Source organism: Neoarius graeffei, chromosome 4, assembly GCF_027579695.1.
Source record: "Neoarius graeffei isolate fNeoGra1 chromosome 4, fNeoGra1.pri, whole genome shotgun sequence".
NCBI classification, from domain to species: Eukaryota; Metazoa; Chordata; class Actinopteri; order Siluriformes; family Ariidae; genus Neoarius; species Neoarius graeffei.
This window is the reverse complement of record NC_083572.1, coordinates 109,894,393-110,012,971: the sequence shown is the minus strand read 5'-3', so window position 1 is coordinate 110,012,971 and position 118,579 is coordinate 109,894,393. Positions and strand designations below refer to the sequence as shown.

The window sequence follows — 118,579 nt, the reverse complement described above, 5'->3', positions numbered from 1 at the left end:
CCCCACAGTCCAAAGACATGCAGGTTAGGTTAACTGGTGACTCTAAATTGAGCGTAGGTGTGAATGTGAGTGTGAATGGTTGTCTGTGTCTATGTGTCAGCCCTGTGATGACCTGGCGACTTGTCCAGGGTGTACCCCGCTTTTCGCCCGTAGTCAGCTGGGATAGGCTCCAGCTTGCCTGCGACCCTGTAGAACAGGATAAAGCGGCTAGAGATAATGAGATGAGATGAGATGGTGCGATTTGTTGTAACACATGACCTCATTTCTGATTGGCTAGAACCATAACAAGAGCCAATGGAAAGGCGAGATACAATTTCAATCCATCATCATTATCCTTATCGTTATCATTATCATGCCGTTCCACTGGCTTCACTTAATGTGCCGAAAATAGCTTAAGTGAGGTCAGAGGAGCAAATCCAAGAGTGTTCACTGATTGTTTTGTATTAGTATAAATACGGAGGTGATTATAGGAAATCGTGCGTGCTGATTGGTTAAGAAATTTAGACTTTTATTCCACAAAGGTGAAGTGAATATCGGTGAATAATAAGTGAGATGAAGTCGAGGTCGCGGTTATTATTCACTGATATTCACTGAGCCTGAGGTGGATAATTGTTTTATAGTCTGAATTTCTAGACCAATCAGCGCATGCGATTTCCTATAATCACCTTCATATTTGTATTAATTCTCGATAATCACCTCGAGCAACTCAGCAAAATGACGGCCAATCGCTTCGTCATCGTAAGTGAGGAGGAATTACAAATGATGAAAGAAAATGTTGTTCCGAAAAGCACTAAAGGTGTCAAAGAAGTTTGGTCTAAAACTATTCAAAGGGAAGGTGGAATTGGGGTTTATTTTATAAATTTCAAAACAAAGGATTTTATGTGACTCGGTGTAGATAAGTGACACAAGTCTGCGCCGCAAAGTTATTACATTTACAGATTTACATTTACAGCAGAAAACTTTCTCATTGGGGGCGGCACGGTGGTGTAGTGGTTAGCGCTGTCGCCTCACAGCAAGAAGGTCCTGGGTTCGAGCCCCTTGGCCAGCGAGGGCCTTTCTGTGCGGAGTTTGCATGTTCTCCCCGTGTCCATGTGGGTTTCCTCCGGGTGCTCCGGTTTCCCCCACAGTCCAAAGACATGCAGGTTAGGTTAACTGGTGACTCTAAATTGAGCGTAGGTGTGAATGTGAGTGTGAATGGTTGTCTGTGTCTATGTGTCAGCCCTGTGATGACCTGGCGACTTGTCCAGGGTGTACCCCGCCTTTCACCCGTAGTCAGCTGGGATAGGCTCCAGCTTGCCTGCGACCCTGTAGAACAGGATAAAGCGGCTACAGATGATGAGATGAGATGAACTTTCTCATTGGATATTCGCATCAGCTCTGATGTGTGACGTCATGTTGTCTTGACAACCATGAAATATCGCAAACCATATTCAACGCTCAATCTTCATTGGGTAGAGTGACGTAATACATGTAGGATAAGCGATATGCTAACAATATTGCATGCTATCAAACCAAATGAATGAAATCCACTCAAAGGGAATAGAAAACGTTTCACGTTTCATGTTCCATCGAAAAAGTGTCCTGTATGTATAATAATTAACAGTTATTCCATGAAATCGAGTCGTACATGAGCTGATAGCTGATGAGGCGCTTAGCACCGAGTTATCTGTAATCCATGTACGACAAGATTGAGTGAAATAACTGTTTTATTCTATCCACATTCACAGAGCATTTTTATTTTTATTTTTCACAAATTTGATCAGTAAAAACTTTCTACAAAATGTCCGACAAAATAATTTTTGCTTAGAATGTAAACAAACCGGCGAAATGACAGGAGCAATTTGTGAAACATGCGATAATAATAATAATAATAATAATTCTAGCCCTATGATGACCTGGCGACTTGTCCAGGGTGTACCCCGCCTTTCGCCCGTAGTCAACTGGGATAGGCTCCAGCTTGCCTGCGACCCTGTAGAACAGGATAAAGCGGCTACAGATAATGAGATAATAAATCACAGGGCTGACACATAGACACAGACAACTATTCACACTCACATTCACACCTACGCTCAATTTAGAGTCACCAGTTAACCTAACCTGCATGTCTTTGGACTGTGGGGGAAACCGGAGCACCCGGAAGAAACCCACGTGGACAACATGCAAACTCCACACAGAAAGGCCCTCGCCGGCCACAGGGCTCGAACCCGGACCTTCTTGCTGTGAGGCGACAGCGCTAACCACTACACCACCGTGCCGCCCCCATCAAATACTTTTATTCCATATTTTGTTGCTTTTTTTGTATTTTTTGGAGTTTTATTTTAGAGTAGAGTTTTTATTTCATCTTCGGTTGGTTCAGCAACACGCTCCATTTTGTTTTTCTCTACTTACGTTCTATGAGCTGATACCCTAGTTGTAGAGTAGCCAATCAGAGCGTGCGATTGCGCATATCCAGTGAATGTGGCGAGAATAACCACTGATATTCACTTCACCTTCAGAGAATAATTGTTAAACGCGGTAGTGGAAAATGGAAATGCTTATTCTCAGATATTCCAATACTCACGTGTCAATAAACAAACAAACAAACAAACAAACAAACAAACAAACAAACAAACCTAATTCCTTGTCTTGCTGTTTTGTGTGTTTTTTTTTTTTTTTTTGTATGTACGATAAAGGGCGGCACAGTGGTATAGTGGTTAGCGCTGTCGCCTCACAGCAAGAAGGTCCGGGTTCGAGCCCCGGGGCCGGCGAGGGCCTTTCTGTGCGGAGTTTGCATGTTCTCCCCGTGTCCGCGTGGGTTTCCTCCGGGTGCTCCGGTTTCCCCCACAGTCCAAAGACATGCAGGTTAGGTTAACTGGTGACTCTAAATTGAGCGTAGGTGTGAATGTGAGTGTGAATGGTTGTCTGTGTCTATGTGTCAGCCCTGTGATGACCTGGCGACTTGTCCAGGGTGTACCCCGCCTTTCGCCCGTAGTCAGCTGGGATAGGCTCCAGCTTGCCTGCAACCCTGTAGAACAGGATAAAGCGGCTAGAGATGATGAGATGAGATGAGATGTACGATAAAAATATTCTGTAGCCTGTATGGAATCGATGACATTCCCTTTCCAAGATGGCGCTGCGTTTGACGCGTCCCGGCTTTCAGAGCCATACTTCCGGTATGAGTCTTATCGCGCTGCATGCTGGGACGCGCTCGGCGTTTCGCTTCTCGCTAATCAAGATGGCGGAGAATATTTTGTTGAGGGACTGGAGTTGAAGCGCAGAAGCAGAATTTGGATTTGTGGGAGATTGTGATGTTGAGCGGCAGGATTTATTCACCCCGAACAGAACATCTGCAGAAGTAAGATGTCAAAATGAGACCTTTTGTGGTTGAGTGTAAAAATCTGACGCCGTGTAAAAGCGTGCGGGCTGTTTTTTCCTCTCTCCTGCGGGTTAGCTAAGTTGGCTAATCAGCGAGGTTTTGCTAGGAATGCCAAGGATGGCGTTTATGTAAAAAAAATATATATATGTATGTAAACTTATCGGAAGGGGGGTTTGTTTTGTATTTGGTAAAGATCGCAAGGAAAAAGATGGCGAGAAAATTGTAGCTAGTTCCTTGGCTTGAAAGCAGAGGTTGCTAACACCTGATATGCTAGTTAGCTAGCTAGCTAGCTAGCTAGTTGTTTGCTAACTAGCCGCTTGGGCGCTTGTTATTTTCCCGTGTAAAGGCGCTGACAGCCGCGGCCCGGGGTCCCTCTGTCTCTGCGACTCAGCCCTGCTTTCTGGGAACCGAATTGAGGATTCATATTCAATCTTCCAGCTGCTTCTGTGGAGGTTTTGTGTGTGTGCGCGGCTGTTGAAGTGTTTATGCACAGTCATACCCCCGTGTCCTCCACGGGAATCAGCTTACAGCCCACACACACACACACACACGGTGTCGCAATGAAGGGGTGTGTGTGTGTGGTGGGTTTCTGCACACACTGTTGTTGCATTTTTATTTATTTATTTAAATCCGATCCTGTCAGTGGAGTGTCTCACATGTTTCCAATTCTCATACCTTATGACGTCACAATTCTAATTTGCATATCCATGAAATAGTTTTTCATCATTTGCGCGGAAAGATTTCCTTTCTACGGAAGCCGAGAGAGGCCCTTCATATAATCCTTTTTTTATTCACCTTATTATCCCGAGATAATGACATAATTAATTCGAGATCTCGAGAAGACAAAACCGTTATTTCGAGATCTCGAGAAGACAAAACCGTTATTTCGAGATCTCGAGAAGACAAAACCGTTATTTCGAGATCTCGAGAAGACAAAACCGTTATTTCGAGATCTCGAGAAGACAAAACCGTTATTTCGAGATCTCGAGAAGACAAAACCGTTATTTCGAGATCTCGAGAAGACAAAACCGTTATTTCGAGATCTCGAGAAGACAAAACCGTTATTTCGAGATCTCGAGAAGACAAAACCGTTATTTCGAGATCTCGAGAAGACAAAACCGTTATTTCGAGATCTCGAGAAGACAAAACCGTTATTTCGAGATCTCGAGAAGACAGCTGAGAAATGGTTCATTCAGGTGCGCCAAGAGACTTGTGATATGCTGACTTTGGGGCTATTTCTCATTCTGTATAGACGCAACTTTGGTCATTAGAATATGTCTCTCTCAAGGCGTCGTGCTCTGTTACATGTCCGCCAATTTCTAAGTCTTCGTTGTCTGACCCACAGGGGTCGCAGCTCTGCTAGAAATCTCAGCTGTTTTCTCGAGATCATGAAATAATTTTGTTTTTTCGAGATCACGGAATAATTGTTTTGTTTTCTCGAGATCTCGAATTAGTTGTGGTGTTTTCTCGAGATCCTGAATTAATTATGTCGTTATCTCGGGATAACAAGGTGAATAATAAAAATTATATGAAGGGCCTCTCGCGGCTTCCGTACCTTTCTGTTAACATGCCGAAGTTTATTATTTTCCTACATCGGCACGCTCACGTATGGTGAGTTCAGACCGAAAGTGGCGTGACATGAGAATGTCAAAGCAACCACGAGTTATTGTTTGTTTTCTGTGTCAGAATAAAGTTGAAATTTGGGCAGTGAGCTATGACGCGGCTTGAGAGAACAGTCTTGTAAACTTTGCTTCTGTTCCCAAAGTACAATGAAGAAGTTGCTGTTAATTGCATTGGCGAGTTTCCGAGTTATTCATGACGTGTCCCTGTTTGTTTTTGTTTGTAAACGATATTATGGAAAAACAGCCGGATCGATCTTCATGAAACTTTCAGGATAGATGGGCATTGGTCTCAAATAGAACCTCCAACATTTTGAGGGTCATCTGGTCAAGGTCACCAAAAAGGTCAAAATCATTTTTGTTGTGGCTCCTGCCTCATATAGCGGCGCTAGCCACTACGTCATCGTGCTGTAAGGATGTAAGTGTAACGATCACGCACTGCGCATGCACATACACATGTTCTGATTAAAATGGCCGTTGCGTGTATCCAATTCGGTTCACCATTTGAAATAAATGGACTAGACTAAAGAAATCGCTTTCAGACATGTTTATGCTTATTACACAGGGAAAGTGCGTTCCTCTGAGCTCTAGCACCGGGCCATTTCCGGGAAATAAGAGTTTGGGTCATGGTGACAGCGTGTGTATGTCAGCCTCGGTTCGGAGGTTTCAGTTTCAAAAACTGCAAGAGTAGAATAATATAAAGCACAGACACTTGGTATATTTTACTTCTGTTATTTACTTATTTAAATTGTTCATTTTTGGATTGTGCTTCATTTTTATGGCTCCTGGCTCATAGACTAAATATATATGCTGTATTTACTGTATGAACATGAGATCAGAAAACTTTTATTTATAAGCAGCGGCTACATGGACCCACGGGACTGATTTTTTTTTTTTAAGTCAACATTCATAATAAGTGTCCTATTCCTTCGATTGCTTGCGTTCTGATATAAGCGAGAGCGGGGGGGATGCGTAAGTGAGCAGTAGCTCACAGTTGATCTTGTTTTTGTTTTGTTTGTTTAATGAGGAATGCATACATTTCATTGGCTCAAAACACCAACATCAGAATCAGAATCAGAATCCTGTTGATTAGCCAAGTATGTTCACACGCGCAAGGAGTTGGTTCCAGGAGTTGGTGTCTCTCTAGTGATGGTGTGTGTGGTTTCTGCACACACGCACAATTACATTTGATTATTTGATCAGTTACATTCATGAGCCACTAAACTTCAACCACGACCACGGATGCTTTAACGTCGGCTAAATGCAAAGTAACATTAAGAGCAAGGTGAGTGAGTGAGTAAATGTGTCCTATAGTACAAACTGCATGCTGAAATTTGACGTGGCGCTTAGGATCAAGACCAAAGTTACACGACACCTAACTTTTAATTCATTTATTTTCCTTCATTTTTTTTTTCCTTTCGCATTTGAAACATTTCACTAATCGGTTGGAACAAAGATACGACCACCAGTTGACACGTCTGCTTACCTCACGGCTCTTTTTAAGTAAAGTTTGCGAGATGAAGCATTCCGTTCCAAGCGATCTTGTATCTACATATTTCATCTATGAACTTTGACAAGACAACCAGAGTGAATTTTGACACTTTTGCCATATTTGGTCTGAACGTACGATCACACCACGTCAATTTCACCTGCCGTTAGATTTTTTTTTTTTACTGATTAAAGTACTACATGGCATACTTTTTTTAAAAAATCCGTTTGTAGCTACATGTATTGCTCTGCGAAACTAGTTCCTGTTCTCACTTACGTGCCGGCAGCTAACAGTCGTTCCCTCACCAGCCTCTCGTTTTTCTCTCTCGCTAGTAATGATATTGATAAGATGACAAAACAAAAATGCAGTGTATCATGTTACCAAGAAAACACAAAAATTGCCAACTCGTCTGTCCTGAAGGTGTCAGAGAGCTTGGTTACAGTTTTTTTTTTTTTTTTTTACTGTCACTAGCTGCTTGTTCCTTAAAGCTCATAGGCAACGGTTTTAATTTTATGCACATTTGAAACTTTATATGTTAAAAAACCCTCTGTAATTTTCTTCTGGTCCCAATAAGTATTGTTAATAAGTAATAATTAAAACAAGTTAGTGCGGATCGCGGCGAATTTCTGTTCGGCAATTTTTGTGACCACTCGGCGCGTGACGTCATTCAAGACAAACCAACCGCTTGAGTTGAGTCCACTTCTGTTTACTTACATTGCCATTTGGCTTGAGTGCAGACGTGCGTTCGGGAATTTCCAAAGAAAAACCCCCATGCCTTATTGCTGTGCAGTGAACTGTAACAACGGGACCGGTTCAGGAAGAAGCTTTTACCTTTTTCTGAGAGAGGAGAAGAGGCGGAGCAAGAGGATTGGCTTTTTCCGGAAGAGGAGAAGAGGCGGAGCGAGAGGATTGGCTTTTTCCGAAAAAGGAACAGAGGCAAAGTGAGTGGGTTGGCTTTTTCCGAAAAAGGAGAAGAGGGTTGGCTTTTTCCAAAAGAGGAGACGAGGCGGAGAGAGTGGATTGTGCGCGTGAAACAAAATCAAGCAGTCAGAGAAGAAAAGGAGCAGCAACGCTCAAGCAAAAAGGAGAAGTTTGGAGGTAAACATTTTTACTTTTGCTTGCAATTGAGGAGTCAAGAATCCTGAGGGATCCTGTACAATCATTGTGGAAATGAGACAAAGGGATATTTCCTCGCTTAGAGTCGGCTATAAATAGTATAATGCCACGGATGGCAGGCTAATGTGGCCTACCGGCGCACTGTCCAGTAATCGTTCCCTATATCCACTAGGGAGGGCGGTTTAATTATTCTTCAAAAGGGCTCTTATTTAGTATTACAACGAAAGTAGGAATTTATCATAACTACCAGGATAAATTGTTTGGGCGCGAGTCTTGTTGAGGTCCGGGGTCACCGCGATCAGAGTCGGCCGAGTCGCTGTCTGATTCCGAGGCCGCACGGTCAAACCAGTGAGCCACATTCACCGATTGCTTCGCAACGGCCAGAGGTTCATACATATACGGTTTCATCTCTCGATATTCAATTTGGAGAGTTCCTACTTCAAAATCACTATCGCTTTCAGACATTTTACACAACCTCTCACGACCAAAGTCCGTACACGTGTGCTCGGTTCGCAAGTAAACACAGAGCTGCTCCCAGTCTGTTTGGCTTGAATGACGTCACGACGACGGTCCCCTGGCGGTGAAAGTGCGTAAACAATGTAAACAAACCTTCGGAAATTGGGCAAAACAGTGTATTTTAACCTTTTTATTCAATTTTAGGGTGCAAATTAGACACCAGGAAGATTGAATTCGCTTTTTGGGTCGTTCTTCTAGACCAGACCTGGGCATTTTACGGCCCGCATCCGGCCCTTTGGTTCATTCTGACCGGCCCGCGTAAGGTTAATTAGAAATTACAAAATAAACGTATTTTCTGATTTTACCTCATGCATGGACTGAATGTGCATTGCTTTTATTTTGAAGTTGTGTTCAACAAAAATGCAATGTGCGCGACATGAACATGACATGAAATCCCACGAAACCTAATCCCGCGATAACTACTTCCGTAATTTGTCCAGACCAACCACAAACTTGTACGTCATCCTTCAAACGGTCCAGCCAATCACATCGTGTGACGTCACCAGCAGGCGCCGGAGCCCGAGCCGATCTGTAGATCTGATACCTACACGAGCAGGTCACAAAAAGACTTTAGCCCCCAAAATGTCCGCAAAAAGAAGAAAGGTAGATGCTGAATGCAGGGCTTTCAACAAAACATGGACTGCTAAGTATTTATTTACTGAAGTCAGAGATGAAGCCGTGTGTTTAGTTTGCGGAGAGCAGATCGCCGTGTTCAAAGACTACAATTTGAGTCGGCATTACCAGACGAAGCACGCTGAGAAATACCGAAACTTGACTGATGCTGAAATAGCACGGACATCGTAAGCTTTGCTGGCTAAGCTAGAAAAGCAGCAAGGCTTTTTTACCAAGCGTCACACATCCAGGGATGCAGCAACCAAGACCAGCTTTGTGCTTTTCCACAAACTCGCTAAAAACAGTAAGCCATTCTCGGAGGGGGAATTTGTGAAAGAGTGCTTGGTGGACTTGGTGCTTGATATTTGGAGTAGAAAGACAATATTGTGATGTCTTTATTGTGTTTTGGGGTGAATGTGACTGAAAAAAAATGGTACAAACGTTCACATTTTGTTAACCATTGTTTTGGGAAATTTGATTGAATAAATGACTTTTTTTGTAAGGCAGCCTCGTTTTTTCCATACTCTTACCAGTCTTAGCAGCTTGTAAAAACAATGTTATTTACTGCTTTAGATAAAGAAATACAATTAATATTATGCAGAATTTAGTTCAGCCTTTTGGTCCGGCCCTCCACAAAATTTTCTGTTTCTCATGTGGCCCCATGGAAAAAATAATTGTCCATCCCTGTTCTAGACAATAAAGTTGATATTCTACATTTCACCTCCAACCATTGCCTATGACCTTGAAGTGTTAAATAAAATCTACTTAGTTACAGAAAAAGGAAACATCACCATTTAAACAGTATGTTTATAAAACGCAAGTCCCTGTTACTGTAGAAACTAAAATTAAAATGAGCGCATTAATATAAACCTGCACTGCTGTCAGAGCTGCTGTTAAAGAGAATTAATCAGCATCTTCTGACCAATCAGAACGGTGTGTCTCAGTTGTCTTTTTTTTAGTTGATTCAGTGTTATAAAAGTTAAAATGATGCAGCGTTTGCATGAACTGTTCAGACTCTGAGGAACATATAGCAGAATATAAATGAAATAGAGACTGTGACTAAAGTCGCAGTAATTTGTGCTAGCTGTTCCAAAACCGGGACGTCTGGTCACCGTACCCTATAGATCCGGAACAGTAAGAGAGATTGACGCTTAGTGAGGAAAAGTTGTGCCCTGCCGCCCTGAACAAAATGAAACAAACTGATTGATTGAAAAAATCATGAAAATTGACAGTTATAAGTGACTGGAAAAAAAAATCTCGTTTTTCATGGATCATTCCGGATCAGTGATCCAGATCAGCACCAAAAGTCAGAGCAACGTACTTCAGCCTAGAGGTATTCTTCATGTGAAGTTTGGTGAAGATTGGTTGAAAATTAAGGGAGAAATAGCATTCTAAGTAACATTAGGATGATGATGATGATTATCAAGTAGAAAGATCCTGAGTGAGAGGAACAATCTGTGCCAGCGCTGCTAACACAAATTAACACTACCCCCCCCCCCCCCCCAATTCCATTATTGGCTACGTAGTTCTACTGTCAGTCACGTAGTTCTCTGTCGCCCGAAAATGTTTTCAATCCTACATTCTCCACTACTGAATGTAAACTTCAATCACCATGGTGATTTCTTGAGCCTGGATTGAATCGGAAACGAAGAATTGAATTCACGCATATCGTACTGTACTCTTGTTTGGTGGATTTGACACAGTGAGATGTTTCCGTCCATCAGAAGTCCGTGGTTAAGGCATAGGGAGGGAAAGTAATCTCATCGCCCCTTACTGGATGCGTTCAAACCTCTATGGCAAAATGAATGGGAATATCTTTTCAAAAAAATTACATTTCGGGTTACACTTCAAAGTTAAGGCAATGGCTTCCATATGTTGTGCATGTCGGGCAGCTGTATCGATCCTGGTGATCATACTTTATTTTTTCCACCGATTTGAATCGTTTTGAATGTTTTTTAATAAGCTAATCAAAGACTACACGGACCCGACGTCGCATACCTGACGTCACCAAGTCTAGCGCCTTTCCAAATCTGTGTACACTACCGTTCAAAAGTTTGGGGTCACCGTTCAAAAGTTTGGGGTCACACTTTTATTTACCACCATAAGTTGTAAAAAGAATAGAAAATATAGTCGAGACATTTTTCTGGCCATTTTGAGCATTTAATCGACCCCACAAATGTGATGCTCCAGAAACTCAATCTGCTCAAAGGAAGGTCAGTTTTATAGCTTCTCTAAAGAGCTCAACTGTTTTCAGCTGTGCTAACATGATTGTACAAGGGTTTTCTAATCATCCATTAGCCTTCTGAGGCAATGAGCAAACACATTGTACCATTAGAACACTGGAGTGAGAGTTGCTGGAAATGGGCCTCTATACACCTATGGAGATATTGCACCAAAAACCACACATTAAAGGATATGGGACATGGATTTTTACCTGGGTATAATTATGTATAAAGGACATAAGAAATGCCATCTAAATCACTGCAGGGCGTCAAAAATGTGAAAATCATCACATTATTCAAGTTTTTTTATACATCAGCGTAAAACAAGGATTCGTTAATGAGCTAGGTGGTCACGTGACCCGTGACGCAACAAAAACTTTCCAAGGAGCCAGCGCTTGGGAATCTAATGTAAACAGGTTACCGAAATGGACACCATCGACAGTGACATTCCTGATGTTTCACAGAGATGTGAAGTTAGACCCTATCAATTCGAACCGATAGCTGGGAATTCACATGAACATGGATCTTGTCTTTACTCTGACGGGTCAGATGATTCTGAGAGTGAGAGTTCATTCAGCCCTCATGAAACTGAGGCCAAGTTTACATTAGACCGTATCTGTCTTGTTTTCTTCGCGGATGCACTGTCCGTTTACATTAAACCGCCTGGAAACGGCGGGAAACGGGAATCCGCCAGGGTCCACGTATTCAATCCAGATCGTGTCAGCTCCGGTGCTGTGTAAACATTGGGATACGCTGTGCTGAGCTCTAGCTGGCGTCGTCATTGGACAACGTCACTGTGACATCCACCTTCCTGATTCGCTGGCGTTGGTCATGTGACGCGACTGCTGAAAAACGGCGCGGACTTCTGCCTTGTATCACCTTTCATTAAAGAGTATAAAAGTATGAAAATACTGCAAATACTGATGCAAATACTGCCCATTGTGTAGTTATGATTGTCTTTAGGCTTGCCATCCTTCCACTTGCAAGTGGTAAGTGATATGCGCTGGGATCACACACACAGCGGCTCAGTCCCGAATCACAGCTTGTGCACTTCACTCGTGCGCTCTGTGAGCTGCGCAGGGCCGGAGTGCGCACCCTCCAGAGGGCACTCGCTGTTCAGGGCGGAGTGATTTGAAGCGCAGGATGCCTGCGGAGCCGAGCGTATCCGTGTATTGGCGTTGCTGTGTGCACACTAATCGTTTTAAAAACGTTAATCTGATGATCCACTGATACGGTCTAATGTAAACATGGGCTGAAAGCGGTCGGCTCAATAACACTTCCTGGTAAGTTAAAAACAATTCTGCTCAAAGGCTAATGATCTGTTGAAAGAAGTATTATTTTTGTATCATACATTGAAAATTCATCATAGATCTAGCTAAAGTCCGTTGCAAGCTAGTTTTTTTTTTTTTTTTGCTGATATTTTTCGAGATTGATTGAGATACAATGCTTCCAGAGTCCGAGATGAAAACATTCAAAATGGCGAAATGAGTCAGAATTATGATAATCAATAATTGATACACCCAAAATTATAATACTAATCCTTACCTCGGCTTTCAGTCGCTTAGCGCAGAGGTCTTCAACAGGGGGGTCGCGAAATCGCACCGGATCACTCATATCAACAAAAATATTCCTGCCCTGTCCCCTGGCCTCTGTGGAGGGATGCAAACAGCGCGGCTTTCGGCGGATGCCGCCTTTTTCACGGCTGAATCGCGCAGATCCGATTTAAAAAAAAAAAAAAAATAGCGATATTAATTCATGAAACATGAAGTATAAGGATGAGAAAAAAACAGTTTAAATCGGGAAGCTGCACACATTTGTGCAGCCTGGCGCAAATGTGCGCAGCTTCCCAATTTAAACTTTTTTTTTTTTTTCTCATCCTTATACTTCATGTTTCATGAATTAATATCGCTCAGTACCTGAGTATTAATGTTGAAAGAATCCTCAGTGAAATGGTCCGAACACAGTTTATGGGAAACAGTAGGGGCAAAGTTTTTTCAACAGGTGTTCTGTAAAGTTATCCTACCTCTTGGATTTGTCCTACCAAGCCTACTGCGCATGCGCGAAGCCTACTGCGCATGCGCGAAGCCTACTGCGCATGCGCGAAGCCTACTGCGCATGCGCGAAGCCTACTGCGCATGCGCGAAGCCTACTGCGCATGCGCAGGTGAGCCCACACTTTCCTCAGCTTCGGGTCCTTGGGGAATGCAAAAAAACTTACTCCAGGGCATTTCCCATTGGAATTATTGCAACCATAAGCAGCACAATACACCATGATGTCCAATGTATGATGTCCAATGTACTTTAAAGACTATAAAAACAATTTTCTTGTCATCCACTTCTCCATTCATCTACCCGCTTGTGCTGTGCCCGAAAGTTTTTGTTACGTATGATCACGTGACGGCGGCTCTTCCGGTTGCAAAAAATGCATATCGGAAGTCGAGCAGAAATGCCATATAATCATCATGAATATAACGATTTTGATGAATTTAATAGATGATTTTGTATTTGTTGATGCAATTAATTCATATTTTTAATGAAAAGAAACTGATATAGCGTGCATTTATGTTTCATGTCCCATATCCTTTAATGCTGTGTTCACACTTGTACCGGTACGAAAGTGGTATAACTGTATCGATACAAAGTATACCGGTACAGTTTAGCGCATCTGTCCACACTACCGAGAAATGTTTGCGGTTTTCTTTCACGGTAGTTGAAATGCGCGGGCGCGAAATGTTTCCGTGGTTACCAAGTAACTTCCTTCCGAGAATATATGGCAGATGAAACAACGTGTGTGCTTTTTGTTGTCAGTGTACAGTCTGTATTTCTGGTGGTCATTTATTCAGTCGAATCGTATAAAACGCGCGAGGCAGTTGAGAAAGAAACAAACGAATCTCCGTTCTTCACTATTTTATTCAGCGAAGACATCGATTGAGGTGTGTGACTTTGTGCATTATGTTTGTATCGATACAGAGCCGCTTCATCTGTCCACACTACAGCGAAGCGCTACAGTACCGATACTGTACCGGTACAAAACCCATACATTTGTGGGTTTCGTACTGATGCAGTTATACCGCTACAGTACCGGTATAGTTGCTAGTGTGGACAGGTGTTACAGTACGAAAGTAGTTTCCTATCGGTACAAAATCCCTAGTGTGGACAGGGTATTTAGCTAGAATAGTAATTTACCACATTAGCAATGTATAGAGTGTATTTCTGATTAGTTTAAAGTGATCTTCATTGAAAAGAACAGTGCTTTTCTTTCAAAAATAAGGACATTTCAAAGTGACCCCAAACTTTTGAACAGTAGTGTACATGCAACTCACCTGATTCTTTCAATCCAAATCCGACGTTGTTCGGGATCCTTTGGGAAAGTAAAAAATTTGCAACCATTTGTCTCTATACACAGATCTTCCTGGTCGTGGGATAGCTAAGCCTACTGCTGACGTAACATGAGCGACTCTGACTAGACAGTTTGGTTGTAGTACGTTTCTGACAGGTTAGGCGCAATTTCGATCTTTTAAAAGACAGCAGATAATCCCAGCATATTTTTTGGGGGTGTACAAGTTCCACGTCATAACTTCGTGGGATTTTTTTTTTTTTTTAAATTGGGTCTATGGGATTTTCAATAGTATGGCTCTCGGCTTAGGAACGCTACTACTAGGATCGCTGTGTTTCACTTTCCCTCCCTATAGACCCTTTTCAGTCACGTGACCTTCGTAAACGCGACCACCATTTTGGACATGTAGCAGACTTCGGCTTGAATTGGTTTGAATGCGAGGAAGGCGACAAACGGAGAACATACAAGAAAAAGGAGCGAGATGCAGAAAACACCTTCGCTATCCAGCGACGTAGGGCATTTACAGGGCGAGCAGAGGGAGAAATAACAACAGTAACGACACATTAGCAACGTCGTACAGAAATAACGGTTTATGGCACAGACCCTTTCGGTTCTCGCTCATCTAGCTGCTACAATGACTGCTTAGACTGCAACAATAATACCTAACACACATTTAAGTATCCGTCGTAAAGACGTGAAACTCGTCGAGTGACGAGTGTGTTCATTGATAAGCTAACACAATCTAAAAGTAGACATACCATCACACTGCCCTGGCGCTGTGTACAGTTTACCTTCTATGGTTTGTGCACTCACTATTTGCCATTACTTTCTCCAACCGCTGTTAGAGATTACAGGGAACGGCCTGGATTTAAGAGACAAATACATGTTCCTCTTGTTTTGAACACTTAGCCCATGTTTACATTAGACCGTATCAGCGGATCATCAGATTAACGTTTTTAAAAGCGATTAGTGTGCACACAGCAACACCAATACATGATTCGTCTGCACACAGCAACACCAATACACGGATACGCTCGGCTCCGCAGGCATCCTGCGCTCCAAATCACTCCGCCCTGAACAGCGAGTGCCCTCTGGAGGGTGCGCACTCTGGCCCTGCGCAGCTCACACAGCGCGCGAGTGAAGTGCACGAGCCACGATTCGGGACTGAGCCGCTGTGTGTGTGATCCCAGCGCAGATCACTTACCACTCGCAAGTGGAAGGATGGCAAGCCTAAAGACAATCTTTTTTTTTTTGTTACACAGTCAAGAGAGGTGTCGGATCACTGGATCCAGTGTAAATAGCTGCCGGAGCCAACGCGCGAGGTTCCGGAGCGCGCTCCGGCTTGCTCCCCCTCAAATTAAGCGCTGTTTGTAGAACACTGCCTCTGATCTGTCCTACAGTCTACCAACAGCAAAGGAACACAACGCTAGCTAATGTCGTTAGCTAATAGCTACTACAGAAGAACAAAGAGGTTACAATGGGTTATTTTAGCCTATTTGGTTACACACTCGCCGCCACAGAATGTTAACAGCAATGTAATGCCTTTTCTGGCTAATTTTATTCGTCTTACCTCCAACAAAGTGGTCACTACACAAGCGCTGGTATGCCGAGGGCTGCCAATCTGTTAATGGCCGCTATCCATCTTCTCCGTCGGGATCCGATAAAATGATAACCCTTGCCTTGTTTGTTGATGTTACTACATCCAGGTGCACAACAATATAGTGGCATGATGGAAGTCTTGCTGAAAATAAACACTTTCTTTGCTGCCGTTCCTCAATGCTGGCTGTGGTAAACTACTGGTAGTACACGTCCAAAATGGCGGCCGCGTTTGTCGTGACGTCACGTGAAAAGGGTCCATAGAGATCTTGCAGTCACGTGACCGGAAAGTACACAACCCCCATCTTGTCGGTCAAAAACACTGCTGAATACTGCTGCACTCGTGTACAGAATGGATCAATTTCAACTGACGGACTACATGGCTCATTTTTCTAATGAACAGATAACTAGATACATGTCTAAAATAAACGATCTACAGATTTGTGACCCTTATGGCTTACCGGACGGAGTTTTCACGACCGGATTTTGAACTGCCAGCGGAATACCCGGACGTGTATGATTACCTCATTAACTTTCCCTCGCTGTTCAGTGGTGAAGCACTGCGTGCTTATAGATCTCTGGACAGTTTTCTTTACAGAAATTCAGGATTTGTCAGCGACTCATATGTGGCATCTTGTAAACAAGAAAATAATCCTCATTGAACGGGTAAGTCACTTAAGTATTGAGTATAGCACTGACCAGCCGATAATAGAATAAGGAAATTCCAAATCGTCCGTCTTGTTTACATGGATCTGGCGTTGGAGAGGTAGAGGCTTGGCAGTGGAGGTTTGAGTAGCTGTTTTCTGAACTTAGTCAACAGGCCGGCTCTGCCTGTAGCCTCGCTTTTGCTTCCGCTCCCGGCGCCGCCTCCTTCGCTTTGCTTCCAATAACAATCCACGGAGACCCCACTGGTCTCGTTGTCTCGTCCGGAATGTTTTTTTTTTTTTCTCGTCCGGAATGTTGTGCATGCGATGGAAATTGCTACAAACCGTCATTTTCTGCTGGAAACCAATGTCCAGTAAGTCCATACGGTTGTAGTGGATATTGAAGTCCGGTACAGACGAACAACACGCAAAAATACACACAAAAAACGTGCACAGGTAGGGAGAGCTTGTAGCCGCAGCCGTTGGAGTAGAATTGTATATAGTAGGGTTTTCCAGAAGAAAAGGTAGAAGTAAAAGCAGAAGTAGAACCAGAAGTAGAAGTAGAAGGCGGAATATGGCGTTTGACCGACACGATGGTGTCTGTCACAATCTGGATCGGCTGTGACGTCACATGCAAGTGCTCCATTGGAAGGTCGTCAGATCAAATCCCAGCATTGCTCAGCTTCTGCTGCTCAGTTAATGTGATACACTCACCAGCCACTTTAATAGGAACTTGTTCTTGATTCTAAGATTCCTATTCTTGGCTACAGGAACCCAATGTGGTTTTCTGTTGCACATTGAGATGCTTTTTTGCTCACCATGGTTGTAAAGTGTGATTATATGAGTTACTATATCCTTCCTGGCAAAGAAGCTCGAACCAATCTGTCCATTTCCCTCTGACCCTCTCTTATCAACAAGGTGTTTGTTTCCACCCACAGAACTATCACTCACTCACTCGATGTTTTTTGTTTTCCGCACCATTCTGTGTAAACTCTAGAGACTGCTGTGTGTGAAAACCCCAGGAGATCAGCAGCTTCTGAAATACTCAAACCAGTCCATCTGACTCAAACCAACACCCATACCACAGTGAAAGAAAGTCACACTTTGAGATCACAATTTTTCCCGTTCTGATGTTTGAACATTGTGAACATTAACTGAAGCTCTTGATTTGTATCTGCGTGATTTAATGCATTGTACTGCTGTCAAGGGATCGGCTGATGGAGAACTGCAGAAAACCGCAGGCGTAGTATTTTGCTGATCAGTGATTGGTCCTTGCAAACAAGAAAAATGGAGAAATTGTAAAATAGTTGAACCTTTCCATCCAGAAAGCAGGGCAAAGGAATGGTGGGGGTGCTAATTTTTGCACACTGGGTTGTAAATGTGTTAGGAATGCTTTTCAGGCTTGTTAAATATTATTGAATGCTTCACTGATGAATTTATTTTGTGTCTAATTTAACCGTGAGATGAATACCTACCGTCTTTTTATCTGTTGTTGCCATTCATAGGAATCAGAGGAGCGATTGCTTGTAGATCGGAATCGTCAGTTATTGGCGTAAATGTGTGATCGGTGATCGTCTGAGCTGATCAGTGATGCAAAACGTGAGCCAGTTGTATTTGTACCGAAGTACTTACGATTCTACAGTTCATCCTCCAAATGCAACTTCAGAATGAAAAGTTGTGCAGTTTGGCGCAGAGCTAACTCAACCTCTCATCGTCAACAGGATTGTTTCCTGACCACGTTTTGTTCTCTCTAGAGTTCAGAGGAGGAGTCCAGCTTTGGAAATTTTAAGCAAGTCTAATGTAAGTATCTGCTTCTATATTTTCACTTTATTTCTACTGTTTTATTGCCAAAATTGGATATGCGTGGCATGTCGAATGGTGTTTTATCTGTCAGTCAAATACTACGAAGCCAAAAGGCATCATTTCCTGTCTTTCATGGCATCAGGTATAAATAACGCATGCAGCTAGCATGAAAGATTTCCCACCAAAGCCATGCTGCATGCGTGTTGGCACATAAACAGCATCTGTTACAGTAATCATCCTCTTTATAAAACTAGCTTTGGTCGTGAAATCAGTGCTTAAGCTTCTCTGGTCCTCGATTGTCTCCGTCATCCTGGAATGATGTCCAATCTGAACGTTCTGGTTGCATTGTACAGGCTCTCAGTTTCGAACCATACTAATCCAGGGCTGTTCGGTTTGAATGTGTGCTACAGGAAGCGAGCGGCTGCAAAACATCTAATCGAGCGCTACTACCACCAGTTAACCGAGGGCTGTGGAAATGAGGCCTGCACGAATGAGGCTTGTGGCTCCTCCCCAGGTTTCCGGCGCATGGATAACAATGCAGCGGCCATCAAGGCCCTGGAGCTGTATAAGAATAACGCCAAACTGTGTGATCCCCATCCCTCCAAGAAAGGCGCCAGCTCGGCTTTCCCAGAGAACAGTGCCAAAGGAGCTCACAACTTTTCAGCTTGCAGCAACGGAAAGATGAACCACAAGGACCTGCCTCCCGCCAGGGAAGACTTTAGAGGCAAGTCTAGGATCTTGGTTTTGCTTTTTTTTTTGTTTGTTTTGTTTTGTTTTAGTTTTATCATGCTTGTCATGTTTTTTTTTTTTTAAACATTTCAGATTTGAATTACTTGACGGAAGAGAAGGTGTACGACATTTTGGCTGTATGCGGTGAGACGGAGGACTACTCGCCTCTGATCCGTGTTATTGGGAGGGTGTTCTCAAATGCAGAGAGCTTGGTGCAGAGCTTCCGCAAAGCCAAGCAGCACACCAAGGAGGAGCTGAAATCGCTGCAGGCCAAAGATGAAGACAAGGACGAAGATGAGAAGGAGGCTGCCTCAGCATGTGCTGCCGCTGCTATGGAAGTGGACCCGGACGCGGCATCTTCGAGTGAAGGAGCATCCGGAGACAACGTCCGGAAGCCTGTGGAGGTTTCAGTGGACATTGAGGCGGTGCGGAGAGTTTACGACAGGTTGCTGTCCAATGAGAAGGTGGAGGCGGCCTTCCTGAACGCGCTGGTGTACCTGTCGCCCAACGTCGAGTGCGACCTTACCTACCATAACGCCTACGCCGCCGATCCCGACTACCTCAACGTGTTTATCATCGTGATGGAGAACAGCAACCTGCACAGCCCTGAGTACCTGGAGATGGCACTACCGCAGTTCTGCAAGGCCATGAGCAAGCTGCCCCTTCCTGCTCTAGCCAAGCTGGCACGATTGTGGGCGCAGCACGGGGCGGAGCACATCCGGCGCCTGCTAGAGACCTTCCAGCAGCTCATCACGTACACCGTTATCAGCAACGAGTTCAACAGCGACAACCTTGTGAATGAGGATGACGGCGTAGTAGCAGCCACCAAGTGCCTCAAGGTGGTCTACTACGCCAGCATCCTGGGGGGTGACCTGGACATCGGGCACAGTGAAGATGAAGACGATGAACCCATAGCAGAATCGAGTGAGCTCACGCTTCAGGAGCTGTTGGGTGAGGAGCGTCGCGCCAAGAAAGGTCCCCGCGTGGACCCACTCGAAACGGAGCTTGGCGTACGCGCCTCAGACTGCCGCAGCCCCCTCGTCCCTTTCGACGAGTTCATCAACGAGCCTCTCAACGACGTGCTGGAAATGGACAAAGACTACACCTTCTTCAAGGTGGAGACTGAGAGCAAGTTCTCTTTCATGACCTGCCCGTTTATCCTGAACGCTGTCACCAAGAACTTGGGCCTCTACTATGACAACCGCATCCGCATGTACAGCGAGCGCAGGATCACGGCGCTCTACAGCCTGGTGCAGGGACAGCAGCTCAACCCTTACCTGCGACTCAAAGTGCGTAGAGATCACATCATCGACGACGCGCTCGTCAGGGTGAGTCCTCAGCAAGCTAGCTATATTTTACAACACCGAGAGAGAGTGGAGTATTTCTGAATATTTGAGAGACGTGTTCATGTGTGTGATTCCAGCTGGAGATGATCGCCATGGAGAACCCAGCCGATCTGAAGAAACAGCTGTATGTGGAGTTTGAAGGAGAACAGGGTGTTGATGAAGGAGGTGTTTCCAAAGAGTTCTTTCAGCTTGTAGTAGAGGAAATCTTCAATCCAGATATAGGTACTCGTCAACAAAGACCTTTTTTTTTTAATTAACAGCAGAAACGCACATGATGTCGATGCACCAACATTCAGCGAATCAGAGGCCACGGTTTACAAAGTAACCAGTTTCCTCGCTTTTTATACGTCCTTTTTAACAGAGTAATGCTGTTTAGGATGTTGTAGGTTTAGGAGCTGCTTGTAGCACTAAAATCCTTTATGAATTACTCTTGAATTTAAAAAAATAAAGTTTTAAAATTGGTATAAATCACAATAAAAAGGGTTTCTCCTGTTTGGAGCTGCTTTTAGTGTTCAAAGTGTTGAGTTTACTTTTGAACTGGAAAGGATAAGTCTTAAAATATGGTAAAGAACACTTAAAAACAAAAAGAAACAATTTCTACATCTAAAGTTCTAGAATTTGTTAGTTAGGCCAAGAAAAAATAATTTCCTATTACATCTTGAAAAAAAATAGGGTGGGTAGGTAGGTCTTTTTATTTTTTTTTTATCACACAAAATACCGGGTAGGTAGGTTTTTTTTTTTTTTTTTAAATAAATTTTAGGTGTGGGACAAACAGTGGCACATAGTGCGGCCCACAACGAGCAAACTTACCCCGTCTTCTTCACAGAAACAAAAGCTCTGCCGCCCGCCATGAGCACTTGGAATGCATTATTTGTCACCTTTGTTGCCTCTACTTTTGCGTCCTCGTGTACTTTTAGTATTTTTGTTTTGATAGCTAACATTTTTTGAAACTCCGGCTTCCGTTTACATTCAAATGTCAGTGCCCGCAAGCTGGAGTTTCCCGGAAAGAGGTCATGACATCAGATTGAGGCCGTGAGAAATCAATGAGTGTTTCTTGTCCGATATATGCGTTTTAGAATTAGTCACTTGTCAGATCGACAATATTATGCAAATCGTAATGCAGATTTTTTTCAAAATTTATTGTTGGTCGGCGAAAATACATTTTTTTTTAAACATCTAACAAAAAAGTCTAGGGTCGGAGCATTTTTTTAAACGGTCGGTCGGGTAACCGGAAACAAACAATTATTTTTTCTTGGCCTTAGGAGCTACTTGTAGTGCGAAAATACTTTTATGCTCTTAGTCTAATTTCTAAAATTAGAATAAATCTGGCAGATTAGATCTATTTTTATTTTAGTGTTAAATTATTGTTAAAGCTAGACGGCCTATCGATTTCATAAAATCGGTGAAATTTAGTTCGCTCTGAAATGTGATCATTGTGATATATGTTTATTTCTGTAATATCTCAAAATATCAGGCCATTCTGTAGCTGGGAAGTTATTTAATTTGAGGGGATTAAAGCAAATAATGTGCATGAAATCGCTCGCTTCGCGCAGTCGAGCAGACAGAGGAAGTCCGTGTGCGCATGCGCAGGTTTACCTCCTTCTTCTTTTGGGTTTTACAGCAGCTGGCATCCACAGTGTTGCATTACTGCCATCTACAGGTTTCCCTTTGAGCGTGCACTGACAGTTCCATCATTCTGTCGCTAAATGAACAGCTGATCACACCGAGGTGCTCGCTGAGTGCCCATATTTATTAGTTTGGTCCTGCGTTTCCTTTCCTTCGTATAGAACATAACATCTTTTCTTCTCGCTTTCTTTCCGTTACTGTAGTCACTCTCTCATGTTTCATTCGCACACTCACATCCTCCATTTTTCTCTCCTGTTTCAAATTTGTATCCCACAATGCCTTGTGTGAACAGGGAAAGCCCACCACGTGATGCATGACGTAGTATCTTGAATCGGGTCATGGTGAAGCAGGAAAAAATAGCGGAGAATTTAGGGCCACGTGGAGATAAATTCATTAATTGTTCTGTTTAAAAATAATAATAAAATTGGAAGTCTGTGATTTGAATTCAGTAGCTTTCGGTCACTAAACAAAAATAATTGGGTGTCGGGAAAATTATTTTTATGACCTACACTTGAAAAATCGGAAAGGCAGTCTAACTTTAAACTAAATATTTGCGTTAAAAGAATTTAAAAATTCAGGATAAAAGCATAATTTAAGATTTTCTGCATATGTTAGGAGCTACTTTTAGTGCTAAAATACACATGAATTGAGAGTCCTAAAATGGGTGCAAAAAACATTAAAATAAAAAAAGAAAACATTCCTTCTAAATGTACTTGTTAAAATCTATTTTAAGGGCTAAAATATGTATGAATTACTCTTGGAGTGAAAAACTGAGTCCTAAAATTAAGATAAAAACACATTAAAAAAAGTTTCTCCTGAGTTTGCTTCTTAGAATCTACATTCGCACTACAATGCACATGAAATACCCTTAGACTGGGGAAAAAAATCTTACATTTCGAATAAAGACATTAAAAAAGAGAAAAGTTAAAATGCTTGTGAGTAAACCAAAAAGACACGACTGTTTCGACTGCAAGTCTTAAAATTAGAGTTAAAACACAATTTAAAAATGAAGAGTTTCCTAAATTTGCCAGTTAGGAGCAGCAACTTTTCACTTTGAAGGTTTTTAATGAGAACACTGGTTGGTAGTTTGAGTGTGTTTTGGGGTGTGGCTTTGTCGTAATCATCAGTAATCATCTCTGCAGGAGAAGTGAATTTAGAGTTCACCAGGTGAATGTAGAAAGTCTTGTTTACTGATATTGTGCCTTATGTTAAAAAAAAATCCCCCCATAATTAACCATGAGGTAACATTCAGGAATTGAAAGTGGTTAATTGAAGGGCTGGACGATATGATGATATTGATACCCCACTCACAGTACACTTTTCTGAGACATTATAGCAGATGCCCCTTTTCCACCAAAGCAGTTCCAGGGCTGGTTCGGGGCCAGTGCTTAGTTTGGAACCGGGTTTTCTGTTTCCACTGACAAAGAACTGGCTCTGGGGCCAGAAAAACCGGTTCCAGGCTAGCACCAACTCTCTGCTGGGCCAGAGGAAAGAACCGCTTGCGTCAGCGGGGGGGCGGAGTTGTTAAGACCAACAACAATAACAAGACCGCGAAAGATCGCCATTTTTAAGCGACGAGAAGCAGCAGCTGTACAAACGCTAAGTCATCCATTATTATTATTGTTGCTGCTGCTTCTTCCGTGTTGTTTTTGCTTCGATATTCGCGCCGAGGTTTATGCAAACGTAGCGACGTAATGACGTATACAGTGACGTAATGACGTATACAGCGACATAATGACGTGGCTTCTCTTAGCACCGTGAGCTATGGAAAAGCAAACTGGTTCTCAGCTGGCTCGCAAGTTGAACGAGTTGTGAACCAGCACTGGCCCCGGACCAGCCCTGGAACTGATTTGGTGGAAAAGGGGTATGAGTGGAGCTCCATACTTAAGAGAAATGCATCGACCTGATTTTTGATGGCTTTTGAGACTGTATGGTGTCCATACAAACAGTGAAAGTGTCCCACCACAGGGAACCTGATCGTAAGTGCAAGCCAACATATCTCATAAACACTCGACCACCAGACAGCAAAATTTATATCGTTATTTCCATAAGATGGATAGATTTTTATCCAGCACTTATTTTTAATTTGCTGTTTAAAAAATATGATTATTTACTCATACATTTTACAGATAATATTCATGACAGTTTCATATAAAACGAGTTAAAACAGTTTTATTAGTCCACTCGCTTGTTGGACAGGTGACAGTTTGTGTCGTGTAAGGGTGATAGACGGATGTACAGTGCAGGAAGAGTTTTATTGAAAACACGTTCGTAAATGTAGACAAAGGCTGAGTGGAAAACCAGGCAGTGGTGAAGTGAGGCTCAGACAGGATATCAGAGGGATCCAATACTCACAGTCCAAAAACACAAACAGGGTCAAAACCAGAACTGAGACACAAAATACAAGGCTTTCACAAAGTCTGTGTGTTACTCAGAGTCCTTATATAAATGTCTGCGCTGTGATTGAGCTCTAATCAGGAACAGGTGCATGGGGATTAGTCCTAATGGTGCTGTGTGGATGTGAGAGATGAAAGCAGACAGCTGTGTGACGTATGGAGTGTGATATTGGATGGTAACTCTACAGTAGTGGTGTAAAGTGAAGGCGCTGGTTCACTGCTGTCCCCCAGGCACCCAGCAGAGTCGCACCATAATAAATGTGCTGGTGGTGTTTCTGGCGCAAAGAAAGGAATAAATATGTACCGTAACTGCGATGTGAATCTCATTATTGGGCTCACTGTCACAAGGCAATGCAGTGATTTTATTGAGGTGAGAAACATGACACGACACAATTTGATGGTTCGTTCATGGTGCTGTAATATTATTTATTATTATTATTCTATTTGGGGTCCAAAAATGATTGTGTGTGTGTGTAGACCATCTTGATATATTTGTTTAAAATTAAAGTGCTTAATTTTTTTATAATTATGAATGGATAAGAAGTTGCTGCGATGTTGAAGAAAAGTTTACTAAAATTGTAAAATGTTACTATTTTTTTCTTGTGTTCAGTGTTAAATACTTATTTGTTTTTAATTCTGAAAGTTATTAATTTTTGCAGCTAGTTAAAGTGGTCGTATCTCACGCATGTTCTGTCCGTGTTCTCTACAGGCATGTTCACCTACGATGAAAGCACAAAGCTCTTCTGGTTTAACCCCTCGTCATTTGAGAACGAAGGCCAGTTCACGTTGATCGGGATCGTCCTGGGCCTAGCCATCTACAATAACTGTATTCTGGATGTGCACTTCCCCATGGTGGTGTACAGGAAGCTCATGGGGAAGAAAGGAACTTTCCGAGACCTCGCTGATTCTCATCCGGTAACCCTGACTCGGCCGTTTCTCTTCTGTTTACTTCTTTTTTTTTTTTTTTTTTTAAAGGAAACGAGGATCCTGTGTGGCTAAACGTAGCAGACCGGCGTCATTTTTACTAGCTACATCTCAAACAGTTTAAAGTTATACGTCTCCTTAGTTCAAGAAAACGTCACCGCGTCAAAAAAAGTGGAGTATCTATCATGCGTGTCCCTGTGAATGAGCGGTTACTCTCGAAATGACATTAGAACGAGTGCATTAATATAAGCCTGCGCTACTTAAAAAAATAAATCAGCACCTTCTGACCAATCAGAATTCGGCAGCGATAAATGTGGGATAAAAACGAAATAAGGTTGAATAGCTGTACAAATTGTACAGGGTCAGGCTTTCGTCTAAACGGGGGAACAGGGGCACTGCGCCCTCTTACTCTCGGCGTGCGCCCCCTTACCGACTCCGTGAAAACATCCCAGCAACACTACGTGACAATGTGTCTGATCATCAAATACGTTATAATTGCTCCAAAAATATTCCAATCATAGTAGATACACCGCCAGACGGTGCAAAAACAATCCGAATTGGCGTTTTCCAGACTGAGGCGCCATGTTGTTTAGTTGTTTACTTGTCGCGGCTGCTCTCGCGAGATTTGACATGGGTTACATACAAGGTCAGCTGACTTGTAGAGCGAGATTTCTCGAGACTGAATGACCTTTCACCCACCGGCGCGGGAGCTTTTGACAGAAGTAGTTCGCGAGTTGTTTTTGTTGACACTTGGGCATTTAAAGATGTCGTCCCGCGGCACGAAGCGGAAGAAAGCCAAAGACTGTCCGGGGCAGAAGAAGATTACTTCTTTCTTTTTCAGTGTTGACAGACAATTTGTTACAATTTCCCTCTCAGATAGCCTCAGAATGTCCCATTGGAGCATTTTTCAAAGGCTTTGCACGGCGGGGGGGGACAACCGGCACCATCCCCCCCCACCCCCCCCCCTCGCCATGGTGAGCGCCCTCATACTAAATTTTTCTAGAAAAAACCCTGAGGGTTTTAAACCAATTTTAAAAAGGTGCAGTAAAAAGATGTATATTTTTGTAATTTTCAAGAAATTGCTAAAAAATTTACCCTTAAAAACACCAGGCTGTATGAATATGCAGGATATGCTAATTAGAAAATGCCCCCACTTACTCCTGTTATCTTGGCTAGCTAGCTTGCCGTCTCGTCAACTTGCGCAAGTGGTGTTTTTGAGTTTCGGGCTTTTATTGTTCACTAGCTGCAAATTTCCAGGAACTAGATCATTATCCTTTTTTAAAATTTACATGTCAGACATGATTGGTTTATGTATGTCCATTTTGTGACATCACAAGCTGAGCTCATATGAATACTGACAGCTCAAAAAAAAAAAAAGAAGAATTTAGCACCATCAGCATACTCTGGATGAATCCAGGCATCTCAATGTGCTTCTGCTTTGGTCAGGTTCTTCATCAGAGTCTAAAGGAACTGCTCGAGTATGAAGGCAATGTGGAGGAGGACATGATGATCACCTTCCAGATCTCGCAGACGGACTTATTCGGGAACCCGCTCATGTATGACTTGAGGGAAGGCGGAGACAAAATCCCAGTCACTAACGATAACCGGAAGGTTCGTTGTTCACATTTTAAAGGGAGAGAAATGCAGGTTGAAATTGACAGCAGTCCAGTTTTTGTTAACTGTGTCTGTGCAGGAATTTGTAGAACTTTATGCAGAATACATGCTGAACAAAAGTGTGGAGAAACAGTTCAAAGCCTTCAGAAGAGGCTTCCACATGGTCACTAACGAATCTCCGCTGAAGTATCTGTTCCGGCCGGAGGAAATCGAGCTGCTAATATGCGGCAGCAGAGTAAGTGAGCGCCGTACAGGTCATGTGATCTGACTCGACTGCGCCATGTTTGGATAACAAACCCGTGTCTGTTGTTCACTTCCAGAATCTTGACTTTCAAGCACTTGAAGAGACGACGGAATACGATGGCGGTTACAACAAAGAATGTCGCATTATTAAGTAGGTCAAAGACGCATCGTATCACTGTAGGCCATGTTCAGGTTGAGTTGAGGTTTAATACTGACATAGTGTATACACTGTTAGTCATTTGAGGGAATTAAATCGTAATGTGCATCGCAGGGGTTGGTTTAGTTTGTGCACACAACAGGGTATGCTGGATCAAGTGCTATTCTGTTCGCTTATGTATAATGAGTGTTGAAGCCATTTTGTAAATTAAACCAGTGATTAACGTCATTGCATTAATAATTAAGTTATTCCACGAAATCGAGTCGTACATGAGCTGATGGCGACGAGGCGCGTAGCACCGAGTCGTCTATAATCCATGTACGATGGGATTGAGTGGAATAACTGTTTTATTCTCTGGATTTTGAGAAACGGAGCATTTTTTTTTTTTTTTTGCAAAGTCATTCATTAAAAACTTTGTACAAAACGTCTGACAAAATCATTTCCGCTTAGAATGTAAACACACCGGCGAAATGACAGGAGCAATTTGTGAAAAATGCAATAATTATTGAAAGATACGTTCTTACCATCAAATACTTTCATTCCATATTCTGTTGCCTTTTTTGGGGTGGGGTTGTTTTTTGAGTAGAGTTTTTATTTCATCTTCGGTCGCTTCAGCAGCATGCTCCGCCATTTTGTTGTTGTTGAGGGTTATTTGGTGGTTGGCAAACCACCTTAAAGGTGCATTACCGCCACCGACTGGGCTGGAGTGTTGAACAGGAGATGCTGGTGGGGGGGTATATATTCTTTCAGCTATTTCTGTTTCTTTTAAATACTTGATGATAAACCGACGTATCTGACTTGATGCACGCCGCCATTTTGTTTTTCTCTACTTACGGTATATGAGCTAATATCCCAGTAGTAGAGTAGCCAATCAGAGCGCACAATTGCTCGTCCAGTGAATGTAGATAGAATAAACCGACAGTGTCCTTGACTTCTCTTAGAAATGTTTCAGCTCGAATGTATTTGTCATCAATTCGTTTCTGTCCTTGGGTTTTTTTATTTATTTATTTATTTTTATTGTTTATAGGTGTTTGAATTTAAAGGCAGTGGTCTAGATGCAAATGAAAACCCTGTCTTTAATGGTTCTACTCCAAAAATCAGACGACCTCAGAGCTGTGAACTACTGCTAGTGATTTTTAATAATCTAAACTCCACTTACAGCAGCTGTGGAACTCGACTCTGAATGGAATTATTTACAAATCTATTCAACTTAAAGAAAGGTGCATTAGGTATGATTAAATCTGAAACGGTTAAGGAGGTGGCTTTGATGTTGAATTTTTTTTTTTTTTTAAATCATCTTGAGCCCTCCCCTGTTCCCACCCATGTTCACAAAGCTCCACCCCCCCCACCCAGGATGTACACTGGCCTATAGAGTTACTATAAAATGACTAACAGGACTTGGCAGGTTTTCTCAGTCACTTGATGCACCTGTGCTGAAGCCACAGCTTTAACCTTTTATATTTTATCATGTTTTACACATCAACAAAAAGCGACTCTTGCACCTTTAAGTTGCAGACACTGAATACGGGCGTTTGAAATGTAGGTAAATCACAAGATGTCAGAATGCAACAGAGTTAAACTGTATGCCTGCTAAGATATTCCTTCTTCAATAAACGATAGCTTGACTATTAAACTGATTATTGGTTCTAGGTTTCTCTGTTCTACATCGAGATGATGTGGTTGTGTTTGACCGCAGGGACTTCTGGGAGACGGTGCACTCGTTCGGACAGGAGCAGAAGAGGTTGTTTCTGCAGTTCACCACGGGAACGGACAGAGCGCCGGTGGGAGGCCTGGGTAAACTGAAGATGATCATCGCCAAAAACGGGCCCGATTCGGACAGGTAAGGAGAGCATCTAGCACAGCTTCACTCTGCAACACCACCAGCAGCAACGTAACACGAGGAAGCGGCTTTAATTTGGAGGTGGAGTGAGATGACCAGTGGGATGATTACTGATGGGAGTGAGGGACAGTGCTGCACCCCCCCAACCTCACCACCACACTGTGTATACCGAATTCCTTGGGGGGCGGCCAAAAAGTTCGTAGTACTGAAATGGAGCCACTTGTCACACCGAACGCTCACGTTATATGTGAAATTTTACACACGTTCTCCTGATCATGAATTTCTCCTTCCGAGTCACTATCGCAGTTCACCGAGTTAAAGGAGCGCAAACGGAGGCGATGACTGATTTCTTCGTCTGTTATGGAAATGACGGCGGTTACCAGTGTATCGTTCGTTGTCACTGTCCACCCACTGTTTTCTAAATCTCCACCATTCAGTTCATTCATGTGTCACAAATTTCCAATGATGTCATTTATGTCGTGCTGCTGGGCTGGGCGGGGCAGGGGGTATAAAAACACCCTCAGTGCACTTTAACTAGGTGTTTAGTGGTATGAGCAGCCATTTTGTCCTCTTATTAATCCTTTCTCGATAATTGTTAGTGATCGACGCCTAAGTGAGGATCGTATCGTTAAGCCTTTTGTTTTATGGTGTTAATACGTATTGTTAACTCGACTGTGGGCTTGATCACTTATCGTTTGTCTCTGGGGAAGAGGAGCTCATGGCTCGGTGTGTCATGTGAGCAGGCAAATGATGGATGTAATTGCAAGAAGGCCGTTTTTATTTAAAAACGGGTCAAAAACATAAAGAAAGGCAGGGTCATGAAATGGGAAATGGTCACGCAAGGCACGAATGAAAGGCGGAGTCCAAATACACAAAACTAAGTTAAAATCAGAAAGGCAATACACAGATACAAAGGCTTGGTAATGCGAGACACTTGGTACAGTGCGTTTACTTGGCCAAGTCTGTGTGTTTAGGGAGTCCTTATAAGAGCGTGCTGTGATTGCACTCTAATCTGGAACAGGTGTATGGTACTGTAATTAGTCTTAATGGCACTGCACATGCGTTGTAACAATGAGTTGCAGTGAGTTTAGTGACTGTTGAAGTCTTCAAAAAACATCACCGTGTCATGTCCATGCGTTAGTGCTCGGAGCGTTTAGATGCGACAGCGATTTAATTATTTTTATTTATTTTTTAACGACTGTCATTATAGCGTGGTTGCAGTGTATCTGGTTTACTGGACATCTTATTGTTTCTTCTTCCTACTGATGTATGTCATTGATGGATACTAAAAATAATTATTTTAAACAGACCTTGATGTTTAGGCTCCGCCTTTAGCTGAAGCCGATAGAGGCACCTGTCTGTTTGTCTGTGTTTAAGAATGTAATTGGCGCGCCAGCCCCGGGTAGCGATTCCACAGTCACGGTGTGGCGCCACGTTGCATAGCCTCAGTTTGCGATGTAATCCTCCGTGGCCGAGCAGTCTAGAGCGCTGTCCAGGAAAGGAAGATTTTGCAACGTCGTTTCGAATCCTGGCGTCGACATAAAATCCTGAATTCAGACCTCCATAGGTCTCTAGTTTTGTGTAGGAGCTCCACAATTTATCAGAGTACACATCACTCAGAAAACTTTTTTTTTTTTTTTTTTTAATTTCCGAGCCAGTCGATGTGTGCATACAGAATGATTTGCACAAGTTGTCAGTGTTTTGATTTCATCATTAATGTGAAATTAAATCTATGAATGTGTGATCATCTTGTCCAACATTAAACGAGTCTATGGACCCTTTTCACGTGACGTCACGACAAACGCGGCCGCCATTTTGGACATGTGCTACCAGTAGTTTACCACAGCCAACATTGAGGAACGGCAGCAAAGAGTTTATTTTCAGCAAGACTTCCATCATGCCACTATATTGTTGTGCACCTGGATGTACTAACCATCAACAAACAAGGCAAGGGTTATCATTTTATCGGATCCCGGTAGATGCTGACCGACGGAGAAGATGGATAGCGGCATACTAGCGCTTGTGTTTGGAGGTAAGACGAATAAAATTAGCCAGAAAAGGCATTACATTGCTGTTAACATTCCATTCTAGTTTACTGTAATTATGATCTGGCAGCTATTTACACCGGATCCAGTGTAAATAGGTGCCGGAGCCAACGGTCGAGGTTCCGGAGCGCGCTAGCTCGCGGCCGGCCGGACGTTGGCTCCGGCAGCTATTTACACTGGATCCGGTGTAAATAGCTGCCAGATCATAATTACAGTAAACTAGTAAATACAGTTTTCTGCATCTCGCTCCTTTTTCTTTTATGTTTGTCGCCTTCCTCGCATTCAAACCGATTCGAGCCGAAGTCCACTACATGTCCAAAATGGCGGTCGCGTTTACGAAGGTCACGTGACTGAAAAGGGTCTATAGTTAGCATCAGTTTGCGCTATTGATTTTGGTGTAAACCTTAGAAAAGATGACATGATTATAGTGAAATACTAAAACTCGTACGTATTGGGAGTGATGATTGAATGAATGAATTTATTTATTTCGAACATGTATAAAAAAAAAAATGTATGTAACTCTTTGTACATACAAAAGAAAGAAAACGTGAAAGTGACCAAAAAAAAGAATAAATAAAATAACATGAAGAGCTAAGACATTACAAAACACCGCACATTGTTTGAAAAAGGAGTGGGAAGAAGTACAATACTTTTTTTTTTTTTTTTTTTTTTATTTCCCACCCCTTTTTAACTACCCCGAAATCCAAACTACATTAATACACCTATAAAAATATATACCATATATACACTTCATGAATATCTATATAAATATAGGGGAGAGCGGGGTAAGATGAGCCACTTTTTACATTTTTCATCATAACATGTTAAAGCCATTTTTGCTTCCAGTCTACACATCATACCAAATTTCAAAGTGTACTGTTACTATCTGAGCAAAAAATAATTGATAAGCTCTTATGGTTAGAGTGATATTACCTCTTGAAAAAAAAATGTCAAGTGGCTCAACTTACCCCATGCACGGGGTAAGATGAGCCACTGTGTGGGGTAAACTGAGCCAACACAAAACATGTTAGGTTAACAAAGTAAACAACTTTTATTATTAGAAATGCAATCAGTGAATCAAGTCAAGTCAATCAAGTGGGGGATAGGGCCGTTGCATAGAGAAGGGGAGATGAAGAGAGAGGTGATAGAACGAGATGGGATAGGGAGGGATAGATAGATGGATAGAGAGAGAGATATGCGTAGATAGATAGAAAGAGGGATGGTTAGAGAGGGAATGAGAGATGTACTATATTATAGAAATTACTAAAACAGTAGAGCAGTGCCAAAAAATCTTATTTCTTTCAGTAGGTTAAAACATGCAGCAATCATTCCATCCATAATAATTTCATCATTATTCAATGTTCCAAGCGTTCAAATTGCAAGGGAACACCATTTGCCTCTCCCTCCGTGCTGTCCCCCCAACAGTAAAGGGGCGGGGCAATTTTTTCACAATATCCTGTCTTGACAGGACAGCCTCATCTTTCTCTTTGAAGACAAAGGTCGGCTTTCTTGCAGAGCCATGGCATGACCGGCTTCTTTTGAGAAATCTTGCCTCTATTTCGAAGACATCCAATTTGATTATCTGGCCAATGAAGAAATGCACTTTCTTCTTCCCTGTGAATTTTGCCACAACGTAATCCCCCACATCTAACAACTGGTCTTCCTCATCTGATGTCATATATATATGTGTCATATATGACCAGTAAATGTGAAAACTTAAGTGTCATCCATATTGGGTAAGCTCAGCCACCAATGGGGTAAGTTGAGCCAGTGGCTCAACTTGCCCCACATCTAATGGCTCATCTTACCCCGTGGCCACCATTTTGTAGAAAAATGCTAATAAAGGGGATTAGGCTAATCAAAATTATTTTTATTAGCATTCATATCATAGCTTAGAAAGCCACTAACTTAACCCTAATGTGTCTAAATATTATTCTACTTTTGTCTTCTCTAAATCATCTTCACTGTGGACAAACATGGAATTGACTTAGAAAGCACAAAAACACATTTTTATAAATATCTCCCTCACCTAGTTTGACATGTGGTGCTCCTCTCCACAAGTGTAAGTAAATGGTCACGGCCCCCTTTGAATGTGGTTACATGGTCACATTTGTGTACTGTTTCTTAGAAACGGGGTGGCTCATCTTACCCCCTGGCTCATCTTACCCCGCTCTCCCCTATAATTACAAAAATAAATATCTACTACATACCTATCCCTGTAAATATGAAGATATAAACTATCCCCATAAATAAATATATACCATATACTAAGTTAGTTCTAATATAACAATCAACCCTGTTCTATTTATCCCTCATCATCCTCCGTTAACATACTTCCTCTTCTATATACTTGTTTAAAAATATTTTTTGTACCTTTTTTAAACAGATTTATATTTGCGCTTTGTTTTATTTCTGTCTCCAGTCTGTTCCATAAAGTCACCCCACAGTTCGATACGCACATGCTTTTCATATTTGTTCGAGCCTTTGTTTTTTTTTTTTTTAAATTTAGGTCTCCCCTTAGATTATATCCCCCCTCTCTGTCACTAAACATTCCTTGTATATTTTTCGGCAATAGATTATTTCTCGCTTTGTACATTATTTGTGCTGTTCTGAATTTGACCAGATCCATAAATTTCAATTAGATTAGAAATTGATTAAAGATGATCAGTGAGTAAAGGCTGTTATTAATGTAGTGATTGTTTTACTGCTTTGAGAAACCTCTGCGTCGTTGAGGAAACGTGATGCTTGGATGAAAGCATTTCTCCAATGTTGTGTTTGTGTGTTCAGGTTACCAACGTCGCACACCTGCTTTAACGTTCTGCTCCTGCCTGAATACTCCACCAAGGAGAAACTTAGAGAGAGACTCCTCAAAGCCATCACTTACGCCAAAGGCTTTGGCATGCTCTGAGGCACGAGGAAGGGGAGGAGCAGCAGCAAAAGAAAGGAAAAAAACTTTTTTCACCTGTTCGTCAAAGGCGAAATCGACGACACCACCACCAACAATATCAAGTTTTCAGTGTAAGGATGTGAAATGGGCTAAAACGGGAAAGTTGTGGTGACCGAGTGCCTGTGCCTAACTAAAGTAGATAAAACCACACTGGACTCTTGGTTCTTTATCTCTCTCTGTTCCTCTCATGTAAGTGTTAAGTTTCCCTTTGTTTTTATTTTTTTTTTGTATGCACTGAGCTATAGCACTATTTATTTTAAGGGATTAAAAAAAAAAGAAGCCTGTTTTCATTTATCCAGCGCACTTGTTCATGGTTAAAGACCTTCAGGACTCATCATTGCATACGTAGAACCCTAAACAAATCTGAAACCGATCAAAAGGGAGGAGGAGGGGGAGGAGGCGCGATAATCAGCGGTCATCATTGTAACTTAAGGTTGAACTGTGAAAGTGCACTTAATTAATATTCAGAATGTCTGTCCGTGTTTTTGTGTCGTCACGGTTCGTAGGTCTTCCCAGGTCAGTCCCGTGCGCCAGCGATGCTTTTATTTTCATTTTTTTGTAAAGAGGTACAGAGCGAGCTCCGGTTCCCGGCAGGTATTTATTGAGGACGAGCGTGTTGGCGAGGTTGTGCTGCTTGCTTATGACCAGTGTTCTGTATTTAGCTGCAGAGTCTGGGGTCTTGCTTCAGTGTGATTATGATGGATGCGATCACACGACGTAACGACAGAGAAAGCAGAAAGGTTTTCGTTTTAATTTCACGATTGCGTTTTCAGATTTTTAAACTAACAAAATAATCCCACCTCCCGTACCCCCTTTTTTTTTTTTTTTTAAGTTGCTTCATTCTATCTATACAATAATGATGATGCAATGATTTAACAGGTTTGGGCACAAAATGTTCCACCTTCGTGATGTGCCAAACATGTACCCATCAGGTTACAGCTGGAGATCCACTTTAGTGAAGCCCCGGACCTCCCCGAAATAATAATAATAATAATAATAGTTAAAAAGGTTTCTTTGCTGTCATTTTTTTCTGTTTTTTTCCCCCCTTCCATCTTCCTCCAAAAACTATGAAAAAGGTGTCTGTGGTTTGTCCCACTGCTGACGGCGCTCACATTAAAGAACTTGATATTGAGAATGAAAGCATTTAATTGATTGTTTCAAGTTATTCTTAAATAAATAAAAAAAAACTGAATGTCTGTGTGCGTGTGTGAGAAATGGATGATGAAACCATGGCTCTTGTCATTATTTCAGCAAGAACGTGAAGATGACATCATCTCGATTGTGTTCGGGTGTCGACCTACGGGACGAGCAACAACGTGACAGGCGATTGTTCGTTTTCTGCGACAATGTGGTTTTCTCGTCTCAATTCGATGCAAATTAGTTATGACACAGTAAAGTGACAAATCCAAACGGTCTGAATGATTCCTCGGTCCAATCATGTGTTCTGCTATGGTGAGATGATTCTTCAGTGCCTCACCTTCTTTGATTAGTTCCTCTAGCACATGCATGTAGCTAGTACATAACTATAGTGCCTTGCAAAAGTATTCATACCCCTTGAACTTTTCCACCTTACGACCACAAACTTAGTTTTTATTGAGATTTTACGTGATAGACCAACACAGAGTAGCACATAATTGTGAAGTGAAAATGATAAATGGTCTTCAAAATTTTAAACAAATAAAAATCTGAAAAATGTGATGTGCATTAGTATTCAGCCTCCCTGCGTCAATACTTTGTAAAGCCACCTTTTGCTGCAATTACAGCTGCAAGTCTTTTGTGGTATGTCTCTACCAGCTTTGCGCATCTAGACACTGAAATTTTTGCCCATTCTTCTTTGCAAAATAGCTCAAGCTCAGCCAGATCGGATAGAGAGCGTCTGTGAACAGCAATTTTCAAGTCTTGCCACAGATGCTCAATGGGATTTAGGTCTGGACTTTGACTGGGCCATTCTAACACATGAATATTCTTTGATCTAAACCATTCCATTGTAGCTCTGGCTGTATGTTTAGGGTCATTGTCTTGCTGGAAGGTGAATCTCCTTCCCAGTCTCAAGTCTTTTGCAGCCTCCAACAGGTTTTCTTCCAGGATTGCCCTGTATTTAGCGCCATCCATCTTCCCATCAACTCTGACCAGCTTCCCTGTCCCTGCTGAAGAAAAGCATCCCCACAGCATGATGCTGCCACCACCATGTTTCACAGTGGGGATGGTGTGTGCAGGGTGATGAGCAGTGTTAGTTTTCCGCCACACATAGTGCTTTGCATTTAGGCCAAAAAGTTCAACTTTGGTCTCATCTGACCAAAGCACCTTCTTCCACATGTTTGCTGTGATCCCTACATGGCTTCTTATGCCGGTCTTTCAACAATGGCTTTCTTCTTGCCACTCTTCCAAAAAGGCCAGATTTGTGGCGTGTACGACTTACAGTTGTCCTGTGCACAGATTCTCCCACCTGAGCTGTGGATTTCTGCAGCTCTTCCAGAGTGATCATGGGCCTCTTGGCTGCTTCTCTGACCAGTGCTCTCCTTGCTCGCTCGGTCAGTTTAGGTGGACGGCCATGTCTTGGTAGGTTTGCAGTTGTGCCATACTTTTTCCATTTTTGAATGATGGATTGAACAGTGCTTCTTGAGATGTTCAGAGCTTGGGATATTTTTTTATAACCTAACCCTGCAACTTTATCCCTGACCTGTCTGGTGAGTTCTTTGGTCTTCATGATGCTGTTTGTTTGTTCTTCAGTGTTCTCTAACAAACCACTGAGGCCTTCACAGAACAAGTGTATTTATGCTGAGAGTAAATTACACACCGTAGGACTCTATTAACTAATTAGATGACTTCTGAAGGCAATTGATTGCACTGGATTGTATTTAGAGGTATCAGAGTACAGGGGGCTGAATACTAATGCACACCACATTTTTCAGATTTTTGTTTATAAAATTTTGAAGACCATTTATCATTTTTGTTTCACTTCACAATTATGTGCTACTCTGTGTTGGTCTATCAAGTTTATTTTATTGAGATTTTAAGTTCGTGGTTGTAAGGTGGAAAAATGTGAAAGTTCAAGGGGTATGAATACTTTTGCAAGGCACTGTAGCTAGTTTAGTCCATCATAACTGTACAAGAAGCGAATATATTTTTTTAAATATTATTCAACAGTAAATTATACAGAGCCATACGTTTATGCGTAATTAGGGGCGGGGCTGATTTGTGTAAGAGCTGGGTTTGTGTTGTTAGCCACTATCTGGCATTACATCAGAACTTACCTCAGAAAATAAATTTATGGAGCCTTACCTATTTTCATTGAAGAGCTTTTACATGCTATTATTACACCTGTAAGTTAATTTGTTTTATTAAATTGGACTTACCTTTCAATATTTTTGATGTAGTCTCTGCTGATGAAGTTTATCAGGGGCTCGGTTTGATAATTTGACAGCTTGAGCGAGTAAAAGACGACACTCCTTGATCAAATATCGGACGGTTACACAGCCAGTGATTGATTTTTTTTTTTTTGTAAACCAGCCATTGAGGTTATGATCTATCTTATGGAGCGGCTTCTTTTAGTTTAGCCAGTAGTTTGTTGTCTAGCTTGAATAGCTAGCTTGTTAGCTTCAAGGTTAGTAGGCATGTTCCAGCCGTACTATTTGAGAGGCCAGGCTTCACTATCCCCGCCCCTTTCTCCATTGATGGACTACCCGGGAGTTGGGTGGAGTCGGGTGCTGCCAAGATGGTGATGCCTGTAGCCTCCTTATTTGAGCTTCAAACCCACTCTTCAGAAATCCTGTGAGTGACGTCACAGAGGCTTTGTCCGTTATATTTACAGTCTATGATTAATACATAGTGAACGGAACCTCAACTGGGTCAGTTGGGATAATCATCAATCACCAGCGTCACCTCAAGTAATAGATCTACAGCAGTTTACTTTCGGGTGTTTTTGTCTGTCAGTAAGGATCATCAGAGATTATTGAATTTCATCGATGAGTTATAAGGACATCTTGGAATTTTTTCAAACTACGTCATATGACTAATAAATTAAGGGACGGGTTTTTGTGATATCCAGAGAATGACTCGCTCGCATAAAATGTTAAAGCGGTGCGTTGATGTCTGAGAAGGTGCAGAAAGTTTAAAATCCAGAATGACCGGATTAGAACATGAAGAAAACATTCCTGATTTTGTTCTTCCGGACTTTTCTCGAACATCCCAACACTGGATCCATACAGTAAGAAGTAAGCCGGTATCTGTACACCATCAGACCCTCATAAGTGCAGCATTTCTCTTTTGAGCCTTGACTAAAATAAAATATCTGGTGCAAAAGTCAAGAACAAACCTGATGCTCATAAATATCCTTTCTCTCTCTCTCTCTCTCTCCTGTCTTCTTTCTTTACCTTTCCTTCTCTTTCATCACTGCCTCATTTCCTCACCTCATTCTCCTGAAGACAGAAAACAAAAATAATTTAAATCTCAATTTATTTCTTCACAACGGTGTTCCATTACATTCGATTATTATTATTTAATAATATCAAGGCTACGTGTTAAGAATCATATTTACACCACAGTGCGGCTGGATTTCATTTCTGGAAGGAGTCTCCAGTCTTAGTGCTCTGTAACAGTCAGAGGTAAGGGTATTCACCTGGCGTGAATTTGGAGTAACTGGGTAAAGAGATGCAGCGGAGGCTGAAAAACACTGGAGTACGACTTTAAACAAAACTATGACGAGATCTCTTAGGAAAAGTCGTACAACATTCAAACTTTGGACAAATTAATGGACAAATATGCACTATAGTGCTGTACAATTTTGAGAACATACTGTAGTTTACCTTTTAAATATCTACAGTCTGTACATATAAATAAAACAACTTCTTATATACAAAGTTATATATATAACCAAAATTTTGAATAAACTGCCCATGTTCCAGAAATGTGTCGCCTATTTTGTTTTCTTCTCCTCCTTTTTGTCAGCAACCACCTCGGAGAGATCTTCCACCCTCAGCGTTTTCACTTTGTTCTCCATGTTGGTGAGCCTCTGTTTGATCCTGCTCTGGTAGGACGTGTATTCTGCTACCAGTCTGGCGAACTTGGTGGTCATTATGTCAAGGTTGGTCTCCAGTTGTGATATCTTCTCTTCCAGATCTTTAGGGTCAGCCCCGGCGCTGGCAGCTGCCTCGTCCAGGAGGTTATCCTTTCTCAGGATAGCCTTACCCTTCTCCTCCAGCGCCTTCTTGGCTTCGGGGTACTCTGTCAGCGCCTCCATGAGGTCATCTTTGGAGAGGGCGAAGAGGTCAGAGTAGCCTACACTGCGGATGTTAGCGGTTCTCCTGTTCCCAGCTTTGCTGCCTTTGATCCCGAGGATGCTGATTTCTCCGAAGTACGCGCCATCACTGAGCACAACAAACTGCGTGACGCCGTCGTCTGCCACCACGGCGAGCTTCCCTTCTTTGATGATGTACATCTCTCGTCCGATGTCGCCCTTCTTGCAGATGTAATCTCCAGGGCTGAAGACTTGAGGCTCAAGTTTTAGGACCAGTTCAATAAGCAGTCCGGCTTCACAATCTTGGAAGATCCGCACCTTCTTCAGTGTGTCCAGATGGACGTTAATGGCGATCTCTGCTTTAAGTTTGTCTGGAAGGTTCTTCAGCACTTCCTTCTCATCGCAGGTTTTCTTCTCCGTCCAGAGGTAATCGAACCACTTGATGACTCTCGCCTCAAGATCTTTGCTGACCTTTCGGAATTGCATGTACTGCTTTATGGAGTCGATCTTGGCTTGAAAGTCGGCGCGTGACGCGTTCATGTTGGAGATCATCGCGCCCACGTTACCGACGATCGTAGCAAAGATCAGTACGCCGATGAGGAAGTCGGTGACCACAAACAGGTACTCGACATCCCTGACAGGAGGAGGAGTTTCTCCAATGGTGGTGAGCGTAAGCGTGGACCAGTACAGGCAGTAGATGTATTTCCTCGCAAGGCGGCCGTATTCTGGATGGCTGATGTTCGGATACACCCACGTATCTGTCCCGAAGCCAATGGTTTTGGAAATGGCAAAAAAGATGCAGGCGTTCCAGTGGATGATGATGAGGATGTAAAGTACGAGGTTGCTGATACGGAAGATGTTGGGATAGTTGGTTCTGGTCTCAGTTCGATCGAAGAACTCGAAGAGACGCGCCATTTTGAAGAGGCGGTTGAAGCGTAGTTCGGGGTTGTTGTATCCCACCTTGATCATGAAAATATCTGTCGGGAGCATGGAGATGATGTCGTATTTAAACTGTGCCTTTTTTCTGTAATTCACCATCAACTTCTTGGTGTCTTTCACCAGAAGTCCTTGCTCTAGGAAACCTATAAATCACGGATCACAATTAATTTAATTCTCAAACTTTTTCATTTTGAAAATCCTTCCAACGGCTCTTGTTTATTTTATCTTTACCTGTTCTAGATCTCACAAATGTGTCTATGTAGTAGATAATATCTGATGAGAAGTCCAGGACCATCCACAGAGTCATGTATGAGTTCTGAAGCTCATTAAAACATGATCTATAGAAATAAGAATATTGTAAGAACTCCTTACCACCACCATTTAATTAAGCTCAATGAATTATAAAATGAGCCATGTTCAACTTCAGACCTTGTTATGAGCATCATCAGGTTGTAAAACACTGGCCCTGCTATTACCGTCAGCCATCGATAGTATACGTCTGTGGCTGGATCCATGACCCACAAGTTTTTCCTGAAAATATGAAGCTTCAATGAGCGTCAAAGATCTTGCACGGAGTGCAGGAGCTTGTACCGTTTTGTCAGTACGTTCATTTATTCTGTGGTCACGAGAGCCGAAAGCAAACGAATAGCAGTCAGTCACGGCACGATTTACACTCACCGGCCACTCTATTAGGAACACCCATACATCCACCTGCTGTTGTTTTATGCAGTTACCTAATCAGCCGATCCCTCGACAGCAGCACAGCGCATCAAATCATACAGAAACAAATCAAGAGCTTCAGTTAAATGTTCACAACGTTCGAACATCAGAATGGCGAAAAAATTGTGATCTCACAGTGAAGTGTGACTTTTTTTCTTTCACTGTGGTATGGGTGTTGGTTTGAGTATTTCAGAAGCTGCTGATCTCCTGAGGTTTTCACACGCAACAGTCTCTAGAGTTTACACAGAATGGTGCGAAAAACACTGAGTGAGCGAGCGACAGTTCTGCGGGTGGAAACCAAAACGCCTTGTTGATAAGAGAGGGTCAAGAGGGAAATAGACAGATTGGTTTGAGCTTTTTTGCCAGGAAGGATATTGTAACTCAGGCCCACTTTACACGGGGACGGTCTGAAACAAAAACGCAAAAGTCCGTTTTCGTTCTCACTTTTTTCCGCGTCTACACGACCGTTTTCAAGGAGGAAATCTGCGTCTATACGGCGACGCATAAATGTGTGAAATTCAATTGGATGTGCATGCCAGGCGGCTAGGTGGTGCTGTGAAAGACCTCCGCTATGTCTGCACGCATGCGCAACGTCTTCTGTCTTGTCTGATCTGCGCCGCGAAAACTTTGACTACTCTGGCTATGGTAAGTAAGAAAGTAAGTAAAAAAGTAAGAGCATGCTATACCCGCCTCTGTTCATTAACAGTATATGTGCAGATTCGGTATAGATGTTCGAAGGACTCCTGGACGTTTATTAAAGCTGCCAGAGCAGCTTGAAGGTCCGTTGGATCGATGTAATCAGACATGCTCTTACTTTTTTACTTACTTTCTTACTTCCCGGGCTGGCATGTACAGTATATGACATAAACGCGTACCCGACGTGAGCAGATCCGAGCAGAGTTTCGCGTATTGGGTAGTTTAGACGATTATGCAACGGGGGCTGTTTTTAACTTATCCACTCTGGAAGGCGTTTTCAATTTTTTCCGTTTTTCAGCCTCGGAAACGCCGTCCCCGTGTAGACGAAAGGCACTTCCGATAAAATATTTAGTCGTTTTTACCCGACAGCGTCCTCGTGTAAACGGGCCCTCAGTCACTCTTTACAACCATGGTGAGCAGAAAAGCATCTCGGTATGCAACAGGAAACAGAAGAACACATTGGGTTCCACTCCTGCAGCCAAGAACCGGGATCTTAGAATCAACAACAAGTTCCTATTAAAGTGGCTGGTGCGTGTGTGTAATATATTATTTATATTTTATACACATATATATATATATAAAAGCAACGCCCACAAAAAGTTCACATCAAAACGATGACTAAATGGTGAAACAACGCCTCAACTACGGTATGCACTAAATCTTCCAATAACTGCAGCACATCAACTACCACAGACGCACAGTAAATGTGTCCTTTTATGGGGTGTCATTACTTTTGCCCTACCTAAACAGCTAGTTTTTTGGAATCACTTTCAACAGGAAGTGATGCAAAGTTTCACAAAACGCAACAGAACACCACAATCCAGTTATAAAACCACAGTAACTCACTGACAATTATATGAATGGTCACATGACGGTCGAGGTTCACGGTCTTGATCTCCTTATAAGGACATTTACGCAAACTTGAACAAAATGGAGGACAACAATTTTTTCCCAGCTAAGTAAGTGATCCTGTGAACAATTTACAAATTTGTTCATCTTCATTCAGAAGCCCTTTGTGTCATTTATCAGCTCCAGGTCGCTGTGGAGGTGTACAGTTACTGACTGGGAGTACTGCACAAAGTATTGGCACCCCTTCCCTACAGATTTGACCACAGCAGCTAATTGTACACCTATAACTTGCTCTATATGGTAGAAGGACCTGATGAAATGGTGAAAGGCACAAGGTGGATTTTTAATAATAATAGTATTTAAAATTATTTCTTACAATTCTTGTATTAAAAATGTTTTACAACACACTGCTGTTGACCTCATAAAGGAAGAATCGGATTTTTTGGTTGTTTTTTTTTTTGTTTGTTTTTTGTTTTTTTTCCTGCAGGTGAGTAGGTGTCCCCAAACATTTACCTGTATCTGATGGATACTTACTGAGGCTCTTCTGTCTTTTTATCATCTTTCTTATCCTTCTTTTCATCCTTCTTTTCATCCTTTTTCTCTTCTTTCTTGTTCCCATCTTTTTTCTCTTCCACTTTTTTCTCATCTTTCTTTGTTTCCTCTTTTTTGCTGAAGGTGACAGTTTTGGATTAAGGTGTTTTCTGTTCAGGACTACTAAAGACCTAAATCAGTATTCTAACAGGGTGTACTAATTTATTCACCTATAGGGGGCAGTACTAGCACATTCAAAATGTCCATTACTTTGTACACAGGGGCTGTATTCACAACAAACAAATAAAAGTCTTACCAGTAATAAAACATGCAGATTTAAATCTCAAGCTTAGTTTTAGCACCAGGTGCTGCTTTTTGTACTGAAATGCTTAATAAATTACTGAAATATTAGTACTGGAGTCTTACAAAGTCTTTGATTTTTAGACAAAAATTAGTGCTCAATTTTAATAAAATACTTGAATTACTTTTAAACGGAAAAATTAGGTTCTTAAAATTAAGTCTAACGTAACTATGTTTACTAAAAATGCTTAGACTAAAAAATGTGGAGTTTTGGGACTAACGTGACCATTTTATTGAAATGTTTGGTGTTTTATTTTTAGTGTAAAATAATTAGGAGTCTTAGAATTAGGACTAACGTACACAAAACTAAAATGCTTGGTGAATTACATTTATACTGAAAAATGCTGAGTCCTAAAATTCGGATTAACATAAATTTTTCCGAAAATGGCTGGTGTTTTAATTTAGAAGTCTTACAAAGTATCCAATTCTATTAAAATGCTTGGTGAATTACTTTTAGACGGAAAAGTCAGGCATTTTGAAATCAGGATTAACATAAGTTTATATATATATATATATATATATATATATATATATATATATATTTTTTTTAAATGCATAATTTTGAAATCTTAATATCAGGATTAAAATACACATTTTTACACGAATGTTTTGGGGTCAGATTTACAAAGCAGGACAAATTAGCACCACAATTTAAAAAGAAAAAATCACCAATCGAGAATAACGGTACAGAATAAGGTTCCTTGGCAATCGATATGTTCTGATAACATCTTCCTCTGACATTCCAAATAAATTAACGAGTGGAGAAAATTCTCTCCCTTCTACCACACACTCGCTGTTTTTTGTGCCTCGTTCCCGAGCACGTAAATTATATTTTGAAGAGAAAATATTAATCTGAGCAAGCAGAAACCCATTCTTTAGAACGCTCGGATCCGTCTGCATGCCTGCTCGCTTTCGTCTCCACAAAATTAAGACGTGCTTCTTCCAGTGTTAAATAATGCGACAATTAGCAGTAAACTGATGACTGTAAACTTTAGTAAGTAATGTCTCATGATTCGTTTAAATACTCTCCTCCCAGAAAGTATGTGATCTGAAAGGGAACAGTGTCCACGTCTTTCCATCGATAACTTTTCACTGGACATCTTTAGTAAATCCAGACAGTACGATAGTTTAACCGTTTTTTTACTGAACCGTTAATAAATCTGGCCTTTTAAATTTAAAGCTGATCATCTAGTTTTCACTAAAAAACGTTTAGACTGAAAAATGAGGAGTTTTGAATTTCGGACTAATGTGTCTGGTTGTACGAAACTGCTTGGTGAATGAGTTTTAGACTGAAGTTTTTGAAATCTTAAATCAAACCTGCCCATTTTATTGTAAATCGGCCTATTACAGTGTTCCAGCCAGTTTATTTTACTATAGATAGTTTTCACATGACGTCACAGAGTCGGGGATTCCCTAGTGGTGGCCATCTTGCGGGTCAAGCTTACCGTACGGGTCACTGAGCACACATTGTAACGCGCGAGTACAAAGTCTTCAAAAGAACCCAAGCAGGCTATTTAAAGCTAGCAATGGTGCACACCTGTTGTATTCACGGCTGTCGTAATAGGTCAGATGATGAAGTCAAGCGGAGCTTTTACGGAATTCCCACTGTACGGGAGCACGAAGGCGAGCAAACAAAGAAACACAGCATCTCATCTCATCTCATTATCTCTAGCCGCTTAATCCTTCTACAGGGTCGCAGGCAAGCTGGAGCCTATCCCAGCTGACTACGGGCGAAAGGCGGGGTACACCCTGGACAAGTCGCCAGGTCATCACAGGGCTGACACATAGACACAGACAACCATTCACACTCACATTCACACCTACGGTCAATTTAGAGTCACCAGTTAACCTAACCTGCATGTCTTTGGACTGTGGGGGAAACCGGAGCACCCGGAGGAAACCCACGCGGACACGGGGAGAACATGCAAACTCCGCACAGAAAGGCCCTCGCCGGCCACGGGGCTCGAACCCGGACCTTCTTGCTGTGAGGCGACAGCGCTAACCACTACACCACCGTGCCGCCCCTAACGATAATATAAAAACCGTAAAATATCGCTAAGCTGTAGAATATATGATACATAAAATTCTAAGAAATATCAATTATTAAAAGCTAAATTAATGTGTTTTAAGTAAAGAAGAAAGGCCCTCGCCGGCCCCGGGGCTCGAACCCAGACCTTCTTGCTGTGAGGCGACAGCGCTAACCACTACACCACCGTGCCGCCAGAAACACAGCATACAAAGGAGAAATTTATGGCTTGCAAGAATCAACCGCAAGGATTATCAGCCTTCCAAACACAGCAAAGTCTGCTCCGATCATTTTATAAGTGGTAAGTTGTTTAAATAAACAATCAATTGTGTTTAATTTGTTTTTGGAAACCAAAACATCATGTAAACAATCTCTGGAGAATGCCTAACTGGAACCGCTGAGTGTACGTTTACATTGTAATGTACACTTAATATCGCTCGTTTGTCACGTTTCTATTTGAAACTTGTCACTTCACTCACGCAAGGGTCATTTTTGAAAAACATTTTAGGTCTATTCTGTATGATTTGATTTGTGTTTGGGATGCAAACAGCGCGCCTTTTGGCGGATGCCGCCTGAATCGCGCAGATCCGATTTTTTTTTTTAGTGGGGGCGTTGGAGTATCTGATTATAATTTCAAAGTAAATTCTGTATTAAAATTACTAAATAAGCAAATCCGTTACAGTCCATGAAACAGGAAGTATAAGGATGAGAAAAAAACAGTTTAAATCGGAAAGCTGCGCACATTTGCGCAGTCCTGCACACCGCTCGGCCTGCGCAAATGTGCGCAGCTTTCCGATTTAAACTGTTTTTTTCTCATCCTTATACTTCCTGTTTCATGGACTGTAACGGATTTGCTTATTTAGTAATTTTAATACAGAATTTACTTTGAAATTATAATCAGACACTCCAACGCCCCCACTAAAAAAAAAATCGGATCTGCGCGATTCAGGCGGCATCCGCCAAAAGGCGCGCTGTGAATATATAAAGTTGTATATATCAGACAGCCTTTAAAGTTTGATGAAGTCAGTTTCAGGCTTTGGAGCAGGCTTTGGCAGCCCTGCATAGTCACTTGAAAATGCATCTTTGTCCACTTCGTAGGGGTCAATTCCCCCAATCAAGGCCAGTTTGGCTGCATACCGTTGTCGTGAGATGTCGTCTAATGTATCTATATACTTCTGTTTGCTTGATTTTGCCGACATTTTATCTTTATTTTAGAAAACTGACTATATAACTTCATAAATTCGTCCGAGTTAACGTAGCCGGTAATGGCGATGGTCCGTTTTGTTTGACCCACAAGATGGCGGCTGGAGGGCGTTCCCCGGAATGCCGTGACATCAGTGAAAACTATCTATACCCTCAAATACCAGCACCATGCCCAAATCCATAATTTTCCAGAACTTTCCAAGCGCCTGGGACATACATTCCACCACAGAAAGAATGCGTGCCTTAACGAGCATTCCCGACTTGCGATGAAGGTAACGCATGTTGACCAATCACAACACTTTTAAAGCTATTAAGGGCCGTGCCCCCAATTATATATCTAGTTTAACTGAAATCAAAGAGGTGTCCAAGTATAGTTTAAGATCTAATAATGAGCTTTTACTGAAACCGTTACCACTCATAAGGAAACGCCAAAGCTCAAATACGCTGCCAAAGTTAATTAGAGACGCTGATAAATTTATCTAGTTTTAAATCTTTACTTAAAAAACATTAATTTAGCTTTTAATAATTGATATTTCTTAGAATTTTATATGTATCATATATTCTACAGCTTAGCGATATTTTACGGTTTTTATATTATCGTTAGGGGCGGCACGGTGGTGTAGTGGTTAGCGCTGTCACCTCACAGCAAGAAGGTCCGGGTTCGAGCCCCGGGGCCGGCGAGGGCCTTTCTGTGTGGAGTTTGCATGTTCTCCCCGTGTCCGCGTGGGTTTCCTCCGAGTGCTCCGGTTTCCCCCACAGCCCAAAGACATGCAGGTTAGGTTAACTGGTGACTCTAAATTGAGCGTAGGTGTGAATGTGAGTGTGAATGGTTGTCTGTGTCTATGTGTCAGCCCTGTGATGACCTGGCGACTTGTCCAGGGTGTACCCCGCCTTTCACCCGTAGTCAGCTGGGATAGGCTCCAGCTTGCCTGCGACCCTGTAGAAGGATAAAGCGGCTAGAGATAATGAGATGAGAGATGAGGAAACAACCGTTCACACACACATTCACACCTATGGGCAATTTAGAGCCACCAGTTAGCCTAACTGCATGTCTTTGGACTGTGGGGGAAACCGGAGCACCCAGAGGAGAACATGCAAACTCCGCACAAAAAGGCCCGTCAGCCACCAGGCTCAAACCCAGACCCTTCTTGCTGTGAGGCGACAGTGCTAACCACGACACCACTACACTACATGGCTAATTTTGCATGATACGTAGATTCTTTGTCTGTAGTGATGCATGCAAAATTGCCTGTGATAATCATTGGCACCCCGCCCTCTTGGAAATCTCTCTGGAACACCGTATTAGGAGCAGAAATTTAGAGTTTAGACATGTAAGAATACAGCCCCAGGTACACTTGTGTTCAAAATAATAGCAGTCCAACACGACTAACCAGATCAATCACTGTTTTTGGTGGAAATTATATTACTACATGGCAAATAATTTACCAGTAGGTATAGTAGAGTCATAGAAAACCAACAGACCCAACATTCATGATATGCATGCTCCTGAGTCTGTGTAATCGAATAATTAAGTGAAAGGGACGTGTTCAAAATAATAGCAGTGTGGAGTTTAATTAGTGAGATCATTCATTCTGTGAAAAAACAGATGTCAGTCAGGTGGCCCTAATTTAAGGATGAAGCCAGCACATGTTGTACATCCATTTCTCTCTGAAAACATGAGAAACATGGGTCGTTCCAGACATTGTTCAGAAGAACAGCGTGCTTTGATTAAAACGTTGATTGGAGAGGTAAAACGTATACTGTAAAGAAGTGCAGAAAATGATGGGCTGCTCAGCTAAAATGGACAGCAAAGCCAGAGAGACGTGGAAGAAAACAGAAGACTACCATTCGAATGGATCGAAGAATAGCCAGAATGGCAAAGACTCAGCCAATGATCAGCTCCAGGGTGATCAAAGACGGTCTGAAGTTACCTGTGAGTACTGTGACAATTAGAAGGTGCCTGTGTGAAGCTAATCTATCGGCAAGAAGCTCCCGCAAAGTTCCACTGTTAAAAAAAAAAAAAGGCGTGCTGAAGAGGATACAATTTGCCAAAGAACACATCGACTGGCCTAAAGAGAAATGGAAAAACATTTTGTGGACTGATGAAAGTAAAATTGTTCTTTTTGGGTCCAAGAGCCGCAGACAGTTTTTCAGACGACCCCCAAACACTGAATTCAAGCCACAGTACACTCTGAAGACAGTGAAGCATGGTGGTGCAAGCATCATGATATGGGGATGTTTCTCTTACTGTGGTGTCGGGCCCATTTATCGCATACCAGGGATCATGGATCAGTTTGCATATATCAAAATACTTGAGGAGGTCATGTTGCCTTATGCTGAAGAGGAAATGCCCTTGAAACGGGTGTTTCGACAAGACAACGACCCCAAACACACCAGTAAGCGAGCAGCATCAGGGTTCAAGACCAACAAAATGAAAGCTATGGAGTGGCCAGCCCAATCCCCGGACCTTAATCCGATAGAAAACTTGTGGGGTGACATCAAAAATGCTGTTTCTGAGGCAAAACCAAGAAATGCAGAGGAATTGTGGGATGTTGTCAAATCATCCTGGGCTGGAATACCTGTTCACAGGTGCCAGAAGTTGTCAGAAACCGTGGTTATACAACTAAATATTAGTTTAGTGATTCACAGGAATACGAAATCCTTAGGGTTTTTTTTCAGTTTATACAGTAAATATTTGGAGTTTGTAATGAAAAATGCAGACACTGCTATTTTTTTGAACAGCCCAATGTTCATTTTTCTTCATTTTCTGTAAAGTAATTAAAATATTGATACATTTTTCTTCATGTTTTGATGTAGAATATAATGCACATTGTTCCCAATGCATGGAAATAAAAACTATTATAAGGATTTTGAGCTTTACTCACGTTTTTAAACACACTGCTATTATTTTGAACACAACTGTATATAATTAACAAATTTTAAGAGTCACTACTTCTTTTACACATTTATGCTGTATTCGAAACTGCAGAAACACCTCTGTTACTAATCCATTTCTAGCCAGGCTACTGCTAACTAACCACTAAAACTGCTGAAGGTTCATAAATAAACGGTGTTAAAAGGTTATAAATGCAGTGTAATACTTACTCGTCTGTGTTGTTGCAGTTGTTCATATTGTAAAGTGCGAGTGGCCAGTGACTTCAGAGGAAAGAATCATTCAGTGTTATTTCTAATGAAATCTTTGCTGAGATTAAAACTATAAAACTACTGCTGCTACGGTTTATAATTCTAACTAATAGTCTAATAATCCCTGTGATAAAGAAAGCTGAAGTGGATCGTGTTTAAACTCCATCGTCCTGCACAGGGATGAATCAAGTCCCCGTTTTTCTTTTTTCCCCCCCCAACTCAGGTCACGTGACTTCACACTAGACTGTATTTACTCGTCTTGATTTATTATTTGACCTGCGGAAGCGACACCATGACTTACTTCCTCTTGTCAGGCTGCTCGGTGTGGCCTAATGAGGAGCGGGGATTGCTGCTGTAGCTGGAGAGGTTGAGTTCAGGACCCCGGAATCGCTCCAGGAAGGAGTCGGGCCTTTCAACCGCAGGCTGCAGCCTGTGGGACGCCCAGTTCCTCAGCATAAACAGGAAGTGGGACAGCCTGGGACAGCGGGAGAGGTCAGACACCAATGAGTTCTCTCGATATCGTGTGTAGGTTTCTCTTCTGCATCAAATACACACCTCGTACAATGTCCAAGCCTTGTTTTGTAGACATTACATCAAAATATTAATAATAATAGTGACCACGTGGCGTGAAGAAGCGAGTTAGTGTTACTGTAACAGCACATCCTGAAGTGTTTTATTCCTCTTACACCACAGCCAACATTTACCATTTGTTAATTTATTAAAGAATGACATGCCATACCTTTATTTTTTTTTTTATCCTTTTACAGTTACATTTAATGTTGTGGGTCATCTGCAAAAGTTCTCACATACAGGTGTCTTGCAAAAGTATTCATCCCCCTTGGTGTTTGTCCTGTTTTGTCGCATTACAAGCTGGAATTAAAATGGATTTTTGGAGGGTTAGCACCATTTGATTTACACAACATGTCTACCACTTTAAAATTTGCATTTTTTTTTTATTGTGAGACAAACAATAAGATGAAAAACAGAAATCTGGAGTGTGCATAGGTATTCACCCCCCAAAGTCAATACTTTGTAGAGCCACCTTTTACTACACTTACAGCTGCAAGTCTCTTGGGGTGTGTCTCTATTAGCTTAGCACATCTAGCCACTGGGATTTTTGCCCATTCCTCAAGGCAAAACTGCTCCAACTCCTACACATTAGATGGGTTGCGTTGGTGTACAGCAATCTTCAAGTTATGCCACAGATTCTCAATTGGATTGAGGTCTGGGCTTTGATTCGGCCATTCCAAGACATTTAAATGTTTCCCTTTAAACCACTCCAGTGTAGCTTTAGCAGTATGTTTAGGGTCATTGTCCTGCTGGAACGTGAACCTTCGTCCCAGTCTCAAACCTCCGGCTGACTCAGACAGGTTTTCCTCCAGAATTGCCCTGTATTTAGTGCCATCCATCTTTCCTTCAGTCCTGACCAGCTTTCCTGTCCCTGCAGATGAAAAACATCCCCACAGCATGATGCTGCCACCACCATGCTTCACTGTAGGAATGGTGTTCTCAAGGTGTTGGGTTTCTGCCACACATGGCGTTTCCCATGATGGCCAAAAAGATCAATTTTAGTCTCATTTGACCAGAAACTCATCTTCCATATGTTTGGGGAGTCTGCCACATGCTGTTGGGCAAACTCCAAACGTGTTTTCTTATTATTTTTTTTCTTTAAGAAAAGACTTTTCTGGCCACTCTTCCTTTAAGCCCCACCCACTCTGTGGAGCATACAGCTTAAAGTGGCCCTATGGATAGATTCACCCATCTCCGCTGTGGATCTTTGCAGCTCCTTCAGTGTTATCTTTGATGTCTTTGTTGCATCTCTGATTAATGCCCTGCTTGCCCGGTCTGAGAGTTTTGGTGGGCGGGGCCTCTCTTGTCAGGTTTGTAGTGGTGTTATATTCTTTCCATTTTGCTATAATGGATTTAAAGGAGTGCCGTGGGATATTCAAAGTTTGGGATATTTTTTAGAACCCAACCCTGATCTATACTTCTCCACAACTTTGTCTCTGACCTGTTTGGAGGCTCCTTGGTTTTCATGTTGCTTGCTTAGTAGTGTTGCAGAGTCAGGGTCCTTCCAGAACAGGCTGATTTATACAGACATCATGTGACAGATCATGTAGCACTTTGATTGCACACAGGTGGATCTTAATCAACTAATTATGTAACTTATGAAGTGAATTGGTTGGACCAGCTCTTATTTAGGGGTTTCATACAAAGGGGGTAAATACTTATGTACACTCCAGATTTCTGGGTCCCCATCTTAATTATTGTTTGTCACAATTAAAAAAAAAATTGCACCTTTAAAGTGGTAGGCATGATGTGTAAATCAAATGCCGCCAACCCTCCAAAAATCCATTTTAATTCCAGCTTGTAATGTGATAAAACAGGACAAATACCAAGGGGGATGAATACTTTTGCAAGGCACGGTCAATCGTAGAGTTGTCAGTCTGATGTAATGAGCATATATAGTAAAGTGGAAGTCATTAAATATTCATTAAATATGCAAATATTAAAAATGCAGTCTTTACATAATTGAACATTTGAATGTGTGTTGTGAAAGTAATCAGACAGCCCGAATAAGTCATCGGGGTGTGTGTGTGTGTGTGTTAGTTACCTGGCCATGGCCCCCGTCCCTGTGAATGAGCTCCTGCGAGACTCCTGGAGCTGACTGGACATCACCCTGTTCATATCAGAGACCGTATCGTCGCATATCGAGTGTGTCCTGAGACATATAGATGAACAAACACCAATGTTAAACACCCCACTTTTACTGGTCCTGTCATTTTCAGCACCAGTTTTCAGGGTTTTTTTTTTTTTAAACCTTCCTACCAATCAAGTTACAAGCTGTGTCCCAGATGTGAACATGGAGGACAAAGTGACGGTGGTTTATGAAAATATTGTGAAAACGTCGTTCATACTAGAAGGTTAAAGTCACTCATGTTGCTTATATCTTGTGGGCGTGGCCTGTCCAGGGTTTTTTTGGTTGTGTGATTTATGCGTTTTTCTTCTGGAAAAGGGTCACACGATGGGAGCGTGATGCAAAAGTGGGTGTCTGCATCCTCATTTCTAGACAACTCCATTTTCACCCGTCTACCCGAATCATGGAGCATCATACTTAATACGATAAAGCATCAACCTGATTTTTGATGGCTTTTGAGACAGTACAATGTCCGTACATACGAATGATATCCGTCTATCACCACAGGGAACTTGATCATAAGTGCAAGGCAACGCATCTCAAAACACAACCACCAGACAATGAAATTTCAATCTTTATTTCCATAAGATAGATGGGTTTTTAAATCCAGCACTTGTTTTTAATTTGCTTTAAAAAAAAAAAAGTAGGATTATTTACTCATACATTTTACACAAAATATTCACGACAGTTTTATATAAAATGAGTTAAAACAGTAGGGTGGCACGGTGGTGTAGTGGTTAGTGCTGTCGCCTCACAGCAAGAAGGTCCGGGTTTGAGCCCCGTGGGCGGCGAGGGCCTTTCTGTGTGGAGTTTGCATGTTCTCCTCGTGTCCGCGTGGGTTTCCTCCGGGTGCTCCGGTTTCCCCCACAGTCCAAAGACATGCAGGTTAGGTTAACTGGTGACTCTAAATTGAGCGTAGGTGTGAATGTGAGTGTGAATGGTTGTCTGTGTCTATGTGTCAGCCCTGTGATGACCTGGCGACTTGTCCAGGGTGTACCCCGCCTTTCGCCCGTAGTCAGCTGGGATAGGCTCCAGCTTGCCTGCGACCCTGTAGAACAGGATAAAGCGGCTAGAGATGACGAGATGAGTTAAAACAGTTTTATTAGCCACTCGGTCGATGGATAGGTGACCGTTTGTGTCGTGCAAGGGCGATAGATGGATGTAAGTGCAGGAAGGGTTTTACTGAAAACGCACAGTAAACAGATCCAAAACGAGTGGAAAACCAGGCAGTGGTGGAGTGAGGCCCAGACAGGATATCAGCGAGATACAATACTCACAGTCCAAAAACACAAACAGGGTCAAAACCAGAAAAGAGACACAAAATACAAGGCTTTCACAAAGTCTGTGTGTTACTCAGAGTCCTTATATAAATGTCTGCGCTGTGATTAAGCTCTAATCAGGAACAGGTGCATGGTCATTAGGATGCTACGTTGGTGGTGTTGTAATAAAACGTCTGCATGTGAGAGAGAACAGTGAGAGTCAAGGAGACGTCCAACCTGCTGGTGCCATTATCAATTTGGTCCAGTTCATCATTCGAGGCCTGGACCGAGAGCCGTTGATGAGACGGGTACGAGCGCTCGGTGCAGATCTTCGCCATTCTTCTGCTTTTTATTCTAAACAGGGATGTAAACAGGCAAGGGGTTTTAAAAAAGGGGGGGGTGAGAACACAAGACGGATTAGTGTGATTCTCCAATCATTTCAAATTGTTGTACACGTCCCTGTGAATGAACCATTACTATGAAAACAATAACACATTAGAACTGAGCGCATTAATATAAACCTTCACTACTATCATCATATGAATTTATAAATTTATCCCTAATGATCAAGTCTGAGGTGACGGTGGTGAGGAAAAATTTTGAGAGGAACCGGACTCAAAAGGGAACCCATCCTCATCTGGGTGATAACAGACAGTGTGATTATAAATAACTCACTTCTATAACAGTGTCCTGTAGAGTCACAAAGTACAACTGTGTCACCAGGAAAATCATGACAGTTTTAACAGGAAGTCTGTTTTGTTGAAGTTATAAACTGTTCACTGATTGAGTCTTGGGTGTAAAACTGTTCATGATGACTGCAGTGCTGTAAATCTGACTGCAGCAGTTGAAGAGGCGTTTGACAAACTGATCTCAGTATTGACCTCCTGAGCTCTGGAACTAAAAATACACTGCTCAGTGGAAGAGGATTGTCACGACCCTGCTCCGAGGTCATGACAAAGTAAGGAAAGGACACAGCTACAAATGGGGGAGTCTAAATATTTATTACCAAAAAAAACCAAACAAAGCAAAACATGTCATTGCCGGCAGGAGTCAGTCCGAGAGAGAGACAGACAGACAGACAGACAGACAGACAGACAGAGAGAGAGAGAGAGAGAACGCAATGTAGACCCGTGCTCTAAAGCTGCAGAAGCGCGCATCCCAGGTGCTCCGAATCTGGCTGCCATGATCACCTCCCTCTATTACATTAAAGAACACAGACACTTATCCACAACAACTACAAAGCCAATGAGGCAGGGACTGTCACAGGATCAGACGGACGAGCCTGGCAAAGATCACACTACACCTCGCAAAGACGGATCAACACGTCTGCATGTCTCACTATAGCGCCTACACGCCTCATTATAGTGCTTACACGTCACAGTATCACGCCTATATGTCTTGCTATAGCGCCTCCACGTCTCGCTATAGCACCTACACGTCACAGTATCACACCTACGTCACAGTATAGTGCTTACACGTCACACTATCAGGCCGACACACCTCGCTATAGCGCCGACATGTCACAGTATCACACCTACATAATAATAATAATAATAATAATGTTAAATTTAAATAGCGCCTTTCAAGAAACCCAAGGACGCTTTACAATTATAGACAAATAAATAAAAAAAGTAAAAAGTCCACTGAGTAGGGGTCAGGATGTAATTCCCGTGGTGTAGCAGCCACAGTCCCACCAAAAGGTGCACGAAAACGAGTCCCACATCTCCAGCACCGCTGCCGTGACGCCGTCAGCAACATCGCTCAACACCACGCCATGGATCCACAAAGCGAGCACAGAAGCTCCGCCACGCAGAGCGCTGGTGTGTTCCAGACCGCCTGCACAGCCGCTGCGACGCCACCGAGCAACATCGCTCGGAACATCACGCCAAGCATTAAAGCACAAAGCGCTGGAAAACCATGATGTAAAATGAGCAACAGGCTCACTGCAGTCCATAACTGGGAGCACAGGCATCACCCACAGCAAACCAAGGCCTGGAGGGAACCGACGCCCAAAACTGGGTCTGGAGCTACACCACAACCGGCGGACAAAACACTCAAACTACACAAACACACAGAAAAAAAAATTGAAAATAGAAAAAATAAAATAAAAAAAGCTCTGGTGAGAAGCGGCAGCCAGAACGCGCACGACATACTCTCAACCGGAAACGGAAACTCGCTATAGCGAGTTTCCATGTCTCGCTATAGCGCCTACATGGCTCAGTATCACACCTACACGCCTCACTATAGCGCCTACATGCCTCAGGATCACGCCTACACATCTCGCTATAGTGCTTACACGTCTTGCTCTAGCGCTTACACGTTTCAGCATCACGCCTACATGCCTCGCTATAACACTTGTCACAATAACACCTACACGTCTCACTATAAGGCCTACTATACATCACTATAATGCTTACATGTCTCACTATAACACCGACACCTGTCAGAATAACAACACCATGTCTCACCTTGACACATTAACACTGACGCGTCTCACTCGAACCCCTACATGTGCCAATATAAAGCCTGTATGGTAGAGGTCTGCGTGGGACAGAATTTTCAGTCCCACTCCCGTCCGCTCCCGCATTGTGCAGTCCTGCTACCGCAAAGAATTATGATTTTCAGTCCCGCCCGCGCCTGCCATATTTTGTCCCGCTCCCGCCCGCAAATCCCGCATGATGCAGACGTTAGCGTTATTCGACTTCCCAATGTCTGATTTCAGGACTCTTGACTTTTTAACGGTAAATGTACCTCTTTTTAAAGCAGCACTTACTTCTGAAGCACTGTGAGCTTCACTAGAGGAGCTCTGCTCTTCTGCCATGATCGGAGATCTCAAACACGAAAGAGCAGAAAGGAATCAGAAACGTACGCGAGATTAGACCACATCCGCAAATTTAGGCATCTTAAAATGTTTTTATTAATGCAAAATATCCAGCACAAATTATATATGATAGACATAAATTAATAAATTAATAAATTTTATTTTAAACACGTTTTTAGTTAGCGGGACTGCAGCTCATCACCTCTCCCGCCCGCTCCCACATTGTGCACTCCCCCTCCCGCCTGCAATGAGCTTTCAAAATTTGTCCCGCGCCGCACTGCTTTGTGTCGGGTCCCGCGGGACTCCCGTGGGAGTGCAGGGCTCTACTGTATGGCTCACCATCATGCCTACACTTATGATAACACCTACACACCTCATTATCACACCTACATCCCTCATGATGATGCCTATACATCTCACAATGCCTACATGGCTCATTTAATGCCGAACAGCTCATTAGTCATCTCAGTATAATGACTAAACCGCTCACAATAACACCTACATGGCTCAGTATAATGACATGTACATATACATTTTATATATTATATACACACACACATACATATATATACACACATATATAGGCGGCATGGTGGTGTAGTGGTTAGCGCTGTTGCCTCACAGCAAGAAGGTCCTGGGTTCGAGCCCCGGGGCCGGCGAGGGCCTTTCTGTGCGGAGTGTGCATGTTCTCCCCGTGTCCGCGTGGGTTTCCTCCGGGTGCTCCGGTTTCCCCCACAGTCCAAAGACATGCAGGTTAGGTTAACTGGTGACTCTAAATTGAGCGTAGGTGTGAATGTGAGTGTGAATGGTTGTCTGTGTCTATGTGTCAGCCCTGTGATGACCTGGCAACTTGTCCAGGGTGTACCCTGCCTTTCGCCCATAGTCAGCTGGGATAGGCTCCAGCTTGCCTGCGACCCTGTAGAAGGATAAAGCGGCTAGAGATAACGAGATGAGATGAGATATATATATATATATATATATATATATATAGGCGGCACGGTGGTGTAGTGGTTAGCGCTGTCGCCTCACAGCAAGAAGGTCCTGGGTTCGAGCCCCGGGGCCGGCGAGGGCCTTTCTGTGTGGAGTTTGCATGTTCTCCCCGTGTCCGCGTGGGTTTCCTCCGGGTGCTCCGGTTTCCCCCACAGTCCAAAGACATGCAGGTTAGGTTACCTGGTGACTCTAAATTGACCGTAGGTGTGAATGTGAATGGTTGTCTGTGTCTATGTGTCAGCCCTGTGATGACCTGGCGACTTGTCCAGGGTGTACCCCGCCTTTCGCCCGTAGTCAGCTGGGATAGGCTCCAGCTTGCCTGCGACCCTGTAGAACAGGATAAAGCGGCTAGAGATAATGAGATTTTATATATATGTGTGTGTGTATATATATATATATATATATATATATAAAATGTGTGTATATTGTGTGTGTGTGTGTATATATATATATATACACACACACACACACACACACGTATATATCTCCCTATAACGCCTCCATATCTTACTATAATATCTATGTCTCACAATAATGCCTACATGTTTCATTATGATGCCTAAATGTCCAAGACTTACACGCCAGTGTAACAATGTGTGTCAGTATAACACCTACACATTTCACTGTAACACATTAGTATAATGCCCATGTTGTTCTTTTGAACACCTACAGGTCTCACTGCGATACCTACACGTCTCAGTATAACGTCTACACAGTCTTCCTAACGGAGACACAGTTTCCTGTGACGTAATTCCTGTTTACAGATTGTTTGCCCTGAGTCTTTTTTTGTTGGCGTTTAAACTACAACCTTTCATCAATAGTCTTCCACTATCGTTTTATTTTTGTTGTATTTTTCACTTTCCTTTCTGCCACATTTTCACTTCTCTCAAAGAACGCCTTTTTTCCCCATCCCAAGACCGCAAGTGGAAACCATCTACATCGGATCTGCCTTCATATCAACCAATCTTCAACGAAGGTTCGTAAATCATTCATCATGACGAATATTCAACTTGTTCAGTGTGTTGAGTGCAGGATGTTGAGTCATTCTTACTCCCTCGTTAAGCTTTATTTGAGACAAATGTAGATTAGTTAGTTCTCTGACAGAGAAGATTGCAGCTTTAGAGGTGCATATTCAGACTCTAAAGAGGGTTAGTGAGAATGAGAACAGTGTAGTTTCTGTAGAGGAAAGTCTGGATGCCCGAGGTGGAGTTAGCAATCCCCCAACTCTGGCATTAGAGCCCTCACAGCAGGGCGAATGGGTGACGACTCTGTGCCATAATCGCAGAGCCAAAGCTACCACTGAAGCTCACCCATGGGAGCACCACTCCTCTCCTCTTCATGTGTCGAACAGGTTCGCTCTCCTCAGGTGATGCACCCACTGAGAAACCATTATAGGAGACCATCATATGGCACATGAAATTAGCTAGGCCTTCAGGGGCACCAGCAGCTTTAGTCAGGCGTATACCAGGAGCCAGGGTGCCAGACATAGCAGGTAATCTTAGGGTCCTAGGCAAGCACAGGTTCTCAAAGATAGTTATCCATGTAGGAGCTAATGATATACACCTTCGTTAGTCTGAGGTCACTAAGAGTCACTTTGTAGAGGTGTTTAAATTAGCGAAGGCAACGTCCGATGCTGTAGTATGCTCTGGCCCCATCCCAATGCAGCATGGCGAGGCGATATACCGTAGCTTACAGAAGGTTATGGTTGCTGAACTGCTGGTTGTCCAGGTGGTGCTCTGAAAACAATGTGGGCTTCATAGATAATTGGAGTAGTTTTGAGGGCACTGCTGACCTGTTAGGGTGGGACGGTATCCATCCCACTCGGGAAGGTGCTGCTCTCATTTCTTGCACCACAGCTCATTAGTCTCAGAACAGGTCTAGTTAACTTCTGACAATCCAGAGCCAAGGCCAGGGAGCAGACGAACAGGCTAAACCGGCTGTCTGCTAGCTGCACAGAGTCATCACTTAGGGTCCACTACATCGAGACTGTGTCTGTTCCTCGAGCTCAAGAAAAAAGTAGAAATACTCAGAGTTTGTTCCAGTAACCTAATCAATATAAAATTAAAAATCATACAGCTGCTGCCAGCACCTTTGATCTAAAGGTGGGGCTATTAAATGTCAGATCTCTCATGTATAAAGTGCTAACTGTTAATGTTGAGTTTATGTTCCCATTTTCATTTTGGTTTAATTGGTGACACCTCTTTTTTTATTTTGATGCGCTACCAGTGGAGGTTTGCGCCACGTGACCCTAATGACATTGTTTTCAGGTGAAATCATTCAATAAAACTGGTGAGCCCAAAGTGCGGGTGCTTCGCTCAAAATGGAAAATGTGTCTTGTGTGTTGTCACGTTAGAACGCTGTGCAAGACAGCAACTCTTAACAGGTTATGGGCCCAGAGCCTCATAATGCTTTTTGACTTTTGGGTGTGGCCTGGTGAAAGTCGCGACGTTACTGCGTGCACCGGAAATGGAAGACTGAAGAATGGCGAAAATAGACAGGACGTCAACAAGCCGTTGGGCAAGACTCGTGTTTGATGGTGACGAGAAGAATTATGAGCTGTGGGAAACGAAGTTTTTGGGACATTTGCGGTTACAAGGATTAAAAGACACCATCCTGAAAGAACCCAATAAGAGCGACGAGGAGGACGAGAGTAAAAACGCTGAGGCCTACGTGGAACTCATTCAGTTTTTGGATGACAAGAGCCTGTCGCTAGTGATGCGAGACGCGGCGGATAATGGGCGCGAGGCACTGAAAATCCTCCGTGAGTACTATGCTGGCAAAGGAAAGCCAAGGATAATAAACTTGTATACAGAGTTGACGTCACTGCAGAAGTCGCTCACTGAGAATGTGACTGATTACGTGATCAGAGCAGAGACTGCAATTACCGCCCTGAGAAATGCAGGGGAAACCCTCAGTGATGGACTGTTGATAGCAATGGTGCTGAAAGGCCTATCAGAGACATTTAAGCCATTTGCTGTACACATCACCCAGACCGAAGACAAAATGACTTTTGCTGAGTTCAAGACCAAGCTCCGAAGCTATGAGGATGTAGAGAACATGCGTGCAACTGTTTCGGAGGACAATGTCATGAAGGCAAGAGCACAGTTTGGTACAAAGCGTGCTCCCGCCAGGGCAAAGGACAGTGGTAACACAGACATTGTGTGTTACAAATGTGGTGCAAATGGACACATAGCGAGATCCTGTTCGCGGAGGCAGTGGTGCAATCACTGCAAAAACGGCACGCACAATAGTGCAAACTGCAGACGAAACAAGCAGCGAGATAACGCCCGACAAGCAGCCGAGGAGACTGGGGAACATGCATACGCATTCCGGATCAGCGAAGCGGAGACACTGGCGCGAGATGTCAAGAAGGAGGGCCTGATGGTGGATGCAGGGGCAACGTCACACATAATAACCGACATTGCAAAGTTCAAGAAGTTCGACAGCACTTTCCAAGAAGTTCGACAGCACTTTCCAAACCGGGACACATTGCGTGGAGCTGGCTGACGGCTCCAGGTGCAACGGAGTCGCCAAGCGCAGAGGTGACGCGGAGGTGTGGCTGATCGACAGTGGGGGTAGGAGCCTGCGAACAACACTGAGGGGTGCATTATACATCCCAACCTATCCACAAGATATATTCTCCGTGAAAGCTGCCACTTCCAACGGAGCCACCGTGATCTTCAAGGAGAAGAAAAATGTTCTACTGCACAGAGACGGTACAAAATTCCCAATACACGTACACAACAAGCTTTATTATTTGCACACATCTGAGGACATGGGTAATGATGACCATTGTAAGAAAAGTCTTGATTTGCAGAGCGGGCATGAAATACTTGGTCATTGTAATTATGCTGATGTAATGAAGCTGAGAAAAGTTATTGATGGGATGGACATTAAAACTGAGAGTAACAAACCTGTTCCACATTGTGAAGTATGCACTCAAGGGAAGTTTGTTCAAACTAGGAACAGGGGGCCAGATGTGAGGGCTAAAGCACCTCTGGACATGGTGCACACTGACTTAGCCGGTCCCATAGATCCTATATCTAAAGATGGTCACAGGTATGCACTTTCATTTACTGATGACTACTCTAGTGCAATTTTTGTTTACTTTTTGAAAAACAAAAGTGACACTGTACATGCTACTGAGAAATTCATTGCTGATGTAGCACCCTATGGCAAAATAAAATGCATGAGATCCGACAATGGCACAGAGTACACATGCAGAGAGTATCAAGCATTAATGTGCAAGATGGGTATTCGTCATGAGACTTCCGCTCCATATTCTCCGCACCAAAATGGTACAGCGGAACGCAGTTGGAGAACACTTTTTGATATGGCCAGATGTATGCTCATTGAGAGTAAGCTGCCTAAGATGCTGTGGACCTACGCTGTCCAGACAGCTGCCGTGGTTAGGAATAGGTGCTTTAATAGTCGCAGAAAACAAACACCTTACTACATGTTAACAGGCAGGCGGCCAAACATTTCTAGAATGCAGAAATTTGGACAAGTATGTTATGCTTACAAGCAACACAAGGGAAAGTTGGACTCTAGATGTGAGCGAGGAATTTTTGTTGGATATGACAAGAACAGTCCAGCCTACATGGTGTACTATCCCAACACCAAGAGAGTACAGAAACACAGACTTGTGGAGTTTCCAGTCAGTAAGAATGAGGAAGTACTGGATGTAGAAGATGAGGTCCAAAAAGTAAGAAGGCCTGTGACAATCCCTTCCATTAGATCACAGTCACCTGACAGTCGGGAAGCATTTACAAAAAGTGAGAAACATGAAGATGCTGAAATGAAGACAGAGTGTGAAGTTAGGGAGGTAGACGACATACCTGCTGAGAAATGATACCCTGACAGAGAGAGAGACGAAAGCCTGATTATTATGGCGATTATGTTTGTGGTTTTGAGGAAGATATGACCAACATTGATTACTGTTACAGACTTATGTGTAATGTTCCTCAAATATATGTAGAAGCAGTTACGTCAGTCAATGCGAAGCAATGGGTTGATGCAATGGATGAAGAAATGCAATCACTACAAGACAATGTAACGTTTACCTTGACCACCCTTCCCAAGGGCAAAAATGTAGTGGGAGGTAAATGGGTTTATGCCTTGAAAAAGAACACTGATGGTACAGACAAATTCAAAGCGAGATTCGTAGCCAAAGGTTTTAGTCAGAAGAAAGGTGTGAACTATGACGAGACTTTCTCTCCTACTGCTAACATGACCAGTATCCGTGTATTAGCACAGAAAGCAGCAGAAGAGAATCTAGTTATCCACCAGATGGACGTAAAAATGGCCTACTTGCATGCACCTATTGAATGTGAAATCTACATTGAACAACCAGAAGGTTATGAAGTTAGATCAAAGGAAGGTGACAAATTTGTATGCAAACTGGAGAAATCGCTGTATGGTCTGAAACAGTCAGGGCGCAACTGGAATAAAATGTTGCATGATTATTTGTGTGAAATGAAGTTTGTACAAAATCCTGCCGATCATTGTGTCTATAGCAAAGTAACTGAAAAAGACAAAGTGTACATGATTATATGGGTTGATGACTTGATTATTGCGGCCAGTGATGCCAATGTTTTGAGGTGTGTGAAGGAAATGTTGAAGTCCAAATTCAGAATGAAAGACCTGACACATTTTTTAGGTATTGACTTTGAACAGTCTGCTGATTGTGTTAAGATGTCTCAATGCAAGTACGTACAGAAAATACTGGAGAGATTTGATATGTCAAACTGTAAGCCAAGAACTACACCTAGTGAACAGAGACTTGACTACAGAGATGATGCAGAATTGATGGATGATGTTAAAAAGTACAGAGAAGCAGTTGGGAGCTTAATTTACCTAGCAACCTGTACAAGACCTGACTTGAGTTTTGTTGTGAGTAAACTGTCTCAATATTTCACAAAACCAACTATTGAACTGTGGACAACAGTCAAACGTGTTAAGATACCTGAAAGGTACTCAAAACAAGGAATTTTGTTTCAAAAAGCATGAAAGTGAAAACACAATCTATGCTTATAGTGATGCTAATTGGGCTGCCAATATTGATCATAAAAGCACAACAGGTTACTGTATCAGTTTAAACTGTAATGGGCCTGTAGTTTTGTGGAAAACCAAGAAACAGCCCACAGTAGCACTTTCTACCTGTGAGGCTGAGTATATGGCTTTAGCCGCAACCTTGCAGGAGTGTCTTTGCTTAAAGCAGTTGTTAAAACATTTTGATGGACAAGAGTGCAGATGTTTGATTTACGAAGACAACCAAGGTACTATAGCCTTAGCCAAAAACCCTGTGCATAGGCAGAGATGTAAACATATAGGACATTAAATATCACTTTATCAGATCTACTTTACAGAATGATGACATGACCCTGGAATACTGTCCAACTGATGTAATGGTGGCAGATGTTATGACAAAACCAGCTAGTAAGCTGAAGTTGGTTACTTTTGATACTTATATGTTTGGTGAATAATGAAATGAGTTGATGGACTTTAAACTTTTTGTTTGAACATTGTGAAAACTTGTGAAAATGTTTAATATATGGATTTTTGTAAAATGTGAACAAGTGGGGGTGTTGAGTTTATGTTCCCATTTTCATTTTGGTTTGATTGGTGACACCTCTTTTTTGATTTTGATGTGCTACCAGTGGAGGTTTGCGCCACGTGACCCTAATGAGATTGTTTTCAGGTGAAATCATTCAATAAAACTGGTGAGCCCAAAGTGCGGGTGCTTCACTCAAAATGGAAAACGTGTCTTATGTGTTGTCACGTTAGAACGCTGTGCAAGACAGCAACTCTGTTAACAGTTAATGAACTTATTACTGATCAGGAGTTTAATGTACTTTAACAGAAACATGGATGAAGCGAGTCCTCCTGGATACAGTTATATACACCAGCTTCATCTAACTGGCAGAGGAGGAGGCGTCACGCTTATGTATGATGATTATATAGGTGTAACACAAAAACCTGGTTATAAATGTAATACGGGGCGGCACGATGGTGTAGTGGTTAGCGCTGTCGCCTCACAGCAAGAAGGTCTGGGTTCGAGCCCCGTGGCCGGCGAGGGCCTTTCTGTGCGGAGTTTGCATGTTCTCCCCGTGTCCGCGTGGGTTTCCTCCGGGTGCTCCGGTTTCCCCCACAGTCCAAAGACATGCAGGTTAGGTTAACTGGTGACTCTAAATTGAGCGTAGGTGTGAATGTGAGTGTGAATGGTTGTCTGTGTCTATGTGTCAGCCCTGTGATGACCTGGCGACTTGTCCAGGGTGTACCCCGCCTTTCGCCCGTAGTCAGCTGGGATAGGCTCCAGCTTGCCTGCGACCCTGTAGAACAGGATAAAGCGGCTAGAGATAATGAGATGAGATGAGATAAATGTAAGACATTTGAAGTTCTTCATACTAATATAATGTATGTAGCCTCAAAAAATAAGTCTACCCAGTCAATTCTGTTAGTTATTGTTTACAGGCCCCCGGGGCCATATTCTGAATTTATGGATTTTATCTCAGACCTGGTCATTTCCTGAGACAAAAGCTTTAGTTGTTCAAAACTTTAATATTTACTTTGATAACCCAGAAGATCTTCTGAAAACATCATGTCCATTCTAGATCCAGTAGGGGTTAATCAGAACGTCATAGGACCCACTCATAATGGTGGTCACACTCTCGATCCAATACTAACATTCAGGTTAAACATAGAAAATATAGGTCACACTTCCACAGTCTGAAGTTCTCTCAGATCATTATCTCTTATTCAAAATATGTCTGAGCAATAATATATGCACCTCGTCACGCTACTGTATTAAACGGACATTCACGTCAACTACTGCACAGAGCTTTATATATGATCTCCCAGAGTTATCAACTTTGCTCGGATCATTGTCAGACCCCACAGAACTTGATCAGGCAACTGAATGCTATACACAGCATAGCTGAATGCTAGTCAACATTCTGCTATACTTTGATAATGTAGCTCCACTTAAAAGAAAAAGGATTAGAGAGAAAAAATTAGCACCCTGGTATAGTGATGACACTCCCACTTTAAAACAGACCACTCGAAAGTTAGAACGTAAATGGGGTCAAACAAAATTGGTAGCGTTCAAATTAGCATGGAAGGAGAGCTTCCTGAAGTATAGAAAAGCTCTTAATGCCAATGGATCAACATATCTCTCCTCCCTCATAGAAGAGAACAAAAATAATCCTAGATTCTTATTTGATACTATAACAAAAAAAAGACCACCACAGACACATGCATACCTGAAATGTGTAGTGACAATGACTTCATGAATCTTTTCAATGACAAAACTGAAAAATCAGACAAAAAAATTCAAACTATTAATTTAAAGCCAGAAAATTTGATTAGCAACCCTTTAGATACCTATATAACTATCAGATCAGCAATTAAAATGTTTTAATCCCCCCCTTAGAGAAACTGAACTAACTTCACTAATTTCCTCATCAAAATCTTCAACTTGTGTACTAGATCCCATACCTACACAACTCTTCAGACAGAGAATACCGGAAGCAGTTGAACTGCTTCTAAAAAAATAATAAATTATTCTCTTAGGATTGGCCATGTACCCAAATCCGTTAAACTAGCAGTTATCAAACCCCTGATTAAAAAACCTGACCTTGATCCCTGTCAGCTGTCCAATTATCAGCCAATATCAAACCACCCTTTTATCTCCAAGATCCTAGACAAAGCTGTGGCACAGCAGTTATATTTACATAGGAATAACATCCATGAAATATATCAGTCAGGATTTAGACCTGATCATAGCACAGAGACAGCACTGGTTAAAGTAGTAAACGACCTACTGTTGGCGTCTGATCAGGGCTGTGTGTCTCGCTGCTTGTGTTGCTTGACCTTAGTGCAGCATCTGATACCATGGATCATTCCATTCTTCTGGATAGACTAGAAAATGTTGTGGGAGTTAAGCGAACGGCCCTCTCCTGGCTCAGCTCTTATTTAACTGATCATTATCAGTTTTATGTAAATGGTGATTTTTCTATGCATATTAAGGTAAAGTTTGGTGTTCCACAAGGTTCTGTCTTGGGTCCACTGCTTTTTCTTTATACATGTTCCCTCTGGGTGATATTATTCGTAAGCATGGTATTAATTTCCACTGTTATGTTGATGACACACAGTTAATAATAATAAAATTTTATTTAAAGGCGCTTTTCTAGCACCCAAGGACACCGTACAAAATGAAAGACAAACCATAAAATACACATTAAAATTACAAAAAAAAGTTACAATTCAAAATTAAAAATGACAGTGCAGTGATTAAAGTTGAAAAGCAAGTTTGAACAGGTGTGTTTTGAGTGAGGATTTGAAATGTGGAAGGGAGTTGATATTTCTAAGTTCGGGAGGTAATGAGTTCCAAAGCTGGGGAGCAGAGCAGCTGAAAGCTCTGCTCCCCATGGTGGTGAGACGGGCGGAGGGGACAGTCAAGTGGATGGAAGAAGAAGATCTGAGGGAACGAGAGGGAGTGGCAACGTGGAGGAGATCAGACAGATGTGGGGGAACGAGGTTGTGGATGGCCTTGAAAGTTAACAGAAGGATTTTGAATTCAATTCAAAACTTGACTGGGAGCCAGTGGAGCTGCTGCAGGATGGGCGTTGTATGTTTCTGCAAAGCCAGATGAGAGACACCAGCTTAATAGAATTGAGGAATGTGTAAAGGATATTAGACACTGGATGCTTATTAACTTCCTTCTGCTGAACTCTCATGGCTCAACATTAAGGACTGCCCGATTGCTGCCCGATTGCCCAAGGAAAGTGAAACATGCATTCGTGCAAGTGGGAGATGTCCCTGACACGCCTGACCAGGCAAGTTGGAATGAGCATATATTACGAACTAGTGCCACAAAAATTAGACGCTGAGCTTTTAATTCAGTTCCTAAAAGCGTCCCTCACTACGTATCCACCATTATGTCTTGGCTGTTTTCCTAGTCTCGGTTTCATTTACTGCTTTGCAAGTTATTTTATATACCCCTTCTGTTGGTATGCATACGGTTTATAGACCCCCTGTGCATGACGTCACGCATCACGTGATAATTACAGCCGGGGTCAGACGGACACCGTCTTTCATGCAAGCAGCTTAAAGTGCATATCCTGGACCAATTTCGTGTTTTTTTTTTTTTTTTTTTTAAATATGAATGTCCCTTTACACACTCATCCAGAAGGGTAATTTTGCACAAGGCCGTCTGTCTACAACAGAAAAAAATAAAATAAAACGCATCTGGAAAAATCCCAAGGGAGTTTGGAGCCAGATTCGTGACGTCACCTGCGTAACCGTCAGCAGGCTGCGAGAGCTTGCACAGTTTCAGTGCACAGCCTGTGTAGACCAAGTTTAGCAGCTAGCGATTTTGCATTGAAATATGGAATTGTCACCTGAGCGCAATGTTACTTCACCTTTGGATGAAGAATGTAATGAGATGTCAGAATTGGGGCTTCATCTGTTTGGATTTGATGATTCAAGTAGTGAAGACGATGGAGACAACACCGGGGATGTAAATAATACGGTCGTTTTCTCATAAAAAAACCAGTGCTGACGTAGGATTCAGAAGGAGGCGTCCCACACGTGACGTCACGAAAATCAATGTTTGCCGGGAAACCCAAATGCCAAGTTTTTTCAGAGGCGGACCAATTTGCCTCAAATGGCTCGATTTCAACTGAATTTTTCTGGTATTGCGCAAGGTAAAAAAATTGCACAAAATGCAAAATCTGACAGATATTTGACCAAAGTTTAATATAAAATAGGAGAATTACATTGATCTTGCTCCTGAATTTACCCGTGGTATGCACTTTAATCTGTCTTCATTATGGTTAATTTTTGCACTGTTTTAACTTCTTCAAACAGAGAAACAGATAAAGGGCATTACCGTCACCCCGCTATCAAGAAAAATGCTAATAAATGGAAGCAAACGCTTCAAGAACAAGGCAATGAGTGGTTAAAGAATGAGAGGAGTTCAGCTTGAAAACTTCAGAGAAATTCACAATTGTATTTAAAATGTATTTTATAAAAACAAAGTCAGAAGTAAGGATGGAAGAGTTTGCTTAAGAATCTTGTTTTATTTTTTTTCTGCTCGCATTCGATTTAGTTCCTTCATGCAGAAGGCTGCACTGATTCAGTTACAGGTTGCCAGGTAGGGTGACCACCTGTCCCGCATAACGCGTGCGCGTACAGCATTTGAAGCCGAATTTATGCGTCCCGCAAATTCAGAACGTGTCCCGCATAATCGATGCTTGCTGAGGGGGATGTCGCTCTCCCCGGGCCGCCCAGGCAGCCAAACGAATATTACTTGACATTTCAGCACACCACCGTCGCCACTATAGACTGTAGAACAAAACCACACACACACACCCCTCACAACTGACTGGTTGTTGTCAACTTTTTGTTGTTGCCATGACACCGCACTCACGTGCACAGACAGTGACGAGGGACGCAGGTTAAAAAAATGGAGAAAGGTACCGGGGAGATGGCAGGTGAGGCACCGCCACCTCCAGTTAAAAAGAGAAGGTGTATGTACAGGAAAGAGTGGGAAAATGAATATTTGTGGCTGAAGGGTTGAGGGGGATACCGAGAGGGCTTTTTGTGACCTTTGCAAAACATCTTTCTCAGTCGGACATGGCGGGGAATACGATGTGAAACGACACAGGCTCGCGGAGACTCACAAGAAACGTGTGCAACAGAAAAAAACGTCTAAATCTATGGATGCTTTCCTCCGACCTAAAAACGACTCTCTAGCTGACAAAGTGACTGCGGCAGAGGTGACGAGTGTGTATCACACTGTCCAACACGCAATATCATATCAGGCAGGAGATTGTGGCACAGAGCTGCGGTTGTGAGTTAAGAGACTTTTTTTCTACTGTTTCTGTGGTGCTGAGCCACTACAATTCCTGTTAATCCACTGAAAACTAAATGGAGACTTGTCACTATTCCTGCTGTACTGATGCACTGCAAAGCCTCAGACTCAATATTATATTATGATTGATTTAAAGTGAATAAATTGTAATGGAAAATAAATAAAATTGAGTAGCTTCAGTAAATCATAAGTGGAAGTGTGTCTGTCAAGTCACTGAATGGTCAAAATATTATGAATGTTTATTTAAAAAAAAAAAACACATTTGGTGGCCTGTTCATGACCATACATCACCAATAACAGCAGAATAGGGTATTATTGATATACCATGTAAGGTAGTATGTGCTAGAAATGGGTAAACCACTATCTGTGAGTCTTCCAGCAGCCGGCGCGGCACAGTGGGGGCGGCGTCCCACATTGTCCCTCAAAAACATACCCCTTGTCCCCCCTTGGGCTTATGAGTAGGTGGTCACCCTATTGCCAGGTCTGTATAAAAACACCCACAACCTACACACTAAATTTTAAACTAACTTTGAGGTGGATGATAAAAAATTTATATATATATTCAAACACAGTACTGTTCAAAAGTCTTGGCACCCTATTGTTTTCTTCATACAAACTTTGTTATAGATTTCTATTTTATGATTTCTACATTATCGAGTAATGAACCTACAGTCTGAGAGAGTTCTACACAAACACACTGAACTTGAACAGCTGCATGCAGTTGTGCTCATATTTACATAGGAATAACATCCATGAAATGTATCAGTCAGGATTTAGACCTCATCATAGCACAGAGACGGCTCTGGTTAAAGTAGTAAACGACCTACTGTTGGCATCTGATCAGGGCTGTGTCTCGCTGCTTGTATTGCTTGACCTTAGTGCAGCACTTGATAGCATTGATCATTCCATTCTTCTGGATAGACTAGAAAATGTTGTGGGAGTTAAGGGAACAGCCCTCTCCTGGCTCAGCTTTTATTTAACTGATCGTTATCAGTATGTTGATCTAAATGGTGATATTTCTAGACGTACTGAGGTAAAGTTTGGTGTTCCACAAGGTTCCGTCTTGGGTCCACTGCTTTTTTCTCTATATATGTTCCCTCTGGGTGATATTATTCATAAACATTGTATTAGTTTCCACTGTTATGCTGATGACACACAGTTGTACGTTTCTGCAAAACCTGATGAGAGACACCAGCTTTATAGAATTGAGGAACGTGTGAAGGACATTAGACACTGGATGCTTATTAATTTCCTTCTGCTTAACTCTGACAAGACTGAAGTACTTGTACTCAGACCACATGCAGCTAGAAGCAAGTTTTCTGATTCCACAGTGACTCTGGATGGCCTTTCTGTTTCTTCACGTGCAGCAGTAAAAGACCTCGGAGTGATTATTGACCTCAGTCTTTCATTCGAAACTCACATTGATAACATGAAAGAAAGCTATCCGGGTAATCTCAGAAATATTGCAAAGATAAGAAATTTAATGTCACTACGTGACGCGGAAAAACTAGTTCACGCTTTCATTCCCTCCAGGTTGGATTATTGTAATGCCTTACTGTCTGGATGTTCCAATAAGTGCATAAACAAGCTCCAGTTAGCTCAAAATGCAGCAGCAAGAGTCCTTACTAGAACGAGAAAATATGACCCCATCACCCCTGTCTTATCCACACTGCATTGGCTCCCAATCAAATTTCGTATTGATAAAATACTACTATTGCCCTATAAAGCACTGAATGGTCTCGCACCACAGTACCTGAGTGAACTTCTGCTCCTTTATGACCCACCACACCTACTTAGATCAAAAGGTGCAGGCTATCTGCTGGTACCTCGTATAGTGAAGGCTACATCAGGGGGCGGAGCCTTTTCTTACAAAGCCCCACAGTTATGGAACAGCCTTCCAAGTAGTGTTTGGGAATCAGACACAGTCTCAGTGTTTAAGTCTAGGCTGAAAACATATCTGTTTAGTCAAGCCTTGTGTTAATGGTGTTTTATGATGTAAAGGAGTAGATCTGGAGGGTCCTCAGACAGAGTGTTTTGGTAAACTGGGATGTATGGATGCTGTCAGTCCCCACTCGCTTGCTCACTCGAGTTTGTTGACGGTGTAGTGGCTGCTGCTTTATGTCCCGGGGCTCCCTCATGCCTGTGTTACCTTCTGGCTCTCCCCTTTTAGTTATGCTGTCATACTTAGTTGCCGAAGTCCCTGCTTGTACTCAGTGCAATATGTATACTGTTCCTACTTATTTCAGGTGACATTGGGCATACCTAACAACCTGTGTTTTCTTTCCCTCTCCCCCCCCAAAAAAAAAATCCGTCCCTCTGAGTTACATGGAGTCAACAGGAAATCTTTTGGTGGAGAGGGTGGAGACCTCGACTGGCTCTCGTAGCCTGCAGGGAATCGGCCGTCAGACATTCTGTCGCATGTCCCAGACCCGGTGAAATGTAACTGAATTGTCTTGGCCAGCCCTAAGGGTCCTATCTGCATCCCATCATTGCTGAGTGTGCTCCCATCACCCAATCAAGCATCCAGCCAGAGCAGGTCATGATATTTTTTAACCATATTAACATGCCATTGTGTGTTATGCCTGATGTCAAGACTCTCGTCTCTGCGAGCCTACCACATAGACTTAATACTTGTGTCATTTTTTAGGGCATACCTAACAACCTGTGTTTTCTCTCTCTCCCTCCCTCCCCCCGTCTGTCCCTCTGAGTTACATGTCAGTCCTGGGATCGAGATGCTGAACCTCTTCTGCCCCTTGGACCTGCTTGATCCATCCTGGTGCCCTGTGTCTGGTTGGAGTCTTATTGCATCGCTCCTGTGGAGGACGGCCCCATGAGGACAGTTGAAAGTTACACCTGGAGGACGCTCTGGACTCTTACAGTAATGCTTTTATGGCTGAGGACTACAGTTGACTTGCTAACTTTAGGACTGCAGTTGTCATGAACAGTTTTGCACTCAAGTTTCCATCAATGAAGAGTTACAACATCAACGAAACTGTCTTCATGTTAAAACTGTTATTGTCATGTTGGCTGTTGTTGCCCAAATGAGGATGGGTTCCCTTTTGAGTCTGGTTCCTCTTGAGGTTTCTTCCTCATGTAATCTGAGGGAGTTTTTCCTTGCCACCATCGCCGCAGGCTTGCTCATTGGGGATAGATTAGGGATAAAATTAGCTCATGTTTTATCTCTAGCCGCTTTATCCTGTTCTACAGGGTCGCAGGCAAGCTGGAGCCTATCCCAGCTGACTACGGGCGAAAAGCGGGGTACACCCTGGACAAGTCGCCAGGTCATCACAGGGCTGACACATAGACACAGACAACCATTCACACTCACATTCACACCTACGGTCAATTTAGAGTCACCAGTTAACCTAACCTGCATGTCTTTGGACTATGGGGGAAACCCACACGGACACGGGAAGAACATGCAAACTCCACACAGAAAGGCCCTCGCCGGCCATGGGGCTCGAACCCGGACCTTCTTGCTGTGAGGCGACAGCGCTAACCACTACGCCACCGTGACGCCCGCTCATGTTTTAAAGTTGTTCAAATTCTGTAAAGCTGCTTTGCGACAATGTTTACTGTTAAAAGCACTATACAAATAAATTTGACTTGACTGCATGCATGTGAAATGGAAATAAATCGACTAAGGCAGGAAAAACTATTTTTGATAAAATTGTTATTGTCTGTTACAAGTGAAAAGTAACCAATCAATAACCAAACTTCAACTCAATATGTGATCTTCATTTCATGTTGCAATTCACAACTATTCTATGGTTTTCCTAAAAAAAGTAGTACTCGCAAAATAGGGAGCAAGTGGAAATTAACCCCCACTTGCCCCCCAGGACAAGTGGGTTTAAAAGTCAATGTCAGAGTCAGGGCTTGACAAGACTGAAGTACTTGTACTCTGACCACATGCAACTAGAAGTAGGTTTTCCGATTACTCAGTAACTCTGGATGGCCTTTCTGTTTCTTCACGTGCAGCAGTAAAAGACCTCAGGGTGATTATTGACCCCAGTCTTTCATTTGAAACTCATAGACAGCATTACAAGGATAGTTCTCTTTCATCTCAGAAATATTGCTAAAATAAGAAATATAGTATCACTCCATGATACAGAAAAACTAGCTGATCCTTTCGTTCCCTCCAGGTTGGATTATTGTAATGCCTTACTGTCTGGATGTTCCAATAAGTGCATAAACAATCTCCAGTTAGTTCAAAATGCAGCAGCAAGAGTCCTTACTAGAACTAGAAAATATGACCACATCACGCCTGTCTTATCCACACTGCATTGGCTCCCAATCAAATTTCGAATTGATTATAAAATACTACTATTGACCTTTAAAGCACTGAATGGTCTCGCACCACAGTACCCGAGTGAACTTCTGGTCCTTTATGACCCACCACACCTACTTGGAACCAAAGGTGCAGCCTCACAGTTATGGAACAGCCTTCCAAGTAGTGTTTGGGACTCTGACACAGTCTCAGTGTTTAAGTCTCGGTCAAAAACATGTCTTTTTAGTCAAACCTTTTGTTAATAGATTTTTATTAGGTAAAGGAGTAGAGGGTCCTCAGACAGTGTTTTGGTAAACTGGGATGTATGGATGCTGCCTGCCCCCCATTCTCACACGTTCACTCAGGTTTGCTGGGGGGGGGTGTCATGATGTAGGCTGCTTGATGTCCCAGGACTCCCTCATGATTGTGTTACCTTCTGGCTCTCCCTTTTAGTTATGCCATCATCGTTAGTTTTGCCAGAGACCCATAGTGTTATCTAGAGACCCGTCGAGCAGTCTTTTCGATGGCCAATACTAGAAGTCAACGGGTCATTTTCTGCAACAACTGGCTTTAAAACTCCCATTCAGGGATCCTTCAGCACACGTTGTGCATGTGCGCTTGGGACCCAATCATTATGGGAAACACCTGATGCTGATTTGAGCGCAATCAGCACGCTGTTTTCACAAAGACTTTGTGAAGTATCCTGTCAGGTACGCGGTGGTAGACAGGTCTAAGTGCAGGAAGAGCGCATTAGCAGGTGTGATATTTACAAAAATGAAACTGAAAGCAGAATCATAAAACATGGCTACAAACAAAAATGACGGTGATCATGCTAATACTTCACAAAGCCCCTGTCTTTATATGCACACGCTGATTGTGCTCAAATCAGTATCAGGTGTTTCCCATAATGACTGGGTCCCAAACGTGCACACAATGAGCTCCGAAGGATCCCTGAATGTAAATGCACTTTTTAAATCTCAGTGAAGGACCCCAAACACAATAAATATGCATCCCATGTGTATGTTTCTCCAGTACAATGTTTGCTCTCCTTATTTCTGAAGTGGGACGCGATTTGCTGCTCAGAACCGACAGTGCGCTCCCATTGGCCAGCGTGCGGCACGGCAACCGACCATCGTCCTTGTTTCATACAATAACCAGGTTCAGCTACCGGCTATGGCTGCCCGCCATGTTGTTGCTGAGGATGCGATGGCGATGTACATGTAAAGGTTAGCTTCTATTGTTGGGACAGCCATCATCAATTTACACTCCATGCTAATCAGAACTGAGCATTGTAAAATTAGGCACAAAGGCTACGTGTGCTATAAAATGGCATAAAATAAAGAATTTTCTTGAAATGATTTGAGTTGACCGGTTCCTTTTTCAGAAATTCACTACTTAAAAATACCTTATTTTAAGAGCTTCTCCCAACTGCTTTTTCATGCCAAGATTGCACAAGAGGGCCACAAATTTGCTTCAAGATTTCAAATTTTCCTGCCCCCGGACCCCCTAGCAGGCACCCCTGCCGACACCCTTCTCTCAATTTCTAGATAATACCCTGCAGAGACCCTGCTTGCACTCAGCGCAAAACATACATTAGGTGACACCGGGCATACCTAACAACCGGTGTTTCTGTCTCGCGCTCTCTCTATCTCTCCCTCCCTCTGTCTGTCGAGCTGCATGTCGATCCTGAGACACCAGTGATACTAACCTCTTCTACACCTCAAACTCACCTGATCCATCCTGATGCCCTACGTCTGGTTGGAGTCTCATCACACTGCTCATTTAGAACATGGCCCATATGGGCAATTGAAAGACACACTTAGAAGATGGTTCTGGACACTTACAGTTTTGCTGCGATGGTTTAGGACTACAATCACCATGATAACTTTAGGACTGCAGTTGTCATGAACAGTTTTACACTCAAGTTTCCATCAATGAACAGTTTACAACTTCAACAAAACAGACTTCATGTTAAACTATAATGAATTTCCTGGTTACACAGGTCTGCTTTGTGACTCTATAGGACACTGTTACAGAAGTGAGTTATTTATGATCATGCTATCTGTTATCACCCAGATGAGAATGGGTTCCCTTTTGAGTCTGGTTCCTCTCCAGGTTTCTTCCTCATGTTGTCTGAGGGAGTTTTTCCTCACCACTGTCACCTCAGGCTTGATCATCAAGGATAAATTTATTCGATTAGCTTAGATTAGATTCAACTTTGTCATTACTCAGTATAAATACAGGGTAACGAAATGCAGTTAGCATCTAATCAGAAGTGCAAATAGCAGAAGTGCAGTATAATACAGATAAATACAGTATATACAGATAAGCAATATGTACAGATGAATGCAGTTATGTACAGCTAGTGCAAATGAGATAGTTATAGTGAGTAGAGAATGTACAGATAAATAAATAGGATGTTCAATAGTTCTTTGCAGTATATGTACGGTAGTTAAAGGAGAAGTAACTACAGGTAAGGCTATAAAAAAGGGTGGTTATAATTATCCTTAAGGCTATATACAGAAGTAACTAACTTGCTATGCAGATGTCTTGTGAAGAGCAATTCCAGCGTTATGGACGTGACACTTGAACTCAAAATGGCAACAAATGACCCAGTGCATGTTTTATTGTCTCCCAGTATTTAAACAGGTGTTGCATATTTTAAGGCTGTACCATACTGGAGAAGTGATAGAACAAGAACAATTCCCATAGTACATCTAAGGCATGCCAGAAAACGCCAATAAAAGATGCATTATGGATGTGACAGAAAAAGTATCACTTTTCTTGGGTGACTGTACATTTTTATCAAACTCTGTGAAATTGTAAACCTAATGTCGAAATGGAGAGATCCATTTGATAGAGGGGTCCAAGGTGAATATTAAAAAATCTCTGTTTAAAATATTTTGTATTTTATGCAGAGTTTCGGAAGGAAAAGTCAGCGTTATGGATGTGACGAAATTCTGTTATGGATGTGACGCGTCTGAAATAGACATGGCATATGTTTAGAAAATCAGCAGTTTAACCACCATAACCCTTTGAAAAACTCTCTAAATATCAGCTAAAATTATCAAAGTTCTTAAATAATATTTAGGATGACTATTGTTTTGCTGTTTTGTGGATTTTAGCATACATTTCTGTGGCTTGTGGCAATAATATAGAATTGTACATGATCAAAGTTGATTTTAGCTTGGGTTTTACATTATAAGAAAGACTGACAGTGACATATTAGGTGATCAAAATATTTATGTATGTATTTATTTATTTATTTGTTTATTTATTTAGTTTGTTTAGTTTGAAATTTGGGATGCTTTATTTTTGCATGGTGAGGTTGACATTTACATGGAATTGCCCTGAATATAAAAGAATAAGAGTTAAATAGGCATACAAAATATACACATACATCTGTGCAGTATATGTACAAAAGTTATGGGAGAAGTATGTACAGGTAGGGCTATAAAAAAGGGGTGGTTATAATTATCCTCAAGGCTATATACAGAAGAACTAACTTGCAATACAGATGCCTAGTGAATATACAAACAATAAGAGTTAAATAGGCATTCAGAATATACACATATACATACATACACCTATACATGCACACATAAACTCAAGCGTGGATGTAAGCATATACATATATACACACACATGCAAGACTGGCTTTGTAAATAGATCCAACAGTAGAGAATATTGATGAATATGTACAGCTATGGAACCAGATGTGCAGTTATCAAGTGCAACAAGAGTCAACACAGGTAGGAGGAGGATGTGAAATCATCTGCTGGCAGAGTTCAGTAGGGTGACGGCTGTGGGGAAGAAGCTGTTCCTGTATCTGCTTGTTTTGGTCTGCAGACTCCTGAATCGCCTCCTGGACGGGAGGAGCTGAAAGAGTCTGTTGGCTGGGTGGGAAGAGTCTCTGAGGATGCTACGTGCCCGGCGCACGCATCTCTTCTTGTAGACTCCCTCAATGTCCGGAAGTGGAGCACCTATAATGCGTTGGGCAGTTTTCACCACCCTCTGGAGTGCTTTGCGGTCAGCAGCAGAGCAGTTTCCATACCACACTGTAACACAGTCAGGATACTCTCTACTGCGCAGCGGTAGAAGTTGCCCAGGATGACAGCAGACAGGTGGTTTCTCTTCAGTGTTCTTAGGAAGAAGAGATGCTGATGGGCCTTCTTGATGAGGTGGGAGGTGTTGGTAGACCAGGTCAGGTTCTCTGAGATGTGGATCCCCAGGAATTTGAAGCTGGAGACACGTTCCACCTCCATGCCATTGATGTGGAGGGGGGTGTGGGTGCCTCCCTTCTCCTTCCTGAAGTCCATGATGATTTCTTTTGTTTTACTGGTGTTAAGGAGCAGGTTGTTGTCCGCACACCAAGCAGCAAGGTATTTAACCTCTGACCTGTACGCTGACTCGTCGTTGTTGCTGATTAGTCCAATCACTGTGGTGTCATCTGCAAACTTTATGATGGAGTTGGATCCATACATAGGTCTGCAGTCGTGGGTGAAGAGGGAGTAGATGAAGGGGCTCATCACACATCCTTGCGGAGTTCCTGTGCTGAGTGTGAGGGTGGAGGATGTGATGTGGTCTGACCTAACATGCTGTGGTCTGTTGGTCAGAAAGTCCATGATCCAGTTGCAGAGGGAGGTGCTGATTCCAAGGTCTGTGAGTTTTGTGATTAGCTTGGCGGGGATGACAGTGTTGAATGCTGAACTGAAGTCCACAAACAGCATTCTTGCATAAGTGTTTTTATTGTCCAGGTGTGAGGAGTACACAGTGCAGCGCTGTGGAGACTGCATCCTCTGTACTCCTGTTACTGCAGTAGGCGTATTGGTGTGGGTCGAGTGTGGGGGGCAGACAGTCTGAGGTGTGCCAGGACCAGTCGTTCGAAGCACTTCATCACTATAGGAGTAAGTGCCACTGGGCGGTAGTCATTTAGGCACTTTGGGGAGGAGTGTTTCGGCACTGGCACAATGGATGTTGATTTAAAGCACGCCGGTACTACTGCTTGGGCCAGGGACAGGTTGAAGATGTCTGTGAATACTCCTGAAAGCTGCTCAGCACAAGCTTTGAGCACATGTCCTGGAATACCATCAGGGCCCGCAGCCTTGCGTGCGTTGATGCGACTCAGTGCGTTTTGGACGTCTGTGTGTGAAAGAACGAGTAGCTGAGGGTTAACAGAGGGTGTGATCTTTATGGCCTTTTGTTTGTTGTCCTTATCGAAACGGGCATAGAAGTCATTGAGCTCGTTTAGGAAGGACACATCTATGGTGGCTGATGAAGTGTTGCTGTTCTTGTAATCTGTGATGGCCTGAATGCCCTCCCACATGCGCCAGGGGTCGTTGTTCGCAAAGTGTTCCTCCACCTTGAGCTTGTGTTCGTGCTTGGCCTTCTTGATGCCCCTCTTCAGTTCTGGTCTGGATGTACTGTAGGCGAGTGCATCTCCTGATCTGAACGCGTTGTTACGTGCTTTCAGCAGGAACCGCACTTCCCTGTTCATCCAAGGCTTCTGATTGGGGTATGTGGTGATCTGTTTTTCTGTGGTAACACTGTCAATAGTGGTGTTGATATGCTCCACTACTGCGTGAGTGCAAGAGTCAATGTCTATCTGGGAGCCACAGGTAGCCTGGGAGGCAAACACACTCCAATCTGTGTCGTTAAACCTGTCCTGGAGTACCAAGGCCCTGTCCACACGGCAACGGATTCAGGTGAATCCGATACAATTGTTTATCGTTTCGGCCTGGCGTCCACATGGCACCGGCGTTTTGGGTGCCCCAAAATGCAATCTTTTGAGAACGGGTTCCAGAGTGGAAAGATCTGGCAACATTGCCGTTGCGAAGTCGTCTGGATGAGTAGAACGGATTTGTTTACAATGACGTCACAACCACATGACTGAGTGCTTCACGCCGGGTAGAAGTGTAACAAACTCGATGTGAGTTGTCAACAAATCCTATAACTTGGTTCATGAAACGCGCTTACAAAATATTTTCACTGTGAATATTGTGTAATGGTGCAAAGTGAGAGAGAGAGAGAGAAAATAACCCTTAGGGCAGAGTCAATCCCGCCAGCAAAAATAGAGAAAAAAAAAAAAAAAAAGGAGTGATCTCACCTCTTCAGATGTTGGTTTAAGTCCTACAATACATTCCTCAAAAAGGGCGTAGAAGAACAAATTAATCCATCAACGTGTAGCATTCAATTTATTCCGGACCATTAAAGACGCCACCTTCCGCGTAGAATCATACGTCATCCAGCGCCCCTAGAGGTGTGGCATGTGTATTGCATCGTTTTCAGCAAGCGTTGCGTTGCCATATGGACCTGATATTTTACTGATCGTTGCCCATTTGGACCCGATATTTTTTTAAATAACATCTCGTTGCCGTTGTCGTGTGGATGTAGCCCAAATCTACCCATGCTGGCCATACCTTAAATGGTCTTCACAGTTGGTTTCACACGTTTGATGAGTGGTGAATAGGTGAGGGTGAGGAACAAAGAGAGATGGTCAGACTGTCCGAGGTGGGGGGGGGGGGGGTAACCTTGTAGGCTCCAGGTATGTTGGTATACACATGATCCAAGGTTTTGTTGTCTCTGATGTGGCATGAGACATGTTGATTAAATTTGGGAAGTACAGTCTTTAGATTGGTGTGGTTGAAATCGCCAGCTACGATGAATGCAGCCTCCGGGTGTGCAGTTTGTTGTTTACTGATGGCTGTGTGGAGTTCAGACATTACTTGTTTGCCATCGGCATCCGGGGGTATATATGCAGCTGTAATGATAGTAGATGTAAATTCTCTCGGCAAATAAAAAGGTCTACATTTAACCAAGAGAAACTCTAGGTTCGCTGAGCAGTGGCTTTCAACAATGACAGAGTCTGTGCACCAAGCCTTGTTGACATAAATACACAATCCACCGCCTCTTGTCTATCTGCTCGGAGAGTGTGCCGCCCGACTAGCTGGATAGCATTGTCGGGTATCTCGCTGTGTAGCCACGTTTCCGTGAATATCATGACATTACAGTCCATAATCCGTCTATTGCTTGTAATCCGAAATCGTAGCTCATCCATTTTGTTTGCCAGGGACCGCACGTTTGCAAGGAAAATGCTGGGTAAGGAGAGTCGATGTGGTGTTAGCTTTAGCTTAGCTCTCACCCCTCCGCATCTTCCCCGCCTTTGTTTACGGTCCCCGCGCCGCCTGCGAGTACTTCCTGTCGGCTTGGTAGTCCCCGGAGTGTCTGGTGATCTCCGTAGCTCAGGGAAGAGATGAAGATTGCTGATAAAACTGTCCGATGATTGAAATCTGATGTCCAGAAGCTCTTGTCGGGTGTATGATGTTAGGGAGATGCTGTTCTGTACGAACAGAGTACAAGAAAAACTACTAATTTGCAGAATCTGAAGAGACGCTGAGCCTTACTCTGCAATACAAGTGCCGTTATTAGGGATAAACTTAGCTCATATGTTCAAAGTCTTTATTTTTCTGTAAAGCTGCTTTGTGGTAATGTTGGTTGTTAAAAGCATTATACAAATAAATTGATTTGACTACATATCTCACGAGAACACTTCCAGAACACTAATGAAGCATGTTTACTGCTAACAAGCTCCACCGTAGAACAACTAGAAAAGCTCTGAAACGCACTGATTTTAATTTCACGGCCACTTTAAAAACTATTTGTGTTCACTGGAGGTATAGAAGAATGGTTAAAAAAAAAAAAAAAAAAGATCAAGAAGACAGCAGTAAATCCAGTAATATCCTGCCATCCAGGATATAATCTCATCATCCGGTCATACACTGGACCAGGAAACATCATCGCATGGAATAATAAACTCATAAACAGCTAACAGACCTGAGCAGTATGGCTGATTACAGAGGAACACACACACACACACACACAATAGAATTCAGCCAAGATCTTATTGGGGTTTTATAAGAATTGTAATACTCTAAATTGTGATCAAAGGCAGTTTATAGGATTATAATCTTCAGAAAGAAAGACTTCATTAATTGATGAAATTGGGGACAGGGTGGAAATGATTATCTCTCTTTCAGAAAAATATACTTCCACGTTCTGTTTCTGCTGACAAACAGGTGTGCACCTCTCATTTCTGCAGCGCATATCCTCGGGTCACCTGAGTAAATCTCGTTAAGCAATTTACAGCATGTTATTGTCACTGTACAGGAACGAATGAGTTAGTGTTCAGCAGATAAACCCGTCGCATTCTGACTGATTCATTCATGCAACCTTTATCGAGTACAGTGCAGATTTCAGCACACAGACCGAACCGACCTAAATGAACCATGCACTGAAATGAAATATTTTCTTCAGTCAAATTTTGTTCAAATTTTCCGAGAATCGAATCGAGTTGAATTGTAAACACAGTACAATGAACTGAATCATGGCCAGAGTCTATTGACCCCTCCAATAATAAACATCACTTGAAAGTGTACAACTGCCTCCGACATTTATATTCTCTTACACACTCAAGTAAATTAAAGTGTGGAATCGTTTTTTTTTTTTAGTAGATTTGAATTATTTTTAGTGCACCAAATTAACTCATTCTACTATGATTTGGCAAGTTAGAAAATTGAATCATTTAAGTGTATCGAATTAAATTATACAGCTATTACTTCATCAGTAAATAGAGTCGAATCACTTTAGTGTACCGAACTAAATGATTCAACTACGAACTAGTCAGTAAATTAGAGAGTCGAATTATTTTAGTGTACATTCAACTACAAATTAGTGAGCAAATTAGGAAATTGAATAATTTTAGTATTATCTAGCTAAATATTACCTACTATGAAATCCTGAGCAAATTAAAGAGTCGAATCATTTTAGTGTACCAAATTAAATGATACAGCTATAAATCAGTGTCTAAATTAGAGAGTCGAATCATATTAGTGTACCGAACTAAGTGATTCGACTATGAACTCGTCTGTATCAAATAAATTTGTGTACATTCTAGTACAAATTACTGAGTAAATAAAGAAACAATCATTTTAGTTTTACCAAATTTCATGAATCTTCTACGAAATCCTGAGCAAATTAAACAGTCGAATTTTATTAAAGTCAAATCAATTTAGTTGAATTGGATCATTTTAGTGTACCGAACTAAATGATTTGACTACAAACGTGTGAAAATTATATATTAGTTAATTAGCAAACTAGTGTACCAAACTAAATTATTTGAAAACAAACTAACAAGTACATTAGAGAGTCAAATGATTTTAGTGTACTGAATTAAATGATACAGCTATGAATTAGTGAGTAAATTGTGGAGTCAAATCATTGTAGGAGAATCGAATCATTTTACAGTCAAATCATTTTAGTGGACTGAACTAAATTTGATAATGATCTAGTCAGTAAATTAGAGAGTCGAGTCATTTTATTGTACCGAATTAAATGATACAGCTAGGAATTAGTGTCTAAATTAGAGAGAGTCAAATCATATTTGTGTACCGAATTAAATGATACAACTATGAATTGGTGAATGCATTGAAGAGCTGAGTCATTTTAGTGTACCGAATTAAAATGATACAACTATGAATTAGTGAGTAAATTGTGGAGTCAAATCACTGTAGGAGAATCGAATCATTTTAGTACAGTCGAATCATTTTAGTGGACCAAATTAAATTATTTGATAATGATCTAGTCAGTAAATTAGAGTGTTGAGGCATTTTAGTGTACCGAATTAAAATAATACAGCTATGAATTAATGAGTAAATTGAAGAGCCGAGTCATTGTAGGAGAATCGAATCATTTTAGTGGACCAAATTAAAATGATACAACTATGAATTAGTGAGTAAATTAAAGAGCCGAGTCATTTTAGCGTCTCGTCTTCATCCGCTTTATCCGGGGCCGGGTTGCGGAGACAGCAGTCTGAGCATGGAAGCCCAAACTTCCCTTTTCCCAGACACCTCGGCCAGCTCTTCGGGAAGAACACAGAGGCGTTCCCAGGCCAGCCAAGAGACATAGTCCCTCCAGCATGTCCTGGGTCTTCCCCAGGGCCTCCTCCTGGGGGGACATGCCTGGAACACCTCCCCAGGGAGGCGTCCAGGAGGCATCCGAAAGAGATGCCCGAGCCACCTCAGCTGATTCCTCTCAATGTGGAGGAGCAGCGGCTCTACTCCGAGCTCCTCCCAAGTGACTGTGCTTCTCACCCTCTCTCTAAGGGAGCGCCCAGCCACCCTGCAAAGGAAACTCATTTCGGCCGCTTGTATCCGCGATCTTGTTCTTTCGGTCATTACCCAAAGCTCATGACCATAGGTGAGAGTCGGAACATAGATCAACCGGTAAATCGAGAGCTTCGCCTTTTGGCTCAGCTCCTTCACCACAACAGACCGGTAAAGCGACCGCATCACTGCGGAGGCTGCACCGATCCGCCTGTCGATCTCACGCTCTATCCTTCCCTCACTTGTGAACAAGATCCCGAGATACTTAAACTCCTCCACTTGAGGCAGGACTTCTCCACCAACCTGGAGAGGGCAAACCACCCTTTCCCAGTCGAGAACCATGGCCCCAGACTTGGAGGTGCTGATTCTCATCCCAGCCGCTTCACACTCGACTGCAAACCGCCCCAGTGCATGCTGAAGGTCCTGGTTTGAAGAAGCCAACAGGACATCATCCGCAAAAAGCAGAGATGAAATCCTGTGGTTCCCAACCAGGATTCCTTCCGGCCCCTAGCTGCACCTAGAAATTCTGTCCATAAAAATTATGAACAGAACCAGTGACAAAGGGCAGCCCTGCCGGAGTCCAACATGCACTGGGAACAGGTCTGACTTACTGCCGGCAACGCAAACCAGACTCCTGCTCTGTTCGTACAGGGACCGGACAGCCCTTAGCAAAGAGCCCCGAACCCCATACTCCCGAAGCACCCCCCACAGAATACCACGAGGGACACGGTCGAATGCCTTCTCCAGATCCACAAAGCACATGTGGACCGGTTGGGCAAACTCCCATGAACCCTCAAGCACCCTATGAAGGGTATAGAGCTGGTCCAGTGTTCCACGACCAGGACGAAAACTGCATTGTTCCTCCTGGATCTGAGGTTCAACTATTGGCCGAATTCTCCTCTCCAGTACCCTGGAGTAAACCTTCCCGGGGAGGCTGAGAAGTGTGATTCCCCTATAATTGGAGCACACTGTCCGGTCCCCTTTCTTAAAAAGAGGGACCACCACCCCAGTCTGCCACTCCAAAGGCACTGTCCCCAACTGCCACGCAATGCTGCAGAGGCGTGTCAGCTAAGACAGCCCCACAACATCCAGAGACTTGAGATACTCAGGGTGGATCTCATCCACCCCCGATGCCCTGCCACCGAGGAGCTTGAAAACCACCTCAGTGACTTTGGCTTGGGTAATGGACAAGTCCATCTCTGAGTCATCAGCCTCCGCTTCCTCAATGGAAGACGTGACGATGAGATTGAGGAGATCCTCGAAGTATTCCTTCCACCGCCCGACAATGTCCCCAGTCAAGGTCAACAGCTCCCCACCCGCACTGTAAACAGTGTTGGCAGAGTACTGCTTCCCTCTCCTGAGGCACCGGACGGTTTGCCAGAATTTCTTCGAGGCCGACCGATAGTCCTCCTCTATGGCCTCACCGAACTCTTCCGAGTTCCGAGTTTTTGCCTCCGCAACGGCCCAAGCTGCAGCACGCGTGGCCTGCCGATACCCGTCAGCTGCCTCCGGAGTCCCGGAGGCCAACATGGCCCGATAGGACTCCTTCAGCTTGACAGCGTCCCTTACTTCCGGTGTCCACCACCGGGTTCAGGGATTGCCGCCACGACAGGCACCGGAGACCTTGCGGCCACAGCTCCGAACAGCGTGTACCGAATTAAAATGATACAATTATGAATTAGTGAGTAAATTGTGGAGTCGATTCATTTTAGGAGAATCAAATCATTTTAGTGGATCAAACTAAATTATTTGATAATGATCTTGTCAGTAAATTAGAGAGTTTAGTCATTTTAGCGTACCAAATTAAATGACAACTATGAATTGGTGAGTAAATTAAAGAGCCAAGTCATTTTAGTGTACCAAATTAAAATGATACAACTATGAATTAGTGAGTAAATTGTGGAGTCGAATCATTGTAGGAGAATCGAATCATTTTAGTACAGTCGAATCATTTTAGTGGACCAAATTAAATTATTTGATAATGATCTTGTCAGTAAATTAGAGAGTCGAGTCATTTTAGTGTACCAAATTAAAATGATACAGCTATGAATTAGTGAGTAAATTAGAGAGTCGAGTCATTTTAGTGTACCGAATTAAAAATGACAACTATGAATTAGTGAGTAAATTGGAGTCGAATCATTTTAGGAGAACTGAATCATTTTAGTGGACCAAATTAAATTATTTGATAATGATCTAGTCAGTAAATTAGAGAGTCGAGTCATTTGAGTGTACCGAATTAAAATGATACAGCTATGAATTAGTGAGTAAATTAAAGCGCCAAGTCATTTTAGTGTACCGAATTAAATCATACAACTATGCAGTAGTGAGTAAATTGAAGAGCCGAATCATTTTAGTGTACCGAATTAAATGATACAGCTATGAATTAGTGAGTAAATTGTGGAGTCGAATCATTTTAGGAGAATCGAATCATTTTAGTGGACCGAACTGAATTATTTGATAATGATCTAGTCAGTAAATTAGAGTCTCGAGTCATTTTATTGTACCGAATTAAATGATGCAGCTAGAAATTAGTGTCTAAATTAGAGAGAGTCGAATCATATTTGTGTACCGAATTAAATGATACAACTACCGTATGAATTGGTGAGTGCATTGAAGAGCCGAGTCATTTGAGTGTACCGAATTAAATTACACAACTATGAATTAGTGAGTAAATTGAAGAGCCGAGTCATTTTAGTGTACCGAATTAAATCATACAACTATGCAGTAGTGAGTAAATTGAAGAGCCGAATCATTTTAGTGTACCGAATTAAATGATACAGCTATGAATTAGTGAGTAAATTGTGGAGTCGAATCATTTTAGGAGAATCGAATCATTTTAGTGGACCGAACTGAATTATTTGATAATGATCTAGTCAGTAAATTAGAGTCTCGAGTCATTTTATTGTACCGAATTAAATGATGCAGCTAGAAATTAGTGTCTAAATTAGAGAGAGTCGAATCATATTTGTGTACCGAATTAAATGATACAACTACCGTATGAATTAGTGAGTAAACTGAAGAGCCGAGTCATTTTAGTGTACCGAATTAAATTACACAACTATGAATTAGTGAGTAAATTGAAGAGCCGAGTCATTTTAGTGTACCGAATTAAATTACACAACTATGAATTAGTGAGTAAATTGAAGAGCCGAGTCATTTTAGTGTACCGAATTAAAAATGACAACTATAAATTAGTGAGTAAATTGTGGAGTTGAATCATTGTAGGAGAATCGAATCATTTTCGTACAGTCGAATCATTTTAGTGGACCAAATTAAGTTTTGATAATGATCTAGTCAGTAAATTAGAGAGTCGAGTCATTTTAGTGTACCGAATTAAAAATGACAACTATGAATTAGTGAGTAAAGTGTGGAGTCGAATCATTTTAGGAGAATTGAATCATTTTAGTGGACCAAACTAAATTATTTGATAATGATCTAGTCAGTAAATTAGAGTTTAGTCATTAGTGTACCAAATTAAATGACAACTATGAATTAGTGAGTAAATTGAAGAGCCGAGTCATTTTAGTGTACCGAATTAAAATGATACAACTATGAATTAGTGAGTAAATTGTGGAGTCGAATCATTGTAGGAGAATCGAATCATTTTCGTACAGTCGAATCATTTTAGTGGACCAAATTAAGTTTTGATGGGCGGCACGGTGGTGTAGTGGTTAGCGCTGTCACCTCACAGCAAGAAGGTCCTGGGTTCGAGCCCCGGGGCCGGCGAGGGCCTTTCTGTGCGGAGTTTGCATGTTCTCCCCGTGTCCGCGTGGGTTTCCTCCGGGTGCTCCGGTTTCCCCCACAGTCCAAAGACATGCAGGTTAGGTTAACCGGTGACTCTAAATTGAGCGTAGGTGTGAATGTGAGTGTGAATGGTTGTCTGTGTCTATGTGTCAGCCCAGTGATGACCTGGTGACTTGTCCGGGGTGTACCTTTCGCCCGTAGTCAGCTGGGATGGGCTCCAGCTTGCCTGCGACCCTGTAGAAGGATAAAGCGGCTAGAGATAATGAGATGAGATGAAATTAAGTTTTGATAATGATCTAGTCAGTAAATTAGAGAGTCGAGTCATTTTAGTGTACCGAATTAAAAATGATACAACTATGAATTAGTGAGCAAACTGAAGAGCCGAGTCATTTTAGTGTACCGAATTAAAAATGACAACTATAAATTAGTGAGTAAATTGTGGAGTCGAATCATTTTAGGAGAACTGAATCATTTTAGTGGACCACACTAAATTATTTGATAATGATCTAGTCAGTAAATTAGAGTTTAGTCATTAGTGTACCAAATTAAATGACAACTATGAATTAGTGAGTAAATTGAAGAGCCGAGTCATTTTAGTGTACCGAATTAAAATGATACAACTATGAATTAGTGAGTAAATTGTGGAGTTGAATCATTGTAGGAGAATCGAATCATTTTCGTACAGTCGAATCATTTTAGTGGACCAAATTAAGTTTTGATAATGAGCTAGTCAGTAAATTAGAGAGTCGAGTCAGTTTAGTGTACCGAATTAAAAATGATACAACTATGAATTAGTGAGTAAAGTGTGGAGTCGAATCATTTTAGGAGAATTGAATCATTTTAGTGGACCACACTAAATTATTTGATAATGATCTAGTCAGTAAATTAGAGAGAGTCGAGTCATTTTAGTGAACCGATTTAAAATGATAGCTATAAACTATAACTAACTAACTCGTGGGCAAACTGTACCGAATCACTAAAAAGAATCATTTTGCACACCACTAAACATACAGACCACCACTAAGATAATAAACACACACAAGGAATGAGTTGAAAGTTATGCCATGTTATATTTACATTTTAAAACTCGAACCTCACTCCGACTCACCAGGAGACTCCGAGTGAGAGTCCGGCGGCTGCAGTTCCCTCAGGAGCAGCGGCAGTGGGTGTGTTAGCCGTTAGCTCAGCTGATTCCTGTCACACTCTTTCAGCGCGACCGCATCAAGTCTCGAGCTCATCTCCTGCTCCTCTCAGCGGGGCAGCGTCCCATCCCCTTCCGGGAAAACAAACTCCACTCTGGGGTTTTCCGCCATAATCCGCCTTTTTCCTGTGGGAAATAAATCACACCTGCACTCCACGCCTCTAATTTCTACATTAATCTCAGCAGTGAGGCAGAGTTTCACTCACTGACTGACTGAGCGCGCAGCGAGCGACGGACAAGAGGGTGGAGCCACTGGAGAGTTTATACAGAGGCGGGGCCAGCGTGTCGCCTTGTATACTATTGATGGGGTGTGGTTAAATGAGCCATCTTATTAATATTAATCAGGAATACATTTATAACTGGCGTTGGATTGGATTTCTAGTTCTCAATAAACTCTTTATTCATGATGTGTAGTTTAAAGCTAGACTGCCTTTCAGATTTTTCAAGTGTAGGTCATAAAAAGAATTTTCCCTGTTTGTTTGTTTGTTTGTTTGTTTGTTTGTTTGTTTGATGGACCAAAAGCTACTGAATTCGAATCACAGACTTCCAATTTTATTAGTTTTTTAAAAATAGAACAATTAATGAATTTATCTCCACGTGGCCCTAAATTCTCCGCTATTTTTTCCTGCTTCACCATGACCCGATTCAAGATACTACATCATGCATCACATCACGTGGTGGGCTTTCCCCATTCGCGCAAGGCATTGTGGGATACAAATTTGAAACAGGAGAGAAAAATGGAGGACATGAGTGTGTGAATGAAACGTGAAAGAGCGACTACAGTAACGGAAAGAAAGTGAGAAGAAAAGACGTTATGTTCTATACGAAGGAAAGGAAACACAGGACCAAACTAATAAATATGGGCGCTCAGCAAGCACCTCGGTGTGATCGTTTAGCAACAGAATGATGGAACTGTCAGTGCACGCTCAAAGGGAAACCTGTAGATGGCAGTAATGCAACACTGTGGATGCCAGCTGCCGTAAAACCCAAAAGAAGAAGAAGAAGAAGGTAAACCTGTGCATGCGTGCACGGACTTCCTCTGTCTGCTTGACTGCGCAAAGCGAGCGATTTCATGCACATTATTTGCTTTAATCCCCTCAAATTAAATAACTTCCCAGCCACAGAATGGCCTGATATTTTGTGAGATATTACAGAAATAAACATGTATCACAATGACCACATTTCAGACAGAACTAAAATTTTCACCGATTTTATGAAATCAAAAGGCCATCTCACTTTAAAAATAATTAAATGAAATATCTCAACATTAAAAAATACTATAAACAGTAATCAGTAAGCCATAATAAATGAAACAAAGTCAATATTTGGTGTGAAACGACCCTTTGCTTTAAAAAATAAAAACACTAGTCTCAGGTCCAGTGAGTGCAGTTTTATGCGGAAATGAGCTGTAGGTTTTACTGAGCATCTTACAGAACCAGCCACAGTTCTTCTGAACACTTTGACTGTCACACTCGCCTCTTCATTTTGTACCAAAACCCAGCAGCCATCATTATGTTTTCTTTTTTAATCTGAGAATAATACAAATTCAGATACAAAAATTTTTTCTGTAACATTTAATTTTGTGCTGGAAAACGAATGTTTGGAACTCTAAAATGTTTTTGTTCTGACTCGATAAAATAGAAATCTATAACAAAGTTTGTATGGGGGGGTCAAAGACTTTTGCGCAGTACTGTATTTCATATGAAAAATGCGAGTTTTTCAACATGAGAAGATAAACTTCATATCTTCAAGCCAACATGTGATTTTCTTTTTATTATATCGACACATTCACAAACAAAAAGTTCCCAAATTTATTAAAACAACTCACTCATCAATTTCCTCATGAGTGACGTATAGAGATTTATGTCATGGTTTTGGTTCTCCATGTCCCGGATGGAGCTCATATGAAAAATACGAGTGGCCTATTTCCCAGTGCTACGTCTACAGTGCTGAGCATAAATGAGTCCACCCCCTTTGAAAAGTAACATTTTAAACAATATCTCAATGAACACAAACAATTTTCAAAATGTTGACAAGACAAAGTTTAATATAACATCTGTTTAACTTATAATGTGAAAGTAAGGTTAATAATATAACTTAGATTACACATTTTTTCAGTTTTACTCAAATTAGGGTGGTGCAAAAGTGAGTACACCCCACAACAAAAACTACTACATCTAGTACTTTGTATGGCCTCCATGATTTTTAATAACAACACCAAGTCTTCTAGGCATGGAATGAACAAGTTGGCGACATTTTACAACATCAATCTTTTTTCATTCTTCAACAATGACCTCTTTTAGTGACTGGATGCTGGATGGAGAGTGATGCTCAACTTGTCTCTTCAAAATTCCCCGTAGGTGTTCGATTGGGTTCAGATCAGGAGACATACTTGGCCACTGAATCACTTTCACCCTGTTCTTCTTCAGAAATCCAACAGTGGCCTTAGATGTGTGTTTAGTCATGTTGGAAAAGTGCACGACGACCAAGGGCACGGAGTGATGGTAGCATCTTCTCTTTCAGTATAGAGCAATACATCTGTGAATTCATGATGCCATCAATGAAATGCAGCTCCCCGACACCAGCAGCACTCACGCAGCCCCACATAAGGACACTGCCACCACCATGTTTCACTGGAGGCACCAGGCATTTTTCTTTGTATTCCTCACCTTTGCGACGCCATACAGTTTTGAAGCCATCAGTTCCAAAAACATTTATCTTGGTCTCATCACTCCAGAGTATAGAGTCCCAGTAGTCTTCATCTTTGTCAGCATGGGCCCTGGAAAACTCTAGGTGGGCTTTTTTGTGCCTGGGCTTTAGGAGAGGCTTCTTTCGTGGACGGCATCCATGCATGCCATTCCTCTGTAGTATACACCGTATTGTGTCACGGGAAATAGTCACCCCAGTTTGGCTTTCTACTTCTTTAGATAACTGCAGTGAACTTGCATGCCGATTTTCTTCAACCCTTCTCACCAGAAGACGCTCCTGTCGAGGTGTTAACTTCCGTGGATGACCTGGACGTCTTTGTGAGATGGTTGCAGTTCCATCTTTCTTAAATTTTTGTACCACTTCTGCTACAGTATTCTGACTGACAAGTAAAGCTTTGCTGATCTTCTTGTAGCCTTCACCTTTGTGGTGTAAAGAAATTATTTTCTTTGGGGAATTCTGAAGAGACAAGTTGAGCATCACTCTCCATCCAGCATCCGGTCACTAAAAGAGGTCATTGTTGAAGAATGGAAAAAGATTGATGTTGCAAAATGTCGCCAACTTGTTCATTCCATGCCTAGAAGACTTGGTGCTGTCATTAAAAATCATGGAGGCCATACAAAGTACTAGATGTAGTAGTTTTTGTTGTAGGGTGTACTCATTTTTGCACCACCCTAATTTGAGTAAAACTGAAAAATGTGTAATCTAAGTTATATTATTAACCTTACTTTCACGTTATAAGTTAAACAGATGTTATATTAAACTTTGTCTTGTCAACATTTTGGAAACTGTTTGTGTTCATTGAGATATTGTTTAAAATGTTACTTTTCAAAGGGGGTGTACTCATTTATGCTCAGCACTGTATGTAATAAAGGGGAGTATAGTACAAGATAGAATAGGATAGGATACTATGTAAGGATAGTATATTTACAGCATTTTTATATTTAACTCATCCTTTAGCTCTTACATAAGATCCGCTAAAATAGTGCTACCAGAGTTTCCTGAGAGAGCGTTTCTGGTGAAGCAGCACTTTTGTGGCGATTAGAGCTTCACTGGAATAAACATGTCACGGTTAGTGGTATGACCTGCCTGGAATCAGCATGACTCTCCACCTCCACCCATGGAGAGTCTGGAGAAATCCTCAAGGCAATCTGCGGTGCCGCATCGCTAATCCGGGATTAGCTCTGAGCACCTCTAAAGCTCCTTCATAGATTAACATTACACATGTGCACCTGCTACACAGAGCTGGAGTCACCATCAAAGAGGAACAATGACAGGGATTGTCCGTTCTGATTGGTCCGTGTTGAACAGTGGCGGCTGGTAGTCTTTCAAACAGGAGAGGCTGGTCGGTTACGATATTTCCAGATTTTAAAAGAAAAAAGAAAAAACTCATCAATTTTGCCCATACTCTTGCCTCTGATCTGGCTGATTGTTGGCAGGGTCACAAACTGTGAAATAGGTTCTTTTGGCCCATTAGCCTACTGTCCAATATACATGATGGTGGTGTTGGGGGGGTATATTTTAACATTTTATATTTTAAAATTGTAGCATGTTGTTTAAAAATTGATCATTATTGAAAGCAGCTCTTTGTCAGGAACCTCAGCAGTAACAGCAGAGTGTTCTGGAATAGGCACAAGCACTGACCTTGGGGAGCCAAACATAGAGCTGGGGGCCACACATTTCATTCAATGACACTTTCCCTATATTTTACTTATTTTGACTGAGAAATGTTTTACTGACAATTTTGATAACCCTTCACTTTTAATCCAGGTCTGTAGTGTGAAATGTTCTCAGCTGTGTTTTTGTTTAAAAATGTTTTCCAAATTGTAGCTGTGTTTAATTCATATCCAGAAAAATATATATTCCAATATAATATACTCAGCATAAACATTTTAAATAGATTCTATATTTTTGGTCCATCCATGACATATTACTAAAGTAGCCTATTTACTGTTGTTGATGTGGGTCACTTGCTGTTAGCCAATTCACTTTCTCGTACCAGGAGAGCTGAAAGGAACGAGTATTATTCCCTACCTTTTTCACCAAGTCAATTTGAGGCGTTGGTCTACCCTGCTCTTTAATTTTAATTTTTTCCTCAAAAGGAAGACTGGCAAATGGCTTCGCCAAAATTAAATCAGCAATGCTTGGCATCCATGCGCAGCTTTCTTGCTAGCTGACTAGCCCCCTCAAGTTTAAGTACAGTCACTCAAATAAATGAAATTTCTGGAACTAAGATAGCAAACTTGACAACACTATATTTACACTTTATTTACAATGAAAATATATACAAACTAAAAAAGCTGGTAGAAACCATATGTAATGAATGAAATCGAAATGTAAGCTGATCTCTTACAATACACCACAGCACTTGCGAATCCGCATGGGACTGAACTGAAATTCACCGCTGCCTGTCTATATTTGAAACGAGCTGTCAATCAAAGAAAATATCCGGCCGCTTTCACCAATCACCAGTCTCCTCGCGGAAAGCTTTGCCATGTCCCTCCCACTGTGAGGCTGGGAGTCCGTGGGCGGGCATTTTCGCAGTATTTGTCCAATAACCGTCTTGCATTTTGAGATTGAAAAGCACATAGCTCCCAAATGCCATTGAAGTCCACTGAGGCTGGGAGTCCGTGGGAGTCCGTGGGCGGGCGTTTTCGCAGTATTTGTCCAATAATTGTCTTGCATTTTGATATTGAAAGCGCATAGCTCCCAAATGCCATTGAAGTGCACTGAGGCTGGGCTGCATCGTGTTGTCACGAGAGGGAAAAACTCACGCACACATTAGGCGAACTGGGGAAAGTTATAAGGGAATGATTTCGCACTGTAGTGGGTTGAGCACATATATTTCTATGATTCTGGATCTGAAATAGCAATGTTATAAGGTCGGCTATAACATAAGCCTAGCGCAATTCATCCTACACGATGTTCATCATTTTTAGAGGAGGCTGAGCCTCCCTCGTTGTCTTAGAGCAATCGCCCGTGGTGTTGAAGGTGTTGATTAATTCTCTCTAACAGCAGCGTTGACAGTAGTGCAAGTTTATATTAATGCTCTTGTTTTTATACGTTATCGTTTCTATAGTAACTGCTTGTTTACAGGGAAGAAGTCTCCAGTGACAGAGCTTTGTAACAGGACAGACGAGTTTACTCCATCCTGTTTTACTTTATTCTAGAAAAATAATCAACTTCAGGGTATCTGAAGCTGGTAACTCTGCTTCGTCACACCAACCCATCACTGATTATTTTACTACAGCAGCACAACACAGTGAATTATTAGCATACTCAAAACATTTGTCTCTTTCCATTAGTCTGACCCTTAGCCTTGGCATTATGCAGATTCTTCCTTTAATTCTCTTTAACCTCAGCCATCTGTTCCTGTAAGATCACCAGCTCACATGGACACATTATATAAAAGCTTATAGAAAAGCTTATAAACGATTGATAAATTCTAACGAGGTAACAAAAACAATGCTTCCTAACAATGTTTGTTGATATACTATGGTCAGAAATGATGCATCATATTCATTTGGGGTAATAAAAAGATTCAAGATATAGTCATCATTAACCGCTATCTCCGCTTGTGGCAGAATGCTCACTAACATGAGATAGTTGCTTCCATAGATCTCAATCTTTGGCAAGAGCATTCAGGGAATTTATATCAAGACCTGTCCATGCTGTGATGTTATCTCTCTATCTCTTAGGTTGCCAACCCCTGTTTCTCTTTCCATTAATCATGCCTTCTAAACAGATCTTGCTGATGCCACAATCCATTCGTTTTATGTGGCCAAACAGTTTGAGTACTTTACTTTTGATGACAGAGGTGATTGGTGGCAATTGGGTTATTTGTCTAAGATCTTCAGTTTTGACATGGTCTGAGAGTTTGGTGTTAGTCATAATTCACATTATGTGATTTTGAAAGACTTCCAGTTTCTGTAGTGCAGCAGAAGTCCAGTTGACACATTCTAGTCCATATAAAACTACAGGAAGAACATAGGCGTTGCAGATGCTTGATTTTGTGTGGTATGGGATCCGTTTTGAAGTTAGTGCAATTTTGTTCTTATCAAAAGCAGCCCAACCAAGTCTGATTCTATGGTTCATAGCTATCATTCCATCGTTTTTTGAAGAGACTTTGTGTCCGAGGTACATGAATTCAGAAACTTGCTTTACTGGTTTGCTGTATATCATAAGGTTGAGGTCGGGTTTCTTTACCCAAGTGTACCACTAAAAATATAAAAATAAAGTGTTAAAAAAAAAGGTTGAGGTCGGGATTAGATTTGTCTGTTGTCATACAGTCTGTTTTTGATCTGTTGATAGAAAGTCCAGCTTCTGCAGCATGCTTAGTAAGAGAGTTAACAAAAGATTGTAAATCCTGACAGGATTAATTTATTCCAGAAATATCATCAACATAGCTGAGATTGGAGAAGGGGTGACTGCCGATTGAGAATCCAGATTGACATTCATCTTCAGTTTTAGAGAATATTATGGTGATTACAATGCAGAAGAGTATAGCGGAGAGTACATCTTGTTTCACTCCTTTAAAGATATTGACAGATCTGGAGATGTCAATATCAGTCTTGACAAATACTTTCGAACTATTGTAGGTGAGTTTTAGTAGGTTTATGTATCTCTTATCGATTCTGTTGCTTTCAAGAAATTTCCATAGATAGGGAAGCTTCACACTATCAAACACTTTGGAGAGGTCTATGAAACATGCATATATACACACACACACAGTGTATATACAGTGTGTGTGTGTGTGTGTGTGTGTGTGTGTGTGTGTGTACTAGTGCATCTCAAAAAATTAGAATATTGTGAAAAAGTTCAGTATTTTCCATCAGTTATTTAAGAAAGTGAAAATGTTATATATTATAGACTCATTACACATAAACTAAAATGTTTCAAGCATTTTTCTATTTTAATTTTAATCAGTATGGCATACAATACAAAAACATTAAAAAAAATCTCAAAATATTAGAATATTTCATTTCGAGTTTGAGTAAAACAGTATGAACACAGTGTATCTCTCGGTCTAGTTCGGTACACACAACCACAATCATGGGGAAGACTGGTGACTTGACTGTTGTCCAGAAGATGATCACTGATGCCCTCCACAAGGAGGGTAAGCCACAAAAGGTCATTGCTGAAAAGGGTGGCTGGAAAAGGTGCACAAGCAACAGGGATGGCCGCAGTCTTGAGAGAATTGTCAAGAAAAGTTGATTCAAGAACTTGGGAGAGCTTCACAAGGAGTGGACTGAGGCTGGTGTCAGTGTATCAAGACCCATCACGAACAGACATCTTCAAGAAAGGGGATACAACTTTCGCATTCCTAATATCAAGCTACTCCTGAGCCAGAGACAATGTCAGAAGTGTCTTATCTGGGCTAAGGAGAGAAAGAAATGGACTGTTGCTCAGTGGTCCAAAGTCCTCTTTTCAGATGAAAGTACATTTTGCATTTAATTTGGAAATCACGGTTCTAGAGTCTGGAGGAAGAGTGGAGAGGCACAGAATCCAAGGTGTTTGAAGCCCAATGTGAAGTTTCCACAGTCTGTGATGATTTGGGGTGCCATGTCATCTGCTGGTGTTGGTCCACTGTATTTTATCAAGTCCAAAGTCAACACAGCCATCTACCAGGAGATTTTAGAGCACTTCATGCTTCCATCTGCTGACAAGCTTTTTGGAGATGCTGATTTCCTTTTCCAGCAGGACTTAGCACCTACCCACAGTGCCAAAACTACTACCAAATGGTTTGCTGACCATGATATTACTGTGTTTGATTGGCCAGCCAACTTGCCTGACCTGAACCCCATAGAGAATCTATGGGGTATTGTCAAGAGGAAGATGAGAAACACCCGACCCAAAAATACAGATACGCTGAAGGCCACTATCAAAGCAACCTGGGCTTCAATAACACCTCAGCAGTGCCACAGACTGATCACCTCCATGCCACACCGCATTGATACAGTAATTCGTGGTAAAGGAGCCCCAACCAAGTATTGAGTGTATAAATGAATATACTTTTCAGAAGTTGGACATTTCTGTATTGTAAATCCTTTTTTTGATTGATCTTAGGGAATATTCTAATAATTTGAGATACTGGATTTCTGATTTTCATGAGCTATAAGCCATAATCATCAAAATTAAAACAAAAAAGGCTTTAAATATTTCACTTTACATGTAATGAATATAGAATATATGAAAGTGAATTAAATTATGAAAAAAAGGAACTTTTTCATGGTATTCTAATTTTTTGAGATGCACTAGTGTGTATATATATATATATATATATATATATATATATATATATATATATATATATATATATATACACACACTGGCTTGTTGAATTCTATGGATTTCTTGATTATTTGTTCAAGAGCAAAGATCTGTTCTATGGTTCCTCTGCCAGGTTGGTAAGCAGCTTGAGTAGGGGGGAAAGATGCATACAAGTCATTTTTTTATTCTTGTTGCAATGATGGTAATAAATACTTTGTATATATGACTTAACAAGCTTATTGGACGATAGTTACCACATTCAAGATGACTGTTCTTTTTGTAGAGGACAATTATGAGAGCTTCTTTAAATGCTTGTGGTATCTTTCCTGTGGTTAATATTTGGTTGAAGAGGTATAAGAGAGCTTTCATTAGTGGTTCGCCACCACTTTTCAAGTATTCAGAGTAGATTTTATCAAGACCAGGGCTTTTTCCATCTTTCATAGCATTTATGGCAGCTTCAGCTTCATTTTTCAAGATTGCAGGAATTTCATCTTCTGAAAAATCATTAATTGAAAAAGCACTGGAGTCATCTGCATAACATTCTTTATAGAAATTTGCCTATCTTTCAAGTATTTCATCTTTACTGGTTCGAAGGTGGGCGGCATGGTGATGTAGTGGTTAGCACTGTCACCTCACAGCAAGAAGATCCTGGGTTTGAGCCCAGTGGTCGACGAGGGCCATTCTGTGTAGAGTTTGCATGTTCTCCCCGTGTCCGCGTGGGTTTCCTCCAGGTGCTCCGGTTTCCCCCACAGTCCAAAGGCATGCAGGTTAGGCTAATTGGTGGCTCTAAATTGACCGTAGGTGTGAGTGTAAATGGTTGTCTGTGTCTATGTGTCAGCCCTGCAATGACCTGGCGACTTGTCCAGGGTGTACCCTGCCTCTTGCCCATAGCCAGCTGGGATAGGCTCCAGCTTGCCTGCGACCCTGTAGGACGATAACAAGGTCTAGCCGCTGAAAAGATCTCCTAGCTTTGTCAGTCCTTTATTGTGCCAAATCTTAAAGCCTCAGTCTAGACGACCAGGCATAAAGTCAGGGTTATCAAAAATCGGAGTAAGGGGTGATGTTAGATGGTCATGGTCCCCTAAAGCACGTATGGCTTTCCAGGCTTTGACTGTATTTAGGGTGATCAGATTGGTACAGAGGTCTGTAACAGATTTAAGATTACTCACAAACAGGTTCCATAGGGGACATACAGACTGAGAAGATTCAATGTCAAGCCAAATCGAAGCAGGGTCGTGTTTAAGCCAATCCGCAATCACCCGAAGATGAGTGGCAAGTTGGTAAAGTCTCAAGTTTGGCATATCTAATCCCCCATCAGAGCCAATCATCTGCAATTTTGCCATTTTAAGTCGGGGTTTCCTTTTGCTCCAAATGAAGGAGCTCAGCCACGCTTGTCACCCTGATGACCCTGTTTGACATTAAAATAGGGATCATTTGCAGGGGGTAGAGCAGCTTGGGTAAAATATTCATTTTTATAAGAGCAAGCCTACCCAGCCAAGATAGAGGAAGAGGGGCCCAGCAGTCTAAGTCTGCCTTTATAGTGTCCAGGAGAGGAAGAAAGTTAGCACAAAACATCTTATCAAAAGAAGGTGTTATGGACACACCTAGATACTTAAAACCTGAAGGGGACCAGTGAAAGGGGAAGGGCTCTGACAATATTCGGAGAGCTGTTAAAGTCCCTAGCGGCATAGCTTCTGACTTGGCAAAATTAATTTTATATCCTGAGAAAACGCCAAATGTAGTAATGGTCTGAATCAGGCTGGGAATAGAGGTCTGCGGTCTGGAAAGAAATAATACATTGTCCGCGTACAACGTTATTTTGTGTTCCCTCCCACCACCACCAACAACAGATATTTGAGCACTCTGCCAAATTACTTGGGCCAATGGTTCTATAACAATATTGAAAAGCAATGGGCTTAGTGGATCACCCTGCCTATTTCCCCGGTAAAGTGGGAAATTGCTAGATTGGAGCCCATTCGTCATGACAGCCGCAGTTGGATTATTGTAAAGAACCCTGACTCAGCTAATAAAGTTATTACCTAGGCCAAACTTTTCTAATGTGTAAAATAAATACTTGACCAGGTCTCGGCATTGAGAGAAAGCACGAGGGCAGGGTCTGTAGAGTGCTGTGATTGATTGATCACATTAAGGAGCCTTCTAACATTATCACTAGCATTACGACCTTTAATAAAACCGGTCTGATCCCCACTGATAATGTGGGGGAGCACTTTTTCCAGACACGTAGCTAAAATTTTTGAAAGCAATTTTTGGTCTTTAGGGCTGTAGGCCTATAGGAGGCGCAATTGTCAGGGCATTTTCCCCTTTTAAGAATAAGGGCGATGTTAGCTTCCCTGAGTGACTGAGGCAGGATCTCATTTTGAAACGAATGATTGAACATAGCCAACAAGGGGTCCAAGAGAATGGTGCTGAACTCCTTATAAAACTCACACCCAAATCCATCTGCCCCAGGGGCCTTCCCTGAAGGCATAGACTTTAAAGCAAAAAGAGCTTCCTCTTTTGTGATTGGGGCATTCAATAGCAATCTGTGAGGCTCTGTAGACTGTGGGAGCCTCAAATCAGAGAAAAACAAATGCATGAATTCTGGGGCATTGTCAGGCTGTTCAGACATATATAAATTTGAGTAAAATAAGGCAAATTCCTTGTTAATGGTTTTAGTGTCAAATGATCTGACACCCCCTGAATTTGTAATTGAAACAATTGTTTGTGAGTCTGCCCTTCTTTTAACGAGATTGGCAAGATATTTGCCAGGCTTATCACCAGAGTCATACAGCCTCTGTCTGGTGAATTTAAGGGTATGTTCAGAGTCCTGAATTAACAGGGTCTTAAGCGCTGTATATGATGCTGTCAATTCCTTCAGTAAATTTAGGCTGGGGTTTGATATGTAGTTTTTCTCCAGGTCAGCCAACTTACATTCAAGGAGTTTAAGTCTTTCAGATTTGCGGCGCCTTTTAGAAGTTATAAATGATATAATCATGCCCCTAGAGTAGGCTTTACATGTCTCCCATAAAACAGAAAGGTTGTCTATAGACTGCAAATCTCATCTCATCTCATTATCTCTAGCCGCTTTATCCTGTTCTACAGGGTCGCAGGCAAGCTGGAGCCTATCCCAGTTGACTACGGGCGAAAGGCGGGGTACACCCTGGACAAGTCGCCAGGTCATCACAGGGCTGACACATAGACACAGACAACCATTCACACTCACATTCACACCTACGGTCAATTTAGAGTCACCAGTTAACCTAACCTGCATGTCTTTGGACTGTGGGGAAAACCGGAGCACCCTGAGGAAACCCACGCGGACACGGGAAGAACATGCAAACTCCGCACAGAAAGGCCCTCGCCGGCCACGGGGCTCGAACCCGGACCTTCTTGCTGTGAGGCGACAGCGCTAACCACTACACCACCGTGCCGCCCTAGACTGCAAATTGATTGAATAAAATATCTTAAACTCCAATGTAAAGTAGGAAACAAATTTGTCATCTTTAAGAAGGGATGATTGAAATCTCCAATGCCGTGACAATGCCCAAGCCTGAGAGAGTGAACAAACCATAAACAAAGGGGCATGGTCAGATAAGAATATATTGCCAATGTTGCAGGAGGTAATCAGAAACATTTTTGATGAGGGGATAAAGAAATAATCGATTCTAGTATGAATTTTGTGGGGGGCAGAGAAGAAAGTAAATTCTGAATTTGCGGGGTGAAGCTCTCTCCACACATCTGAATAGCCAAAATCGTAACATATAGATGTAAGCATCTGAGGCTGTTTGGGTGGAAGGGAAGTAGCGGGTGGAAGTTTATCTACAGACGGATTCAGATGGCAATTAAAATCCCCACCCACAAATGAGTAGTCTGATGCCAATGTTGCAAACTCAGCAAATGTCTTAGAGAAAATCAGGGGAATAGCCTGGAGGGCAATAGAGATTCATAAGTGTCACCTCCATACCTGAAAGGACCCCTTTAACAATTACATCACAGCCCTGATTATCTTTGACACAATGAAGCGCCCTAAATGCCAAATTTTTATTGACCAGAATGGCCACACCTCTGCTAAAGGAAGAATAAGACTTTGCAAAAACTTGTCCAACCCAACTTTTTTGTAATTTCTTCATATTATCTTCCTCTATATGAGTCTCCTGAAGAAAAGCTACAGAGACCTCTTTTGTCTTCAAAAATGATAACACAGCCATCCTCTTTGCTGGCTTATGGAGACCCCGAACATTCCAGGAGCAAAATTTAACTGTACTTAAGTTAGACAAAGTCATAAGATTTGAATGAATTTACAAGCTGATAAGGAGATGGATACGTTAGGAAATGCAACCAAATTGTCAGCCTAGACCCAGGGGCCAAATCGAGTTTTTCCATTTTGAGTATCAAGTAATCCGTTCCATGAGAAACCCACATCAGTAAGAGGCTGGAGAAACAACATGCACAAAAAGAAAACCCACCAATAAACCTATCATTTTTGTACCTTATACATGTGTGTCCCGAGCAAAACAGAACCATAACGAAACAGACCTATCAGTGCTTGCCTAAAGAACCAGAACAAACTGAGGGTTTTTCCCCAAAGTGAAAGGGGCTTACCAACAACCAAACATCCTTCAAGTTCACAACAAAGAGCAAAGTAACAGTGCAATGAATAACTATGGATAGCAATGAAGGAATCCTCCTTACGATGTGATCAACAAAAAAAACTGAGGAGAAGAAAAAAGAGTCCATGTTGTGAGCAACTGCACCACCAACAGAAAGAAAAGTTCACAGCATAATTTTGATAGCTAAGTAAATCCAGACAGTATATGTGGGAGAGGAGCTGTGCAGTCAAAAATATATTAAAACTGGACATCCAGAGTGAGACCTATGCATTGGGAAACTAAGATCCTGGTAGGGAGTCCAGAAAGTCGCGTACCTGCTCCGGGGTAGTGAACCTCTTCTTGGAGCCTCCGTGGGGCACCTGCAAGATGGCTGGAAAAAGCATGGCATACAGTATACCCCACTCCCGCAGCTGCTACTTCACTGCGTCAAACACCTTGCTTTTCTTCATCACTGACATGGAGAAATCACTGTAGAATGAGAGCCTGGATCTGTTGTAGGTTAAAGCACCATCTTGGCTGGCCCGACATGCCGTTTCCATCACCCCCTGCTTATCTCTGAATGAATGAAAATGCAGCAACACCAATCTGGGTGATTTGTTCAGAGGCGGTTTTGATGCTAGCGAGCGATGTGCCCTCTCTAGCTTTACGCGGCCAGCTTTGGTAGTCAACTTGAGGAAGCGGGGCAGCCAAGTCTCGAAGAAATCCACCAGCTGACCAGTCTCTGTGCCTTCTGCCAGACCAACAAGCCGAACATTGAGGCACCTGCTGTAGTTTTCTGCCATGTCCAATCTTTCTGATAAAGCACTGACTTGCTTTTCCAACTCAGTTATCCGCGACTTGTGCACTGTGGCAGAAATTTCAATAGCTGCAACTTGATCTTCAGTCTCGTCTAGCCATTGGCCAGCAGACTATAGCTCCGCCGAATGCTTGTTGATGGTTTCGGCGAGGGGATTAAGTTTCTCGTCGAGCACTTTTACAATATTTGCAGTCATCAGGCTCAGGGCTTTCGTGAGGGCCGGGTCCAACTTGTCAATCTCGGAGATATTAGATTCAGCCCGGTCGCCATCTTGTGTGCTTTCTTCAGGTGTGGGCAGGATGTCTGTTTTGTCCATCTTCCTTCAGTTTCTGGCTATTTTATCAAAAGACTGCAGCCAAAAGTTTTCCAGAGACATAGCACAAAAGGTTCTTACAAAAAGAGGCACAAAAGTGCAATTATTGTCAGCATAAGCACATAATTAGAGCCGAGTGGCACAGAGCGCCACCAAAAACGCACCGCTCACCTCGCCGCCATCACGTGACCCCCGTTGAATATCCTTTTATGTTTTGTTTTTCCTCTGATCTCAGGTTGTATTCTAGTCCAAGGCTGCTGAAGTGAACCCCTGGTCATGACTGTCACACCAGTCCGGGGCTGCTGATGTGCCCTCCTGGTCGCCTGCCGAGGGTCCGGAGGTGGCCCCCTCTGATCTGAATCTATATTTTTGGACATATTTCATGTTAGTTTCATCAGCCATACTCTTCCATGCTGGCTTAGGGCATGTTGGAAGAAGGTATCAATTTTGGAGTTTTCCTTCTCCTACATTGATTGCTTTTACCACAGCTAAGGAGCTCAATCTACCCCAACTATGTAAAGCACAGTCATTAATCCGTGAAGCTTACCACAAGCCTGCATACCCATGGTGGGCCTAGCCTTTGCCTAAAGAGGCTCCCTGCAAGGCAGCAGGTGGTTTGAATTCAGAGTTTACCTTCTCCTAGTCTTTGCCTAAATAGGCATTTCCTGCAAGGTAGCAGGTGCTTTCAAATCAGAGTTGTCCTACTCCTATCTCATATGTTGGCTAGACTAAGGTCTATGAGGGGACCTTCATGTCTAAGGAAGACCATGTCTGCCAGCAGGGATGTATCTGGAGCCACCGGACCCTTACGGAGGTAAGGTGCTACCTCTCTAGGACATGACAGATTCAGTTTAATGTCATGCCAAGATATAGTAGGATTCAGTTAAACTAAAAGTTCAGGAGAACGTTTGACCAGAACTGTGGGTGGTAAAAGAGAGCAACTGGACTTGCTTGAAGATTCTTGAAGACGTTTCACCTCTCATCCGAAAGGCTTCTTCAGTTCTGTCTGACTAGTAGGGAGTATCAGGTATTTATCCTCTCATGGATGAAAAGCTCATCTAAAGCTTTATCCGTGAGAGGATAAATACCTGATACTCCCTACTAGTCAGACAGAACTGAAGAAGCCTTTCGGATGAGAGGTGAAACGTCTTCAAGAATCTTCAAGCAAGTCCAGTTGCTCTCTTTTACCACCCACAGTTACTATGACGTGGATGACTGAGAATCTTCACAGACATGTTTGACCAGAACCCAACACTTCTCAACACCCTGACGACACCATCCCCACTGTGAAGCATGATGGTGGTAGCATCATGAGTGATAACTTTGGGCACTTTGTATTTTTTTCCCTCTGATTAATTCTCACTTTATCTGTCTGAGTGATACTTTTCAAGAACTTGTTTTGATCGCTTGTTGTGATCGCTTCTTGGCCTTCATGATGCTGTGTGTTTAGGCATGGTCTCGAACAAACTCTGGGTTCTTCCAGAAACAGGTGTATTTACATACAGATCACATGACACTTTAAATGTGATGATACCCAGGGCAACTTTTTGGGCATTGTTGCTGGGCAATTGCACTTTGACATTTTCCCACTGAGATTGGATAACATAATTTCTATCTGAAAAATTTTGATCATTTTGGGCAACTTTTTAAGATCATTCAATCAGAGTGCTAGCGGTGAATCGCATGACCACCTGAGAGTTTCTGAAATTTTCAACAAAGATGGCAGTGTCTCCAACAGTGGAGTGAAGAAAAGGAGAGACAACTTATATCTTTTTATGGAGGTAAGTTGTTATGTGTAAACCCAAAGTGGTGAATTTACCTCATCAAATGCTTAGAAAACCAACAGACATCTATTTTTATGCTCAGGTTGGAATTAAGGCGTCGAATTTTTTCAACTAAGTGTAAACTACTGTTAGCTAACCACCGCTCCATAGAGATTGAATGGGATTTGACTAACTAGCGGTGTTTTTTGCTAGCTGAAAGTTATTGCTAGCTATGTAGGGATAACATTAGCTCTCTTGTGTCAAGTTAAAAGTGATGGGCAGCTCATGATTTTTTTGGGGGGAGTTGCTCTTATCTGATTGGTTGCTGCCCTAATTAATTGCCCTGTGTCTCACCTGGTTAACTGTTGCCGGCAACATTGCCCAAAAAGTTGCCCTGTGTATCATCACCTTAAGTCCACACAGGTCGACTCCATTCAACATGACTTCTGAAAATTGTGATCTCTGTGACTTTCACTGTGGCGTGGATGTTGGTTTGAGCCAGAAGAACTGGTTTGAGTATTTCAGAAACTGCTGATCTCCTGGGGTTTGCACACACAACAGTCTCTAGAGTTTACACAGAATGGTGCCAAAAACAAAAAACATCGAGTGAGTGATAGTTCACTATGACGTGTCATCTCCTGACACAACAAGCTATGGGTCTACAGTGCTGCAGTTTTGTCTGTGCTGCTCTATGGCACCAAGACCTGGCCTCTCAGCAAGACCTTGGCCACCTGTGTTCTCAGTTTCGAGACTCATGCCCTCAGGACCATTGAGGGGGTGCGTTGGTATGACCGTGTCTCCAATGAGGAGTTTCGCCAGAGGACTAACCAATTAAATATCCTCCGTACCATCGCACAGTACTGTGTTCGTTGGCTTAGACATGTTCTGCACTTCACAGACGACCACCGCACAAGAGCCATTTATGAGTTTGATCCGCCAGGAGGATGGAGATGCCCTCGCAGCCGACCACGCACGTGTTGGAATGATGTTGTTCATCAAGACTTCCAGCAGAATAATTTGAGACTGGAGGACGTCCCGGCACTCAGCCAAGACCGTGAGAGATGGTGGAGTTTGGTGGCACTGGTGTGCTCGCCTTGTTGATAAGAGAGGGTTGTTTGTTTGTTTGTTTGTTTGTTTGTTTGTTTGTTTGTTTGTTTGTTTGTTTGTTTGCACAACAAGAAAGAACATAATACAATAAACAATAAAAAAACAGGTGCAGGAGGAGGGAAAAAGCGTTTATCGCTTATACTAGGCCCTCCTCCTCTATACTTATTTAAAATCGATTATAGTCTTAATTACCAATAATCGTGATTATAGATAAAATAATAAAATAATATAATACATAGAGAGTGATAACAATACTAAGGTCAGAGGAAAATGGCCAGATTGGTTTGAGCTGGGGCGGCACAGTGGTGTAGTGGTTAGCACTGTCACCTCACAGCAAGAAGGCCGACGGGGGCCTTTCTGTGTGGAGTTTGCATGTTCTCCCCGTGTCCACGTGGGTTTCCTCCGGGTGCTTCAGTTTCTCCCACAGTCCAATGACATGCAGGTTAGGCTAACTGGTGACTCTAAATTGACCGTAGGTGTGAATGTGAGTGTGAATGGTTGTTTGTCTCTATGGCCAAGTTTACATTAGACCGTATCTGTCTCGTTTTCTTCGCAGATGCACTGTCCGTTTACATTAAAACGCCTGGAAACGCCGGGAAACGGGAATCCGCCAGGGTCCACGTATTCAATCTAGATCGTGTCTGGTCCGGTGCTGTGTAAACATTGAGAATACGCGGATAAGCTGTGCTGAGCTCTAGCTGGCGTCGTCATTGGACAACGTCACTGTGACATCCACCTTCCTGATTCGCTGGCGTTGGTCATGTGACGCGACTGCTGAAAAACGGCGCGGACTTCCGCCTTGTATCACCTTTCATTAAAGAGTATAAAAGTATGAAAATACTGCCCATTGTGTGGTTATGATTGTCTTTAGGCTTGCCATCCTTCCACTTGCAAGTGGTAAGTGATATGCGCTGGGATCACACACACAGCGGCTCAATCCCGAATCACTGCTTGTGCGCTTCACTCGCGCGCTCTGTGAGCTGCGCAGGGCCGGAGTGCGCACCCTCCAGAGGGCACTCGCTGTTCAGGGCGGAGTGATTTGGAGCGCAGGATGCCTGCGGAGCCGAGCGTATCCGTGTATTGGTGTTGCTGTGTGCACGCGAATCGTGTATTGGTGTTGCTGTGTGCACACTAATCGTTTTAAAAACGTTAATCTGATGATCCGCTGATACGGTCTAATGTAAACCCCACCTATGTGTCAGCGCTGTGATGATTTGGCAACTTGTCCAGGGTGTACTCCACTTCTTGCCCATAGTCAGCTGGGATAGGCTCCAACTTGCCTGCAACCCTGCACAGGATAAGTGGCTACAGATAATGGAGGTATGGATGGTTTGAGCTGCCAGGAAGGATATAATAACTCATATGATCACTCTTTACAACTGTGGTGAGCAGAAAAGCATCTCGGCATGCAACAGAAAACAGAAGACCACATTAGGTTCCACTCCTGCAGCCAAGAACAGGAATCTTAGAATCAAGAACAAGTTCCTATTAAAGTAGCCGGTGAGTGTGTGTAATCAAAACCTTTTTTTATAAATAATTTTTTTAAAACTATATTGACTTTTCTCTCTGTTTGTATATTATGGACTGTTTTGTGTAGATTCATAACAAAAATCCCAATGAAGTCCATTTAACGTCGAGGTTTTAATGACAGAATGTGTTCAAGTTGATGTGGGGGTTGATTACGTGAGCTTTGAACATGTGCAGTGGTGGGTAAATATAGCTGGTAAGGAGATTAACGTTAATGTTCTGTTTACTGCAGGTTTGGCAACGATGTGTAGCATAGAATAGAAACGATCTTTAGCCAGCTCTAATTTGGTTTGATCAGACTCTCCAACTCTCCAACAGGTGGATGATGATGATGATGATGATGAAGCACACAGTGTTATATGTATCAATATGAGATGATTTAACACATTACACCTTGCTGAACACATTTTATTTTTCACTTTTATGAGATAAAAAATTAAATAAACATGTACTATGAACAGAAATGGTTTTAAATAGCAGTAAAATTCCAAAACTTGTAGAATTTTACCGTAGTGGCTAAAACATCTCCTGGTTCATCTGTCCAGTTTCAGTGCACACTGTTCTTGGGTGATATAAGTCTAACCTGGCCGTTTGTTGAAGAAGATATTTTTTTCTTCACATATCCCAGCTTGTTAAGAAACTAGGGTTAGCCATGATACAGCACCCTCTGGAGCACAGAGGGTTAAAGATCATGCTCAAGAACCCAACAGGAGCAGCTTGGCGGTTCTGGGGCTTGAACCACCAACCTTCAGATCAGTAACCCAAAGCCCTAACCTTTGAGCCCATCTTCATCAATGCTGTTTATTCTGAGATGCTTTTCTGCTCACCACGGTTGTACAGAGTGGTTATTTGAGTTACCATAGCTTTCCTGTCAGTTCGAACCAGCCTGGCTGTTCTCCTCTGGCCTCTCTCATGAACGAGACTGCTGATTGGATGGTTTTTGGTTGTTGTTTTTTTTCCCCCGGATCATTCTGTGTAAACTCCACAGACTTCCGTGTGTGAAAATCCCAGAAGATCAGCAGTTTCTGAAATACTCACATCAGCAACCATGCTGTGATATACTAATGTCACTGAGATTATTTTCCTCATTCTGATGTTTCATGTGCACATTAACTGAAGCTCTGGATGATTTTATACATCGAGCTGCTGCGACGTGATTGGCTGATGGGAGGGATGATTAGATAAATATTTTAGTTTATAGCCTTTCCGTTCCCCAAAGAGAAAACTGAAGAGCTTAAAGGTTCTAAATCTTGTGTAAAAGTGTACTATTATGTTACAATGTGTAGGAGTAATTAAAATGCAAACTAAAAAGACCAACAACAACAAAAAGGAAAATAAAAACATCAACACACTATGAAGTGAAGATGTTTGCAATCCAAAAACACACTTCAATTGTGGTTGTTGGACCGGAACACTATGTCGAGGTCCTCGAGTCTGTGTTTGGCTTCCAGGCTCTCAGACAATCAGTCGCTCTTCAGATGCAGGAGGAGAGTAATTGTGATGAAGCACTTCTCTCAGACCACACCACACTTTGTATGTGTGTGTGTGTGTGTGTGTGTGTGTGTGTGTGTGTGTGTGTGTGTGTGTGTGTGTGTACGTGTGTAGGTGGGTGTGTAGGTGTGTAAGTCCTTAATAAGTCCTGATTAGCCGTGTGTTCAGCAATCTGAAGCGTGATGTTTAATAGGAACAACAGGAACCAGGGCAACATCCTGACGTCTCATCTCAGATCATTGTCCACACACACACACACACAAATGGAAACAAAACAAACACAAAAAAGCAGTACAATATGCCATTTCAATACATTATATGTATTATGACTGGGTATAAGAGCAAAAAACTGCAGAGAATCAAACACATCAAACATTTTATTCTATCCACATTCACAGTACATGAGCAATCACATGCTCTGATTGGGTACTCGACTACTAGGCTATCAGCTCATATACCGTGAGTGGAGAAAAACAAAATGGCGGACTGTATCAAGTCAGATATATCAGTTTGTTATCAAGTATTTAAAAGAAACAGAAATAACCAAAATAATTTTTTTTTCTCCCCAATAGCTCCTGTTCCACACTCCAGCCCAGTTGGTGGTGGTAATGCACCTATAAGTTGGTTTGCCAACTGGCAAAAAACCCTAAAGAAGAAAAACAAAATGGCAGAGCATGTTACTGAACCAACCGAGGATGAAATAAAAACTCTACTCAAAAACAAAACCCAAAAAATACAAAAAAAGCAACAAAAAATGGAATAAAAGTATTTGATGGTAAGAACATATTTGTTTTTATTTTTCAATAATTATTATTATCGCCTTTTTCACAAATTGCCACTGTCATTTCGCCAGTTTGTTGACATTCTAAGTGGAAATTATTTTGTATAAAGTTTTTATTGATTGAATTTGCAAAAAAGAAAAAGAAAAATGCTCTGTTTCCAGGCTTGTAGTACTCGAGTCCGACTTGTGCCCTAATTTTAAGGACTCGTGACTCGACTTGGACTTGAACACTGATGACTCAGACTTCGACTCGGACTTCGACTCAGACTCATGCATTGACTGCATTCGGAATCATAAATTGGAGATGAAAACTCAGATTTTTTCTTTATTTTTTGTAACATGCCATAATCTCATCTCATCTCATTATCTCTAGCCGCTTTATCCTTCTACAGGGTCGCAGGCAAGCTGGAGCCTATCCCAGCTGACTACGGGCGAAAGGCGGGGTACACCCTGGACAAGTCGCCAGGTCATCACAGGGCTACATGCCATAATAATTTGGCATAAGATATTTATATCTACATTAATTTCTGTACTAATTTCGTGCAAGAGTGTCACACTTGCGTGTCTTGGCACGTGTATCAGATAGACTCTCAGGTGCACTCCGGACAGCATGCATGCCAAGCAGACTCTCGCGTGCGCTGTAAACCATTCGCACCTGCACAGGATTAAGATACAATCAGCATACTGATATAAAAAATGTGAAAACACACTTACTTTGCAAAGTATTGAGTTGCGTTGCTGATACATTACCGAGCCTTATTTCCTTGTTTGGTTTCTTGATCCCTGATTCCCTGTTTCTCGTCTTTGATCATGCCGAGTCTACGATAGCCTGTTTGTGCCTCGCTCCACCTATCGCCTGTTTTGCCGTTGTACGATTTTGCCTGCCGTTCTGGATTGTTTACCGTCTTCGCTTGTATTAATAAACACACCTTCTGCACTTACATCCGTCTCCCACCCATCTCTGACAGAATACTTCACACTCTGACAAAGAGAAGCACATTCACCTGTTCATACGGCATGTTCAGGAACAAACTACTGTAATGTTAATGGCACTAAAACAGCCACCGTCAAATGTTGCGGTTGGAGTGTTGTTCTCAGATCAATAGTGGACTCGACTTGGACTCGACTCTAAATTTTTTTAAATGACTTGGACATAACTTGGACTTGAACACTGGAAAGTCAAAACTGGACTCGGACTCGAGGTTTAGTGACTCGACTACAGCACTGTCTGTTTCTCAAAATCCAGTAAATGTGGATAGAATAAAACAGTTATTCCACTCAATCTCGTCGTACACAGTTTATAGACAACTCGGTGCTATGCGCCTCATCGGCTATCAGCTCATGTACGACTCAATTTTGTGGAATAACTGTTAAATATATTATGGTTTATTATAAATACTGTAGGGCGGCACGGTGGTGTAGTGGTTAGTGCTGTCGCCTCACAGCAAGAAGGTCCGGGTTTGAGCCCCGTGGCCAGCGAGGGCCTTTCTGTGTGGAGTTTGCATGTTCTCACCGTGTCCGCGTGGGTTTCCTCCGGGTGCTCCGGTTTCCCCCACAGTCCAAAGACATGCAGGTTAGGTTAACTGGTGACTCTAAATTGAGCGTAGGTGTGAATGTGAGTGTGAATGGTTGTCTGTGTCTATGTGTCAGCCCTGTGATGACCTGGCGACTTGTCCAGGGTGTACCCCGCCTTTCGCCCGTAGTCAGCTGGGATAGGCTCCAGCTTGCCTGCGACCCTGTAGAACAGGATAAAGCGGCTAGAGATAATGAGAATGAGATGAGATAAATACTGTACATAATTTGATTATTCATCATTTATTTAATCTGTGAAATAATTAGTCTTACTTCCATCCATCCATTATCTGTAGCCCCTTATCCTGTGCAGGGTCGCGGGTGAGCTGGAGCCTATCCCAGCTGACTACGGGCGAAAGGCAGGGTACACCCTGGACAAGTCGCCAGGTCATCACAGGGCTGACACAGAGACATAAACAACCATTCACACTCACATTCACACCTATGGTCAATTTAGAGTCACCAGTTAACCTAACCTGCATGTCTTTGGACTGTGGGGGAAACCGGAGCACCCGGAGGAAACCCACACAGACACGGGGAGAACATGCAAACTCCGCACAGAAAGGCCCCCGTCAGCCACTGGGCTTGAACCCAGAACCTTCTTCCTGTGAGGCAACAGTGCTAACCACTACACCACCGTGCCACCCAATATTCTTACTTGATTTATTAGTATTTTATTGATTTATTTATAGACTATATTTATTAAATGTGCCATATATATATATATATATATATATATATATATATATATATATATATATATATATATATACAACAGCAACTTGTCAGCAATTAGTTGTTGTTTTTTTAAAGAATGACACGTCGTACGTTTTATCCATTTATAGTCGCATTTAATGTCCATGAAACAAGTTCGTTCCTGTCTCAGTTCTGTTATAGCAGCTATAAACAGACACTGCTGTCTGCTGTTATAGAAAATTAATCAACGCCTTCAGATCCAGTTTCTGAGCGCAGGGAGGTTGTAGGATTCATTCAGAGGTTTGTTCATGGTTCCTGAAGCATGCATTTGCATAGCACATGTGTCTGCATTGTATTTTCTCTCTCTCTCTCTCTCTCTCTCTCTCTCTCACTCACTCTCTCTTTCGCATTGTATTCTCAGAAATTCAGACATGACATTGGTTAAAGTTGCCATGGCAGCCAATCCAAGCCTAAGAGCGCTGGATCCTGGAGACCTCTTCATGAAAGAGCTCATGACAATTCACTTTGCATCACTCAGTCTGTGTGCTTTCTGTCTTTCTGAGGCTTTAAACACACACACACACACACACACACACACACACACACACACACACACACACACACACTCAGGTCATTAGTATGTTTGTGTGATAAACACACTCTCCATAAGATGACATTTAACCTGTGTGTGTTGGATGTTTCAATCAATTACATACACAAAAAACCCACCAGAGTACAATCTAATGTTATGTTGAAATTGGAATTACGCCATTTTTCGAGCTACTATGTAGGGCAGGGGTCACCAAATTTTTTTCTCTGGGGGCCACATTGTCGTTCCTGACTGTGATGGGGGGCCGGGGTAGGGTCAGCTATATAACATAGAATTGTATGACCCAGACAAATATGACCACCAGCAGGCCTCATTGTGTCGTAGAGATTACTAGCCTGGCACAGCCATCCCCACTACTATATCCACACTACTATATCCCCACTACTATATCCCCACTACTATATCCACACTACTATATCCCCACTACTATATCCCCACTACTCTATCCACACTACTATATCAACACTTGATTCCTGGCACGTATTTGTTTATCTTTACTAGTGGTTTGCAAAAGTAGTAATCGAGTCTTCACACTTTGTTTTAATTTGAAATACCACAGATATTCCATTTATTTATTTTCTAATAAAAATAACATCAAAGCTGTCAAGGTAAGAAACATCTGCCTAGTTGAGGTGATTGACACTGGCAAAGGTGAGTGGAAAATTATAAATTGTAGGTAGGCCTGTTGATATTATTAATAATATTAATAATAATTGTGTGCAGCACTTAATAAAGGTCAAATAAATAGGCCTATAAAATAAATACATTTTAAAAAACAGTGAAATTATAATAATATGAGCAATAGATCAATAGATCACAGCAGTTGTGCTGTGTCCTGCACGTCATTGCTCTCATCCATGGCCAAAGCAAAAAACTCGAATTCTGATGCTTTCTCATTCAGCTGGTCATACACGTTGTCCCCCAAATCTTCGGCTCACCTGGTCATAGTAGGTGTGGAGAGACTCACCACATTGAGCACATCCTTCTTGTTGGGACACACCTCCTTGGCCACAGCAAGCATGCATACTTTAACAAAGTCCCCATCAGTAAATGGCTTTCCATGGGTAGCTAGTAGGTGAGCTACCTTATAGCTAGCTCGGACAGCAGCCTGGTTGATCTGGGTTTGGCGAAGGAATACATTCTGTTGTGCAGCCAGTCCGCATTTCATCCTCCGAATCCTGTCTTCTCTTGTTTGCCCTCGCAAACTAGCATACTCTTTGTGATGGGTTTTGTAGTGACGACGCAGATTATATTCTTTGAAAACCGACACACTTTCTTTACATACAAGACAAACTGCACGGTCTTTACACTGAACGAAAAAATAATTGGTGGTCCACTGTTCTTTAAAAACTCTGCACTCTCTGTCAGCTTTTCGCTTACCGCTAGCCATTTTGCTGTCCTGAACACTGACAGTTCTCTGCGCGTGCGCTGCCTGTCACTGCTTGATCGCGAGCATATGATGAAAATTCGGAAAATATGAATAGTTCATTTTATAACTAAATATCAATTTTAATTGATAAAATCAACAAAATACAAAATGCAGACATGTTACTATTTGCCAAAAAGAAATTTAAAAAAATAGGCCATGACCACTTTTGGGGATTGCCTCATAGGGCCGGGTCCAGTGGTGGGGGGCAGAGGGGCTGGGGGGCTGGTCAAAGGGGGGTGGCGGGCCGGAGTCGGCCCGCGGGTCGTAGTTTGATGACCCCTGATGTAGGGAAAAAAACACGGATGCCACAGTTACCAGCGTGTGCTTGTAAGTATTAAGCTAGCCACCTAACATTACTGATCATTTACTTTCTCATAACAGTAAACTTTACACTCAGTGTTACAGATTTAACCCATAAAAATTGTCCGTGTTGATTGGCCTTAAAATACGACTATAAACTCATTTAAAGTAATACAATGCAACCCCACTATAACGAACTCTTTTACTACAAACTTTCACATGTAACACACTAACTTCGTGTCCCCACCTTTAATAACAATGAGTCGAAGTCTTCAAAAAAACCTCAAGAAGCCATGCATTCCTCCTCCCACCAGAGACAGACAATAAGTCATCAAGTCTGCAGTCAAGTTAACAATACGTGTTAAACATAAAACAAAGGCTTAACAAGCCTTGCTTAGGTGTCGCTCACTAGCAGTTATCGAGCATGGTGATCACTGACTTCAAAAAATCCCTTAAAAGGACTTTATTTTATGAGTTAAAAGCACCTTTACTCAAGTCTTTACTCTGTAAGCACTGTTGTCATGGCTATTTGTAAATGTAACATACTCTCTGTCTGTCAAAAAATGCAGGCGATAGACGGATGTAATCGCTGCATCGCTGCATCTGAACAAGATTCGCCAGTTAAACATCAGCCTCCTTCAACACCTGCTGCTCTCTCAGCCTGTCTCCAAGCCTAGATTGCTAGCCTGAGAGATTTCATGGTAAACCAAAAGACTGTCAAGGTTTCTTGACCCAGAGCTCTTTTGCCTTCAAGTTCCAGTTCTCCACTCACCTTTGAGCTCCAATCCCACTGATCACTCACTGATTGCCTACATCATCATCTTTCTGACTGGGAAGGCCCGGGCCTGGGAACAGCGGGGCCCCTCCTATAACAGCTACCAGAACTTCATAGATGAGATGTGTTCGACCATCCAGTTGGGGGCAGAGAGGCAAATAACAGATTGTTCCAGCTGCGTCAGAAAGCAGGTGGATGCGCTCATTGCCACTTTCCATTATGGTCTGTCTAACTGCATCAAAGATGAATTGGTGACAAGAGGGCCAGCCACTGACCTTGAATCCCTGATTGACCAGACGATCCAGCTCAACAACCGCCAGCCTGAGTTTCATCCTGGCAGTTCAGCCCTGAGTCCTTACAACCTCCAGAGTTCATCCCCTGTTCCTGAGGAACCTATGCAGCTAGGAGGAAGCAGACTCCCTCAAGTTGAATGAAGCCATCAAATAAGGGAGAAGTGTTGCCTCTATTGCGGGAAGCTGTCCCTGAGCTTTCAAGGAAAAGTTCAGTCCCATCCAGGAAGGGGAGTACTGTGACGGGAGAGACCTTTACCCCCGAGAGCTTCTACCGCATGCCTGCGGATACCAGTTACGATTTCCTGGGGACACCAGCAATACCATGCTCTACAGGCCCTCGTAGACTCCAGTGTAGCTGGTAACTTCATGGATTCCTCCCTAGCCAGTGACCTTCACCTCCCTGGAATCAACCTGGCCTACCCTCTCACTGTGACCACCCTTGATGGAAGACCCTTGGGAGAAGGTACCATTGACCGTGTTACTGCACCTCTTCTTATGTCCATAGATGGAAGTCATCAGGAAAAGATCCAATTTAACCCTATTCAGTCTCCTGAGTTCCCCATAGTACTTGGTTTCCCCTGATTGTCTCATCATAGTTCCCACATTAATTGGTCTTCAGGAACTATGGTTGAATGGGGGCCCACTTGCCAAGCTACTTGTCTCCTCTCCAGAGTCTCCGCCCCATCCCTAAGTCTCCTAGTCCTCTCAAATTGTCCCAAGTCCCTTCCGAGTACCATGACCTGAATGAGGTTTTCAGGAAGAAAAAAGCCACATCACTGCCTCCTCACAGACCTTATGATTGTGCCATTGACCTCTTTCCAGGAACTTTTCCTCCATGGGGTAGAATCTTCTCTCTCTCTCGCCTGCTGAGCCCAAAGCTATGGAGGAGTATATCAGGGGCTCCCTAGATGCCAGAATAATTCACCCTTCATCTTCTCCCGCAGGAGCTGGGTTCTTTTTCGTTGGCAAAAAGAATGGTAGTCTCCGACTCTGTATTGACTACCATGGGCTGAACAAGATTACAGTGAGAAACTGTTATCCTTTACCCCTTATGTCTTCAGCCTTTAAGTTGCTTCAGGGAGCGACAATCTTCACCAAGTTAAACCTTCGCAATGCCTACCACCTGGTCCGGATCCAGGAGGGAGATGAATGGAAGACTGCTTTCAACACACCAACAGGGTATTATGAGTACTTCGTCATGCCATTTAGGTTAAACAATGCCCTAGCAGTCTTCCAGGTGCTCAACAATGACATCCTGAGGGATATGTTGAATGAGTCCATCTTCGTGTATCTGGATGATATTCTGGTATTCTCGAAGTCCCTTCATGAGCATGTCTATCATGTCAGAGCTGTCCTACAGTGCCTTCTTGAGAACCATCTTTTCCTGAAGCCTGAGAAATGCGAATTTCATGTTTCTGAGGTTTCCTTTTTGGGGTTCATCTTGTCCAAGGGGAACCTTCGCATGGACCCCAAGAAAACTCATGTGGTTCATGACTGGCCTCAGCCCACCTCTGTCAATGACACTCAATGCTTCCTTGGTTTTGCAAATTTCTATAGGAAATTCATTAGAAATTTCAGCTCAGTGGCTGCACCACTGTCCAACCTAACCAAGAAGTGGTCTGGTCCTTTTGTCTGGTCTCCAGAGGCTGAGAGGGCTTTTCAAGATCTTAAGGAAAGGTTTACTTCAGCCTCTACCCTTATTTTATGTGACCCTGCACTCCCTTTTCTTGTTGAAGTAGATGTCTCAGATGTGGCAGTGGGTGTGGTTCTCTCCCAGCATTCTGCAGATGGCAATGACTTGCAGCTGGCCAACCAACTGAATGAGTTCTACTGTTGCTTTGGGACTGTCCTGATATCATCCCCCATGACTCCACACTCCAGCTCCTGCCCACCTCCCCCACCTCCACTGCTGCTGGGGCCTCTCTACCACTCTCTACTCTTTGTCTTTACTAAATTCTTGACCACCTCTCACCCTGAAGGCCCCTCCACCCACCACCACAGCCTCAACTCTCTCTATTCTGGAGAGGGACATCAACAAGCTCTTTAAGACACTGAACCCCTGTAAAGCAGCAGGTCCCGGCTCAGTCTCGCCATTTAGCCTGAAGCACTGTGCTCATCAGCTGTCTCTGAAGGCCATCACTGACCCACTCCTGAACCCCATGCAGTTCACCTACAGACCCAACAGATCTGCAGATGATGCTGTCAACATGGTTCTTCATTTCATCCTCCAGCACCTGGACTCCCCAGGAACCTATGCTAGGACCCTGTTTGTGGATTTCAGTTCTGCCTTCAATACCATCATCCCAGCTCTTCTGCAGGACAAACTCTCCCAGCTGAGCATGCCTGACTCCACCTGCAGGTGGATCACTGACTTCCTGTCTGACAGGAAGCAGCATGTGAAGCTGGGGAAACATGTCTCTGACTCCTGAACCATCAGCACTGGATCCCCCCAAGGCTGCATCCTTTCTCCCCTACTCTTCTCCCTGTACACCAACAGATGCACCTCCAGTCATCAGTCTGTCAAGCTCCTAAAGTTAACAGAAAACACCACCCTCATTGGACTCATATCTGATGAAGATGATTCTGCCTACAGGTGGGAAATTAACCATCTGGTGTCCTGGTGCAGGCAGAACAACTTGGAGCTTA

General features: G+C 42.4%; 2 protein-coding genes across 6 annotated transcripts; one reads left to right on the top strand and one right to left on the bottom strand.

Annotated features, from left to right (window-relative positions):
* The first annotated feature begins 3,204 nt into the window (after positions 1–3,204).
* ube3a (ubiquitin protein ligase E3A) lies at positions 3,205–35,371 on the top strand. Of its 3 annotated transcripts, XM_060920170.1 has the most exons (12): positions 3,205–3,334; positions 18,011–18,104; positions 18,227–18,305; positions 18,719–19,032; positions 19,131–20,365; positions 20,461–20,605; positions 25,115–25,320; positions 26,776–26,940; positions 27,023–27,178; positions 27,264–27,337; positions 29,040–29,183; positions 34,016–35,371. In XM_060920170.1, coding segments are annotated over exons 3-12 (2,562 nt in total). In that variant the 5' UTR covers positions 3,205–3,334; positions 18,011–18,104; positions 18,227–18,303; the 3' UTR covers positions 34,137–35,371. The 3 variants fall into 3 exon arrangements, with proteins under 3 accessions (XP_060776153.1, XP_060776154.1, XP_060776152.1); XM_060920171.1 differs by lacking the exon at positions 18,011–18,104 and having other exon boundaries at positions 18,260–18,305; XM_060920169.1 differs by lacking the exon at positions 18,011–18,104.
* A 3,242-nt stretch (positions 35,372–38,613) lies between these two features.
* cnga3a (cyclic nucleotide gated channel subunit alpha 3a) lies at positions 38,614–89,039 on the bottom strand. 3 transcript variants are annotated; one of them, XM_060920168.1, is made up of 9 exons: positions 88,802–89,039; positions 54,074–54,190; positions 52,494–52,601; positions 50,181–50,354; positions 49,841–49,891; positions 43,150–43,284; positions 40,780–40,881; positions 40,582–40,688; positions 38,614–40,493 (listed from the first exon to the last, which is right to left on the bottom strand). In XM_060920168.1, exons 2-9 carry the CDS (start codon positions 54,172–54,174, stop codon positions 39,091–39,093), a joined length of 2,181 nt encoding a protein of 726 aa, XP_060776151.1. In that variant the 5' UTR covers positions 54,175–54,190; positions 88,802–89,039; the 3' UTR covers positions 38,614–39,090. The 3 variants fall into 3 exon arrangements, with proteins under 3 accessions (XP_060776151.1, XP_060776150.1, XP_060776149.1); XM_060920167.1 differs by lacking the exons at positions 43,150–43,284; positions 49,841–49,891 and having other exon boundaries at positions 88,771–89,039; XM_060920166.1 differs by lacking the exons at positions 43,150–43,284; positions 49,841–49,891.
* Positions 89,040–118,579: the final 29,540 nt, after the last annotated feature.

Coding starts and splice junctions, on each gene's coding strand:
- ube3a (XM_060920171.1), top strand. Junction 27,338..29,039: donor AAAGAATGTCGCATTATTAA/GTAGGTCAAAGA, acceptor GTTTGACCGCAG/GGACTTCTGGGAGACGGTGC. Junction 29,184..34,015: donor AACGGGCCCGATTCGGACAG/GTAAGGAGAGCA, acceptor TTGTGTGTTCAG/GTTACCAACGTCGCACACCT.
- cnga3a (XM_060920168.1), bottom strand. CDS start 54,174: ATGGCGAAGATCTGCACCGAGCGCTCGTACCCGTCTCATCAACGGCTC. Junction 52,602..54,073: donor ATTGATAATGGCACCAGCAG/GTTGGACGTCTC, acceptor TATATGTCTCAG/GACACACTCGATATGCGACG. Junction 40,494..40,581: donor ATTTGTGAGATCTAGAACAG/GTAAAGATAAAA, acceptor CGTGATTTATAG/GTTTCCTAGAGCAAGGACTT.